The 144,179-nt window shown below is 38.8% G+C and overlaps 6 protein-coding genes across 21 annotated transcripts; 4 read left to right on the top strand and 2 right to left on the bottom strand.

Annotated features, from left to right (window-relative positions):
• The first annotated feature begins 24,520 nt into the window (after positions 1-24,520).
• On the top strand, positions 24,521-40,049 carry CSN7 (COP9 signalosome subunit 7). 4 transcript variants are annotated; one of them, XM_045747321.2, is made up of 7 exons: positions 24,521-24,641; positions 28,740-28,801; positions 31,959-32,130; positions 32,709-32,964; positions 34,428-34,537; positions 36,090-36,200; positions 38,164-40,049. In XM_045747321.2, exons 2-7 carry the CDS (start codon positions 28,764-28,766, stop codon positions 38,308-38,310), a joined length of 834 nt encoding a protein of 277 aa, XP_045603277.1. In that variant the 5' UTR covers positions 24,521-24,641; positions 28,740-28,763; the 3' UTR covers positions 38,311-40,049. The 4 variants fall into 4 exon arrangements, with proteins under 4 accessions (XP_045603277.1, XP_069168755.1, XP_045603276.1 ...); XM_045747320.2 differs by having other exon boundaries at positions 24,527-24,646; XM_069312652.1 differs by lacking the exon at positions 24,521-24,641 and adding an exon at positions 26,902-26,985.
• LOC123761351 (cell division cycle-associated protein 3) lies at positions 39,603-49,930 on the bottom strand. 2 transcript variants are annotated; one of them, XM_045747322.2, is made up of 6 exons: positions 49,733-49,930; positions 47,733-47,880; positions 45,982-46,068; positions 44,395-44,590; positions 42,723-42,856; positions 39,603-41,425 (listed from the first exon to the last, which is right to left on the bottom strand). In XM_045747322.2, the coding sequence occupies exons 2-6, from the start codon at positions 47,865-47,867 to the stop codon at positions 41,243-41,245; spliced, it is 735 nt and encodes a 244-aa protein (XP_045603278.2). In that variant the 5' UTR covers positions 47,868-47,880; positions 49,733-49,930; the 3' UTR covers positions 39,603-41,242. The 2 variants fall into 2 exon arrangements, with proteins under 2 accessions (XP_045603278.2, XP_045603280.2); XM_045747324.2 differs by having other exon boundaries at positions 40,976-41,425; positions 49,813-49,916.
• Positions 49,931-57,089: 7,159 nt separating this feature from the next.
• Opa1 (Opa1 mitochondrial dynamin like GTPase) lies at positions 57,090-89,322 on the top strand. Of its 11 annotated transcripts, none has more exons than XM_045747325.2 (22): positions 57,090-57,208; positions 59,979-60,057; positions 61,652-61,855; positions 63,792-63,936; positions 66,016-66,144; positions 66,678-66,731; positions 67,981-68,061; positions 71,444-71,569; positions 74,092-74,396; positions 75,138-75,293; positions 75,590-75,715; positions 76,398-76,628; positions 77,180-77,325; positions 78,734-78,895; positions 79,069-79,256; positions 80,243-80,457; positions 80,570-80,709; positions 82,433-82,550; positions 84,323-84,529; positions 85,765-85,858; positions 87,072-87,182; positions 88,185-89,322. In XM_045747325.2, the coding sequence occupies exons 1-22, from the start codon at positions 57,180-57,182 to the stop codon at positions 88,247-88,249; spliced, it is 3,111 nt and encodes a 1,036-aa protein (XP_045603281.1). In that variant the 5' UTR covers positions 57,090-57,179; the 3' UTR covers positions 88,250-89,322. The 11 variants fall into 11 exon arrangements, with proteins under 11 accessions (XP_045603281.1, XP_045603283.1, XP_045603284.1 ...); XM_069312599.1 differs by having other exon boundaries at positions 57,106-57,208; positions 68,023-68,061; XM_069312589.1 differs by lacking the exon at positions 57,090-57,208 and adding an exon at positions 57,293-57,341 and having other exon boundaries at positions 68,023-68,061.
• A 4,639-nt stretch (positions 89,323-93,961) lies between these two features.
• Positions 93,962-102,174, bottom strand: LOC123761353 (probable N-acetyltransferase 8B). The gene is made up of 6 exons (XM_045747329.2): positions 101,900-102,174; positions 100,045-100,170; positions 99,112-99,249; positions 97,691-97,809; positions 96,223-96,364; positions 93,962-94,836 (listed from the first exon to the last, which is right to left on the bottom strand). Exons 1-6 carry the CDS (start codon positions 102,044-102,046, stop codon positions 94,693-94,695), a joined length of 816 nt encoding a protein of 271 aa, XP_045603285.1. The 5' UTR covers positions 102,047-102,174; the 3' UTR covers positions 93,962-94,692.
• Positions 102,175-107,358: 5,184 nt separating this feature from the next.
• Positions 107,359-118,339, top strand: LOC123761354 (pre-mRNA-splicing factor 38A). Its single transcript, XM_045747330.2, has 7 exons — positions 107,359-107,530; positions 108,830-108,989; positions 109,637-109,849; positions 112,581-112,733; positions 113,107-113,190; positions 114,921-115,249; positions 117,534-118,339. Exons 1-7 carry the CDS (start codon positions 107,401-107,403, stop codon positions 117,800-117,802), a joined length of 1,338 nt encoding a protein of 445 aa, XP_045603286.1. The 5' UTR covers positions 107,359-107,400; the 3' UTR covers positions 117,803-118,339.
• A 2,999-nt stretch (positions 118,340-121,338) lies between these two features.
• Positions 121,339-128,116, top strand: LOC138349802 (uncharacterized). Of its 2 annotated transcripts, XM_069312571.1 has the most exons (4): positions 121,339-121,525; positions 124,565-124,664; positions 125,706-126,777; positions 128,058-128,116. In XM_069312571.1, exons 2-4 carry the CDS (start codon positions 124,608-124,610, stop codon positions 128,090-128,092), a joined length of 1,164 nt encoding a protein of 387 aa, XP_069168672.1. In that variant the 5' UTR covers positions 121,339-121,525; positions 124,565-124,607; the 3' UTR covers positions 128,093-128,116. The 2 variants fall into 2 exon arrangements, with proteins under 2 accessions (XP_069168672.1, XP_069168667.1); XM_069312566.1 differs by having other exon boundaries at positions 125,706-128,116.
• Positions 128,117-144,179: the final 16,063 nt, after the last annotated feature.

Raw genomic sequence — 144,179 nt, 5'->3', positions numbered from 1 at the left:
ATTGATTGATGAATATTAAGCCACCCAAAAGGTGGCACGGTTTGATTGATGATGATTTCGGGGCTTTTTAGTGTCCCCGCGGCCCGGTCCTCGACCAGGCCTCCACCCCCAGGAAGCAGCTGACTAACACCCAGGTACCTATTTTACTGCTAGGTAACAGGGGCATAGTGTGAAAGAAACTCTGTTTCTCGCCGGCGCCTGGGATCAAACCACAGGATCACAAGCCCAGTGTGCTGTCCGCTCGGCCGACCGGCTCCCCTACGGCCGATAGTGATAACGATGATGCAGATGGTGATAGTGGAAATGATGATAGTGGGGATGGTGGTTGTGATGGTAGTGGGGTAAGGTGGTGGTGGTGAAGCGTCGTGTAACAGTTTACGCGCGAAGTCTAATAAGTGCTGGCGAGTGAGGAAGGCCAAGCAGGTAGACAGAGGGGGGATGGCGGGGGAGAGGAAGATGGATACCTGGCAGCACCCTCCACAGGTTGGCTTCACCTTGTCTTCCCCCTCACACGTCTCTCTCTCTCTCTCTCTCTCTCTCTCTCTCTCTCTCTGTCCCATTCCATCTTACATCTCTACTTCAGGACTATCTCTTTTCTTCCACATGTCTCCCTCTCACACACCTGCATCACGTATCACACCTGTCTGACCTCGCACACCTTTCAAACTTAAACACACCTGTCGACTCTCACAACCACCTGCCTAACTTAGCACTTGCCAAATCCATCGCACCACCCTCTCACACACACACTTTATCCTCAGACCAGACCACCTTCTGTGATTGATTGTTCAATAAACCCCTGAACTATATGTTTAACACATCTCTAACCCTGTCCATGGAGGACAGAAGAAAATGTATATATGCTGGTTAGCATTGTAAATGTCTGGCCACGTCTGTGGTAGAAAATAATAATAATAATAATAATAATAATAATAATAATAATAATAATAATAATAATAATAATAAAACTCTATCCTCACTTATACCACGTGTCCGACCCACTCTCACACGCCTCGTTTATCACACTTGTGACACCAGAAGTGTTTATTTGCGTTCGAATGCCTTCCCGTCTCCTTTCCATGTAGTAGCCGTCTATTACTGTTTATGAATGAAACACATTATACACGTGACTAACGGCGTATACACAACTGCCAAATGCCCGTTAATCCTGGCGCCAAATCTGGCATCTATGAATGAAAAACACTTTACATATGACTCACAATCGATTTCGTTTAACCTTTTCTTGAACAGTGCTTCGTTCTCTTCCTGTGTTCTAAGTGCACCTCTTTAATTTGAATACTCAAGTACACCATTAACAAATAATTTAACATAGAACTAAAACACATACTCTAACCTAGCCTAGGCCTAACTAAACACAAAATTATGATATGTAAGAAAACATTATTTTTGGAGAATGGAATGAACCCAAACCATATAAAAATTATTGCATACTTGAGAAATAGAGATTTTTTAATTTAAACCGTATAAAAATTACGTCTGCGCCTCATGTGAACTCCGTGGCATGACTTGAGAATGTTGACCAGACCACACACTAGAAGGTGAAGGGACGACGACGTTTCGGTCCGTCCTGGACCATTCCCAAGTCGATTGTCAACAACCAACACAATCGACTTGAGAATGGTCCAGGACGGACCGAAACGTCGTCGTCCCTTCACCTTCTAGTGTGTGTGGTCTGGTCAACTTACTTTAGCCACGTTATTGGAACTCATCGCCTGCATGAGTTGAGTATGCATCATCCCAGCCATGAACTGCGTCAGGTTTTCAAGATGTATATCTATTTCCCCTGCAATACAGATTATTTTTAGGGTTACACAAATTTCAAAATCAATGTTGGTGTCTGGCTTGATGCCGTCTTTTCAGATTTTATCCATAAAAGCAGTTTACCTGCCAGTGGCTCGACTTTAAACGCGCGGGTCTCTGCTATTTTTAGCGAAATCAAAGCTCGTACTACAAGTCTTGAAAACTTTTACCCCAACATCATCCAGCTGTTCTACAGATTTACGAATGATTTGTTCTTCGTGGTCAATGGGAACGACAAGTTATATTTTGCTGAGTATCCATCATTGTCGTTGGTGTATGATGAAACTTATCAGACAGTTAAGTCTGCATCATCTAAACTCCTTGCAGTACTACACCCTCTCCCTTAAATACGAAATTCCTCTCTGTAATTTAGACTGCAATACTTGAGGTCTATCACTAGCAACACCGTTCGGACATCACTGCTGGACCCATTACTCTGCAAGAAGTCACGAAAGAAGTACCTTTTGAGGCATCATTTTATACAGATGATAAGACTGTCCTTGCCCTCTTCCCCTTCCCTATTCCCTAAAACACACACACACACACACACACACACACACACACACACACACACACACACACACACACACACACACACACTCTTCAGCACGGGTGGGACGCGAACAAGGGGACACAGGTGGAAACTTAGTACCCAGATGAGCCACAGAGACGTTAGAAGGAATTTTTTCAGTGTCAGAGTAGTTAATAAACGGAATGCATTAGGCAGTGATGTGGTGGAGGCTGACCCCCATACACAGTTTCAAATGTAGATATGATAGAGCCCAGTAGGCTCAGGAATCTGTACACCAGTTGATTGACAGTTGAGAGGCGGGACCAAAGAGCCAAAGCTCTTTGGAGCCCCGCAAGCACAATTAGGTAAGTACACACACACACACACACACACACACTCGTCCTTGTGAGAGCAAGATATTGGTCACTCATGACTCAGTTAAACACCACGATACACGATACAGGGCGGGCATTTGGGTCATGAGGGAACTCTTGAGCGGGCACTGCCCTCATACCTCTCCTCCCTTCTCCCCTCCCATGCTGCTAATGATCCTATAATGGCTCTCCCACTGAAGCCCCTCTACCCCCACCTCCCCCCCCCCCACACAGGCCCCATCACGTTCATAAGACATCCGCCGTGTGTATAAATTCCCCGTTGTGCTAGGCTTGCCCCCTCCTGTTCCCAGGCTCCGTCTCTTAGCCATTCATTAACTCAGTACGACGCCCAACCCCCCACCACCCCCATACAGTCTCATTTAAACTTGTGTATGATGATTTCCTGTGCTACTTTATTCTCCAATTATCTCCCAATTAGCGAATAAACAGTGTATTCAAAATTGCCATTTTTCTCAATTTGAAATTAATGTTATTATAATAAGTCCCGTTGTTGATAACAGGAAGCCTGTACTTCGGCTTATCGACGAATCCGTGTTCCGTCCTGCTCCAAAGATTTTCTCATAGATATCACCGAAGCCTGATCGGGGACCGGGCCGCGGGGACGTTGAGCCCCGAAACCATTGCAAATTAAGGTAGATAACACACGTTATTGTGATTTCACTGTATATGTGTACCCCTATTCCATCTACTGACTATTCCCCATGATGCGACCCAAAACAGTTTTATGCTCCCAGGTACACCTATTTATTGCTAGATGAATAGAGGCATGAGGCGAAAGGAAACGAACCCAACTATTTCTGTCTCTACCAAGAGGATTGAACCCCTCGATTATGAGCCGAGGACGTAGTCCACTGTGATATAGAACCCATTGTATATTAGAATTTGGGGTACAGTTAGGCCTAGATTAGATTATGTTAGCAATTATTTATATTTGCAGTACGTGGCGTGGAATAGTTCTATTGGTCCTCAGGCTACGCTTGTCTCTGCGGCGGCCGAACCAGGGTCCAGATTCACGAAGCAGTTAGGCAAGCACTTACGAACCTGTACATCTTTTCTCATTCTTTGGCGGCTTTGTTTACAATTATTAAACAGTTATTGAGCTCCGAAGCACCAGGAGGCTGTTTGTAGCAATGACAACAGTTGATTGGGATGATTTCATGCTTGTAAATTGTTTAATTTATGTAACCAAAGCCGTCAAATGTTGAGGAAAGATGTACAAGTTCGTAAGTACTTGCGTAACTGCTTCGTGAATCTGGCCCCAGGACGTGTTCATCAATATTAACATACCTCGTAGTCAAAATTCAACCCGTACGGTCGGCCGAGAGGACAGCACGCTACACTTGTGATCTTGTGGTCCCGGGTTCGATCCCGGGCGCCGGTGAGAAACAATGGGCAGAGTTTCTTTCACCCTATGCCCCTGTTACCTAGCAGTAAAATAGGTACCTGGGTGTTAGTCAGCTGTCACGGGCTGCTTCCTGGGGGGTGGAGGCCTGGTCGAGGACCGGGCCGCGGGGACACATAAAAAAAAAACCGAAATCATCTCAAGATATCCTCAAGATAACCATCGTACATATATTGATGTAACGGATAATTAGAGATTAGAATTTGATACTATTCACTTTACAGAGTCCGGAAAAATTATAGCTAAACGCCAAATTTAAATATTCCTAACGCCAGAACGATGTATGTATAGCAACTATTTTAGTCCGTGGATGGCTAGGTTAGATTAAGTTTAATTACCAACATAAATACAAAACCAAATTTTATTTGTGTCAAATGTTAATATATGCATGATGGTCCACATCATTACTATAAGTACTGTCTAAACAGGAGGATGATCTGTGAAAAGTTGTATGTTCTGAAATATAGCTTAGGTTAGATCTGTAGGTTCTGTTCGTAATTTACTAATGTATATGTAACTTCAAGTAGACATATATAATTAAATATGACCGAAAAAGTAAGATTAATAATTCTAACACGAATTTTCTCAATCTTTCGTACATTTCTTTTCACTGTTGGAGGTAAATCAAAAATCAATTCTCCAAAATTCATTTTTATTTCTAGTAGACTAGAAATCATCAACGGAGCATCATCTTTTTTTATTTCTAGTAGACTAGAAATAAAAATGAATTTTGGAGAATTGATTTTTGATTTACCTCCAACAGTGAAAAGAAATGTACGAAAGATTGAGAAAATTCGTGTTAGAATTATTAATCTTACTTTTTCGGTCATATTTAATAATATATGTCTACAGGAAAGACTGCTACCAAAATATACTAATAGTAACTTCAAGTGTAAATAATTGCCAACTGTACCTAAACACCTAACCTAACCTATGTCTAACTATACACAGATCTCTAATTGATAATAATATCAATTTATGTACGAGAAAAACCCCTATTTTAATACACAAACGATAAAAATATATGAATGCGCCTTGCGGGTCGGCCGCCGCTTTAACAAGCCTAGCCTGGGGACAGGTTGCTGTCAAGATATTATTCAGAATTTAAGTGGCAATATGTTGTTGATTTGAGGGCCCCGGCAGCCCAAACGGCGAATACACAGCAGAAAATAAAACAAATAAGGATAGCCATTCAATTTATATATCCAGACACCCAGAATATCTAATATTAGCTAAGTGTGTTATACATTAAGCCAGGCATACGTAATTAGTATTGTCTTATGGTTAAAAGAAATGGCTTCGAATCTTACCAGACATGACACGTTGTCTGCAGAGAAGAAGTCTCCTAGAATACAATGTTTCTTCCACCAGCTGGTATACCCATTGTTCCTCTTCAGCTATGATTCGATTAAAATATAAACGAGCAAATCACAGACCGCGTACACTGTAGACCGCGCACACTGTAGACCGTGCACACTGTAGACCACGCACACTGTAACATCAAACGACACAACAAAAACCCAAGTTTGTCCTCCTGGGAAGAAGGCTCGGTCCTCGCCTGTCAGCTGTGCATGTCAACAAACCGCTCACGTTCTATACTGTATACATAACTTTTACCATACTCCCTCTATATTCCCCTTCAATAAAGAATATTTATTACAAAATAATACTTTCATACAAAGATATCGTAACTGGATGGAACCAAACTATCAGAACTATAATTACGGTGGCAAGTGAAGAAGGTTTAGACTGAATCTTCCAACAAGCAGTAGTGTAAAATAGCCATTAAACTGTGGCAATAAGCGGATACTCTTTTCTTCGCTCATAAATTTACGCTGCGATAATCAACGAAGGTGTGAAAAAATCTTTAGTCTTAGATTACGAATAAATGGAAAATATACAGACAACAATGAAGCTACGAAAGTGAACGTCGAATGTGCATTATATCAGTGGTCCTTAAATCTTTACAGCTGTTTGTTGTCCTTTGAGTTAAGACTATGTACTCGCACTCCTTTTAATAATCGTTGAATTAAGCTACGTTAAGTTTAACCAAGGATCTTTAGAATGTAAAAATATATAATTAATTATTATAATTTTTATTGCATGTTACAGTAGCCTAATTAATGTTATTAATTTTTAACTTGTATGTTTTAGAGTTACATGCCTGTGCTTAATTTGTGTTTTCAAATATTGAGGTCTATCTTCTAAACAAATCTAGGGTGGCAACTCTACTGCCCAGCCCAATCACTTGGATTGGACGGTAAAGCGACGGTCTCGCTTCATGCAGATCGGCGTTCAACCCCCGACCGTCTTGGGCACCATTCCTTTCCCCCGTCCCATCCCAAATCTTTATCCTGATCCCTTCAAATTGCTATATAGTCGTTATGGCTTGGGGTTTTCTCCATGGGATACTCACGCCCGTGCCACCTCTTGGGTGGCTTAATCATCATCTCTGGGGAATAATCAATCGTTTTCTCCTGATAGTTCCCTTCCCTTCCCTCTAGCACCCCTAGAAAGGGTCTCTTGTAAGCCCAGAATTAACACCTGGGGTTTACATCTCAGGTTCAAAAGACCATATATTCCTCTATAGCCTGCAACGTGCAAAAACAAATTATTTTTTATTTCGGAAGTTTAGCAAGTAAAACTATAATTTTTCATTTAAGTCGAAGTAGGAAGTTTCAAAGTGTGTCATAGTCGACAGTACCTGGAATGCGTATGTTTGTTTATGACCAAACGACCAAGGTGAAACCATAGTGACGTCTTGAACTTTAGGGTCACGTTTAAGATGGGTCTATCATTTCAACAATTGGTCTAGTATTACAGCCAGAACCTATCATCTCGAGAAAAGTGGACCTATCATCTCCCAAGCTTGAAGAGGAGAAATCTTAAATCTACATGTAAATTGATTTTTTTGGGAATGAGAAAGGCGACAGGTTATCCTTTCCTTCACAGTACAAGTTTCAAAAGAAGGGCTGGATTAATGTAAGCAAAGAAGGTGAATTGTTTATATGAAAAAAATATGATATTCGAGCGTGTGACCGCAGATCTGATAAATTTTGTGGTCGCAATGCTAAGAAACACATTTTAAAGTTAATAATTTCGAAATATATGTGTTGCGTACCCCATCCATATGAGACGGGAGCTGGGGAATATTAAACGCTCTCGCTCCAACAAAAACGGAGCATCATCTTTAAATATTCGATCCCAATCCCACCCTTTCAGCAAGCTCAAACGGCGTCTTCCTCTGAATAAAAAATGAGAAATAGAAAACATATGTTTCCATTTATATTTCTGACTCGAAAGATAATATTTATTGCAATATAATTGTTAAGAATTTAGACATAATACTCACCACTCTGAATTTTGCGGTCGCTCTTCCAGTTGGTATGCGAGTGGAAGGACACAGACTTCGTCTTCCTGCCTCCCTTGGTGTCCAGCTCGTCGAAGACCTCGCCCAAAGGCATGGGCGAGGGCGTGCGCGTGGGCGTTGAGTCCGAGTAGCGCCTGTACCGCGGGCTTGGAGACCTTGGGGGCAGCTCGTCGCACGGGGACACAGCTCGGCCATTCCTGTTCTGGTGGACCAGATCCAGACGGTCCATGGAATCTTGCCGGCCCGCCTCCGGTGTCGGGCTGTGGCCAGAGTCAGCCATGTCGGGCGGACGCCGGGACGCGACTTTTAACTGATAAACAAACCGTGTCTACTGGAGCCTGGCGCGCCGCATCCCACTCCAGACGCCAGTCATAATAGCTTGTTCCCTGATATACCACAGTTCTACATCATTACTCCTAACAAAATTGCACTTTTTTAAAGACGGTGTTATTCATTCATATTCCATGACACCGCTTGATCAAGCAGCTAATAATAAAATAATTTTCAGCACTTAAAGTAGCTTAAGTTTCACTAATACTTTTTCATTCCACTATAATACTCAACACGGCACTAGGTTGCTTCAAATTTTCTAGTCGCATCAACTCATATAAAAAGAAACACCACTGACGTCATTTATTAGCGCTGCACTGCTAATGACGTCATTTATGCGAGAGCACTGAAAATGTACAGAAAAATTCCATTATAGTTTCACTCATCAACATTTAACAAGTGATAATATTACCCTCATTATGAAATAATTATTATTGAAAGCGGTGGCATTTGTTTGTGCGTGAGTCTTGCTTACGTAGATCAGCTGATATGAAAGCATTGTTTACATGAGTCACCTGATAATGATGCCTTCCTTGTTTACGTGACTCAACTGACACTGAAACTTTGTTTACAAGTAGCAATTTATATATAAGTCTACAAGGATCAACTGATATCACTATCATGTCCTTATAAATTACCTGATAGGAAAGAGGTTATATGAACATCAGCTGTGGCTGAGTGCTTGCATCAGCTGATATCTGAACTTTGTGTATATGTCAAATAATATGGAAGCTTTATTGCCATATATTGTCTGATGTGAGTCTTGACCGAGGACGTCAGCTTATATTGGAATATGTTTATGTACATGTGTCAACTGATATGGAACCCCCCTATACATGTATCAACTGATATGGAACCCCCCTATACATGTATCAACTGATATGGAACCCCCCTATACATGTATCAACTGATATGGAACCCCCCTATACATGTATCAACTGATATGGAACCCCCCTATACATGTATCAACTGATATGGAACCCCCTATATATGTATCAACTGATATGGAACCCCCCTATACATGTATCAACTGATATGGAACCCCCCTATACATGTATCAACTGATATGGAACCCCCCTATACATGTATCAACTGATATGGAACCCCCCTATACATGTATCAACTGATATGGAACCCCCCTATACATGTATCAACTGATATGGAACCCCCTATACATGTATCAACTGATATGGAACCCCCCTATACATGTATCAACTGATATGGAACCCCCCTATACATGTATCAACTGATATGGAGCCCCCCTATACATGTATCAACTGATACGAGATTTGCCCAAATGCGTCATCATGTATGAAAGTTTTGCGTGCATGCATCATCTAGTATGGAAGCCTGGTATCCATGTCAGCTGATATTAGAAAAATGTACATGCTTCAGCTAATACAAAAGTTTTATACAAATATCAATTGGTACGGGAGCCTCGTGTACAAGCAACTTCTGCACACAAGATTTGTTTACATGCGTCAGCTGATGCCGGAGTCTTGTTTACGTGGACCAGCTGAACACAGTGCAATATGGCACGTGCGTTGGCGGCATGAAGGAAATGAAAGGGAGAGAGAAGAGTAAGTAATTGGAGTAAATAGTAGTGGAGGATGGAGGGAGATATGTAATAGAGAAAGAGGGGAGATAAAATTTTAGAGAAACAGGAAGGGAGGAACTTAGAATAGGGGAGATACCGGAGGCTGCGTATATTGGCACTGAGGGGTGATAAGAAATAACGAAGGGCTAAGGTAATATGAGGTAATTATATTAATTATTTTCCTCTCTTACACAAGTCTCAGTTCTCCCTAATTCCGTTCCATTCATTATCGCCTTTTAGCTTGTTCAATTCTTGTATTTATTTGTGTATTCTCCTATAGCTGTTTCCATACATTTTAGGCTCCCATATCTACACATGAAACTATGTTTGAAATCTACAAACATCTCTTCATTTTCCAGCTCATCCCATATATTTGTTACTGTTTTATAATATCCCTGAGATACATTCGGGTACTTTGGTTCTCCTTGTTCTTGTCTCACAATCGTGTCTGGCCATGGCTAGTCTGATCAATTCCCCGGAGTGTTTTGAATGTCGTAATCATGTTTCTCCTGTTCCTTCTCTCTTCCAGTGATATGATGTTTAATTCCTTTAAACATTTCCCAATTAGGCAGTCCAACCACTTGGGCTGGACGGTAGAGCGACGGTCTCGCTTCATGCAGGTCGGCGTTTAATCCACAACCGTCCAAGTGGTTGGGGCACCATTCCTTCCCCGCGTCCCATCGCAAATCCTTATCCTGACCCCTTCCAAGTACTATATAATCGTAATGGCTTGGCGTTTTTCCTCCCTCCCAATTAGGCAATTTCGTCTTGTTTTAACAAGATATGCACTCTACATAGTAACAGAATATTCTAAAATTAATCTTTTTATGTGTGGTATACAGGATACTGAACTCCTATACTTGTTCAGTTTCCTGAAGGCAGTATTTATGATGGTCAACCTCGCATATGCAGCTGAGTGTCTGGTTGTGTGCTTCAGAAAATAGTTACAATGTGATGCCCTCCCTATGGTCTTTTTAATTGTCAACTCCAGGAGAATTTTCTCTCCCCATTTGGCACCTGTTTCATCCCTCCTCTCTATCATCAATCGATTAGTGTACGGGGCGAAGATTTATCAAGCAAATCTTCGAGCGTTTACGAAGCCTGTATATCTTTCATCAATCGTGACGGCATTGTTTACATTTAATATACAGTTTATGAGTAATAAAGCACTACTAAGTTGTATACTATTTAATAACCTTGGAATGTGAAGTTTCAGAGCTCGTAAAATGTGTAATAAATGTAAGCAAAGCCGCCATGATTAAAGAAAGTTGTACAGGTTTCGTAAGTGATAGTGTAAATGCTTGATAAATCCAGTCCCAGGTCTCCAGTCCTATTGGTTTCAGTCCTCCCTACGCTTGAAGCTGTGTATTGAATCTGCTCCCACCCCTTTACTTTTAAGTGTATTCCAGTTGTTCACAACTCGACTCTGAACAAATACTTTCACTCTCTCTGGCTTATTCGTGTATCCCGGATGATAGACAGTTTGTTCTTGTCTGTCCTGAATATTTCCACAAATGTTGTACGTTGTAATCATGTCTTCCGCTGCTTCTTCTCTTTTTCCAGTGATGTGAGGGTTTTGCTTCATTATATTTTCCTAAATCATACCTCTCAGTTCTGATACTAGTCTGGTGGCATACCTCCGGACTTTCTCCAACTTTTGGTGTTTGGTGAGATAGGGATTCCACGCTGGTGTGTGTGTGTGTTGGGGGGGGGGGGGCGGGGTTAGTACTTGCTTTTGTGCGTGCGAGCGCATTCTATTGTTTGCTATGCAGTCTCATCTTCTGAGTCGTCCTTAATAGCTGTCGTTTAGTACAAAGATTCCCGGTTTATATTGTAATACTGTACAGTATTTCTTGGCATATCTGTAGGCTAAACTGTGTATAGAGTTAGCCTAAACTGGTTATTCCACTTACTCGCTACCTATACGAGGAAGGGGGGCTTCCTGACAGCTTTATTTAGCTGTGCCTCTAACTTCAAGTCACGTATTCTCGCTTTACTGTTTCTAATTTTAAAAACTTCATCTTTGTCAACTCTTTTACTACCCCTACAAATAATTTATTATCAGGTTTTCTCTCTTCTGACAGCACGTTTAGTGAGGTTCAGTGCTCTTAGTTCAGGAACCAGCCTTTTCTAGTAGCCTAACTCTTAACTTTTCTAAAATCGATTTTCTCGTCTTAGGCTACTTACCCAAGGATGAGTTTCACATAAGGTTATATACAAGGTTTTTGAAGGCTTTCGGGATGTTCATCAGCATCACATATCCTGTTCACTGAGTTAGGAAAACACTTTTTGTCGAATGTAATGATACTGTCCTGAAAAGGTTCCCTCACTCTGCACCTGAAAGATATCTTAAAATTGAGAGTTAAAAGATGTTAATCTCTTGTTTAACAGTCCGTTAACTTGAGATAGTTAAATATGTTCCAGCAGCGTCTGGGTACAAGTGACAGGATAAACAACCTAGCTGGTTTTCTTCCTACTTAGGGGGGTGTTGTACATGGTGGGATTGCGCTATGTTCACTCACAGGATGAGTAACGCTACCGAAAAAAACTCAGGCCTGTCCTCAGGGAGGAGATCCTATCACGGGAATGGATTGGAAACAACTACGTAATTAATGCAGGCGATGAGTCACAATAACGTGGCTAAAGTATGTTGACCAGATCACACACTAGAAGGTGAAGGGACGATGACGAATCGACTTGAGAATGGTCCAGGACGGACCGAAACGTCGTCGTCCCTTCACTTTCTAGTGTGTGGTCTGGTCAACTACGTAATTAATGTTATTTTGACTCCCTATCCATGGTTAGGTTAGATTAAGGTTATTTTAGGTTAGGGTTTGATTATTTTAGGTTAGGTTTCATTACGTTTGGTTACGTTAATACTGTATATTATTGACGATTATGTGAAATATAGAATTCAAAAACTATTTCAATATGCCTGAGAATTCCGAATAAAAAAAAACAAATCTTAATAGAAAACGTTTTCAGCATACACGTTTTATATTTTAAACCAACGATTTATAGTACAATAACGTTATAATTTAAGATTAATCACTGTTTACTCCCTCGATCGTCGTCTCCCCTCAACTAACAACAACAATCACTTTACGACAAAGATTCATTTGCCAGTTTACATGTAAACTATTACTGGAAACGTAATATGCTTTCAGATCACAAACATCTAGATAACTATCCAGGTGGTTTCAAGGGAGGGGGCGGCTCTCGTGGTAATGGATTTGCTGTGAGGACGGGCTCAAAAACTAGCTTCCCAGGGCAAAAATACAAATTTGAATCTGCTAGTGTATCTTCGGAGCTCTTTGGGTTTAAGTAATCTTTGATCTTGTCCCTATTGTGATGCTGTTATTTTTTCCCTCATTATATTATTTATTCTTGACCTTGTTCATCTCCATATTATAATGTGTGTGCAGGAGTGTGTTCATGAAGAAAAAACTACAATTCAGTACAAACTCTCGATCCATCAGAATCATACACTTTGACATTTGAACTTTTTCCTCAGTAGTACCATACAGCGGGTCCAAACAGGATGGGTATGAGGCGTATAATAAACGAACTATAACCATTTTTCCTCCCTTAAACTTATATTAGCGCTCTAAGTCGCTGGACAACTATACTGTAGGAATGGAGTATCCAGCCAGTCGTCACCTCCATTAAACGCGTCACTTGTTCTTCGCGAACATTCCCGCTTAACGCATTATTTGCATTGGTATAAAAATTTATCTTGCGTACACATACTCGTCTTAGATTATATTTTACACATTAAGCCCCCTGTTATCATCTCGTTTTACCTCAGTGATTTCTAACCCCATTTCTCACTTTTATCATGCATGTCTTACATTTTTTTCCCCGCGTTTATGTTGTGGTGCCAGAGTTACGATATATATAATGTGGTATTAGAGTTACACAGCTTGCATTATAGTGCCAGAGTCACGATGTTTATGTGGTGGTGGAAGAGTTATGATGTTTATGTTGTGTCGGCAGTATGATGTTTATAATGTTGTGGTGCCAGAGTTACGATGTTTATGTTTTTGGTGCTAGATTTACAATGTGCTGTGGTTCCAGATTTACGATATTTTAGCAAAATACGCATGCTTATTGTTATTATTTGTTAATTGTACACACATCTCTGACTGTCCTCCTTCCTAATAGCCTTCCAGTATGATCTTGCCTGCTTGCTTGGCTGTCTGCCAACCTTTCCTTGTCGGCCTGCCTGACATTACCTGCCTCCTTGCCTGCCTGCCTGCGTACTTGTCTGCCTGTTTGCCTCTCTACATCCCAGCCTGCTTGCTTGCCTGCTGGCTAGCGCCTGGGGCCGTATCACGTTCCGCATACAAGACTTCTCACAATGCTTCTCTGATCTATAAACAGAACACTTCACTCTAGCCTGTACAACTTATATTGTTTATCGGAGCTAGTACACCCTAACTTGTACACCTCAATTTGTTCATCCCCCTTCTAGTATACCTCTACACCTCAGCTAGTGTAACTTAGCTGGTACACATCAGCTAGTACAACCCAAATGGTATACTCCAGCTTGCACATCCAAGCTATGTGCAGCTATGCACCCCAGTTTGTACGAAAAAGTTAATACACTCTAGCTAGAATACGTCACCTTGTATATCCCAGAGTGTACACCCTAGCTTGTACACCCCAGCTAGTACCCCCAAGCTAGTACACATCAACTAGCATACTAGTCTGTATACCTCAGACCGAACATATCGGATTGACTAAAACAATGACTCCACATTTCAGACAGAAATGTTCGGTATCAAACTGTCCCTAGAAGATGCGTAAGGCAATCATCATAATATTCAAACATTAAGTAATCCTAAACCACCAATGTAAACTTAGTCATCGCACATTAATCACTTAATCCTTCTCCTCCGGAACCTTCAGCTACGAGGAAGAAAAGTTATAATTAACTGGGGTCTCCTAGTCGAGTAGGGATCAATGGAAACGAAATTGCGAACAAACTGTAGCCGGAGATTGCGAACACAAGGAGAGGGAAGAGAGGGAGAGGGAACACAAGGAGAATGTAGATGTCAACATCCCAGCAAAGACTAGGCAACTGCAAAAAACTATCAAATGAGCTTGGAAACAATGGTTCCTGCGGGATCACGCAGTCCTCTGTAACATCACCATCAGCTGCCTGGGTACAGAGATGCAGAGCATCAACCATACTGTGTACATACACCGCCCACCATACACCTCATTCTATACACTCCGCCCAGTACACCTCCACCCTGTACATACCTCCGCGTACATCCCACCCTGTACATACCTCCCTGTACACCTCACCCTGTACTCTCTGGCATGTACACCCTACCCAGTACATCCTTTCAGCACACCCTGCCCTCTACACCCTACCCAGTACATCCTTTCAGCACACCCTGCCCTGTACACCCTACCATATACACCCTACCCAGTACATCCTATCAGCACACCCTGCCCTGTACACCCCACCCAGTCAATCCTCTCAACACACACAACATGCCCTGTACGCAGGGCCGGATTAAGATTTTGTGGGTCACTAGGCTGCAGGTACTGTGAAGCCTCCATAATATTTTTGTAAAAGAATGCAAAGTTAAAGAAAAATTACATATATTTTTGCAAGGCTAACAATAATTATAATTCAAGGGTTTGCTTTGCGCAATTTCTTAGAAACAAATTTCCCCCACACATAGTAAATTGCAAATTATTGATATCATCGTTTTCAATTGCCAGGAGAGCAAGTCTGTTTAGTAATTCTTGTGCCATTGTGAATCTGTTTACCTTCTTTAGATGTTTCATCTTGGAGAAACTCCTCTCTCTAGTCGTATTATTTATCATTAAACACAAGTATTTCAATATTTCAGGTAGTGCTATTTCAACATTAGGGCATGAAAAAGTTTATTTATTGTTTACAAAAGCTTGTAGCTTATCATGCGTGTGCCTGAATTCATCAAATTGTCCAACACAGTTCCGAAAGTGAAGAATTTCTGGCACAAATTCAGGCTCGTTGTCATTCGCGTAAATCTTAGGAAAACCTCGCTGCTGCTGTTGAAATGTCTTCATCATTCATTGTTGGAAATTCGATCAGGAAAACAGATAATGAATGAACATTGTATATACTTCCATGCGATGAGCAAAAGTTGAGCATAACTTGTCTATGATGGGGTAGATATGCTTACAGATTAAACATATTATATGCAAATTACAGATATTCTACTGACTGGTACAGTCAGATATTATACGGACTGTACCCAGTAGGGTACAGCCCCTGGGCTGTACCCTCTGAAGCCCTCAGTCTTAATCCTGCACTGTCGTACGCTGTACAATATACGTGCTATCATATATACCTGCTACCATATATACGTGCTATCATATATACCTGCTACCATATATACGTGCTATCATATATACCTGCTACCATATATACGTGCTATCATATATACCTGCTACAATATATACGTCCTACCATATAGACGTCCTTCCATATATGCTTCCTACCCTATATATGTCCTTCCATATATATATATATATATATATATATATATATATATATATATATATATATATATATATATATATATATATATATATGTCCTACCACATATATACGTCCTACCATATATACTTCCTACCACATATACGATACCCTGTGCATCCTCCTAGCACACCCTGCCCTATACGGCCTGTCATGTACACACCTCCCAGAGTGTCAGTACTTCTCTGCCTGTACACCACACCTTGTGAATCCCTGTGTGTACATGTGAGGCAGTGTGAGGGCCTTGTGGATCCCTGTGTGTACATGTGAGGCAGTGTGAGGGCCTTGTGGATCCCTGTGTGTACATATGAGGCAGTGTGAGGGTAGGAGTGTGAGGCAGTGTGAGTGAAGGAGTGTGAGTGTAGGAGTACAGCACCGCGCGCTGTGAACATCCGGTAGGCTACTGTGTCAACAGTCACCGTCCTCACACACTTCAGCAAAACATGCAAGGAAAACTTATTTATATAATAATAATAATATTAATAATAATAATAATAATAATAATAATTATTATTATTATTATTATTATTATTATTATTATTATTATTATTATTATTATTATTATTACGCAAATAATTTTAATTACAGAAGTAATACAAATAATTTAATTATGATATATATTTCTTAGTTACTGAATCAACAAAGCGTTTAGCTGAGCAAAAAAGCTATTTTTTTACCAATTAATGTTTTAGTGAGGAATTTGGCTTTATGTAGAAGCTGGAAAGCACTTGCTGGTGCGATGCGCCTATGTCCTTCACAGACTATAGGTAGTGTTCGGGCGCTCAGGCACTTTGCAGCTAAAAAAATTGCCTTAATATCCTGAAATTTATAATACAAATCTATCAAGTATTTTGCCACGAAATAGCTACCTAATCGCAAAGCATATCTTGTAAACGTTTCTCCTTTAAAGTTCATACATTTTTCTAGATAATCACAGTTCTTCAAAGCAAAGCAAAGCACGTACAGGACAGAAGTTATATAGTAGCCACCATATTTGTCAAGGTAATCTAATGTTTGGTCCAAAATCGAGTTTCAAAGCGGGAGACCCGAAGCACAGAAGCACTCGCTTGTTTACTAAGATAATCACAACGTTTTGGCGGGAAGTAGTGGCTTACATGAAGTCAACAGTGCCACCAGAAGCACCCATCACGCCAACCTGTATATTTGACATGAGAATCATTGCTCTGAGGGGAAATTAGTTCTTCAAACACGGGGAAATATTGCAAGGGCACTCTGTGGGGTGAGGGGCAGTGTTGTGATGGAGGGAATATGAGCTTACATGGCGTGAACACTGTTGGAGAATCTCCGCGAGTCGGTACACAGGGCCAGTGCCACTATGGAGGAGCAGACAGGGAGTGGCACCCACCCCGGCTCTCTCATCACTGGTGGCACTACCTCCACTTGGGTCCCGCCACACAGCTAGGCACTCTCCTCCCCCACCCCTCTCTCTCTCTCTCTCTCTCTCTCTCTCTCTCTCTCTCTCTCTCTCTCTCTCTCTCTCTCTCTCTCTCTCTCTCTCTCTCTCTCTCTCTCTCTCTCTCTCTCTCTCTCTCTCTCTCTCTCTCTCTCTCTCTCTCTCTCTCTCTCACACAGACATACACACAAACCACGCTCACACATATACAATATCACCTTGCTCAGTCGACACAAATACGCGCGCAAACACCTACTAAGGCAAACACATACGCGCGTACATTCATACATAGGCTGGCACACATACATACGCATGCGCACATACATACTCGTGCACACATACATACGCATGCACACATACATACGCTTGCACACATACACATTTCCTCTAGGACCACCACCATCCTATCATATTTATCTGTAGAGTCATCCTGTCTCTTGACCTACTAAGTAAAAACTTCATTTTCCAAGTAGTACTATATATGCTACAGACAACTACAGCATATAGCTTTTCGGGGTTGCATTTGTTATAACACTCTTAATAGCAGCTTAAAAGACCTGTACAAAATGTACAAAGATGTACAAAATATATGTACCTGCAAAGAATTATTAATCTCTCTAGATCACAGAAGCACTTAAACTGTATGTTTTTATGTGCTAGATAAGCAACCTCTGGTTATGGACCATTCTCTTTAAAACTAATATATCTGTATATGGCAATTATTTAAAAGAAATATTTTCAACAGATTAAACCAAAAATATATATAATGCTATTTAATAACATAATTAGGGAAGGATATATTTAAAGTAAATAATTTATGTAATTGTGCATTTATGTGTGTAAGCTTCGCGGAAACTAGTAAATAAACCGAAGCAATTTAAAATAAACGTTAACTAGCGAATTAAACCCGACCCCTTAGTAATTATCTAGTGAGGACCGCACAATGGCCTGTTACAAGCTTCCTGAACACCAGACTACAACCGCTTTATGCTCTAATGGGATCAAAAACCATCATTTATATAAAGTAAAATATGTTCTCACGGAGCCTCACCAAGGCCACAAAAATAATTATGCATAAAAACATTACATAATGAGGCAATGCTGATTGCGTACGGTCATACGCTAACGCCTTCTTGCCCCTTGTATATCTCCAGGATTCAGCACATAGACACAGCTTGTACGCACAAGCACATACAAATGTTACGTTGACGTTTCTGAAGAGTTAGTTTTTAGACAATATGTCTATGTGGAAGTTTACTCTCGAGGGGTAGATGGCATCTTGTACAGGGCGGCGGAGGTCGACGCAATCACTGGCGGCGCCAAAGAAAACGGAGCTGGAATGGTGCCAACACCTACAACCATTATAGTGATAAGAGTGTGGTGATGATAATGGTGGTACTAATTGTAGTGATTGGTGGTGGTACTAATCGTGGTAAGTGTGGTTTCAATTGTGGTGGGGGTGGTAGGAGGGGTTCCAATTGGTGGTTTGGGGCAGTACTATTAGTGGTAATTTTTATTTTCTATTTATTCTATTTATTTATTTTTAACCTAAAAGATATGTACCACCTCTGGTGCAATTGTAGGGACCCATAGCTTCGGAGAAGAAAATAAAGAGTACTCCGAGAAAACCTTGTGGATCCTCACTGAAAACTTTGATATTTTCTTCTCCTACCATCCCAATTCTTTTTGTATGTGTGTATTCTATTAATTTATATACAAAAAGATACATTGGGTTGTGAGAGTACATAACAGTGGTGTTCTTACATTCTTGCAAAAGCCATTAACATTTATTTATTTATATATATACAAGAAGGTACAATGGGTTTATTGAGTACATAGTATTGATAGTTTTACATTCTCGTAAAACTACGAACATGTCTCGTCCTAAGATGCTTGTAAGTCTCGTCCTAAGATGCATGTAAGTCTCGTCCTAAGATGCTTGTAAGTCTCGTCCTAAGATGCTTGTAAGTCTCGTCCTAAGATGCATGTAAGTCTCGTCCTAAGATGCATGTAAGTCTCGTCCTAAGATGCATGTAAGTCTCGTCCTAAGATGCATGTAAGTCTCGTCCTAAGATGCATGTAAGTCTCGTCCTAAGATGCTTGTAAGTCTCGTCCTAAGATGCTTGTAAGTCTCGTCCTAAGATGCATGTAAGTCTCGTCCTAAGATGCATGTAAGTCTCGTCATAAGATGCATGTAAGTCTCGTCCTAAGATGCATGTAAGTCTCGTCCTAAGATGCTTGTAAGTCTCGTCCTAAGATGCTTGTAAGTCTCGTCTTAAGATGCATGTAAGTCTCGTCCTAAGATGCATGTAAGTCTCGTCCTAAGATGCATGTAAGTCTCGTCCTAAGATGCATGTAAGTCTCGTCCTAAGATGCTTGTAAGTCTCGTCCTAATCACACACTCAGACCTGGACACAGCACTCTGAAGAGGGCGAAAGACTTGGTGTAAACTCCTTATATAAATTTCACAAATTCACAAGTGTGGCTATCCGTCAGACTATCCTCGAGGAAATCATCAAGGAGTGAGAGACATTGCAGAACCCTGCAATTTCCATCCACCGGAAGTTGCACAACAAGTGGGAGCTGCGGTAAACAAAAATTGTACAGTTGAATAATTACATTCTTTTCCTTATAGTCAAAGGTTTTGGCATTTCAATTTCAATTTCCTTTGACTTCAAGGAAAATAATGTAATTAATCTCTGGTGCGCCTTCATGTCGACTCATCTTCGGAAGGGCATATCTGTTTTGACGAAAGTTCAACACCAGATGACAAAAATAATCCCAGAACAAAGTCGACTCTCGTACCAGAAGCGGTTGAGGGACACAGGACTAACAGTTAGTTCAGTTCATTGATTATGCACCCCATACCCATCTTGTGGGCGATAGTGGAAAGGGTTACAGAGGCACATAATGGGCTCAGGGACAGAACCTCACAGTTCGTTTAGCTAGCAAGTTACAATCTTGATGAGCTAGTTACAAAACTCAATGCACATTGTCACATCATCAATGGGTTCGAGATCGACCTCAAGTACAGGTTCTAAATTAAGCAACTGACATATGTGGAGAGCTAGTGTCACAATTGATATGTTTGTCCTGCACACCGCCCCCCATCCAGTGGGCAGCGGTGGATAGGTTACAATCACTCTTAGTTACTACCTACAGTTAGCAAACTTGGGATATTTGGCTAAAATTTCTGGTAGCGGATCATTTTGAATGAAATATCGACACATCTTTGGAACATTTGTCATAGAATTGTCTCTGAATTCACGTATCTTTCCGCACTCCATCACATAGTGACGGAGGGTGTGCGAATAATTTTGTTGACACAGTTTACATTTGGTCCGGTTTTCATCAGCAGATAATGAGAGTTCCCAGAGATACTTACAAGCCAGACACGACAAGACAGATCTCATATCAAAACTTAAATGCTGAAAATTTTGGAAGATATTGACCTAGATGTAACGCATACAAGGAGCAAAGACTTCAAACTCAACAAGCCACAATGTAAAATAGAAAACACGAGATACTTTTTCACCCATAGATCCACCCATGGGACCCTCTACCCCGCCGAAACCGTAACTGCCAAAAATATTGTTGCAATTCAAAATCCAGCCGTACAAAGTCATCAGGACAAATCGGAAGATGAGAGGAAATGTCAGCACTGTGGAGAAATGCCCGACAGACCACTGGAACATTATCTAACACAGTGCACAGTTACAAACCCATTAGGATTTCAACTTAGATTCAATAGAGCAGAAGAAGTTGTTAAACACATATAGCAAAATCTTACTGAAGCGACCATACGAGTCATAAATACTCATACTCCGCCCAAGTAAAACAGAAACAAGCAACACTTAGTGGGCAAGCCAGAGGCTTAGGGCCCGCCCAGTGGGCCAGCCAGAGGCTTAGGGCCCGCGCAGGAATATCCCTGCAAAAAAAAAAAATAAAAAAATCAGGACAAATGAGGGAACCATTGACAATCCGCCAGCTTCCAGTCCTGTTCTATGCCACTGGAGAGATTGTGGCTCTCAGGTAAATTCAAGTAAATGCTTTTTAGTCTTTACAGATGGTGAAGAGAATCTGAGTACGAATGACGGTCAGTTCGGGAGCTGTTCCCCACGAGGCCAGCGATGTTGGGTGTTCACTCAACCTGTCCTCTTAGAAAGAACGTCGCTTTTGGCCGTTTGCCCGTATAGCCGAATATGGACGTAATTTGAAAATGAAAAATAAATGAAAATAAATTTGGGATTTTTTTTCAACAACAGGGTTAAGGGTCCTCTGATAGGTTAGGTGGGCAGGAAATTTTCATAAAGTTTCAAAACGGTATGAAAAACGTTAATGAAAAGTTTCCTCTTCTAACCTTGCCGAGTAAGCCGGACGACTCAAACAGAAAACGGAACAGTACGTCACTTTTGTGAGTCGATTTCATTTAAAATTACGTCCAAATTTGGCCATAGCGCGCATACGAGCCAAAAGTGACGTTATTTTTAAGAAGACGGGTTGAACGTGTGCGAGCGCCTGTGAGGTCGGCTTCGAGCGGAACCTCTTTCCCATGTTCCTGTTCCCGTAGCTGACGGCTCATTACCTGGGGGAATCCGGGGATAGCTCCTATGCGTCGTCTCATCACTTTGGTACAGATGATGTACCAAAAGTCACATCAGGCTGGAGAATGGACTGGTGTATCCCCTATCCTTCTCCCCTGGAGGCGCCAGGTTAGTAGTGCTGTGATATGGACATTATTCACTTTAGGATAGACGAGCTCATAACCTCGTGAACAGCTCCCGTCTTGGAGCTCCAACAGCTTTAGTTTCTTCCTTGATTACTAGTACCCTGCGATATGCAGGACAAGCTATAGATATCACCTTGTGCCGTCCATTGTAGCAATAACAGTGAGAACTGGATTTGATCTCTTCATTATCACGACCTCCATATCAAAGTTGCTGCAGTTTGAGCAGTAGAGTTTGCTTCGGCGTGTAAACTGTCTATGTCCATACTAATAACAGGGGAAGTACCTCAGTATCGGGACGTTGCCTAAACGGACCCAGCGACCTTCACAAGGACCGATGATTGATAATTGGTGAAAATTAAGCCACCCAAAAGGTGGCACGGGCATGAATAGCCCGTAAGTGGTGGCCCTTTGGAGCCATTACCAGTATCAAGAGCTGATACTGGAGATCTGTGGAGGTGCGACTGCACCCTGCGTGACGGGAGATGTCTCCCGTGCACAAGGACCGTCGTTGTTTGTTGTTGTTATAGATTAAGCTACTCGAAACAAGTTCCAAGTAGCACGGGCTATGGTGAGCCCGTAACTTACCTGACACAGGAGCGGTGCGAGGACCGTCGACGTTGGCCCATTTATATCCTGGGTCTTGTTGGAGTCTCGGAAGCGCACAGAGTAGCGCCATAATATCTTTAGTTCACTTTAGATATCATCTGTGTTTGGAAAACCTTTATGTTATTTATCCCAATTTTGCCTTATCGAACACGTGAGTCCTACAGTGTTAAAACCTGGCGACAAAGCAGCCACTCAGGCACGTAAGGTCCATCCACGTGGACCGGTCGGTATAGCGACGGGCTTGCGGCTTGCAGGGTCGACGTTTGATTCCCGATCGTTCAAGAGATGGGCACACCGCATTCCTTCACTCCATTCGATTCCAACGCCTTGTCCTCATATGCCTCCCATGTTTTATATACATATACATACAATATACATGATAAGATCCCCGTTGAGCGAGCGGGAAGTGAGTATAGCTGAAGCAAAAGTTGTGGAAAGGAATATATTATAATAATATATTATTATACATATATATTTTACATATATTATTATCCTCTTGGCCTATGCATAGAGAAGAAACTCAATTTCAGCACCAACATACAACACAAAACCAAAAAAATCTAAAAAACGGTTGGTATACTTTCTAAAATCAGATAATATGTTCCAAACTCTGCTCTCCTCTTATTATACTACGCGCTAATCTATCCCTATCTTACATACGGTATCTGTGCATGGGGTTCAACCACTCCAAACTACCTAAAACCCATCATCACCCAGCAAAACTCTGCAATCAGATCAATAACAAACTCGGTTTTCAGACAACACTCAGCATCTCTGTTTAAATCCCTAAACATACTAAACATAAACTCACTCCACATTACTTGTGTAAAGGAGGAATGTATATGTTTATCTCTCAGAATCTTCGGTAATATGTTTATTATTTGTGATGTGTGTCTATGTATGTATTAACACGATGTACTGAACGGGGTGAGAATAGCTTGAGCTACCTCATCCCTTTGTGTGTATTTTACCTCAATAAACTTATTTCAATTTCAATTTCACTCCACATATTCTCTTGTGCCATTTACATGTACAAAACTTCCTAGATCCAAAATCTGAAACTCTCCCTTGACAGATGTAATAGAACCCATAATCACCACACCATAAATAAATATATCTTTGATATCCCCAGAGTCAAACTAAATCTATGCAAACAATATGCAAATAAAGGAACCTAGTCCGTGGAACTCACTCTTCTAACGAATTAAAAAGCTGTCCAATCTATGCCTTATTCAAAAGTAAACCCAAAAAGTACCAAATTTCATCCTCATAATTTTCTACCGTGTGCTTCAAACTCGCACTGTATCTTGTGCTACCCAATCCCCCAATATATGTGTGCCAAAGCCATTTAACTTCACCATTGTAATCACTGCTATCAACTTACATCATAGCTGTTATTTTGAACGCAATTTTATTACAATGTACCTATTAATCCTCAAATTATGCTACAATGTACCTGTTGATAATCCTAAAATTTTACTACAATGTACGTATGAATTTTATTCAAATTTTCTTACAATGTACCTGTTAATATTCTTCAAACTTTGCTTCAAATTCCCTACTTACGATTATCTGTTAGACAAAGGACCTGCCCAAAAGGCTATGCGTGTTAATGGCTATCCAAGAATGTAAAAACATCAAAAAAGTACTCTCATAAACTCATTGGTCATTATACTCAAATCTTTTACTTTTCCATTAATATGTAATTATAAACAAGAGCTTTTATCTAGTATTACACGTATTCTTGAAAGTATATATATATATATTTTTAAATGATTAATGAATGGTTCATATGTGCTTTGGTCGACAGATGGCGCGCGTGTTTGTTTACCAGACGAGAGTAGCGGCAGGAGGCGACCACTGTTTCCCAATACTGGAATTACCAATCATCGGCAATTTCAACATCTTAGTAGAAAACAGTCGTGGTGAGGTAAAACTCTAGCGCGCATATGTTATCAGAAAGTTTTGATTTAGGTGTGGTGAATGTTGTATGTAAATGTTTCTGGAAATGTTTGTCTAGTCATTCAGGACCTAGAATGCTAATAGGAATGGGTCGCATTTATTAACAAGCTACACTTTTGTTGGCTTGTTAAATTGAATTGTTGAATTTTATGGAGAGATTGATGAAGATTAAGCCACCCAAGAGGTGGCACGGGCATGAATAGCCCGTAAATTATGGAGAGATTAGGTCAGGTTTTTTATTTGGTATGGTAAAGCAGAGGATATATTACCGTAACTTGCGTATTTTATTTAAAACACTTCAAGTAGGTAACAATGTTGGATGGATGCCTGATTGATCTTAGATCAGTTGATGCAATGATCACTGCATGTTGATGCAGTGATCATTGCCCAATATGATCATGGGTGTTTTGCCTTTAGACAAGTAGAATTAAATATTCTTCCCTACATGATTTTTATTTGAATGATCAGGGGGTAGGCATAAGAAGGGCACCTACCATAGATATATTGTGCGTGTGAGTGTCAGAAGATAGTATTGCAGTGTGACCTCCGTGTGAGGTGAGGTCCAGTGCATACCTCATTGGAAGTCGGTAGCAGTTGCTGGGCTTCTGCCACAGAATTGATAGCTGCAGCAAGTCACAGATTTTATCCATTAGCAAGTGACAATTTCATTTACAAAACTGGATGACAGACCTCGCTAGATATATTGACTGTCAAACTATCTTGCACTCATGTCACTCAATCAAATTCAATCATGTTCATATTACAGTAGTACCTCTCATTACTTGCACCATTGCAATTTATGAGAATTTTCTCCCCTTCTTTTAATCTTCTCACCAATTAATATTCTCAAATATTTATCTTTAACATTCCCATTTACCCATCCACCAGTTTCCTTGCTGCACTTCCTTTTTTTTTTCTTTTCTCCCTATTTTCCCTTTGCCTTTTTCTACTTGACTAAAACTTTCACATTCTATTTACTCTCGTATTAATCCAATTTTCTTTGTTTTGTTGATTTTGTATTCACAAAATATACTTATTTTTCTATCCAACTGTTCTTTTGACTTCATCTCATCAAACAGTTCATCTCATTCTTTTACAAATTTATGAAGGGAAGATGGGGGATGTGTGAAGAGGGGTGGCATGGGGTGTAGGGGATGAGAGACAGACTATCCCAGGCATCACTGAGTACCCCCCTCCTAGTATGTATATACGTGTATGTGTGTAAACAGTACTAATCAAAAGTATGTGTTACCCTGCTTGAGATGGCACGTATTTATGGCAAAAAAAAAAGAATAATGGTCTTGTGGGTAAAAGATTGTAGACAAAAGTATGCTCAAGGTACATATCATGGTGTGCGCTACCTCCCTGGAAACACACAGCTTGGATGCTTAGTTGTCCCCGGACATTCATAGTGAGTAGTTGTGTTTGTGTCTTGCCCTTTTATCTTGCCATGTTTTATCGCAGATAACAATGTTGTTGGTGGTATTATATTGTTATTATTGTGCTTACCAAATAAATAAGCAAAGAAACCACTGGTCAGATAATTGATTTAAATGAAGCAGGCCACCAAATAAGGAAATAAGTTAATTGTTGGGTCTAGCCAAGTCAATATATGAGGAAATATTGTGTGTGAGTTTCCGAGGAGAATGCGTTGTGATAGGCCGCCCAAGAAACATTGGTCTGATCATCCCAGGAAGATGTCTTCATGATATGTGAATGTTCTAAAACATTTATTAGAGAGGACCCTTCATGTTACAGCAAGGGTAGACTTTGAAGTCTTCCAGGGACATCCAGAATGATGCTTCTGTGATGGCATATTACCACTGTTCCCCCACAGGGAACTTGCACAATACTTCATGTCAACTTGGCTACACCCAACAATTAACTTACCGTATTTCTTTACATAGTGGCCTACTTCCTTTAAATCAATTATCTGAACAATGGTTTCTTTGCTTATTTACTTGGTAGGTGCCATAATAACAATGTCAGACCACATGAACTGCTATAAAGTGCTAAAAACAACAGACGGTTACGAAGCAAAATGCAGCACATAACTGATCACGATGACAGTCATGAGGCCAGTGGCTCTGGTATTGTTAGCATCCCAAAACTAACGCCTGCCATGACACCATGTAGCTGTTGCATACATGTCTGAAATCTTTCACCCACAAGTCAATATTTTTTTTTCTCTTTCTCTCAATACATATGCGCTGCCTTGAGCAGGGCAGTGCATACTCTTGATGAGTACTGTATAAATATAAAATAATGATCATACCATGTTGAGGACACCACTTCTTGTCAGATCAGGTAAGTTAAGCAACATTAGGTTTGGTTAGTAATTGGGTGGGTGACTGCCTGGAAATGTCAAATGCTATTGGCATTAAACTTTTAAGGGTCCCGTAGTACAGTTGGCTTCATTCTCAACTCACAATCATGAATCGTAAGTTTGATTCCCAGGCAGAACAGAAATGGTTGGGCACATTTCCTTTCACCCAATGGCTCTGTTCACCTAACAGTAAATAGGTACTCAGAAGTTAGGCAACTGTTGTGGGGTTGCATCCTGGGGAGGGTCAGTAGTTTGACCTTTGGGAGACCTTGAAATAAGCCTAAAGTGTGTATACAGGCTCATGGGTATACAGTATAAAGTGTAGGACACAGGCCCCCGTGTCTCAAACATTAATAATAATAATAATAAGATAAAAACCATACTTATGTATTTGTGTATTTTATGTAAAGATTTTAACTACACCAAGTCTTTCACCTTCCCGAGTGCATTATCAGGGTCTGAGTCCGTGGCTTGGACAAGACTTGCATCTCAATAACTAATACAATTGCTACCCAGGATCCGTTCCTCATGTTCTTCTTGACCTTCTGATCATTGGCTGTCGGGAATGGAGGTGATGTGATCAGGTCAGGAAGAACAAGAGGACTGGATCCTGGGTAGCGACTGTATTAATCGTTAAGATGCAAGTCTCATCCTTACCATATACTCAGACCTTAATAATGCATGCACTCAGGAGAATGTGAAAGACTTTGTGTAGCTTAAATCTTTACATAAAATACCAAATACGTAAGTGTGGGTTTTTTATATGTTATGTCTGTGATAAGGCATTATAATTACTTCTTAATAATAAGAATAATATGATAAAATCTCTAATTTTTAATTACAGTACCTTAATGAAGATATCCATATTCTAGCTAACAGTAGTTCAGTGCTTGTAAATGGTATGATCAAACTCATTGAAATTTGATACCAAGAGAACTTTTCTCTCAATCTTTGCCACCAGAACTCTCTCCCTTGATTTTTTGCAGAGACAGTCCAAGTATGAACACTAAACTTGTTTACCAGCATCTTCACTCCTTACCCATGATAAATGTTCTGTGCAAATTTACCTTATGTGTCAATGTTAAAATACTTCTTTTTCATGCTTAGTTTAGCCACACTATATTTGCTGGAAGACATCTTTTCAGCTTGCAAATACTTAAATATCAAAATAAATATCAATATAAAAATACTTTAAATTCCCTGAGTAGTAAGGAGTAACATATTGTGATCAGTACAAATTGAATGATCACATAGTTTGGTTGCATATGTTGGCAGTACTGGGCCCGCAGAAAAATTTTGTTTATATAAACTTTACAGTATAGTTCCTGTATTAAACGGTACAAACACAAAAAAATAATTGTTCTACTAAAAGCACATCGTCAGTATAAATACAGTATGGAAAAATGATTCACTAGAAATTACTACAGTACTGTATATAGTCGATCCAGATTTTCGGTGATTGCTTCTGCGAGTCTGGATTCAATTTGATTCGTAGACCTGATCTGTCAAAATAATTTGGCCATTATTTAAAAGATTTTATTAAGTGGTCTGGATTCTAGAGGATACACATTACAGTAGTTTTTCTTTATATTTGGCCAATGACATTTTGTGATAATTAACCATTTGCTTTGTTCTGCGTGGGCTTTGCTGGAAGTGCAGACGTGGAACTTAAGATTTCTTTATGTATGTGGCTCTGAACCTAATTTTGTTTTGTTATTGATTTATTTCTCATTAGGGCAGTATCACCAACACATCCTCCATGACCATGAGTGCCGCCGACATGACGACACAAGACAAGTATGTGTTGGTTTGGTTAAGTTTAAACACTGTTTTTTGCATAATTTGTTGTGTATGTAGTGTTTTAATTTTATTACTCAGAAGACTGTATTTTGTTATTTATTAAGCAGTCTTTTCTTTTTTCCTTATTGGACATTATTCTTTACTTCATTTCTTATTGGACATTTTTCTTTACTTCATTTTGTATTGGACATTTTTCTTAACTTTATTTCTTATTGAACAATTTCTTTTCTGAATTCCTGAGTATACAGCATTTTTCATTAATTCTTTACTACTACAGTACTTGTATTATATTTATATAAGAACAATTTAAAATTCTTTCACCTATATACATTCAGATACACATACAGTACTACATATCAATGTCTACATGTATGTCCTGCATACATATTCATAATCTTTTCAAATTCTTTTTTACATGGGTTTTTGCTCCCACAAACATGCACTCATACTGAAGAGTTCCCCAGAGCCACAAATCATGATATGTACAATATCCCAAATCACACATTTTGGTCTAGGGTTAAACAAAGTTTAATATTTAGGCCAGTTTAATTTAATGATAGTTCAGAGATCTATCTGTGAATGATGCAGTCACAGATAGATACACTACAGAGACAGTGTATCTGTGGCAGTCACAGATAGATACACTAGAGTTCCATTAGTCATTTCCATTTCCATACACTCATTAGTCTCTTTATACACTACAGAGACAGTTACACATTACTGTAGTAATGTGTAACAGTCTCTGTAATGTATAAAGTTGCATGATTAGGTTTCTGAAATTAAAGAATTTTGCCTTCTTGAAAGGCTTGAACATAATGGCAAAATTACTGGATAGAATCTTCGTATTTGTAGTTGGTGAAAATTCAAGTAATCAAATAATGTGTCAAGTCAATGATACAGTAAATGCACCAATACCATTCTCAGTCTGATTTTGTTTTGCAAAATCTGTGTAGATTTCAACAAATCTACAGATTTGAAAATTTGGAGTAGATTTTAAAAATCTACTACAAAATCAAAAAATACAATACATGAATAATTGGGATTATCTGCACTGTCAACACAGCTTGGTTCTGGTGCAATGTTCCAAAACTATAAATAATTTAAAATACTTTAGATAATTTGAAACCCCAATGATTTCATCAGGTGATGAAACCCACCTGATGAATAACTTCCTCTGCAGTAATAATAAGGGTTAATGTGCACATAAATCAATTGCTTGTCATAGTGATGGAAAATTTACAAACCTTAAAGCAATATATGAACAAAATAATATTTAGACACTCATACTTTTGAGAAATCATTTTACATGTAACTCTTGGCACTAGACTTTCACATTTTCTAAAACTGGTATTTTTACAACCTATCTCTAACACCAATTTCTAAAATATGCAATATTGGAGTTTCCCATTTTTATTTACATGTGAATAGATTTGCTTAATTTAGACATTTTTTAACCCTTTAATTCGGCTAGATTTGCCATATGCTGTACTGTACAATGTTCGGAAACACTAATATTTGGTAAGTAATATTTAGCCAGGCAAGCTAGTGTAAGTCTATTAGTGATCATATACTTGCAAACAAAATCAAGGATCTAACAGTTGCATGTATTGATTTTCTGGCTTTGCAAATTGCTCCAGGTTTAAGGTGGTTGTGCCCCATATTATGGAGCATCTTCATCTGGAACTATAAAGGCATAGGCTTTTCCTGGCAGGAGCCCGAGTGGTTGCAGGTATACCTCACCCTATAACCTGTCTGGTCTACCCACTGGAATGGCTGTGGTTAAGGGTTCTTTATTAAAATGCTCTAAAATTTCTGTACCATGATGCCTTCCTCCTGTGCTGTAGTTTTTTTTTACAGAGAATTCTGATTTTGGCTGGTCAGGGGCATTAATTTCTGCAGGCTGCACTGGTTGCATATGATGGTTTGTGAATGTGTGGAGATCTGGATGAGGCTTTGGTATGTCCTCCCACAGGGTTCAGTGAGCCAGTTGCCTTCCAATAGTCCCTTACCTAAAAAGAGGGAAGGTCCACTCATTCCATTCCCTTTTGGAAATGGATTCTCAGGATTGTCTTGTTTCTGCTTCTTTGGATCCAGTCCTTAGTGTGGTTAAGGGTGTAGTAGTTCAACTGCATTTAGGGATGGCTTAACAACTCGGGAGATATTCAGTGCCTCCTTTCATTGAATATGCGAGATGCTTGAGTGTAGTTGTAGTCCACCTGAACTACAGTACAGTATTGGGAATTTAGTTCAAAATAATGGAGAATTGTATATTAGAATGTTGCTTGGCAGTGTTGGTGTCTTTACTTCAAAAATATTTTCAGGGTAATATATCAAAAAGTAAAAAATGGTATTTAGCTTGGGACCATTAACATAACTTTTTAATCATTGGCAAATAATCCTGTACAGTATATTTTGACTTGGGTTATGTACTGCACAGTATATACGTAAATTACTTTGGTTTTTAATATACAAAATTTAGCATGTTGTAAAATAAGAGAAATCCTGTAGAACCTGAGTTACAATCCTAGGACCAAACTGTAAAGTTTGTTTAATGATAGTTCAGAGATCTATCTGTGAATGATGCAGTCATTTGCTGTTACTGTAGTAATTTGTAACTGTTTCTGTAGTGTATAAAGTTGCATGATTAGGTTACTGAAATTAAGGAATTTTGGCTTTTAAAAGTCTAGATATAGATAGGCTTGATATATCTCCTTTAATTGTACAGGTACTTGCTTTATATTCACTGAAACTCATCACTGATGAGTTTCATTTTCATCTGGTGTTAGACTGCATCAACATTTGAAACGTTTAGCAGTGGCTCCTGCATACTGGTAGTTGCACTACTTAACCTTGTCACAGAAAGTGACAAGGAAATATGTGAGGCACTGAATGCCAGTTTCCATGGAGTGTTCACAACTGAGCTTGATTAAGTGAAGTAATGGACTTGTTATATGTATTATTAGCCGACCTTTATACAGTAGAAGAGCGAGCTGTTCTACAACTATTTGAAGCCACACCTAAGCCCACACCCATTCCCAAATTAAGATGTTTGAAATAGTGGTGTTAATAGTCAATTTTTTAATTATATATATTACTCTAAAATTCACAATTATAGGTTTATGATGAGTTATTTTTGTATTTTGTTTTACCCTAGTAATTCTAAAACCATGGGGGAAAAGCCAAGTCAGACAAATCCAGTTGAGCAATATATCTTATTGGCTAAACAAGCAAAAGGAGCAGCTGCTGTTCAACTAGTGAAACAGGTACTGGAGGCACCAGAAGTCTATGTGTTTGGGGAACTTTTGGATATGCCAAATATTACAAATGTAAGTACAAACTTATCCTACTTCTATAGAATGTAGTACAGTATCTGCTTTTATTCATTTAAATTGTTTAAGGTCATCTAGGCACTTTTTTTTTTTTTTTTTTAAGAGTGTAGGAATTCACTTCAAAAGAGTAAATGTTAGAATTATTTTAAATCTGTAGTCAAAAAGTTTGCAATGTTGAGCCTTGTGCCCCAAAGTTCATTCCTCCTCGCCATTTACCCTCTTCCACCATGCCCTGGTCTTACCTCATCACTCCCTCCTTTTCCACAACCACCCTGCGTCCCCCTTCCTCCACCACCCCACGTCCCCCTTCCTCCACCACCCCGCGTCCCCCTTCCTCTGCCATATGCTCAAGTTCACCCAGCTTATTGTTTTTATTATGATCATTATAGTACCCTGCAATGTTTTTCACTTCCCTGTTCATATCCCAAGATGTGCCAGCCTTGGGATGACATTCTCAAGTCCTCTTCTGTGATTGAAAAATAGCTACAGTAGTGTCATCAAAGATTTGTAATTACTGTTGTTCATGCTCTTATGGTGTTGTGTCTGAAACATTTGTATTTTTTTTTACTTTATAGCTAAAAAATAATTCTCAACATGCACCGTATTATGAACTTCTACAACTTTTTGCCTATGGCATTTATGGTGACTATGCAAGAGAGTCATCCAAGTTTCCATCATTAACTCCAACAATGCTAACCAAGTTGCGACACCTAACAATTGTTTCAATGGCAACAGGACAGAAAAGCATCCCACTAGTAACTCTTGGCAGCCAGCTGGGTCTTGCCTCAACACGAGAGTTGGAAGACTTAATTATTGAGGCTATGTACACAGGTAAAGTAGCTTCCATCTAACATTTTTTTACTTGCCAAAATCAAATGGCACATTTTTTTATTTATACAACTCTAGTCTTCAGAGCTGTATTTATCAGCTGCAATAAAAAGTGCAAATTTGTAATGAATTTTGTTAATGTTTGCCAGAATATAAGTACAGTAATAATAATTGTAAGGCTCTAGGGAGTGATGAGCATCTATGGAGTTGGCAGAGTTCTGGAAACCCTGTGAAAAGATTTTATATTATTAAAAGTAGTGCACATGTAAGAGTCGTGGTAAAATGAGAAGTTTGAAATTAATGTAGGTATACATATGGGTTGTGTGATGTCACTTGGTTGTGGGTGGGCTATTCTGAAAAGAGAAAGTCAGGTTAAAAATATTAGAGGAACACATTAACTTAGTGAATGAGTCCGATGTGAATAATTGGAATTAATCAGATTTGATGGGTATGGATGATACAGTTCATTTAGCAGTGTTTGAAATAAATAGTAATGGAGAAGTGGTTGATTAGTTTTAATACATGAAATATATGATTGATAGAAATATTTGTGTAAGTGATGTTGTGTAGAGTGAGTTGGAAGAAAAGTGGCTGGCACATTGAAAGCCCTGGTTTGATAAAACAAGATAGGAAGGGAATGATAGTTTTTGACTGCTCTTATATACAGGTGTCAGACAGTGTGGTATGAACATGAAAAATCAATAATTAGAGATGTAGAAATGGACATTTTGAAAAGCATGAATAATGTTAGGAGAATATATAGAATACAGATGTCTTGAAGAGGTGTTACAGAAGTTAATAAATTGCAAGATTGAAGAGAGTATATAGAGTATGTCCTTTCCAGCTTTGGGACATTTCTTATAGTTTAGGTGCTTTATCATGTCTATGCATGCCATATATGTATTCTGTATTCCCTCTTGTTTCACAGAGCTCTCCTGCTCTGAAAGGGGGAAGTGAGTACCGAGCAGTACTCAAGATGTGACAGCACCAGTGATTTAAACAGTGTTACCATTGCTGTGTGATCTCTGGATTTGAATGTTTTCAAAATCTATCCTGTGGTTTTCCTGGCTGATGCTATAATATTTGCTTGTTTATGTTCATCAAATTGTCAGGTCATCAGACATCATAATTCCCAGGTCTTTTACATATTGATTTCCTTCTATGAGTAGGTCTGATTGCATCTTGTACATGTTATATATTTTAATATATAACATGGTTTACTACTAATCTTGTTAACAAGATTAGTAGTAAAACACACAGTGCTGACAACTGCAGAGAAACGCCAAGAATCGTCTTAAATAGCAAATGATGCTTTATCTGTAAAGTCATATGGGTAAAATGTCATGTATTATATTTATTAGTCTAGTCTCTACTTGGTGTTTCTCTACATAGCAAGGTTACCATAAAATCAGTTAATTTTGTAAAATGTAGGAAGATAATATAGTCAAATCTAATGTTTGTTTCAGATATCATACATGGAAAGCTGGACCAAAAAAATGGCATATTGGAGCTTGATCATGCTATTGGCCGGGACATAAAGCCAGAGGATTTGCCTAACATTGTAGCAACTTTACAGGTACTGTAAGTTTTGATATTGTGCATCTAATAGAATTATATTATATATTATAAGATTGGTACACATATTCAGCCTCACAGTTGGGAATGGATTATGCTTCATAGAAGTTTAATGCCAATATGATCTTAATTTTTCTTGGCCTTGTGTTACATTATTGACAATATCATGTAGCAGTTTAATTAGGAATTACTTAAATTTCTGTGGATAATGTGTGATAAAACATAGTTTTATGCATTGTGTGGGGATTTCTAATTACCTATTTGTGGTTAAAGGAATAATTGCATTCATGGAATCCTCTCTTTGACTTGTCAAAGGTGTTATTAAATTTTCCCGAGATTGTGGCACCTACAGTTTCCTTTTTTAATGTTAAGTGACATGATTTATCTTGTACACTGATCTGCACCTCGTGTAAAGTGGCCGGATGAGGTGCTCTATATTGTACATCTGTCCGAGTTTACTTTAAGGTTGGACCACTACTGTGTACAGCTAGACTCGGACTGGCGTACAAGTCACTCACAGTAAGTATCAACGTAAAGTGCCTAGAGCAACGGCACAAGATCCTGAGGAGATCTTGCCAGATATAGGTTGTCTGATTCCCACCTGGAGATGCAGGGAAAATGGAGGTTGTTTCATCGAATTTGTAAGATTCAGTGCTAGATAATAGTGGGGGTGACACCTTTATAGGACCAAATCTGAAAAGTATTGTTTACTGAGGGAGAAAGGATTTCTTGAAACACCATGCGCTTAACATCTATTTATTAAACATAAAACAAAAATATATTTACACATTGAAATGGGATAATTGTCTACTCTACGAGGGGTCATGAGCAAATCTACGCAGAGTACTTTCTCTTGCTGACAGTTCGCAGGTGACGTGGCGCAACCTAACCTTAACACTGGTAAAATGGCCACCTTAACAATAATGGCTGCCAATGCAACACGGACAATTTGGAACTCAAATTTTATGCTTGGGACATTAAATTGCATGCACTATATACATAGACTGACGTGTTGGAATAATCATTCACAATCACAGTACTCAGAAGTGGTCCAACCTTAAAGTAAACTCGGACAACATCATAGGGTTACTTCCATCCCACGTTGTGCCCAAGATCACATAGCTGAGAAAAAATGTCTGTCTTTTAAGTAACTTGAACAAGCTTAGGTTTTTTCACTGCCAACAGTATAAAGATACCAGTTTTCCACCACTTCAGTTTCTTCCGTGAAAAGGTAATGAGTGTTACTTTTAAATGAACAAATCCACAAGGGCCGTGACGAGGATTCGAACCTGCATCCGGGAGCATCCCAGACACTGCCTTAATCGACTGAGCTACGACAGGGTAAAAGGGTTGAAACCCTTTTACCCTGTCGTAGCTCAGTCGATTAAGGCAGTGTCTGGGATGCTCCCGGACGCAGGATCGAATCCTCGTCACGGCCCTTGTAGATTTGTTCATTTGATGCATCACGTTAGTGTGATCTCTGTGTGTAGTGTTACTTTTAATTCAAAATGTGATTCTAAAAGGTGGAGTGTAAATGTTTTATTGTTCAACAGTCTTGGTGCGACACATGTGATACCATGCTCACTAATATTGATCAGCTGATCACCCGTGCTAATTCAGACAAGGAAAAACATCTTAAGCATCGCAATTCATTAGAAGCCGAGGTAAGAAGTATTTTCGTTATTATTTATATACAGTACTTGTATTATGTGTATATATATTTTTTGCATATCGGTTGTGTTGAAACTTTTCAGTTGGTAAATGCAACAGAGCTTGAGTACCAAATTTAATTACTGGTAGACCTATATCTTTCAGGGAATTCTTGTTTATTTTTAGAATGTAAAGTAAAAAGTAAGTACTTTTGAAGTTAACAAATCCACAAGGGCTGTGATGAGGGTTCGAACCTATGCACGAGATGTTCCCAGCTGCGCCTTGGTCAACTGTGCCACGATATGGTTAAAATAATTGCAACCTGGAGTGCTACTGCCCTCACTAGGATACAAGATTACAACCTTATTACAACATAAGTGCCCTTGTGGATTTGTTCATTTGATATATCATGCTATTGTGATTTGTGTGTGTATTTTTGATTAATGAAAATAAAGTACAGTAATCTGAAATTACTGTATGTGACATTTTGATTGAGAACTAATAGACTATTTCCATCATGTTAGCTTCTTTGAATGGATTAAAGTTTTATTTATTGTAATTAAATATTAAATAAAAGCTACCATTGCATAAATGAGTTATCTTAACTGCTAGACTTCATTCCACTACTGTATACAAGACCTATATATGCATCATCCTAACACGAAGTTAGAGTATTATCAGAAAAAGGTTTGTATATGGTATTACTGTTTAGTACTTAAAGTATGTTTAATAAAGTGTGTGTGGTAACTTCCTCACACATGTAGTGAAGTTTTAAGTTGGTTATCTTACTTTTTTTTATCCCTGTTCTACATGTCCAGTTTTTATTCTTTTCTGGTCCTTTATTTCTTATCAGTTATATTGAGTAATATGGGAAAAGAATAGATAATGCTCAAGTCATAGCAAGATCAAATGGCATCAGCCCCTTACATGTGCTAGTGAGACAAATGACAAGCAATCTCGAGCAAACGCTGATATTTCCACTATGCCTTGACATTGGAAATCAACGTGGTGGTTAGCAGCCACAATGTAATTAGTAATCGAATAATGCCAATTGATAAATTGTGAACTTTTATATGCCATGCTGTTGTGATTACAATTAGCTCTTATAATTGTATAATGTATATGTTTATTCTTTTGTCAATAACATTAATTTAGTTTTTCTTGGTAATTTGATGGGAGATAGAACATTTAATAATCATGAAAAGTTTATTATGTTGAAAATTTGCAGCTATGTATCACGTGCTTTATTACTACTCTGTAACCAAGTTTTATGTATTCTGTCAGTTTTATGAAATTATTATCCACCTTTATAATTTCATTATAATAGCATCAAATATATTTATTTGTAAAAAAATGGCCTTACATAATGCATACTCTGCAGTGTCCTTTCTTAAATATACAATTTGATTAGGCCAGAAATAGGCTATTAACCACTGCACTGCGTCAAACGACAAATGTCGTTTTGAGAGTTGTGCATTTTTTTTTTTTTATGTTTTTGTCACTGTTTTGAAATAAAAATAGTTGAGTTTGGAAATATCTTGACATTGTCTTTATAAATGGTCAGGTAAAGTTAACAAAAATATGTCCTTAACAATTGCACCATAAAGTTTTTTTTGCCAAAAACAGGTGCGCAGTGCAGGGGTTAAGCTACACCGAGCCTAAATTAATAGTTTAAATTAGCTTTGTCCTGCCAAGTCTGAATTAGTTTATTATACAAGAGGTTGAGAGTACACTATTTGTAAGGTAAGATCTCGATACAATATTGTACCACCTCTGGCTGGTAGAAGGGGACAAGTAGCCTCGGAGCAAAGCACACATTATTGTATTATATCCAGGTGTTGTTAGGTGATGCAATTATTTATAGTATGTATTGTAGTTACTTTTAATACAGTACAAACTAGCTTTTTTTTTAAATATTACCTAAACATTTCGTAAATATCACATGTTACCCTAAGCATACTTTGATGTACTTTACAGGTTTTGAACATCAAAGCTTCCCTTAAGACTCAAGCTCAGGAAGGAGACGAGGCTCTGGTATCGGATTCACGTGACCATGATAAAAAACGGCCTGCAAAGAAAGGAATCCGTGCTTCATCTTCCAAGTTTTGGCCCAAAAGCTCTTAACATTTTTAAACGTATTTAGTGTGAATTGATTTAATATATTTAGAGAGGTTGAAGCGTCTAATCTTGGAAATGTAAAATTTTTCTGTATTTTTAAAGAAAGGTAAAATACAGGAAAACTTTTCATGTACAATAATTATTTTACGAGATTAAAATGATTGTTTCTGGAATGTAATACAGTAGTGTATGTTGGCAGGCATATGCTTGGCTCATTTTGTTATGTACCTAATATTTTTTTCTATTCTTTAGCAGCAGTTGTCAAAAATATTTCTAAGGACCTATGTTTTCACATTATATTTTTGGTTTAGAACTATCAAAATTAGCAAGCAAATAACTTAAGAGTTAAACTGTTGGTATTAAAGTTTTCTTAATCACTGTATGTATTGTAGATAATTTCCTCTGAGTAAATTATGCAAAGTTGAAAATTGTTCATGCTTCCCTATCATTTATAGATCAATATTTGAAAAAGGTGAGTATTTTTTTTTAAAACAGTCAATTTGATGTCTGACTTGAAGGCTCGTCATTGAATTCCACAAAATTAAAAGCAAAGTTGTTTTGCAATACCATAATATGTGTAATGATCAAATACTTGATACTGACAACACACACACAAAAGGGTTACTAATTTTTTACATTTTTGCAACTAAATTGATAATTTTATTGTTTATCATACTTCAATATTACACAAATGAACATTTTGTTTTCCTCAGCCATTATTATTATTATGTGTGATTGATCCTTGAAGCTGCAGTGATTCTTAACCTTTTAACCAGTTTGCACCCCTTCCAAATGCCAAGCCATTGTTGTACCACTTTCCCAAAGTCATAAAATTAATAATAGTTCCATTATGGTTTTATGCCACTTCCTTTAGATAAGCCACAATTGGTCACAGCATCTTATGACTTAACCAGGGGTATTAATTTTTTAAAGAAGCTGAGTACCTACTGATAGGGCTTTATCATTTATCAAATGGGAAAACATAATTAAAAAAAGGGGGAGGGAGGAGGGCCTGACATGCAAGAGATCAAACATTAATTTTTGGACACATTTTGCAACTTTACTACCAGTTGCTAGTGTTTTTGATTCTATCCAATGGTGTAGTTTGATGGTTGTGGTTACAGTACACTTTCATCTGATGTTTTCGTCTTTGATGAGCTTAGCATTCTTAAGTCATAGGGCATTATCTCGGTATTATAGATGGAGCGCATTCATAAATCTTTGCATCAAAGTTTCTAGGTGGTTTTCCACTACAATTAGTCAGAATTACTACTGCAGTCTGGTAAATAGTTGATAGATTTTTAATCTTTTTAGAAAACCTTTATTGAAATTGCTGTTACCCATGATTCACATTAAGCCTATTGGAGATTTACTACACAATTTCTACACATTAAAAATAAAATGTTAGCTTGTCTTGATGTCACCTTACTATTTGCCAAATGTCAAGAAAAAATCCTTGAGATAACTCAGATATGTTGTTCTACAATGTAATGGAATTATCAACCTTAGAAGCTACATACTAAAATTACTACTGCTACAGTTATGAGTTCTGTTGATAATTGGGTCTCTCAGTTTGACACACTTAGCTAATTAATTTAATCACATGAAATTACTGTACAATATCCTCCACTTTCATTCCTAGGACTATAAAAGGTTTTGCTATGTTGATCATGCCATCATGATCTACCTATATAATTTTATGATGCCAATGAAAAACCTGCTACATAGTTTATTATAAATAGTGTGTAGAAAAAAAAAGCTTTTCCTAATAATGAAAGGAAGTGACCAGTTTAAAGTCTACAGAAAACCCATCTATAAAAAATTATTTCTTCTAACTTGCATCACAATGGGATAAAATAATAGAAATCGGATTATTTATCAGGGAATTAAAGATTTATAGCCAACAGTAACCTAAAGATGTTCTAATATATTAATGAATCTTTCCCAAACCTTACAGACTGCATGCTTCATTAGACAATGCAATAAAGATAAATGCTAACAAAAGAGAACCAGTAATGTTTTGTTTTTTCAACATGACAGATGGTAAACACTAATACCTGCAACGAAACCAATAGAGTTGTTCACGAGACGTAAAAAAGAATTGTCATTCACAGCAAGGTTGTGCTTAAAACCATTCATAATTGGGGGACAGTATTTGAAGGAGAAACTTAGTCTAGATATAAAAAAAATTATACAGTAAATACTGTACAAGTGTGTGCCCCTTATCAATAAAATTAATGAATGTTGCATCAGGATGCTTTACTAAATGAACTACATACAGAACTTGAGCCCATCATATACAACAAAACCAGTGGGTGGAAACTAACATTTTGGTGATGTGTAAATACAAGCCAAATCGTTAGGAAAATATGAAATATTTAATTGCTCATACGTCTGAAATATGGAAAAGTTGGGGCATGACCAATCAACTGAAGGTGTGCATCTGGCAGATTTCATAAAGCCACTGGGCAAAATCAGTGAAGTCTGCCTTCTTCGTATTTCTGTACAATGTTGTCAGCAATTTGAGCTCTATTCAACAACCTAGCAATATATCAAGTTCAAAACCTGCTCTTTAACAATCTTGCAAAGAACCCAAGAAATATTTTAGGAGACCATTGAAAGGTACTTAATGTGGTAATGAACTCATGATTAGGGTCGATTCAAAAATAAATGTCGTACATTTTTTATTTTCTTTCACCCGTCACAAATGGAAAATGATTAAGCTCTATAAGCTACCTTTTTCATTTGGAAACAGAAGTGAATGACGGAACAAAGTAGCTAGTTATTGATTTGCATAAGTAATAATGCAAGGAGCTCTTCAATTTAACTCATTTATACTGCTAAAACTCAAGAAATGTTAAATATGATTATTAAAATACTGACTGGTCCAAGTATGGAGTATTTCCTTCATCTCTATATTTAATCTTGTACAAAAAGTCTAAATATTTTCAACAAACTCTGTGCTGGAAGCAACCGTGTTTTCCTGGCCAGATAGCTGCCCTAGAATGATCTTGTGGTTCTTGTTATATTCTTCTTCTACATTTTTGCACTGTTTAGCTTGAAGCAGACCACGAGGCGTGCCGTTCACCACATTTTGCACAGACATCAGTGGGCGGCGCACCTGAAACAATACAGTGTAACTCAAATTGTTATGCTGTCCACTTTAAAAGACTGGTGTCTTTACAGATTATCTTATATGACACTATCTAAATAACATGATTTTCACTTTTATATTTTACATTCTCATTATGGCATGACTGTCCCTTAAAAGTGACAAAATAAAATAACTATAATTTACAATCAAATGTCACTCGGCCCCGCACAAAAACCATCTGATTAAATGGAGACCCAAATAAACATTCATGTAGGTGACAATGTGTAGGGGGGAGAGAGAGAGAGATTACACAGGTGAAAAATATTTAGATAACATTAGTAGAACTTTACATGGATTATGCAACTTCTCATCCTGTTTAGATAGTACCTATTGTGACAATTGTCAATAGTCACGAATTCGTATGTACCTTGCTTTTAGTATACTGACTAGTAAGGAATTCTTAAAAAAAAAAAAAAATGAAGATAAAAAAACTTAAATATTCCTAGGCCTAGTATAACACACACACATATACTATATTAAGCCTCAGATGTCGTGTATTAGGCCTAGGATCGTTAGGTTAGTTTGTCAAAAGCAACACAAGTAAAATAGAAAAAAAGTTTTTTTGGTTTGTCCATCTTAGTGCTGATTTCTAATTTTGTTGTATGTCAGTGTGTACATACTATGGTCCTCATCGTTACTTTAAGTACTACTGTACCAAAATGGGAGGATGGGCTGGATTATTTGAGGATCTTCGCAAGAATAGACTGGATAAAGTACAATAATTTCAAAGCACTAGATATCTCATACCTGCAAGTCTAAAAGTACTAATGACAGGACATTCAATAATGTAGTGCGAGAGATCATGACCTCGCCCCTGCTTGCACAGTTCACACATGGCACTCATAAGTAATCATCAAAAGAAGGCACCAAGTCAGGAAGACTATGTAGCACACAGTGTGATTAGGATTTGGAGCTTTGGCACTTGCAGCAATCAAGTCACAGGTAACTAGCTCAACCTGATCCTGGTAGTCACACTGGACATTTTGTGTGCGTCTTGCCCACAGTCTATACATAGGTGTCAAATCTGAACACTGATAATGAACATTAGGCTGCAAACAGGTCACAATAGTAAATAGATTTAGTGAAAGCAGGAGGTATTGTATTATAACTCACTCACAATTATATAAATATACACTTAACATGTTAACAGGAAAAAAAAAAAAAATCAAATGCTTAATGTTAACCTTCACAATATAGAAATGTGTTACATTTGACCTGGAACCACAATCATTGCACTAAGTATATAGCTTCCTTTGTAACCCACCTTGTCTGAGGACACATCACTTGGGAGAAGCTTCTTCGTAGAGGTGTCTTGTTCTTCCGTACTCTGCTTGTTGTCTTCTTTCTCGGTGGTATTATTGCTATCATTTTTATTTGTTGGTTCTTGCTCATCAAATGCTGAAATATATGAATCTGTTAATTTGGTTGATACTATATAAGCTTTGTCTATGTTATCGCAGAATTATGGAAGGTTGCAAATGTACACACAAAATTTAAAAAAAGGATAATAGATTACAGTATTAGTATTGAACTATAATCAGTTTAACAGCATTTTTATGAAAATTACTAGAAGCCCTCAATTCCAGACTGACATACCCATGTCTAGAAGTTGGTAAGACTGGGGGACGAAGTGAGGGTTTCTACTGGGAAACTACTGTACTTATTCAATAATAATCTAATCCTTTGTGGGTGATTCAGATTCTTCCTTGGACTCGAGATCTATTTATCAATGCTGCCAAGTCTGCTTCCGGGATTTATCTCTGATTAAACTTCCGAGTTAGGTTGGTTTTGTATATTGCCTATCAACGGTTGTTTTAAATGTGATTGTAGGTGGAATGTTCTATTATGGGGTGTCTTGGAGCGAGATTTGACATGTAGTCATTTCCATTGACCTTTGTCGGGACAGGTATGGGCCTCTCATCACTCATGTAAATTAAATTTTGTTCTTATTTAATCTTAGATCAATTATGTAGTTCTTACAACGTAACATTCTTTAATACACTCATTAAAATCACACAAGTATGAGAGCAACACGAGGACAACAACAGGACACGTACTGTATCACTAATGTTGTCAACAACAAGCTGCGAGGTCACCACCACTTCAGTAACAGGACCTGGAATCATGACTTCCTCCAATACACTCAAATTTAGTTGCATGTTCTTAAATTTTTTATCATAATAGCCCTTTTTCCCTCATCCATCTCGACTCCCTCCTTAAGATCTTGTTTACAGTGAATACTGTATTTTTCTCTTCATCTTTTTCTAATTTCTTCACATCTGCTAAAGTTATGTTTGTCTTATCAGCACTTAACTACCAAGGACCTCTGGCTCACACTTATTGTTGACAATAGATGTACAGTATAGACTTCACAGGTGTGGTAGAGAGGTTACAGTGATTTGTTTTCTCGAGGCACATTTTAGGCCCCTCATAATTTTGTTTCCACTTCCTCACAGTGATAGCTTTCCTGCTTCCTAGAGGGAGGGGGAGGGGTTCCCGAGGTCCTTCTTGTGGAGCCTGGTTATGTCCACTGTGGCAGGGAAGAGGGAGGCAGCAGACTCCACAGGTATGGCAAAGGAGATGGAGGTTGTGGACTTTATGTACAGTCAGTAACCTACTGCAGTTTGAGACAGGTGCCACATATCACAACCACCAGAAAAATAAAGGAAATAACAAAAAATTCCAACTGACTAAAGTTATGGGTTTGGTCATGAAATCAGAAACAATTGGGGAAAGGAAAATGGAGAAGGCTACTGTAATAATTTTTCTTCAACAAATAACACCAGTGTCATGATTACTTGAAGAACTTTTATTGATCTTGGCTCAAGGTCACATTAAATTGTTTGATGAATTTAATGGTGTGTGGAGAATAAAGAACAAGTAAAGTTTGGGTTGAAAATCAGGAGACTGGTGTGAGTTAATAAAAATATGCTTACAGTTCAAATGGAATGTCCCTTCTTTTTCTTCTAGAGGTGTTCGAGGCACTTTTGTTGTAGGTGATCTAGGATCGTGCTCATCACTGTCATCGGTGGCGCTAGACTTGCAGTCCAGCTGTTCTAGTCTGGAAGGTTTGAGAGAGAAAGGTCGACGGCGCACATCTCTGGTCTCAACAACAATAGGTGTACGATTTACCTGGCCAAAGAGGAATTTGTTTAACAATTGCATGGCATAATTAACCAGAATAATACCAGTAATAACATTATATGTACTCATACAATGAGTTTATAATTATGTTTACAGACTATAATATGAATAATAAGAACCTTTGTTAACTAAAAACTAAACTGCATATGGCTTGTCTAAGTTTATGTAAAAATCAAGTACAGAATTTGATTTAAAACGGTCCAGAAACTAATGTTCTTGGTTATACTGTACTGCAATAAACAAATGGATAACAAAATGCCAGACGAGTGAGGCACTGCCGAGTTTCAAGTTTCAAAATACAGTACTGTACTGTATTTTCCTTCAATTTATATGGACAAAGAATTGGTATGTAAATATACATAAGTGATAATCTGTATTGCTGTAGAAAGGGTAAAAATTACTCTAATAATATTTATTCAATAAATTTGTAAAATACTGTACTGTAATGCCGTGCTATGAAGTAGAACAGTGGTTCTACTTTGTACACACATGTACAGCAGTATTTTAATCATTCTACATCAACATGGTGTAGAAATTATGGGCCATTTAATAATGTATAAAAATTTAAGACCAGATGATGCAGTAGCATTATTAGAACACAAACCTTAAAGTAGTGGATGACTAAAGAATAATCGAATCATCAAAGTGTTAATAAAATAGCAAATATTCCCCTGAAAACAATTGTGGCACATCTTCACTTTTAATTAGTACAATTAGATTAAAACGAGGTCACTCGAGAAATGTATACCCGAGCTGGCATATCTTACGTTATGAATAGTGTTGAGGGGGACGAGTACAAAGTGGTGCAAGTTTTACACCATTATGGCCCAGTTTACACATTAAATGATTTTAAGATGCACATTGCTAGTTTGAATCAAATATCTGTAAGTCTTCTTGCTATACAATTACACAATGGTAAATAACTAAAATGAAATAAGGTTACTTTATTGGTTAGAATGTAAATATGCACTGGTGTTTCAATATGCATCTGGTTAATAAGACATTACAGTACCTGTCAACATACTGGCATCAGAACACCTCTTACTATAAGGTGTGCAATATAAGAAAGCAGGTGCAATACAACATCAGCAAGATGTCTTAAATCATTTCAAAGTTAGAACTCTAAAGACACATTTATACATCCATTCTTAAGGCACCCTAACAGTTTTTTAAAGAATGTACAGTAACCGGCTATTAATGAAAAAATCAGAGCACACACGTGCTTATGAAAGCTGTCTGCTATGACATTCCAAAAATGTTACCATGGGGTAACTTGGGCCAACTACTCTACTGCTTTAGGTGAATGACGACAAATCTTAAAGTATAGTTTTAAGATCTCAATAACCAACCAACAGTATTAGTAGACAATAACTACTCACTTCAGCATTCGGGGAACGAGGATCAATAGCGAGCGCTTTAACAACTCGAGGAGTGCCATTACCACCTTTGACTGGAGTGTCTGCAACCTGTTGAAAATATCTTGAATTAGAATATGATTGATGACTTCATTCTGTAACAAAACGTATCAGAAATTTATGGAAGTATAATGGTTAAATTTTGTAATGTAAAGTATAACTCATTTGAATGCAAGTTTGTTGTAGAGGTATGCAAGAGATTAATTTGGAATTATCCAAAACTATATTACACTACAATGTACCAGGTACCACGCAAAGAAGTCCCTGTGGCACAGTGGTTAGACACTCGCCCGGCCCTTCTCGAGTGCTTTAGCCTGGGTTCATATCCTGGCCTGGGAGGATTGACTGGGCACCAATTGTTAACTGTAACCACTGTTCACCCAGCAGTGAATAGGAACCTTGTTGTTATACTATTTGGCCGGGTCGTATTCAGGGAAAAATTAGGATTAAAGACCTGCTTGAAACACTATGCGTGCTAGTGACTTTACAAGAATGCAAGAACTCTTGTACAGTACTGTATATATAAATAAATAAATAAATAAATAAATAAAAATAATAATAATAATAATAATAATTAATAATAATTAATAATAATAATAAATAATAATAATAATAATAAAGTGTTGATGCAATGTTTTGGAACATTTGAAAAAGTCAAGATACTTTTTAAAGATTCTTATTGTATATACATCAGGCAACAGTTTTTGAGATTCATGTTTAAGTCCTTATAGCCAAAATAAAAATTAAAAATTGAAACCTTGCATTTTTTTTTAAATCAAGCATTGAATATAATGAAATGCCCTCAGAAGCTTCCCCAGCTAGACACTGGTAACAGCAAACTTTAGCTAACTGTACCAGATCTCCAAGATTCGTCCTTAACTACTGCAACCCAAGACCAGAATCTGGCTCGCTCTTTAAAACTAGGGAAGCTTGCAAATCAGAGATCAACCCAAAACAGGAAAACTAGAAAATTCAAGTCCAACAAAAACTCCAATGTGATGGAAATTATGAACCCCAATGTAAACATTTATTGCCATGAGGTAAGTGCACCTTGGTGCGCTTGACTACTACCAGATGGAGGCTCAGTTCACAGTCCTGGTTAACCCTCCACTTCAATCATGAACTGCCCATACTGAGCCCCCTCAAACCCCCCCTTTTGGTGTGGGAAAAAAAAAGTAGTTAGTAAACAGTTGATTAACAGTTGAGAGGCAGGCCGAAAGAGCAAAGCTCAACCCCCTCAATCACAACTAGGTGAATAGAGAGTTCAAGAAGGAAACGTAGTAGACACATGGAGCTACAGAGGGTCCACCAGAAAAGATTGTTTTATTATATTTAACATTTGAAAGCTGGGAGGAGGGGGGGGGTATCAGTAGCTCACAAAGCTTACTCAGATTAGTACCTCAGTAGAAGAGGCTGACATTTCTAGAAAGGAATAGTAAAATAAAAAAGGCAGACTGGGCTTACCCATGGGAGAAAATGGCAGGTGAAGAGGACCTGTGCAAAAGCATATTTATGTGCCATCCTCATCGAGGCCAATGGACATCCAATAATTAATGAGAGGCCAACACTGTTGGATCCCAAGAAGCATCTAGCCCAGATATTACATATGGTCATATTGGCAAAGAAAACCCGGCATATGAATGCAGTGGCAGGTTGACCAAGATCCTGAGCAACCTGTGTCACCATTTACTATTTTTTAACAAGGAAAAACTTACAGTAATGGGAGTTCTTGGTATATAGTCTGAAGGGGAGCGTGGATCAGTACGCAAAACATGTGTTTGTTTGGGTGTGCCCTTCACATCCGGTACATTCACCACCTCCTCTATGTGTCTACTAGTAAGCCCTCCCATCTTATTTCTTAACCTGGAAAATAAAGAAATTAATATCAGCACTTTAGCAGGTTAACATAGATAAACTTAGTACATTAATAGAATTGAGTGTACAGCCAATTCCTTGCTCTTCCATGTGACTGTACTTTACATAATTTACAAGTTATACAGTACATTGGTTTATAATTAGCACATAACCAATTACAGTACCTGTTCTGAACATAGTATATGCAAATGTAGGAAATTCCTAATCTAATCTAAGGATTGCAGGCAAGTTGATACTGATTGGGTTCTATGATTTGACTAGATACTGTCCAAGAGGTTTAAATGTATACGAGAAAACCCATGATAATAATAATACATCACACCAATAGGTTAATGGTTAAGAGGAGAGTACAGGAGTTAAAGCATTATCTTTACAAGTGGTTGTTGGAAAAATACAATTTTGCAAATTTAGTACAGAATTTTTGTTATAAGGTAGTAAAATCTGCATGCCAGATATTCTGCTGGAAGGCTAAGAATGTAATTTTTATGCCTGTATCATACTGGGTAGCCAAGAGTATATAGTTAACTTTTCAGTTAGATTTTGAGTCGGGAAAAAGTGTCTGCCTCACCTGCAGAAGTAACAGATCTTTGCAGTCAGGCATAATAGATTATCTATACAAATGTGCACTGTTTCCCCAAAAAGATATTGATCATTTCTGAAGAGGTGAAAATAGGCAAGAACCATAACTCATATTGAAAAGGATGTAGTGTACTATTAAATCTATGAAGGATGGACACATTTATGCATTTCACCTTACACCTGATGCCCTTGCTCACCTAGCAGTAAATAGGTACCCAAGTGTCAGAGAACTGTTGTGGTTCAAATTCCCAAGAAGGGGGCCTTGAGAAGTCTTACACACTTCCTGTTCCTAACAACTTGAAACTATTAACTTCCCTTGATAATTGAATACTGGGATTCAGCCACTAAGCTTATGTGATGATTGCCCTTTCACTGCAACCAAGAGTGAATGGTTAACACCAATGGAATTTTTTGTTTTATATATTTATATAAATACAAGAGTGCTTGCATTCTTAAGCCATTAGCACGTATAGTGTTTCGGGCAGGTCCTTAATCCAAATTTTTTCCCTGGAATATGACCCGCCAAATCGTTTAATGACCAGGTACCCATTCACTGCTGGGTGAACAGATACTACAGTAAAGGATTGGCACCCAGTAAATACTCCCCGGCCAGGATACGAACCCAGGCCAAAGTGCTCGCAAAACACCAGGCGAGTGTTTTACCACTGTGCCACTGGGGACTGCAATTTGCTTATCTTTAAGATATTGGGTCTAGATTCTAAACTCGTTATATATTCACCTATATGTGCATGCAGGATTGAGCTTTTCAGCTCTTGGACTTCGACTTTCCAACATCCAGTTGTGTAATACAATAACTCCCAGCCTGAACAAATCCACAAGGGCCGTGACGAGGATTCGAACCTGCGTCCGGGAGATTTGCTCATTTGATGCATCACGTTAGTGTGATCTCTGTGTGTAACTCCCAGCCTATTTTCTTTACCATATCTACTAGACTAAACACCTGACCATCCCTAGGATACAGTCCACAATACCTGTCTAAGTGGGAGGTATCTAGTTGCTGCTAGATGAACACCGATATCGGGTGAAAGGAAACTTTGCCCAATCACTTGTCCTAACGTGGGGATAGAACCAGGAATCCTTGGTTGTAAACCAACGACGTAACCTACTACACTACAGGAACCTGTGAGTCTACAATTCTCCTGCTACCACCCACAAGGTAGGTAGTGGATTCACCATTCAGAAACTGAACTACAGTTTACTAAAAGCTGGAGGAGAATAAGTTCAACGCTGATGTTTCTACCTTGCCAAGAAGAATGTGACAAAGCAACTCTTGATTAGGGGCTATGCAAGAGACTTGTATACGAGCAGTAGAGGAGAAACTTGTGTAGGAGTCGTGGAGAATCTTGTGTGTGCAGAATTAGGTTGAACAGGAGCCGTAGAGGCACTCAGGCTGCGCGGGTCTCAGTGTTTTGAACATGTCAACACGTGACGTCACAACCCTCCACCAATGGGCGCCACAGCTCTTCACCGACATCAAACTGGTTTTCGTATTTTATTTTCAACGACATTTATTTTCTCTTTTGCATTCCAGATAGCTTATAACCTACTAAAACACAGTACTGTGTAAATAGTCATTAATTGTCGCTACGATGAGAACATCAAATAAAGAATTTCATTACCTTGACAATGAAGATTTAAGCGTATTTCCAATTTATTCTGATTTAATCGCAAAAAAAGGAATTCTTGAGCTATTTAAAATGTTTCATCTTTCTTCTTTTCATGGAGGGGCAGAAAAGGTTAGGCACGTTTCCTATCACGTAAGGCTTCTATTCACTAACCTCCTGCTGGGCCCAGTCAATCCCCCTACTGGACTCAGTCGATCCTCCTACAGGACCCAGTCGATCCTCCTACTGGACCCAGTCGTTTCCCCGACTGGACCCAGTCGATCCTCCTACTGGAACCAGTCGATCCCCCAACTGGACCCAGTCGATCCCCCGACTGGACCCAGTCGATCCTCATAACGGGATCCCCAGTAAGGAGATTGACTGGGTCCAGTAGGAGTATCGACTTGGTCCATTCTGGGTATCAACTGGGTCCAGTAGGAGGGTCGACTGGGTCCAGTCGGGGGATCGACTGGGTCCAATCGGGGGATCAACTGGGTCCAAGTCGGGGAATCGACTGAGTCCAGTAGGAGAATCGATCCAGTAGAAGGAGGATCCAGTAGTCCCCATGTCATTAGTTCGATCTGGGAGGGGGACCTTGATATAAGCCTAATGTATACATATATATTCATAAGGGGACCTGTGGCTGAGTGGTCAGCACTCTGGATTCGTAGTCATATGGCTCGGGTATCGATTCCCGGTGATGGCGGAAACAACAAAGGGGCAATTTCTTTCACACTTATGCCCCTGTTACCTAGCAGTAATAAAGTACCTGGGAGTTAGACAGCTGCTATGAGCTGCTTCCTGGGCATATGTGTGTGTGGGGGGGGGAGGGAGGAGTTGATTGACTGACAGTTGATAGGCGGGCCGAAAGAGCCAGAGCTCAACCTCCGCATGCACATCTAGGTGAATACAACTAGGTGAATACAGGCTGCCTGTCCCCGACAAACCGAATTGTTAAATTATTTGCCTGTGAAATTTATCAGTGTTATGAAAGAGAGGAATTTCGTAATTATTATATACATGCCTCGAGATTTCTTACGAACTCATTATAAGTATGTGATCTTATTTTATACTAAAAAAGAACACAAAGTTATTTATAAGTGTATCTTTTTTCTGGTTATCATTAATCAGTTATGCAACCGGGAAATAAGTTGGCACTCGCATAGATCAGCTGGTGCCAGGGTTGCCAGATTGGGCTACAAGTAGCGAATTGGGCTACTTTTGAGAGCCCCGCGCTCCCAAATTTTTAATTTCGCTACTTGCTACTTTTTGGGCTAATTTAAAAGCAAGTTGGGCTAATTTGGGCTATTAATGTTAACCAACTCAATGATGCTTATTTATGGCCAGATGCAACATAAACAAGCACCCCGCGATAGCAGCCATAGACTGACAATTTAAATGCGAGCACAGCACGCAGTATATCCTTTTACGACCAAAGATCACATTCACTCCAAAAAATCTTCCACTTACAGGCTATTCATGCCTGTGCCACCTCTTGGGTAGCTTAATCTTCATCAATCAATCATAAATAAGGAACAACGATTTCATGTTCAGTTCACGGGAGACATCTCCCGTCACGCAGGGTGCAGTTGCACCTCCACAGATCTCCAGTATCAGCTCTTGATACTGGTAATGGCTCAAAAGGGCCACCACTTACGGGCTATTCATGCCCGTGCCACCTTTTGGGTGGCTTAATCTTCATCAATCAATCATGTTCAGTTAGTTTAGTTTAGTTCATTTATTATGCACCCCATACCCATCTTGTGGGCGGTAGTGGAAAGGGTTACAGAGGCACATAATGGGCTCAGGGACTGAACCCCCACAATTCATTTAGCTAAGTAAGTTACAATCTTGATGAGCTAGTTACAAAATTCAATATAAGTCGTCACATCAACATTGGGTTCGAGATCGACCTCAAGTACAGGTTCTAAATTAAGCAACTGACATATGTGGAGAGCTAGTGTCACAATTTATATGTTTGTCCTGCACACCGCCCCCCATCCACTAGGCAGCGGTGGATAAGTTCAACAAGCCACAACTTAGGACAGAAAACAGGAGATTTTTTTCACCCATGTGGGGCTTAACAATGCACAACTACCAAATCATCAACATTATCTTGGAGTCAGAATCCACCAATCACTGATAATTGTACAACAAGTGGAAGCTGCAGTTATGAAAGCAAACCAAATCCTTTGGAATAGTCAAACGAAATTTTGACGAAGGAAAAGGTAGTTATACAACTATATAAATCTCTAGTGTACTTCCACTTGGATTATTATATCCACGCATTGAGACCTCATCTTCAGAAAGACATATCTGCTTTGGAGAAAGTTCAACACCGGGCGACTAAAATCTTTCCCGAACTAAGTCGACTTTCATACCGGGAGCGGTTGAGAGCCACAGGGACCAGACATGACAGGGCTGCTCTCGGCGAAACATTTAAATTACTGAACAATTTGGAAGATATTGACCCAGAACACTTCTTCAAAAGGCTAGATGTAAGACCAACAAGGAGCAACGGTTTCGAGCTCAACAAGCCACACTGAAGGATGGAAAATTTTTGTTTTCACCCATAGAATTATAACGTTGTGGAAACGCATACCCGCCAAAGCCGTAAATGCCAAAACATTGCTCGATAAAATCACCAGGGCAAATAGGGGACATTTGACAAGTCGTCGGCTTCCTATCCTCACTGAGAGATAGTGACTGGTAAATTCAGGTAAATCTTAGCTAATTAAATAATCCTGAAAAGTTTGCTTATTGAAGGCAGTGCTGTGTTAGCAGCATTATACTCTCTGAGCAAAGCAATGCACTGTTGCCCTCCAACCCAGATGATGGGCACTGGGGCCCATGAATGTGGACCTATATTTACAACCACGTTCTCGTCTGTGGACCCTCCCTACTTTGGTACGGCTCTCAGTGTGCTTGGTAGAGTTAGGAGGGTGTTTGGTTAGGTGAGGTATTTGTTGACCAAACCACACACTAGAAAGTGAAGGGACGATGACGTTTCGGTCCGTCCTGGACCGTTCTCAAGTCAATTGTGCATTCTCACAATCTAATATATTTCAGCCACGTTATTGAGACTCCTCGTCTGCAGGTGTTTGTGTGCTAGGTCAGTATAGGTACACAACTGGTTGGGTTCTGGTTACACTCGGACACGAGACGATTCGGCTAAACTCATTATTTTCTGTTTTAAATCCTGATGTATTGTTATGCTAGGCTGTATTAGGTTATGTTATTAAGGTTAGGCTGCATTGGGCTCGGTTGAATTAGATTGGTTTGATTTGGGTTACGTTAGGTTGGGTTGAGCTTGTTAGTCAGGTTTCAAAATTCAAAATTCCACTACACCACGGAGCAGTCTCTGTGACGCAGTGGTACAGCACGCGCCCGGCTCTTCGTTAGCCCTTCGACCTGGGTTCGTATCCTGGCCGGGAAGGATTGACTGGGCGCCAATCCTTAACTGTTCACCCAGCAGTAAATAGGTTGTTAAACAATTTGGCGGGTCGTATTCCGGGGAAAAAAATTAGGATTAAGGACCTGCCCGAAACGCTATGCGTGCTAGTGGCTTTACAAGAATTTAAAAACTGTTTTTTATATATAAATAAAAAAAAATCCGCCGACGAATCTTCTTGTGTGCGATGAGACTTAACGACCGTTCCTGAACCGATTATGTGCTTCGATGAGACTTGTATCTGGCATAATTAAAATCTTAACTTAAATAATTCGTTTGTTAGACAATATATGATATTCAGATCTATAAATTACTTTAGAAAGGCCTATAATGCATAAAAATATTAATTTACACATTCCAATATACGCTAGGAATTTCAATGTGGCGTTCAAATAATTTTAGGCAGGGAGTCTCTGGGCCGGTTGGTCGCTACGGGTCATCGACGACGAGGAAGCAGCGGTGGTGTGAGCAGCGTCGCTCCCGTGTAGGTAAGGCTGATAAGTTTTTTTTTTTTCTATATATATCTGAGCAGTTGGGAGGTACGCATGAATGTATAGTCTACCTCCACCTACAATGCTTAATGCATTATACATTTGCTCGCTATTATAACATTGAGTTTTGTAATGTTTCGAGGGTCATTGTTTCCGTATTTTTTTTTCATCCGGGTTCTGTAGTATTCAAATGTTTGTATTCCACTAATGCTAAATAGTCTGTCCTCTCTCGGATATTGTGGAAGATTTTGAGGATCATGATTTGGCAACATTATATAGGTAGGATATTATGTAGAATACACTTCCCCAGTGTTAAACTACTCCGTCGGCAGGCTAAGCTCGTTAACGCGGCGGTCGTCTCTCCCACATCCCAAGACGCAATTATTGTCGACTTTCATGTACTGTGTATTAAAAATAGTTTTTATCGAGTATGAATTAATTTTATATTCTATAATTAATTAGGGGTATAGTAGGTTCGGTATTTAGGTTCTGTTGGCAATTATTTTCATTTGAAGTATATGGAGGGTGAAGCATTTACAGTTGCCTGTCCTCAGGCCAGGCTCCCCTACACCGCCGCCCAACCCAAAGCCGCATTCGTCAATTTTATCGCTGTGTATTCTGAATTATTCTCGCGTATAAGGTAATATTATTTCATAGTTAATAGCTAACAACAAAGTTTAGTGACAAGCGACAGTCCAATGTACAAATACTGCAATAGTTTAGTTTAGTTTAGTTCATTTATTATGCACCCCATACCCATCTTGTGGGCGGTAGTGGAAATTAAGGGTTACAGAGGCACACATAATGGGCTCAGGGACTGAACCCCACAATTCATTTAGCTAAGCAAGTTACAAAATTTAGTAAAAGTCGTCACATCATAAATGTTTTTTTTTTTTTTTTTTTTTTTAGGGATATTCCAGCGCGGGCCCTAAGCCTCTGGCTGGTCCACTAAGTGTTGCTTGTTTCTGTTTTACTTGGGGAGAGGGTTCGAGATCGACCACAAGTACAGTTTCTAAATCAAGCAACTGACATATGTGGAGAGCTGGTGTCACAATTGATATGTTTGTCCTGCATACCTTTGACGAGCCGGCGGCTCGTCAAAGGTCCCCCCCCCCCATTTGTCCTGATGATCTTTTCCAGCTGTATTTTAAAACCCAGCAGAGGTTTAGTGTTTACAGCTTCGGCGGGTAGGCAGTTCCATGGGTTTACAACCCTATGGGTGAAAACCCATCTCCTGTTTCCTGTTCAACATTCTGGCTTGTTGAGTGTGAACACGTTGCTCCTTGTTCGTGTAACATCTGACCTTTTGAAGACATTTGCCTGATCGACATCCTCCAAAATGTTTGCAGTGTTAGCCCTGTGGCCCTCAACCGTTCCTGACACAACAGATGACTTAGCTCTGGTATGATTTTTGTCGTAAGACATAGCTCCATAGCTCTGGTAAGACATGACTCCAGAGCAACTATGTCTTTCTGAAGATGAGGTCTCCATGCCTGGATGCAATAATTCATGTGGGGGGCGCACCAGCTATAGTCTAAGTAGACCTAGGGGTGCGGTTACACAACTGGTCGGGCTCCAGTTAAACAACTGGTCGGACTCCGGTTAAATAACTGGTCGGGCTCCGGGGGTGTCACTTGGGCTATGGGTTGTGCATGGTCGGGCTTCGGTTCGTTCATGGTTGTGCTTCAGCGGTTGTTTGTGTACTAGTGCTCCAGGTTTGTTTGCTAAGGCTCTGTTTATATGTTTGCTAGAAATCTAAGTTTCTTTTTTGTATATAGTTCAATTGTTTGCTATGGGTCAATAGTTGGTGTCTAGGGCAAGTGGAGGGTTTTAGGTAGGGCTAAGGGGATTTGGTTGGTCGAGCTAGGAATGGAGCATGGTTGTGCTCTGGGACTGTTTATCTTTGTGGGGGTTGGATGAGATGTATACTTGCTAGGCTTAAGGTTACACAACTGGTCGGGGTCCGGTTACACAACTGGTCAAGCTTCGGTTACACAACTGGTCGGGCTCCGGTTAAATAACTGGTCGGGCTCCGGGGGTGTCACTTCGGCTATGGGTTGTGCATGGTCGGACTTCGGTTCGTGCATGGTTGTGATCCAGAGGTTGTTTGTTTGGTTCGTTCAAGCTAGGCTTGTGGTTGGACATCTGGTCGGGCGCCGGTTACTCAACTTGTCGGGTTCCGATTACATAACTCCAGGGGTGTGACTTGTTGGGCTTTGGGTTTTGCATGGTTGTGCTCACGTTCGTACATGGTTGTGCTCCAGTGGTTGTTTGTGTACTAGTGCTCCAGGTTTGTTTGCTAAGGCTATATTTATATGTTTGCTAGAAATTCGGGTTTCGTTTTTTGTATATAGTTCAGTTGTTTGCAATAGCTCCTTAGTTGGTTTATAGGGCAAGTGGAGGGTTTTAGGTATGGCTAAGGGGATTTTTGTTTGCTCAAGCTAGGAATGCAGTTTGGTTGTGCTTTGAGACTGTTTAGCTTGGTGGGGGTTGGATGAGATATATACTTGCTAGGCTTACGGTTGCACAACTGGTCGGGGTCTGGTTACACAACTGGTCGGGGTCTGGTTACACAACTGGTCGGGGTCTGGTTACACAACTGGTCAAGCTTCGGTTACACAACTGGTCGGGCTCCGGTTAAATAACTGGTCGGGCTCCGGTAAAATAACTGGTCGGGCTCCGGTTAAATAACTGGTCGGGCTCCGGGGGTGTCACTTGGGCTATGGGTTGTGCATGGTCGGGCTTCGGTTCGTGCATGGTTGTGCTTCAGCGGTTGTTTGTGTACTAGTGCTCCAGGTTTGTTTGCTAAGGCTCTGTTTATGTTTGCTGGAAATCAGGGTTTCTTTTTTTGTATGTGTGTGTGTGTGTGTGTGTGTGTGTGTGTGTGTGTGTGTGCACGCAGAAATAATATGAATAAAACAATTAACATTGTGTAGCGTACTCTATATATCAAAATATATTACTTTGAAACCCGTATCAGTCACTCGACAAAAAATTGGGCTACTCGTATCACAAATTCGCTACTTTTTGACCGTCAGCTCGCTACTTTCAGCAATTTGTATCTGGCAACCCTGTCTGGTGCGCCTGTGTGAGACTTGAGATCAATTGTCGGCGAATGTTTACTGTCATTTTTAGTGTATTATGTTTAAATTGATGAAAGGGAGGTTTGGGTGAGTACATATAGCATTTTCCTGGGCGTTTGGGCTAAAATATTGTACGAGTGGGAGGCTGAATCAGTATAGGCCGGGTGTGAACTGGGCGTCAACAAATGCATCACAGTGCTAAGCAAAAGTTGCCGGCCAAGTAAACAATTCTTGTTTGATGAACACGGGCTGTTGCTTTGTTGTTTGTATGGTTTGGTGTTTTCTCTTAAGCTACGAATTAGTAGAAGTTGTTGGAAGAATTGACATTGGAATTTGGGCTGTGCTTGAGTCAAGTACTGTGTCTTGGTATCTGATGGTCGAGTCACTGCTTATCAGTGGTGCTGTACATAGCCCTCATAGCTGTCCATAGCTCTTACAGCTGTATGTAGCCCTCATAGCTGTACATAGCCCTCATTGCTGTACATAGCCCTCATAGCTGTACATAGCTCTTACAGCTGTATGTAGCCCTCATAGCTGTACATAGCCCTCATAGCTGTACATAGCCCTCATAGCTGTACATAGCCCTCATAGCTGTACATAGCCCTTATAGCTGTACATAGCTTCTCTGTTTATCATACAGTATTTGCTTCTGGAGCTGAATTGAAATGGCTTCCCATCAATATTTTGTACTTGGGCTAGTGATCATATCCCCTCAAGTCATTGCCTCTACTCGTGCTAGATTGTTTCATGAGCAAAAACCTTCAAGTACCACACCAGAGGAAAAAAAAAGAGAAATTAGGCTTCTCTGTTAGTATCGGCCAATCGGCTTGATGGGGATCTGGTTAAATCATACATAAGTGTTTATCAGTTACCATGGGGAGGGAGGTCTAGCTCTTTATGCCCTATCTAGCCTTGTTGTACCTGTTGTATTATAGCCTAGCTATTCTGATGTCCAAAATATATGTCGTACCTGTCGTAGTTGTGGATGGAGGTGGCTTCCACAACTTCTCAGTGCATTCCACTCATTGACCTGTACAGGTTACGAGTACTTTCCTCATATTTCGTCAACTTGTTTGTGTTTCCAGCTTCTAATTAAGTCCTCTTTGTCCACCCTCTATTCCCATCAGTATTTTGTGGTCATATTCTCTATTTCTTCGGTACCCTAAGATTGCGAGGTCCATTTCCTTCAGGTTGACCTCAGTTTAACCCTCTTAGCTCTGGCATTAATGTCTGACAGCCGAGTGGACAGCGCTTCAGATTCGTAGACCTGAGGTTCCGGGTTCGATTCCCGGTGTAGGTGGAGACAAATGGGCAAAAAGTTTCTTTCACCCTGATGCACCTGTTCATCTAGCAGTAAATAGGTACCTGGGAGTTAGACAGCTGCTACGGGCTACTTCCTGGGGGTGTGTAACAAAAAGGAGGACTGGTTGAGGACCGGGCTGCGGGGACGCTAAGCCCCGAAATCATCTCAAGATAATCTAGTTGAAAACATTTGCAATTTTAACATTTTAGTTTTAAGCTTTATAAAGTATGGGTTCCAGGCTGGTGCTCCATATTCCAGTATTGGTTTAACAAAAACTGTGTAGATTGCCTTGAATGCACCCTGATTTAAGTTTTTAAACAACAATCTATTATTTGCCAGCATCCCATATGCTGTCAATGTCACCTTGCCTTGTGAGTCTCTGGTGTTGGTGTTAGAATTATATCCACTCCCAAATCTCTCTCTCTGATTCCTATAGCTGCCTTCAATTTATGGTGTAGATGCCTTAGTTCACAGAAGACTTTGCACACTTGCATATTGGAGGAACCCTTTCGTGTATGTATGTGTGTATACTCACCTAGTTGTGCTTACAGGGTTGAGCTTCAGATCTTTAGTCCTGTCTCAACTGTCAATTAACTAGTATACAGGTTTCTGAGCCTATTGGGCTTTATTGTATCTACATTTCAAACTATGCATGAAATCTATCTTCACCACATCACTTCCTAGTGCATTCCATTTAACTAATCTCACACTGATAAAAATTCTTTGTTTCTGTGACTCATTTGAGCATTAAGCTTCCTCCTATGTCTCCTTGTATAAGACATAAGCAATCAGAAAATAATTCTTACTACCCTTGAACAAAAGCTGTTACGTTATGTCCTTGCCCGTTGCCTAGCAGTTGAGATTCTGTCCTTCAGATCAGGTAGGATCTTACCTTAGGGACAAAAGCCTTTCTAGCTCAGAAAGTTTTTTTTTTATTAGAAACACTCGAGGCCTATTTTGTACAGGAAAGTTACCCCTGGATAAAGCAGAGAGCTAGTCAGATTACTTGGGCAACTGTTTTATATTATATCCTAATAATTCCTTAAACTTATGGTTTCTTTCATGTAAAAAATTACAACTCATCCTCCTGTTTAGGGTAGTACCTGTTGTGACAATCATCAATCGTGAGAATTCGTACATTCCTAGCTTTTAGATAGTAGTACTGTTTACTGATTAGTAAGGAATTATTTTAAAATAAATGAAGCTAAAACACAAACCTAAATATTCCTAAGCCTAGTATAGCACACATATGTACTATATTAGGCCTCAGATATTGTGTATTTGGCCTAGGAAGGTTAGGTTAGTTTACTTTGTCAAGCAATACAAGTAAAAAATAGTTTTCCAGTTTGTCCAACTCAATAGTTTAGATTTCTATATTCTAATTTCGTTGTACCTGTACGTTAGTACATATGCTATGGTTGTCATTGTTACTATAGGTACTGTACTACCAAAACAGGACGGGCTGAAAGTATGTAAATTATAATTTTTTTTATTTATTTATCTTTTTTTTTTTTTTTTTTTGAGGAAAGGCTATATGATACCTGCTGTTTTCAGATATGCAGTTCGAGTTGTTGGAGTAAGTCAGGCAAGATGGGCCAGACAAAAGCTCTGCCTTCAAAAAGATCGAGAACAAGTAAGAGGCTTAAATTTTGTTTTAATTTTATTAGTATCCAAATTGTTGGGAGGTTAAATATAAAAGTCTGCTTATTCAATAAATGTACTTTGTGGTACAGTATTTATACTTTGTTACCATACATTCTCTCACTTTGCTCTCCCACTATGCCATAATTTGTCTCCTTGTTTCTGAATCGGACCCTTTGGTTGCTCCCTGATGTACAGTATTTGACTACCTCGCTGAGACAAAGAGCCTCGAAACTTCCTTGATGCCAGTGAGAGAAGGGGAAACAATGGAACTTATTTCAATCCAAAGTGAATGCTAGGAAGAACTTCTATTTATAAATCAAAATCCTCCCTCAAGTGATACTTGGACATACAGGGATGGCCAAGTCTGACTCTGCTAACCACTAATTGACCCACCAGTAATTATAATATAATCTTAGTCCACATTGTGATAGCACCCTTCTTTTAACAATAATTTTAACAATGTCTCATGGAGCAGGACAGTATAGTTTATACCTCAAATTTTGCCTGGTGCTTCTACTTCACACATGGCTGCTTCTGTTGAAATTTCTTCTAGTTAAATTTAATGTATCCTTGAAGCTGTGGTCTCTGCATAGTTAGCTTAAGTGTTTGCTTTACATGGCACAGTTATCTAGTCATTTGTGTCTGTATTTATTGTGACTTGTTAGTTTTCCCTCATACGGTAGTTACATATATACAGTATTACGTTATATTTCATTTTCCATTATGGTAATTTCCATAAATAAATGCTAAGGTATTTCATTGAATGTGAGGTATGCCACTTTCATGAATTTTTTTACTAATCTTCCCCAAGTATCCCCAAATGAAACTTATACCAAATATAGAATGCATTTAATTGTACAACATTTTCTCCCCAGAAAATTGAAGACACCCTTTTTTATATATGTATTCAAGCTCAAAGGTTATGTCATGTGATCTTGAACTAAAAATAATTAAATATTTAATGTAAAACTATTTTTAATTAGAAGACTGCTTCCTTAGCTTCAGAACAGGCACAAGGTGAAAATTCTACCTCAATTGAAGCAAAGTTCTGAATTTTTTTTTGGGTGAACGTGTAAGCCAAAATTTTATTTTCATCGCATTGGCAACCCTGCTGTATGAATATCATGCATCATTGAGTGCTAAAATCTTGCAGATGTAACTTACTTTCAAGGCTTCTTTTATTGTAACAAATTTTATGAGAATCTGAGATAGATGGAAAAGTCCACATTTTTTGATAATTTGACATGGAATTAACCTCAAGGGGGAGTATCCTTCAAATGTTGTTATATGTAATGTTGCCTTTAATACAATAATTATGCAATACAAATACAGCACAGAATTCTTTTTCAGCCATGTTTGAATGTGAGCCATTAAAATTTTATGAATGTGTCTTGGTAACAAGTACAGGACTGCACAGCATTAGGAGCATAAGTGCAGTTTTAACCAATTCATTGTTTATGCCATTTGCAATTTTAGTAATTCTTTCTCATTAGCCTTTTCCTTAGATTTCAGACTTAAAAGTATTTCTTACTCTGTCTTCAGTATTTTCAAGTCAAATATCATTTATTTTGTGTATTTTACAGGCAAGAACAGTTATTGTCCCAGTTTTACGGCAGTACTCATCACTTCGCCATTTACAAAGAGATCTGCTAAAGTATCCAGGTCCAAATTATGGCATACCATCCCGAGGGATAGGCATGATTGTTGCCAGGGTGTTACGTGGAGCTCTCAAGATACGCTATCTATTGCTTGGTGGAAGCCTTGCAGGTGGCAGTGCCTTGGCGAAGGTAAATTATTTTATATCTAATGCAACAATTAGTAATATATTATACATTAGTTTATAATTTATTAACCATTGCTAGCATGTTAATGTTATCCCATTTTGTAAATATATTAAATAATTTTGTCCAAAAGAATTGCTGAAGATGACAGCTTAAGTTTTGTAAATCTTAAAAATATTTATTATGAGAATGAAACATCCATCAATGGTTCATTTTTTATGTATAACAAATAATTTCTCTATTACTAGTTAATTTTTATTAAATGTATCTAATGTTTATAATACTGTAATTAAGTGCAGTAGAGTAATGCTGTATATTTAACATTCACGAGTGCAGCATATTCTCGGATTCATAATTTACAGTATCTTGTTATTTTTGGTGGAGCTTGTGTGCCTCTTTCCCTGGAATAATATAGATTATATATAATCCAGCTTCATCTTGATGAACATTAGGAATGGTTGTCCTCGTTTTCTTCTTTTTTTGTGTAAATACAGTAGACCCTCAATACGTACTGTATGTATGGGTAATACATTCTGAACACCAGTTTTCTAGAATACTACTTGTCAATTTACCTTTAAGTGTGTGAAAAAATGGGTAATCAAGAAACACACATACTACAGTATTAGGAGAATAGAGTAAAGAATGAAAATGATTAGTAGTCTGTTCAATCAGGCTGTTAGATGCTGCTACTCACATTCTGACTCAACATCACAGTCTGGTTGATCAGGTATCCATTATAAGAGTTTATAAAGTTTTGTTTGAATACAGCACCTTATGTATAGAGTGAGTGTTGAAAAGTCTTTGGACTTTAATAATGTATTATAATTTTCTCCTAGTGTACCTATTGCACCTCTGCTTTCCAGTAGGGCTATTTTGCACTTCCTGCCATGCCTCCTGACATTATAAGGAGTTTTCATATGCAGATTTGGGCCAGTCTCTCTCATATTTTCTAAGTGTAAATTATTATGTACAGTATCTCTTGTCTGCACTCTAGAAAATATAGATTTAGAGATTTTAAGTGGTCCTAATCATTTAGTTTTTTATTGAATGAGTCAGGCAGTAAAAGATCTCTGCAATGTTATTACTTTTTTTTCTATAGTGTGATTTGACTGTATTTTATCTATGGTTTCAGTTTTGATATTTTTTATTTTATTATAGCGCAGGAGTTGGAAGTTGTCTTCATTAATTATATTTTCTGTGGTCCACTGAAAGACTTGATTTATATCAGTTTGGAGTTATGTTGTCTGCTCATGAATATCCTAGTATCATTTGTAGAGGATATGATATAATACTGTAGTTTCTGTCCTTTTCTGTTTGGTATGAGCATATACATAATTAATAAAAAGGTTTGTAGAACTGAAGCATTTCTGACATCAGAGCAACTTGGAAGCTGTCTAGTCCAAATGACTTGTATTTTTTCAAGTTCATAAGGGTGGAAAGTCCTTGTTCACAAAGGTTGGTTGTTGCAGAAGGCAGCAGCATTTTTGTCACTTCCACATGTGCAATTTTAAAAGCCTTTGCTATTTTTGACATCCAAAAAGATGAGATTTGTCTTCTGAAATTCCATGTGTGCTTCACTGTTGGAGTGAAGTTCAGTAAGTGCATCTGCCAGTCCTTCACCCAGCACATCAGCTAGTTTACAGTTGAAGGGATTTATGACACAACTGACAATGCTGTATATGAATCAAGCTCTGGAAAGTAGACAGAGAATTGCTTTTTGAGTCTGGTCAGATGCCTTGAAACTGGCTCCTTGATGTCACAGAGTTGACACCAAGAACAAAAAAGTTGAGATTAAGTTTGCACATAAAGATTTTATGTAACTAGAATCATTCTGAAAATTAACTTGATAAAAAATATAACATGTATAGTAGCATGTAGTATTTCAATGTAACATGGAAGGTACTTAATATTATTTTTAATTTGTTTTACCAAACTCTGTCAGACTTACGAGAAGTGGAAAGAGGCCTTACCGGATACAAAATTTTTGGAGGGCATCTTGCCGTCACAGGAAGATCTCGATTCTATCAGAAGTTCTCTAATAACATACAGAGACAAGATCAAGGATGCTGTTCCAGCGTTTACCTTAGGTAATTGTTTTGGTAATATTATAGTTTAACTTATAAAATTACCAGAATGTGGGTTTCTATGCAATTAAAATAGTTGTGTAATTTCCCATACTAAATACCGTATATGCAACGATGATTATAAGGTTTAAATTGCATTTATGTGCCTAGGGAAAACATTTGACAAAGTTAATGACACAATGAGTGATTCGATATTAATAATGCCAGGATTGTCTGATGTTTTCCATAGTGGGCATGAAAGGTATACTGTATTGGAATTTTTTTTTAAATTAGCACATGATACAAATAAATGGGGTAGCTAAAATTTGATGGATGAAGTTCATTTAGTTGAGGTTGAAAAGATTAGTTTCTTTCATTCATTTGCAGAACAGAAGACTGTTAAAAGTAAATGTGGTCAAAATCAGATTACTGGATTTGTGTTGGAAAGGGAAACATTTTGTTTGAAATAGAAATATTTGAAGATGCCCTAGAAGAGATTATTCAGTTTAAATTCCTGAAACCTGGAATATGAAAAAAGTAATAATTTGTGAAGTTATTGTAATTACAGTATAAAGAATAACTCCCTGGTTGTTTGGGATGGTAAAATAGGAAGACATGAAGCTGGAGTTCTGCATGGAGGAATTGTAGTCAGTGTGTAACATGGTGGGCATCACAGGAGAGTAGGAGGTGGTGGGTATCACAGGAGTAGATGGTGGGTATCTCATATGTGTAGGTGGTGGTGGGTATCAGCAGTGAGTAGGTGGTGGTGGAGTATTACAGGAGAGTAGGTGGTAGGGGTTATCAAAGGAGAGTAGGAGGTGGCTGGTATTACAGGAGAGTAGGTTGTGGTGGGTATCGGCAGTGAGTAGGTGGTGGTGGAGTATTACAGGAGAGTAGGTGGTAGGGGGTATTAAAGGAGAGTAGGAGGTGACGGGTATTACAGGAGAGTAGGTGGTGGTGGGTATCGGCAGTGAGTAGGTGGTGGTGGAGTATTACAGGAGAGTAGGTGGTAGGGGGTATCAAAGGAGAGTAGGAGGTGGCGGGTATTACAGGAGAGTAGGTGGTGGTGGGTATCGGCAGTGAGTAGGTGGTGGTGGAGTATTACAGGAGAGTAGGTGGTAGGGGGTATCAAAGGAGAGTAGGAGGTGGTGGGTATTACACGAGAGTAGGTGGTGGTAGGGTATTACAGGAGAGTAGGTGGTAGGGGGTATCAAAGGAGAGTAGGAGGTGGTGGGTATTACAGGAGAGTAGGTGGTAGGGGGTATTAAAGGAGAGTAGGAGGTGGTGGGTATTACAGGAGAGTAGGAGGTGGTGGGTATTACAGGAGAGTAGGTGGTAGGGGGTATCAAAGGAGAGTAGGAGGTGGTGGGTATTACAGGAGAGTAGGTGGTAGGGGGTATTAAAGGAGAGTAGGAGGTGGTGGGTATTACAGGAGAGTAGGAGGTGGTGGGTATTACAGGAGAGTAGGAGGTGGTGGGGTATTACAGGAGAGTAGGTGGTAGGGGGTATCAAAGGAGAGTAGGAGGTGGTGGGGTATTACAGGAGAGTAGGTGGTAGGGGGTATCAAAGGAGAGTAGGAGGTGGTGGGGTATTACAGGAGAGTAGGTGGTAGGGGGTATCAAAGGAGAGTAGGAGGTGGTGGATATTACAGGAGAGTAGGTGGTGGTGGGGTATTACAGGAGAGTAGGTGGTAGGGGGTATCAAAGGAGAGTAGGAGGTGGTGGGTATCACAGGAGAGTAGGTGGTGGTGGGTATCATGGGCTTGGCAGAAGTAGACACAGATACAAGTGGAGAATTCTTTACTGAATTTTGTTGAGAAAGATATGTTTGGTTTTGGCCATTGTCTTCGAATAAGTTGTGTAAATACACATGTACATGAAGTGTTGCCAGTGGAAAGGGACATGAAGCTACAATAGGTGGTGGATAGGAAACCTGTTTTTGAATATGAAATACTGTAAAACATTTATTGGTATTGGTAAAAATGTTTAGGAGATATTTGTTTCGTGTAATTTTCAGGTCATCTTTGTAGTAGAAATTAACATTAGTGCAATTGTTAATTTCTGAGTTAAAGTTAATTGTTTAAAGTAATCTGAATACTTGCAGATCCTAAACTGAAAGAGCTTGGAGAATCCCATTATGACCAATTAGTGGTGTGGTTCAAGGAGCGTTTGGATGATGCCGTCAGAGCTGCAGAGGAGGAGAAATCGGAAAACTCTGTGGTTTTCCCAGATGGTAAGGAAGCTTGTGATATATATATGTTCTAATAAGTCTTGTTACTTATTTAGTTATAATCTTTGTAAATCTCAATATTTTATTGTCTGTATAGATATAATTTATTCAGAATATTTAGTGTAAAGTTGCTGGGTTTTGGCCACTTAAAATTAATGGCATTTCAAGTGTAGTAAAATTAATGTTTATATTTTTATCATACTAAATATGATTACTACCTTTATTACAGCCTCTGTTATAACTAATCCATGGGTGTCTTGTATTTCCATAAATTTGTTAATCATTTGAGCATTATCCTAAAAAATATATATACAGTATGTTCTTGAGCCAATCAGTATAATATATTGAAATGTAAATGTTGTAAAAAGAACAGTAAGTGTAATATAGTATAGAGTGATGGTTGTTATGTGGAACAGTTATACCCGTTCTCATTTGCAACTTCTGCTTGCTAACGTGAATTTTAGAGTGCAGTCGACCCCACAGTCACATTCATTTTGCCATTCACCTTTACATTTTGTTTTCGTTTCCCCCCCCAGGCGAGATCCTAACCCTGTCCAGGGTGGCACAATCCCTCACGCCATTGGTGAAAGGTGTGTAGAATACAAGATGGTGGCATTCATTTGGCTACTACATGAAAGTATTGGCTATAGTTTTATAATTGGATGCCACATTAAAGCATTGGCTGGTATTCTAGGAAAGGGATTAACATGATGTAATGTTTCATACACCCTGCAAATTGAGAATGATCCATAGAAGTAGAATACTAATTTAGGGTTTAGATATTTAAAGATCTAACACGAGTCATACAGTAAAATGCAAGTCCCTTCCCTCAGAACACCAAAGCTCTTTACGGTTAACAGTGTCTTGTGTGCTCTCGGTTTTCAAAGGTGCCAAGAAAATGGTTTGTATTTTTTAAATTATTAATTGACTTCCAATGATCCTTTTATTCTTACTATTTGCTGGTTATGGAGTAAGGATAAAGTGATTCTATTTAATGGTTGTACATCTGCTTGTTATATATTTTCTATAGACTCGTCTAAAACCATATTCTTGGTAGCATAAATTAACATTGGAGAAAATATAATCAAAATGTAAATTAGCAAAAATTTGTATTTATTATGGTGCTTCCAAAATCTTGCATTCTGCACACTATCATGCATATTAGTATTTTATTTTAACATTGTTGCTAGCTGTGATATATAGTACTTAATTTTCATTTCAGTACGTAATTCAAGGTTAACATTTACTGTACATATTTGCCAGTTAATTATTTGGTAGTATTTTCCAGATTACCCTATATAATTTCGTAAAATTTTAAGAACCGCTATGCCTCTATACTTTAAACGTCAATGATGTAGTATTACAAAGGATAATATTGAAGAAAAAAAACAGGCTAAAGTTACTGATAGCTCTGTCATGTTTTGCCTTTTTTCTCATGAGTAAGGTTTCCATGCAATATCTTAAAAATGTCATATTTACATGCACGTCCCCTACCCAAACCCTGACCCACACACCAACCCACTAGTACAGCATCCACTCATACACACACCACAGTGATAGGTATGTACAGTTCTACAATTATCAGCCACCATCTCAACCCTTAACTAACATCCCACTCCTGTACCCATGCATCAGCCCCACAGCACTCCTGTGCACACCATGCACTTATGCACACAGTACCCTTTCCCTACTCACATCAGCTACAATACACAACTGCATTTAGTTCAAAATAAAGCAAGCTTTATAAGTACAGTACTAGTATTGTACAATATTTTAATTTTTAAGAGTACTGTACCTTATGACCCATAGGAATTATGGTAAATGTATTTGTACTTCCAGATTTCTCCGCTGACTTGAAGCAACATGCAATTTCATTTTCAGCGATGGGCTCTGCTGCTGAACGGGAACGAGAGAAAGCAGGTGAAGCTTTTGAGTATTTGCCGTTTCTTTATCCTTATCGTTTGTACTGTATATCATGTTTGTTTTTTACAGTACGGTAGAGACGTGGACATTGCTTGCAAAAGCAATTACCGTACACTTCTAGTTCTGTGTTAGGATCTAAAGTTTTGACACATTTTTCAGTTTAATGCTGGCAACTCTTGATCTTATGCAAGACATCGGTAACATGAAATTAACATAAATTGAAAATAAAAAATAAAACTATTTTGTTTTAGATTATGCTTGGTAGCTTTCTCACAGCCCCATAGTATAATTAAAGGTCAGTACTAAAATATTAGATATGATACTAAGCACTAAGTAACTTGTATTTCCAACACTGGCTCTTGAGTATGAATTCCACGCCCTACTTTCCCCCAGATATATATATATGAGAATACCATACATATCCATCTCCCTTCTCCTCACTTTATTTCATTTCACTACCTAATTTGATAAGTATCTATCTGGAGAATGTGACTGTTACATAATGTTCGGTCTAATCTCTGGTTTTTCCCCATTGCCATTTCACTGAACTATTTTGCAGAGGTACAGGTACATGGTTCATCTAAGAGAAACACAATCCCATTAAATACATATTGAAAGCCAACCATATAATTTGGTTTTAATAATGGGTTTTACATGGCTCAAACTCTAACACTTTGATGCTCTGGGCGCATATGCGCCACACTACCCCGGGTGGGTTTGGGCATTCCGCGGGAGCGCACGGTAATTCTGTAAAGTGTATAGTCTTTTCAACTTTGTTACCTCAATTCTCGTCCTAGGTTTTTCAATTTGGTATCATTGTGTTTGCAATAGAATTCTCTACAGGACTAAAGGCATATTAAGTCCAAATACCCAGCGTACTATCCGCAACAAACAGAGAAAGTGAGATCATGTTACCCCGGAGCGCGCAGGATTGATAAAATGTGTACACTCCTTTCACTTTGGTCACCTCAATTCTCGTCCTAGGTCTTTCATTTTGGTATCAATGTGTTCGGAATAGAATTCCCAACAGGAATATATGCATATAATGTCAAAAACAGCGGCACACTCCACCCGCCAACAAGATGAAAGTTACCAGAAAGAGAGCACTGCACCACTCCAAGGTGCCTCTCATTACAATAGAGAGCGCGGTCATACCGAAATGTGCATACTCTCTTCAACTTTGTCATCTCAATTCTTGTCCTAGGTTTTTCAATTTGGTATCAATGAGTTTGCAATAGAATTCTCTACAGGACTAAATGCATATATAGCCCAAAAGCCCGGTGAGAAAGTGAGAGCGTGTTACCTGGGAGCGCGCAAGAGCAATAAAATGTGTACACACTCTTCACTTTAGACATCTCAATTCTCGTCCAAGATCTTTCATTTTGGTATCATTGTGTTTGCAATAGAATTCCCTACAGGAGTATATGCAAATATAAAGTCCAAAACCCCGGCGTCCCACCCACAGCAAACAGAGAACGTGACGGTGCGTTACCGCAGTGAGCACTAATAAATAGCAATAAAATGGGTATACTCTTTTCAACTTTGTTACCTCAATTCTGGTCCTAGGTCTTTCATTTTGGTATCAGTGTATTCACAATGAAATTCCCTACAGATGTATATGCATATAATGTCCAAAACTGCAGCATTTATTATAATGCCGCAGTTTTAGTTTGTTTTGGGAGGGCTTCGGCCCTCCCGAAGCCGCCGCCAATTTGCCGCCGGAAACGACGCAATGCTGCGACTATGACATTATGACTAAGCCATATCCTAATTCATTGCAATGTTATAATTATTTTGTTTAAAGTTCTTTGTTAAATCATACTTAATCAACTTGTGTAATATTTTGATTGTTGCTAAAGCTTTCCTTTGTTTTTTTACGTCAGAACTTTAGAATATGCTAGGTTGAGTTTAGTGCAAAATTACTCAGACTGCTTTTATTTAATAATCAATAAGTGATACTTAAGCTGTCATGTGATGGTTTATGTAAACAGGCACTTTTTTTTTTTTTATTTAGCTCATGTCTTGGCATGGCTACACTCCTATTCATTCGTTGAACTTGCTACTGTTGCTTTATTTTTGTGTACTAGAAAAAAAATTATTTGTCCCCATTGAATTGTATTAAATAATGTTAGTCACTAAAAATATATTTGTAATGCATTTAATTAAGATGTCTAGATCCTTATTAAGGCTGTAATTAGTTAAGTTTACAAATATTATTCTTCACTTGTGGTTTTCCTTCAATGCATCTAGAATTTTTTGGGGGAAAAGGTTGACACTTCTCAGGATACTGGGAGAAACAAAGACTTACGGAGTCCACACATTTGATGTATAAGAAGGAACTAAGACAATGTTTATTCAAAAGAATGTGTGTACAGTACAAAGAACATAGGAATAATGCAGGAATTGTAGGGACAGGAGTTACATAATCTATGAAGCCACTATTATGCAAAGCGTTTCGGGCAAAAAAGTGGTTCTTCTAAGCCGTTTCTGCATGCATCACTTGCCAGTAAACCGTTCCGTGATTCGGTTCACATTTCAGTTAAATATGAATCAAATTCTGGCAAAATTTTGTTTTGGTTCTAATCAAAATTCATTATTTAGTCTGCAAACTAATGGGTGCTCTATCCCAGTGACTAATATTCTGTGCTGAGTAAAGAGAGAAATTTAGTTCCATGACAAGACAGGACTAGAAAGGAATTATTTACCCAGGTTTACAGTGATTGTGTCTCTTATAAGTAATCCATTATAAGATTCTAAGAAATACCAAATAATTGTTATAAATCATACAATATAGACATTATATATTTAGAATTAAATATACATATAATAATGTGTAATTTATATTTATTATTTATGCTGTATCAGTTAGGGCATTAAGCTTACTCCCTTCTTGTTAAAGCATTATACTTCTTTTAGTGACTATTCCATTGAAAGGTTTTGATAGTGTGGAATATATATTGGAGTCAGCTAAGTGTTATCATGTGCATGTGTATGCTGTACTTCTAATTTTTGTCTTCCTGCATGTTTACTACGATGTGTCCAGCTGGGCTGTACAAGATTTAGTACTCTCTCGTTGCTGTAGGAGGAGTCTTGTGTTTATTAATTTGCTTGCATCAATGTCTCCATTTTGTTTTCAATATACTGTATAATACTAAGAAATCAAGAATTTGGAAAAATTTCTGAGATGTTTAAATAGAATTAAAATAACTGCCACAAAACAAATGTTCCTGTAGCTAATCATTTTATTTCTTCTATAGTTGATTATATTATCAGGTTTATTTAAAGCAGATAGGAGTGTGTTAGCTACTACTGACAAGATACATCCTTTACAGTACTTCATTTAGCAATAACTTTTGGCCATTGTGAAACCTTCTTGCAGAGCTCCTTCGCTTGAGACTGTCTCAAATTGAAGTGGAACTGCAAGAAAAGACTGAAAGCTTGACCAATGATCTTGCCAATCTTACTCGTGAGAATGCTGATCTCAGACACAAAATTGAAACCAATGGTTAGTCCTTTGCTACAAGATTCAAGTACTGTACTGAAATGCTGAATAATATTAGCTTAAGCTCTGGTGACTGGTATTTACTTTTCAATTTAGTTTGATGAACTGAATTTTCCCCTAATTTTCACAACCGTTATTGTGAGGAGACAATCACACATACCTAATGAAGTACAACCTCAGTAAACAGAGGAATTCCATAAAATAGTTAATTATTGCATGTTCAGCTGTGGAACAATAGTGAAAACATCAATTATATAAAGTAAAATAATTACACAATGATACCTAGTTATTCCATTCCATAAATGTTAAACATTTATCCTGTGGTTGTCTAGAAAATGAAAGGTTGCATTTACAAAGATTCTTTCCTAAGATGCTTCTCACCAACGTGTGGTGAAATGTACATTGCTGGAATTTGTTAACAGTTCAACATCTGTTAACTGTGGCACTTGTTCCCACGTTTGCCTTAATGATCATAAGTAATTTCACCAGTAGCCATTGGAGTCAGTATTGCCATCAATACTTCACAGGGTTCTTTCAACACCCCCCCACCCCACCCCCATTCATGCTTGTACCATACCTTGACTGCTGCCCTATTGTGGGCACAGTTCTCTCTCCTTTACATTCTTTTGCTGCACCAGTAGCCTGTTGACAAGACTCAGTATACATCCAATATATGTCCCCTTGTATTGTTCCTACTTAGTTCCACTTAATACTTTCGGAATGGAATACTTTATGGCTTGGTGTCTTCTTTTGATAATTACTTAGTAACGGAATAAAGACCTACTGCCATAACTGCATTGTCCTACTTAGTTATGCACCTTCTCATAAAATGTCCTGATTTTCAGGATGATAAAAAATCTTGCTTTCTCAGTGTTGAGCTGTTTGCTACTGGATAAAATCTATAGTGAATCTCATACTTTTAACATTAACATTGCTCTTCTTATGCTGTTTTGCTCTCGTACTAGCATCCTGAATGATATCTAGGAATTGTTTACAGTTTCTGTGCCACAGGCAGTGCTAAATAGTCTTCCAGGCTTGGCACCTTCTTTTGAAAATTACATAAATTTGCCAATATAGGTATAATAAAATACACTAGATTGCAGACTTTAAAAGTTATTAATGATAATATTAATATAATACTGTAAGGTACTAACTGGACTAGGGCATTTAATACTTCCATATGAAAACTGGGGTAATAATGGTATTATTAAAATGATATTGAATAGATGTGAAATATTTCAGTAATATTCTGTTTCAGTAAGATTCTCTCTCCACAAGCACATTACCCCTTCCTCTGATTATGGCTTTCTTTATTTGTAATTGTTTGAATTTTCTTTTGTTTATGTGGTTTTGACTTTTGGACTTTATATTTTCCTTTTACCATTTTTATATTTTTCTTTTACTATTGTTGTGTTGTACTAATTGTTTCCTTCTGGATATTCTTGTTTCTTATTGCAAGTAAGTGGTAACTTTTTTGTGTCAACCAGATCAGCATGTGTAGTTCACTCATTAGCAAACACTTCTAGTGCATCTTGAATTTGTTTTAACATTAAGGATAACTGAATTACTGATGGAATATACAGGCAGCCTACACCCTCAAGGAGAGCAAATTCTCCAGTAGAATTAGACACCAGAGACATAAGGATGGATTCATTTGGTAAATAAGTTTGGGTTCATTGAGTCCTCTTCATTGACTATGGAGTGAGGGAATATTGACTATATGGCAGGAAATGGGTAGACGGGCAGATAAATGAGCAGGTTGAGATCATTAGGTACATGATTAGACAGGCTGGCAGGTAAGTAGATAGGTGTAGGAAAATACTGAGATGGATTACTTTTTTGTACATACACTCTGTAACACTTTACCTTGTATATAAAATAATTACAAATAGTCTCCCTTCATCTAGGTGTTCATGTTTTTGTCAGCAATTTGTACTCCCTTCATCCATGTAGATAGATGCAAAGGTAGGTAAGTAGATTGGAATATGGAAGATGTTTTAATTGGAAACTTGAATCTTAATAGGTACTGTGAGTTAAAGTAGCAGTATGATAATGATGTACCAAACATAGAAACATCTCATTATACTTGAACTTATTAAAGTAGTTTACTTGCATGTGTTTTGTAAAAGGAAATATAAATGCATGTTAAAAGTAGTTCATTGTATTGGCACAATACAAAAAGTGAAGATGGAAGAGTTTAATTTTGGTTTAATGATTTGAATGGAATGATAAGACTTCATAGCCTTGGCTCAGCCCGGCTCAGCTCTGTGATTATAGACAGAACTACAGTATAATATGTGTGTGTGTGTATTATTTATTTATTTATTTGACAAAATACCTTACTTTTGATTAAATATACTCACTCCTGATTGTGTCTTGTAAAATGAATTTATTTTGTGATCTGGTTTAATTTCATGGGTATCTTCTATCAAGTAGTGACTAGTAATATCTTGGTAAAATAGATAAGGTGAATGAATGCAAAAGTTAAATATTTTTGGTTTCAGCATGCTTGCTTTTTTCGACAGAAACAATTCGCGAAAAGTATGAAGGTCTTCAAGAGGAGTTGATGCAAGTGCAGTTAAAATACCAAAAAGAAGTTGAACGCCTAGAAAAAGAGAATAAGGAACTTCGCAAATCTCTCATGCTGAAGGCTGGAGATATAGTTGCCCGTAAAAAGATTAAAAAGTCCCTCATTGACATGTACAGTGAGGTGTTGGATGAGCTGTGTGATTATGACAGCAGCTACGACACACAGGACCACCTGCCAAGGGTGGTGGTTGTGGGGGACCAGAGCTCGGGCAAGACCTCCGTGCTTGAAATGGTTGCACAAGTAAGATTTGTTAAACCTTTTGTTATCGATTACTTCATATATTTTTATATTGCAAATAAGTTCTATATGGTAGACTCCTTGCTATTAATTGGGAATATGTTTGTAAGACACCAATAAATGTTACACTGCAAATGGTGATAATGAGGATTAATAGTAAAAATGGGTTTCAGACACAAAAGTAACTACAATACAGTATATAGAAACTTGAAAAGAATAAATTATGCAAAATGGAGAAAATAATGTCTGACCATTCTTTCATTAGCAATCAAAAATACTATACAATCTTCCTTTGTTATAAGGTGACTGAATATACAGAATTTTGATATACCCTGTACAGTAATAAACTTTTAATATAGGGAACATAATTTTCACTGCTAAGAGTGGCATCGTTTGCCCCAAGAAAATAGAGCATTTCAATAATATGAAGTGCAGTCTCGGCCAATGTGCTACGAAAACATTTTCAAATAAATTTTTGAGGAGTGATCTGAACCCTCTTGGCCCTATGGTGGAATCATCACAATTTAGTGGCTGTACTATATTTTTGATGATTGCTGTTTATGAATAGCCAAAAATTTATATAAATAGGTGATGAGTGGCAAGAATGCATATAAAACATCCATTAATGGCATTGCTCTGTTTTATTTAATATTTATTTACATGTTATTCATTAAAAATATTAACATGTAGTAAAAATAGTCTTTATGGAATAGGTTTCTTACTGTAACATTAATTATCCTTCAGGCAAGAATATTTCCTCGGGGCGCTGGAGAGATGATGACACGTGCTCCGGTCATGGTGACATTAAGTGAGGGACCGTATCACATTGCCTCATTCAAGGACTCGACTCGGGAATTTGATCTCACGAAGGAATCAGAATTGGCTGAATTAAGAAAGGAAGCAAGTACAATTTGATTGTTGTGATTACTGGAGCAATTTTATCTCTTAGTTCTTAGTTTGCAAATCCTCTTTACCCTCTACTTGTTTTTTTAAATTTATAGTAAATTTTTCCTTGTGAGGTGTTCTACATTGTGCCATCAACTGACTTACCTCATACTTATTGCTCATCAAATTATTACAAAAAATTCCTCATTCCAGAGAATTTTTTTATGCATTAGTTAGGTACAAATAAGAATTATTGTGATAAAGTACTGTACTTTATTTTTTGCTTCCACTAAATCTATAATAACTTTCAGGTGGAGTTAAGGATGCGTAACAGTGTACGATCAGGACGGACAGTAAGCCATGAAGTGATCTCCATGACGGTGAAAGGTCCAGGATTGCAACGAATGGTGCTTGTTGATCTTCCAGGTATTATTAGTGTAAGTAATGGTTATGGTGTACAGTAAGCCCACAATTTGTGTTACAGATTTGATCCTGGGAAATGTGCAAATTTAATTTTTCCTCAAAATGTACTTAAGGGTATTTGGGATAAATAGGAATACAGTATAGTACTGTATGCTAGTACCCACAAAATATAGTGCACTGAATGAAATTAAACAATCCTTTTTAAGCCAGTCCCTCAGGATCTCCCTGAAGCCATTAGTCTATAGTGGTGTATAGAGTTATTCTGAATGCCAGGCTCTAGTGATCAAGAGCCATGACCAGTAACATTCCAAACAGTCAAATAGTCTGGTCATGTAACTTTAGGGAAGGAAGACAGTGGCAAATTGAATTCAAGCATAGTAGTAACTTTCTGTCATACAAAAGAAATAACTTTAGACAAAAAATTATCTGAACAATAATTGAAATCATTGTTAATTATCACCGATAATTACCAGATGGTTAACCAGGTGCTACCCCTAAATGCCACCACTAGTCAACACTACCACAACAGGATCAGAGGAGCCAGCAACCTCATGTGTTGCACCAGGCCACCCAAACACACTCAGGGAAGAGGGGGACAAAATGGGAGCAACCAAGGGACTGGCTCACAAAAGAGCATTCATTTTTTTTTCATCTTCGGTTTCAAACATTTTAAAATGTGACTGATGCTTTTTTCAGACGGTAACAACAGACATGGCAACAGACACCAAGGAAGCCATCAGATCAATCTCTCAGCAGTACATGTCCAATCCCAATGCAATCATTTTGTGTATTCAAGATGGATCGGTGGATGCTGAGCGGTCCAATGTCACTGATCTTGTTAGTCAGATGGATCCCCAGGGCAAAAGAACTATTTTTGTACTTACTAAAGTTGATCTTGCTGAGGAGAATCTTACCAATCCAGACAGAGTGAGTGAACATTATTGTGCATTTTAAGAATTGTAAGTTTACCTGTGGTTGATTTAAAGTTTTGTCTGCTCCCATAGAAATGGAAAAACTAATTTAGAAAGATTACCCCCCAAAAACAAAACTCAAATTTTGTTTGATTTCTTTTAATTGTACATTTGAAAATAGCATGCATTTCTAACTACTCTTGTAATAAAAAATTACATTTTCCAAATACTGAAGTCATTTTTGGCTGTTTCTTGACCCTCTAGAGAAAAATGTGAAAAATATATCACAGCTGAAAGGTTAAATGAATCGAATCAAATTGATTTGTGTTTCAATTTGATATCAGCTCACCCTTTGTCCACTAAAATCTTCCTCAAATGTATTTGTTTGGTTCTTGTAACAAGAAGTAATTTCATTAAATAGACAACAACCACTTGCATCCCTTGACAATCGGGAAACAAAATAGCAAAGAAGTGAGATGAATTTTAATTATATAAATAATGTTTTTGTTTTTATGGTTTTAGTATTCTTAAATGTTCAGTATTTGTAAATTATTGATAATTTTCCAGATAAGAAAAATACTCTCAGGGAAACTATTTCCTATGCGAGCTATAGGCTACTTTGCTGTGGTCACAGGTCGAGGGAACAAGGATGACTCCATACAAGCTATAAAAGATTACGAAGAGTCTTTCTTTAGAAGTTCAAGAATATTTAAGTAAGTTATTTGTGAATAATTCTTCTGTAAGAAGAATTCTTCTTCTTCATTTATTAATCATGCCAATGACCAGAGGCTTTGTGTTGGTCAAGAGTTTGTGTTTAATCAGAATCACATTCTTATGGCTGTTTAGATATTTCAACATTTACATGTGTACATTTGGTGTTTTGTACCTGAAAGTATGTGTTAAATAATGCATTCAGTTATCAAGAACACTTGATAATTGAATGCATTTACACAGTAATAAATGTGTTGCTCTTGGGACTTGATGAAATACAGAAAAGTATGTTCAATGTGTGTCATCTGAGGTGAGGGAAGGGGAGGACTTAATCCTTGTCTCTTCGTTGATGGCACTGCACAAGTCATAGTTGGGGGTAGGTCAAACGTCACTGCCACTTGCATCACAATCATACTTGTTGCAACAAACGATGATTCAGCACTTTTACAATACAGCAATTTCAATACTAGTGTGAAGTACTATACTTGAATCAAAATTTCTCGATCTGTTCACTAATGTCCACCCTAAGTTAGTTTCTTACTGGACTATTCATTTACTTTCCTTGTGTAATGCATTATTTACACTGATTCAATGATTTCTTGATATTGAAAATCTAAACTGTTTTATCTCCTGAAATACATAAGCTTTTCACTTTCCAGCAGCATGATGCTGACAATTAAATACCCGCAGTATTAGCACAGCACAGCACAGCAAGCCTTGTCTTGAACTCCTTCACCCAACTTGACATTTGTCTCTTCCAATTCTTCCCAGGTTGTTGTTTACACAAGCACACACACACATTTTCTCTGAGTTTGTTTCTGACATGCTGTAATGTATTTTAACAGCAAAGTTTCATTTGGAAAGTCTTAGATAGAATTGGTGAATTATAATTCGAAGTGTGAGTGAGTGTGGGTGTCTGGAACATGTACAGTACAATAAAGGAGAGGAAACAGCAATATTAGGTTGTTCAACCCTGACTTGCTGCATCTTCCATTTGTATACCATCCTTTAGCAGATTTGTTAACCTGTGTTCTGTTACGTTTGAGGCTGGGTTATATGACACTAAGACTTTTTACTTGATTTTGGTACCATTTATGAGATAGAGAGAGTGCCTGGCTCATCATTTGTTATTTATAAGAAGGTACCACTTGTCTTCTGCTATTTCAGAGGTGATAATACCTCACTTTTCTTGTCACTTAGCAGTTTTAGCATATATGTCCAAATTCAATCATTTTACCACTAATGTACTGTATAGTACAGGTATTTGGAAGTTGGTGTTACAACTAGTGGATAAGTTGTATTTGACTGTACAGTAGTTATTTTGCATATAAATTATTTGAATGCCTGCTGCACCTGTAACCCTTATATTAATATAAATTAATGTAGATAATATTTATTTCTTGCCAACAGAGGTGGTGTGATCAACAGTCATCAGTGCACAACAAGAAACCTAAGTTTTGCCGTTTCAGAGTGTTTTTGGAAAATGGTACGCGACACAGTGGAACAGCAGGCAGATGCCTTTAAGGCAACTCGATTTAACCTTGAAACTGAATGGAAAAATAACTTTCCAAGGTAAGGGGTCTTTTTTATAGAAAGTACTCTATATTAAAATGCTCTGTTGATGAAAATATAAAAGTAATTTCAGTAGTTTTGCAAGAAATTTGTAATTATTGTATTTGCAAGTAGCAAGGCAAGTAATTTTACAATTGTTCGTGTAAAAACTTATTTTTTTATCGTATTTGCAGAACTCGAGAATTGGATCGTGATGAATTATTTGAAAAGGCACGAGGTGATATATTGGATGAAGTAGTAAATTTGTCACAGGTTTCACCCAAGCAATGGGAAGATGCACTTGCCAAGAAGCTATGGGATAAGATGGTCACTTACATATTTGAAAATATTTATTTACCTGCAGCGCAAACTGAAAATTCAGGTGCGTTCCCATATTTTTAGCTTAACTTGGATACCTTCATATACCAGTAGTGGACTTTCTCAAAATATTATTGTGAAATTTGCCTCTCTACATATGTCCTTTCACATTCCATACATTATAAGTGTAACGTTAGAAGTGTAAGTCACTGCTATGGACCTGTTGCCTGATCCTTGTCAGTGCCCATCTAGATTCATTCCCTGTCCCATGTATCTAATGAGCCTATTTTTAATGCCACAATAGTTATACCATTTGCCCTAATGATTGTAGGGAACCTATTCCACTCATCTACCATCCTGTTACCAAATCAATACTTCTCCATATCTTACCTGAATCTGAACTTTTCCAGCTTATAGCCATTGTTGTGGGTAACAATTTAGTCAGTGTACCATCAATTTGATTGCCTTGTGTCCACCTTGCGAGAAGACATGTCTTAATATTTACATCTTCCTTGTCAAGAAGTATATGATATGATAGTACAGTATGATTCAGAAGTATGATATGATAGTACAATGTTTGATTACTATTGCATTACATTCCTTGTGGTGAAGTGGTAACACACTTGCTTTGTGATTCGCAAGCACTTTGGCCTAGGTTCGTATCCTGGCTGGGGAGGATTGACTGGGCACCAATCCTTAATTGTAGCCTCTGTTCACCCAGCAGTGAATGGGTACCTTTTTGTTAAACAATTTGGTGGGCCGTATTCTGGGGAAAATTAGGATTAAGGACCTGCCTGAAACGCTATGCGTGCTAGTGGCTTTACAAAAGTGTAAGAACGCTTGTATATATAAATACAAAAATTTGGCTTCTCATTATGTTTGACATAGGAGGGAATATTTAAGGATATCATGGCCAAAGTTTTGATCATATTTCCTTATGATGGGTTATTGTTTGTGTATATACAGTATTACGTTTTTCACCAAATTTAACATCAGGTTCATTAACCTTATTTTCATTACAGTCAAAAGTACATGGTTTATTTTTTTCAGGTACTTTTAATACCACTGCAGATATTAAACTAAAGCAGTGGGCTGACCAGATGTTGCCAAAGAAATGTGTGGAAGTGGGCTGGGTGACACTTGAAGATGAATTTAGAACGTTCATGGAACGTGCCAAGAATTCAAAGGACCACGACACCATCTTTGACAACCTCAAGGCCTGTGTTGTTGATGAAGCAATGAGGAGGCATGAATGGGAGGATAAAGTAGGAGTGGTTTACTTTTTGTATAATTTTGACATGCCTGTTGTAAGATTTTATAATAGAATCCTTTGTCTGTACAATATGATGCAATGAGTTTTACATCTTCTCTACCCAGGCTGCAGATGTTCTGCGTGTTATACAGCTAAATGCTTTAGAGGATCGTTCAGTCAGTGATAAACAGCAATGGGATGCTGCATGCAAATTTCTTGAGGATTCGGTAAAAGAAAAATTGGAATCCACAGAATCGACTCTCAGGTTTGTGATTTTGTTTTTAAAACAAATGCCATTTTTCTGGATTTTCTGTAAGAAAAAAGTAGGCAAGTACTTAAGGTAAAGGCCTCGTAAGTGTTCAAGGAGACAATAGACTAGAAAAGCATGTCTAGTCTGGGTGATATATGGATCCCTTGAACTGCCATCATGTAACTGGGTTTTTCTGAGCTAGTCATCATTTGTAATTTTACTACTACTGTAGATATTCCATCCTGCTTGGCAAGAAAATTACAGCCTGTCACACACAAGCTATATTACTATACCAATTACAGCATTATTATTATGGATAGAAGTACTAAATATGGACTGTTAAACCTAAAAAAATTACTTGTAATACTATTAATTTTGTAAATGGCTTGGTATAGAAAACAACCACATGTAAATAAACCAAGGCCTAGTATAGCACACATGGAACTTTTTTACTCAAACTATGGTATACAGTAGAACTTTGGAGTTCAAACTTAATTTATTCTAGGCAACCATTTGAGTGCTGATCTATTCAAGTATCAAATAATTTTTTCCCATAAGAAATAATGTAAATTGGATTAAGCCATTCCAGACAACAAAAAATACACACACACACAATAAATAAATTAAATAAGTGCAAATTTATTCTCACTTTGCCTGTGCTGAGAAGAGTTGATGGCATATGTGGATGGTTGTAAGGAAGAGGAGGGGAAATGATGCTATTGTTTGGTATGGGAGTCCCCCTACCATAGAAACATCAGGTAATTGTGATTCTGGGGTTCTTTCTCTTTCCTACAGTTATCTTTTTCTATTTCCTTCTTGAGACTTGATATTTGTTTTTTCCTCCATTTTAAAATGTTTTTGAAGTGAGACGTAGCATTGACATTCAAGAAGTTTAACATGGGTTGCCACAGCTTTGTCAGGGTGATATTTGTCAAGAAAACTTTTCACTTTCCCCCATTTTGCACACACACTTCTTTTATTAACTATTGTAGAGACCATAGATTCGGGTATACTAAACTTGGTAGCAAAAACGGACATGCTAACACAATTTTCATGTTTTGCTACGATTTTTTTTTAGTTATTTTTTTATGTTTATCTGGTTCTAATTTTCTTTTCATTTGGTATTATCACAAACAACCTTAGGTGCATGGTGACTTACACAAGAATATAAAAAGAAAACACAAAGTTTACAGAGAAGTTTAGTGGGGGTTGTGCAGTGAACAACAGCTACAGTACTGGGAGACTGGCTCGTCTGTTACGTGTGTTTGCATTTGAGTGCCGAGCAAACATTCAGTTACGGTGCATTTTTATTCTCAAATGAAGTATTCAAGTGCCGTATTGTTCAAGTTGGGAGCCGTGTGCTAAATTAGGCAAAGATTTCATATACAGTAATGTATTAAACCCAGGATTATTTATTTAGGCCTAGGACAAGATAGGCTTGGTTTATAAATAATGTTCCATTTTTTAGCATTCCCTTTGTAGTAGTCCAATAGTGCAAAATGTGAACATTATGTACAACAGTCCATATTTTGTACATTCCATCCATAATAACTATAGGTATACTATATTTGTTGGAGGATGCATTGGATCCAATACAGACAAGAGACATAGAATACTTGCACCACAAAACATAAATTATCTTTGCATGGGGAATAAAACTTATTTTATCATAGAGATAAGTGATGGGGTCATCACATTTCTACAATTTGGATTTAAATATCTTTTGTTGCCACACCAGAGAAATGGTTGGACCAAGCATTAAAGAGCAGTGGATGTATTGGTGCTACCCAACCGAGGACCAGAAGAACAGAGCTGCTGTTAAGGCTGAGCTTGAAAAACTCCTTTTATCTGATTATGTAAGTTTTCCCTTTTTTTCTACCCCTTCTACTTTTCTTTTCACATTTCTCCTTCTCCTCCTGTCTTCTTTTTTCCCCCTTCTTTCTACTCCTACACCTTACTGTCGGAATGATATCTTGGAACACTTAAATATTCTGTAACACAAGCCATGCTGTACAGTACAGCCATCTGGGATTAGTGCCTTCTTTTGTTAATTACTTCTCTTTCCTTCTCCTTTATTCTCCTCCTCCTACCCTCTCTCTCCAATTCCCACTCACTCCTCTCCTCCCAAATTCCTTGTCCTTCATTCCTTCTCTAAGAATAGGTAGCATTATGCTAAAACTGTCTCTGGAATCTGTGTCTAAAAATCATCATATACATGTTTCAGTAGTAGTAATGGCAGTAGCACTGCCGGCACAATTATTTCTAGCTTCCTCTCTGATAAATGTATCGCCATTATATTGCACTGTTATGTGGGTAACTTTACATTTGAAAAGACCTAACGCATTCTTAAAAGCTCTTTATTTTTGAGTCAGAATTTACATAGTTCTCTTCTAAGTCTAAAGTTATCCTAGTTATATTCTACTTTGTACTGATATATTTAGCACCCCCTTTTAATATCACCCTTGTTACACACTTCCATCCACTTGTATACTGCAGTTGAGTCTACCCCTTACTTATTCTATGCCTCTTAATCTCTCTTCCTATGGGAGGATTCCTATTTCTTTGATTAACTTTGTGATTCTTCTCTGTACAGGCTTATTAAAATTTATGTTCATTCTATAATATGGAGACCAAAACTGAACTGTATAATCTAAAAGGGGTTTAACAATGCAGAATATCATCAGAAATCTTCTTGTTAATACTGTATTTTAAGATATGAGTCACAAGTCTTATTTGGCCTATTTTGTTTATATGTGTCTTAAACAACAGAGGTTCAAGGACAGAGCTCCAGGGTGCTCCTCTTGCAAAAGTTTACTAATTTACTTCATTTATGCTACCCTTATGTTTTCTTTGAAATATCTATCAGCTTCGTTTCCAATAACATCTCTACAGACACGTCTTTCCATGGGACCACTTTCCACGAGAGGTGGCGCGGGTTCATTTCCAGTTGAAATGAACACCTGCCACCTTTTATCTGAGATGGAAATACTGTATACCCACCTGTTAGGAGACTATAATAGGGGCTAATAATGAAAGGGCAAGATGAGATGATGGACACACACCTTAAACTGTCATCCCTATGAAAATGTTGTCCTTCCTGTTGGTTACATTACGCATCCCGGCCCTAAGAATGATTTTCATAATTATTTTCCTGTTTATTTTTGTTTGTTTTTTGTAAGCAGTGATTGGAGGAAGCAGAGAGTTTAAGTGAGCCTTGTGCATTATATGTTTAGTTCTTTTAGTAAATTGCCTCATTGTACATTAAAAGGCCTTCTCGTATGAGTTCTCTTATTCTGAGCTTGAAGTCTTTTTTTTTTTTTCCTGTTTTTGTGTTTATTTTTTTACTTTTGTATGTGTGAAGGGGATATAGTTATATTCATAAGGTCCCAGAATTTATATTTTAAGGCATAAAATGAATGAATTTACAGTATGAAATGAGTAGTACTTTAATTAGTTATTGTGAAATCTGAAGAGAGCTTTGTAAACAGTGAATGAATGATCTCTAAAAATCATTCTCTTAATGATTCAAACAATTCTAAATTTAGGTACTGTAGTTGCCTACTAAATATTTTCCATTGGCTCAACCAAATTATGTTTTTGTAAACAACAATTATACATTTATTCGCAGGCACACAAGAACACACTTAGCTACGACGAAGTAACTATGGTGCGTAAAAATTCTCAAAGCCATGGTGCTGAAGTTGATAATGAATTTATACGGGAAACGTGGCATCCAGTTTATCGAAGACATTTTCTCCGGCGTGCTCTAGCAAAAGCTTATGGCTGCCGTAAAGCTTTCTATGCCTACCATCAAGGACTAGAAGGAGAATTAGGGGTTTGTAAATAATTTTGCATGTCTTGTTCACAATATCACATTGATTACAGATTCATGTAATAATGCATCTGAACCTAAAATACTAACAGTGTAAGTGTAGCAAGTGTGGGGAATCTACCAGTGAATAATTTCTTTATATTTAGTTGGACTGTATTTATTTGAATTATTATTTAATTATTATTATTGCAAAGTGGACTGTATATTTTATGAATCAATTTTGCTGATAAATTTCCACTTCATAAATTTGAGGGGTTTATAATTATATTAATCTCACCATAATTGAACGGTAGATCTAAGTTCTAATTAGTTAATCTAAAGTACTAAGTATTAGTAAAAATTAAAACAGTCACAGCTGTTTACGTAGTGTGCAAGCTGATCATCCAACATCAGACGCGGTCAACCACGTGCAATCCGTCCTGGACCCGTATTAATGGCCATCTAGCAGTCATAGGACGGTGCAGCTCAACTTATTTTCTCACATGATCACAATTTACCTGAATTTGCCTGTGGAGATGCTACATAGTAACATGTACCAACAACAGACATAATTCACTTGTAATGCATGAGTATAAGGTATAATGATTATAGATTCTTATCCTTGCGGGTCGTGTTATCTGGCATCATAACAAGTAATCCTAGACAAAAATAATTGGCCAATAAATGTGTGCCAATAGAAAAACTGAACTCTGCACTTTCCTCAGTTCTGTCAAGTCGTAGCAACAAATAATGACAACTTGTAAGTCACGCTACATTGTAAGACATGTGGGTAGAGTTAGTGATCGATGTGGGAGGCTCAGTTTGTCGGCAACAATACCACACACACTGTTGATTCACTCTCCAGTGTGTAGAGGATTAGTTTGTTGTATTTCCAGCCCTGAGACTAGTGTATTATATATTAAATTAGCTAAAAACTTTTTGGAGAATGAGATGTTGCAGGGAATATTAACCCTGTTTTCTGGAACAGTCAAAATTTTTATTATCGCTTTCATGACTGACTAAAACATTTTATTCGTACTTAAACTAATACAAAACGGCAGCATTTTATTCTCTGCTTGTTGCATCAGAATTTATAATTGATGTGCGAATGTCCCGCAGCAAGTCACAATTCAACATAATAATTGTTGTGTGCATTGTTAAATACATTGACTTGTTCATAGATTTTTTTTTTTTTTGCAATGATGTGTATTAATGACTTTGAGGAAGTAACATATTTTTAATATTCAAATCTTCATAAGGTGGAGTGCAATGATGTTGTATTATTCTGGAGAATTCAGCAAATGATCAAGATAACAGCCAATGCACTGAGGCAACAAGTTATGAACCGTGAAGGTATGTGTAGTGTTTTTCATTGTTGAAATATATTCTAAGCTTTTTCTGCTATTCTTCATTGTTAGAGGAGTGGGAGTGACTGGTACAGAAGTAATGAAAATGATAAAACTGAGAGAATAATGAATAATAAATAATGTGAAGTGTTGTAACATGGAGGAGCGCACCTTTCATAATCAAGTACTGTATGAACATTGAGAAGCAAGTAACTGTAGGAATTAATTAAATTAAGGAATTTTGTTCTAGTTGTAAAAAATTTGAGTTGTACCACTTAGCAACCTTGTCTAGTACCCTTAGACAAGGTTCTGTAATTTCCATGGGCAGAACTATACACAAGGAGGGCAGAAAATTATTCCATTGAAGAATGGAGGCCACATGACCTCAAGTAAGCTCATTCAACTTCACTCAGAAGCCTTTCCAAGTACATATTAGCATCAAAGATATTGCAAGGAATGCTCTGCTAAACCACTAATCGACCCACCCTAAACTAGGCATCGAAATGTTTTCTGCTGGGGTCTTTTCTGAGTTTAATCATCTGGCAGCCTCCACCTCCATCACTCAAGCTTCTCACTGATGTGTTCAGCATGGGATGTGGCTTTGTCTCTAGTCGTCATGTGGGGGCAGGAGTTCTGGTCTGACATTGGTGCAATCTCACTTCAAACTCTTGGAAATGATGGAAGTATATGACATTGGAGCACATTGCTCAAGTGTTGTCTGGTGTATTGCCTCGCTCAGCTTGCTCTTCTTTCCAGTCTCTACACTTTGTGGTATCGGAGTCAAGTTGTAGCATTGTCATAGCATCTCGTCTGGCTTCTGTCCTTTCATTCTAGGAGTCCCTGTTCACATTACACCTTTCTAAATTGCCCATATCTAGTTGCATCATAAAGTTTGAAATTTAATGAAAAATATTTGTTATTCGTTTCCAGTTATCTTAAGGTCTATGACTCAAAATGGTCAAAAATAGTCCTTTGGAGAATGATTGTCTCCTAGTCAGTTCCAACTCAGGCACAACTTCATCAAAAATATAGTACTATATAATTGATGATTAGTTGGGTGTACAAATTTGTGACTAGAAATACATAGCCATTTCGAATTACTGTAATCATAGGGGACAAACATTTCAGGCGAGAAAAATAATTTGTGTATAGTATATGTAACACTAAACTCATCAGCAAGCAACATTCCCTCTTAATCATGTTAATTTTTTCCCTTACAGCAAGAAGATTGGAAAAAGAGATTAAGGAAGTTTTAGAAGAGTATGGGTGTGACCGTGAGAAGAAAGAACAGTTACTAACTGGTCGACGAGTGATGCTAGCTGAGGAGCTAAGTAAGTCTTACAATTTTGTCAAACTTGATAAAGTTCCAGGATGTGTAGATATGGTATTGAAAATTATCAAAAAAAGTAAAAGCTCTGAATTCATTAACAAATACAAGCAGTTTGCAATAGTATCATCATAATACCATAACCTAATTTTAGGGAATTGGAGCAGTGTATTAATCAGTGACTATAACAGTTTTTATGACGGGAAGCTACAATGCATGAAAGATGAGTATCTCTGTATTAAACAGATATTAAGTATCCCCAGACGGGATATCTTATGGTTTTCACCGGCTTTGTTTTCCTAAAAGTTTTGCAGCATTCATATGATATCTGTAGAGCCTTCTCACATATTAGTGTGAAACTTTCAACACTTGCATAATGGTAAATGGAAGCTCCTTAGTGGTATATGGCCACATAGCCTCCCTGGTAGCCAATGGTAAAAGCTTCATTCGAGCTTTTGGTATATACATTGTTGCTCCTATAAATCTTATTCGGTAAAAATTAGCCCAATTTGAATTAAAGAAAAAGTCTAGGTAGAAAAAATCTTTCAGACACCGAGCCTGATCATGTATCACATGGCAGTTACACATGGCTAGTTCTCAAGGTTGAGATGAATGTAGATAAATATTTTAATAGCAAAATACAGGTATATATTTCTTACTTTAATCTTTAGCAGGGGTGAGGTGATTTGGCAGTGTTTCTTAACTCTTCTCTCAGTAGTTGTAGACTTTAATGTAGAACACAATTGTTCTACATTAAAGTCTTGTGTTCTATTGTGTTCTGTGGAAAACTGCACTGAATAACCTAATCAGCTCCATTTCCTGGTCTGGGGCTTAAATCCCAACATCAGAACCTTTTTGGTATTAACAATAAGCTAATTCATATACAGTGGAGTTCAGTGTGCATTGCTGAGTGAGTGGCTATTACTGGAAATATAACCATCATCTAGCACACAGTCATTTTGTGTGTTTTAAAGAATTTTACTTAAAAACTGGTTTTATTTTCCAGAGAGAGTGAGGCAGATCCAGGAGAAGCTTGAAGAATTTATTCATTCATTAAATGCTGAAAAATGAAGAGTTGTTTAGAAAAAGCTTTATAGTAAATTTGCAGTAATTACCAGTATGTCGGCAGTTAGGTAAAGTGCATATAAAAAAAAATTAGGAACTTTTTGGAATACAAAACTTCAAAGTATTGATTTTGAACTACAATAAAAGTGATAGTAACCAATGTTTCAGATAAGTACCACAGCATCTATTAATAACATCTTATTTATTGCTATAAATTAATAAATTGGTTACAAAATATTCCATAATGGAATGACAGTCATATAATAACTTTGTTAAATAGATAGTTATTGAAAGTTTAAAAAATACTGTACAGTAATGCAATTTTTGTAAGTTTTATTAATGATGTAAACAAAAATCTTCATACATGAAGTAGTTAATTTATTTCCAGACTACTTATAAATACTGTACTAATTTAATTATAAATATTCTATTAAAAAATAGCTTTTGTGATTTTTTTTTTTTGTTATTCAGCCATATTTATTGTCAATGATGTTTTTTCTTGTTAACAGGCTGATGTTACATATGGTGAACATTTATAATACAGATTTACAGCTTGGATTGAAAATATAATGATTAAATTAACGTGCATCATTGCACATTATCGGACTGAGTATTTCATGCTCTTGCTTCATTGCCCTCTGCTTTAAAAGCTGAACTTGGGAACCATTATGATTTGGTGTTAAATTATTAGTAAACAAATGTAAAGTAATAATGTACACTGTTTTTTGCTTCAGTGAAATTTGGTACTTTTTTAATATTTTCAGCACATGTTATCTAACATGGCTAGTCATAAATTGATGCTCATGTTGCCTTTTAATTATGTCTATTTAACAAAGTGATAACGCTACAGAAAATTGTTTAAAAGTTTTAATGATTTATGTTGTAATCATGGTTAAAACAAAGACAATGTATGTCTGAAACATTTTGTACATAATTTCAATTTGTGTATAGGATATTGTATTATGTCCGTCATATAGGGAGTTGTAATCTATTTTCAGTAACACTTTTTGACTTCCTACTCATAATTTATTGATTTGTTATATTTAAGGAAACTCGTACCAATAAAATTGTGGTCTCAATTATTTTGCATTATTTGACAATTAACATGTAAAGTACTAAACGTTTATTGGAAAACATTACTGGTTAACATAATTTGCAAAGTGCATTTAAAATAACTAAAATAGAATTTACTGTAATTGTAATATTTGGATAGATGAAAGTTATTGATGTATCCCATTATATTTTCATTAATTACAATTAGTATTGCCATTTAATTACACATTTGATAGCATTAAAAACTGTTTATATGCAAAGAAGTTAATAGAAGTAGGGTGTGGATCCAATCTGTTTTCTCATACACAATGCTCTTCCTTAAGTCTGCATTGTGTGCAGATAACATCTCTGAATGTTGGAACATTCATGGAATTGGGGTACAACATAAATCCAACTAAATTCATATTTCATTGATAAAACATGTCTGAAGTAAATGTAATTGTTAATAAGAGAACATTAAAAAATATGGAACATGCATGCAATGTTCCAGTAGAATTCTTAACAGATATGAAGATAACATGTCAGTTTGAAATTAGGAGCTAATGGTATACTTAAATTTTACAGTGTGAGGACTTGGTTTGTCACCGATTGTTATCTTCAGATGATTTCGGGGCTTAGCGTCCCGGTCCTTAACCAGGCCTCTTTTTTTTTTGTTACACTTCCCCAGGAAGCAGCCGGCTAACTCCCAGGTACCTATTTACTGCTAGGTAACAGGGGCACCAGGGTGAAAAATCTCCCCAATTGTAGCTGGGCATTAAATATCATACCAATGCTGGTTGTTTCAAGTAGTGACTGGGGGTAGTGTTTGAGGGTACTCACAAGATTGTGGTAGAATATTTACTGGTATTTCACAAGTTGTCTCAAGGTCTTCAGACTATTAGATTAAGTATATTGGAGTTGTGTGCACGTAAATACGACCTTGGTAAGTCAAATTTCCTAGTGTAGTAATTTATGTCTTATGTAAGGTTCTCACAGACATCACACCTGAATTTGTGTGCCATTCTTGCAGGATGTGCAAGTTAATCTTATGCAAGTCTAAATTTAGCCAACAACCTTCCACCATCTGCCCTGTTGTGCAGCAGCAGACCATTGGAAGATTGGTGGCTTTGTTATTCTCGACTTACCTCCAGCTGTAGTATGCTGTCTTAGCAATCTTTGAATATCAAACTGAATGCAAAGTACTGTAGACTGTGTGGCTTCTAAAATGTTGCTGTCATTGATTGCTGTGCTGCTTCACTGTCAGCATGTTTTATTGCATTTCCTGGCTCAAGAAAATTGTCTTTAAACTTAAAGTAGGGTACGTTCAATTTACAATGATCGTAAAACAGTGTTGGCAGCCGTTAAGTCAGGGGCTTCATACAAACTAAATGTTTGGTACATCCAGTTTGCCCACAAAAAGAAATTAATAAGCCACACTCAATTGCTTTCTGGATTAACAGAGCATGCCATGACTAAGCAGTATCCATGGGAAGAAAACTAATAAAATGGGAATTAAGGATAATTAAACTTTATGCATCTAGACAAAATAGGCACAAGTAATCCTAGAGCATTCCTTGATTGTGCTTTATCAGTGTCACTGATATTGGTCTATTTGGATCATAACCACTAATTCACATCTTGGTGGAACATTTTCATCCATGCTTTAGCACTAGTATATTAATTAAATTAAAATGTCTTTAGGAATTTACTTTCATTTAAATAATAATAATTTAACAATATACAGTACTAGTAGGCTTACATATTACACAGTAGGCTTTAGTAATAAGCTCTTTCTTAGGAATAACTCCAACTAAATTATTACATTAAAATTAACAAGCTTACACTGTATTCGTTTACTGAAAACACAATTTTACATCCAACGAAATGCCTAAATTACTTCTAGATATAATAGATAAATTTACTATTATTTCAGTTGCTGTGTAAGATTTAGGCTTGTGGTCCAGAACTAAAACCATAGGCTATCCAACACTGTCAAATAAGGAGCCCGTTGTGGCTCCTTGAAGCTATCTCACCGAGATGGCTCCCAACTTCTAGGTCACATCAGCTGGAGAGTCATTTGGTTTATAAAGGACCAGAGTAGGGACCTGGGGCCAGATTCACGAAGCAGTTACGCAAGTATTTACGAACGTGTACATCTTTCCTCAATCTATGACAGCTTTGGTTACAGTTTACAAGCATGAAAACTTCCCAAATCAACTGTTGTTATTGTTATAAACAGCCTCCTGGTGCTTCGAAGCTCCTTCGAAGCTCATTAACTGTTTAATAATTGTAAACAAAGCCGCCAAAGATTGAGAAAAGATGTACAGGTTTGAAAGTGCTTTGTGAACCTGGCTCCTGGTATCATCCCCCTAAGCAGCACAGTAGGTGACTGCTACCCCACCGGGAAAGCATTCAGAAAGTCAACACAGACCACTGCTGGATTTTAAGAGACCAAAGCCTCAAAACTGCCAAGCAGACTTCCGCAACAAGGTAAACAAACAATTGAATCTCTACATACATGTAATCTCTTTAGCACATGAGCACCTTTCCCACCAGACGAGGGGTGGGCCATCTGATGTGGCTTCTTGAAGTTATCTTGGCAAGATAGCTTCAGGAAGCCATTGGGGCTCCCCCAAGAAAGAGGCATTTCACTACATTCAATACTGGCTTTTAACAGTATAACATATACATTATTAATTACAAACATAAATTCATACCAAAGGTAGAAAAACATTTAAATACATTAGCAAAATAATAGGAACTAGTTACTTTACTATTGACACCATCTATACTGGTGTCCATAGTAACCATTATGTAATATAAAACTAGTTGCAAACAATAAACAGTATCAACAAAGCCCTTCACATTGTCTTTATCAATAAAAAACAAAAATTCGTCCAAATATTCAATAAAACCTTAGGTCAAAGATTCATTGCAAAACACATGCATAAAAATGCAGTCCAATTTCCATATCTAGGGTCAAAATATAAAAATCCTTAAAGTAAAGATAATTATCAGGAGAAAACACTCCAGCCATTATGATTATAATACAAACATCAACATGGATGGCAACCAAGGCCAATAGTCTACTAAAAATAGGCTAGGGAGCCGGTCGGCCAAGCGGACAGCACGCTGGACTTGTGATCCTGTGGTCCCAGGTTCAATCCCAGGCGCCAGTGAGAAACAATGGGGAGAGTTTCTTTCACCCTATGCCCCTGTTACCTAGCAGTAAAATAAGTACCTGGGTGTTAGTCAGCTGTTACGGGCTGCTTCCTGGTGGTGGAGGCCTGGTCGAGGACAAGGCCACGGGAACACTAAAGCCCCGAAATCACCTCAAGATAACCTGGTCTCATCACCTGCATAATGAAACCAGAACTTCTGATAATTGGTGGAAGGTATACTGTAACATCTACATATAAAATATGATTAAGAACCTGCACATGGTTAATAACAGCTAGTTAGCTGTCAGTCATGAAAGTTACATTAAGCCTACCACCAATTACCGGTAGTATTCATTTCATTATGCAGGTGATGAGACCGGGTGGCAGAAATAATAGATCATGGGCCTTGCTGTCTTTCATGTTAATATTTTTCTTCAGCAGCTCATTATATAGTGCTAAATAATTATGCAAGCATGCCCTCAAGGGAAACGTCCTAAAAAAAAAAAAAAATAGGGTATTAAACACTTTGGCGTTGTGATGACGCTTTCAGCAGCATCAAACAACCCGTTCTCGCAAATTTAATAAGTCAATATTGACTTATTAAATATGTGCATAGGTGACATACTTAACATAATAGTTTCCCTTGAAAAGCTTCATAGAAAACACCAACCTTACCTAACCTACTTAGTATGTTAAGATAAGCATCTTATTGCTTCGTAATTACAATTATTACCTAACCTATAATAGGTATAGGTTAAGTAATAATTGTAATTACAAAGCAATAAGATGCTTATCTTAAGATACTAACAAGGTTAGGTAAGGTCGGTGTTTTCTATGAATCTTTTTAAGGGTATCTATTATGTTTAGTATATCACCTATGCACGTAGTTAATAAGTCAATATTGACTTTACGAATTTGCGAGAACGGGTTGCATCAAAACAATACCTGTACATACAGTTTGGGGCATGACGATGATGGTGTCGTCCATTAATTTTTGCTTATTCTTATTAATGAATATAAATATTGTGAGTGAAAGGGTTTAACAATGGGTTGTGTGCTCACCGGCAACACTCGGCCTATCTTGCCGTGCGTTGCGGGTGGCCCGCCAGGCCTGCGAAAGTGTTAATGACATGAACAAAATAACTACAAACTGAAAGATCTCAATATATTAAAGCATTTTCTGTTCTTATACAGTAATTTAATTCTCACTAATCAATAATGCACAACTCAAACGTTAAAACAAAATATTACGTGAACTGTACAAGATTTTTATTCCGATAAAAATTAATTATGGGTATTTTATTACACCTCATTAATAAGTCAAGATTCATTAACTCCATATTCTATAAGGAACTCAGGACTGAGTTAAAAAATTTAAAAAAAAAAACTATTTGAAATAAAAAGTAATTATATATACATACATATTAAATATAAATATATATTATAAATATATATTATCTTTCAATTTTCAATGTTTTTTCCATTGACTGAAAAGGAATGATTAGCAAAAATAAATTATTGACAATATAAGTTATTACACTTACAGTGTACAATTTATTACTTTTATAAATTAACAAAGATTTATAACTACTGTACAGTGGTCTTTTGAACAGATCTGTATAAACAAGACACGAAAACTGTCTAGCTATGTCTTCAAAAATGGCACACAGTATACTGTTGAAGGGACGCTTAATTTCACGTATCCCAACACTGAAGAGTACTGCACAACACTCATTCTAGAAATAATTAAATGTATTGAATTTTGTTTAAATTACTTAAAAAATATAATTAAAAGTAGCAAATATTGTATCTTTGAACACCACACATGAACAAACATTATGGCATCGGAGAAAAATAAGATGGCAGGAGCTCAAGTGAGTGGCAAAGATACGTTATTATTCAATATTTATATTAAAAATGTATTTTCCATAAGATTTTGGAAGGTAAATGTGAAAATATGTACTGGATTTTATCATTAGTATAAATATGAACATAACAGTAATTTTTTATTATACAGTACTGCATACCAAGGTACAATAACATGCAAAACCTCTGTACCTGAACAACTCTGTCCAACATCAAGATTTAGCTACCTATATATAAATTAATTCATTAGACAAAGACTTTACTACAGTATACAGTATATATTATCCCTAGAAAAATATTTTTACCTTTAAACAAATGTAAAAATAATATTTTTGTGATTTCACCACATGTCTTATCATAACAAAAACACTTTAAAACATTTAGACTAACTTATGATGAAGAAATTTCAGAAAGTTCTGCTTTGGGTGGTTTTAAAGACAAGCAGAAGAGATACATGGGTTGCTGGACATTGAAGTAATACTTAAAGTAGGTATGTTGAGCCTCAAAACCTCTCTTGTAATATAGTTCCCTAGCCTGAAATGATAAATAAATAAGAGATCATTAGAAAATTAAATGGTAATTATTTCCATAAAATTCCATAAAATAAAATATAATACAAAAAAACACATTCACAGCCATGAGTGGATGAAGAGCCTTCTTGAAACAGTTCAGAAGTCATCCCTGCATCATACCAGCGCTGAAGACTTAATAATTAAAATATTGATGAAAAAAACCAGCATTGAATGTAATGAAACACCATTTTCTGGGTGATCCCTGGAGGCTCCCTGGAGCTATCGGACTGATATACAGTACACTATATTAATCTGGAGCATCAGTCAATAGAGTTCAGCCTATTGAGGACCATGAGCCAGAACCTGGGCATGCAAGACAACACGTCTTGCATGACTCCGCGTCAAAGGTGTCGTTGACCCAACAGGCAGCATATCGGAGGCAAAACAGGTGACTGTCACCCAGAGGTAAGGGCACACAACAATTGGCAATCTCACATAAGGCAAGGTGGCACTCTGAAGACGCATCCATAAGTCAACCGAGCCCCGATGGGGTTTTCCAGGGCCCAAAGGCTGTCTGCTACGGGAAGCCCAGGCAAGGCACTACTAGCCAGTTAACCGAAAGCTACCAAGGAAGGGGGGGGGGGGGTTTGAGCAAATAACTTGACCCCTGATATGTGGACTAATAGCCGAACAAGGCAAACACCCCTCCCCGCCTCCAGGCAAGGAAAATAAAAGAAAAACCCTACAAAGGTAAAACACCATCAGAAGGAACAGGAACACAGCTGCTGCGTAGGTAAGCAAGCAGCGCAGCACCTTGTGCCCCAACTATTTCTATCCTATCTTGAGGTTATCTCGAGATGATTTCGGGGCTTTTAGTGTCCTCGACCAGGCCTCCACCCCCAGGAAGCAGCCCGTGACAGCTGACTAACACCCAGGTACCTATTTTACTCCTAGATAACAGGAGCATAGGGTGAAAGAAACTCTGCCCATTGTTTCTCGCCGGCGCCCAGGATCGAACCCGGGACCACAGGATCACAAGTCCAGTGTGCTGTCCACTCGGCTGACAGGCTCCCATGTTACACTAAGTCCTGCCTGGGATTTGAACCCGGAATTCTTGATTGTGTATCGAGAACGAACCTGATTGTACTACCAGGACCCTCTGCCCCGGTAGTACAAATGTAAGATCCCAAGCCAAGGTAATGATAATGGTTACCAGATATTAGCTGGACAATATAATATTGCAAAATCTTGAATACAAAGAAAAAACAAATATTGGACTTATGATCAGTAAAGATCTTAAGAAAAAATCAATAGAGTAACTGTTCAATATATGGCAAATAGAAATCGAGATTCATTTCTAAAAGAATTAGCAATAAAACATCTAATGTTATCCTTCGGCTTAATTTACCTTATAATGACATTCTGTCGTAACAAGCTCAATTCCTTCAAGGCAACGATCAGTACAAAACTGAATTGCCTCATCTAAGAGTCTCATGGCAATCCCACGGTGCCTGTAAGCTTTCCTCACTGCCATGCGTCTCAGCCAGGCCCTGCAAAAAATTACTGCATAATTATCATATGAACTTTAATTCCAGGTTCAGATTAATAGAAAAACAAGATACACCTTTTTACTGATATTTTCAATATCACAGCCTCTCTAACCAGAGAATAAAAAAAGGGAGATGATAGAAAGGCAAGGTGGCATTCGGCATTAATTACTAAGAGTGATGTAATAGTGGACAAATGTGAGGAGACCTTTAATTGAATAATTCAGTGCCAGGAAACAGGAATCCAGTGTATTCATACACGTTTGGCTTTTATTGAGGCCCCTTCCCCCTAACCCATCCAGGGTGCAACTCCATAGCAAGCTGACTAACTCCTGAGCACCTACACACTGCTAGGTAAACAGCAGCATTAGGTGAAAGGAAATGTGCCAAACCATTTCTGTCCGGCCTGGGATTCAAACCTCGAATTCTCAATTGTGCGTCAAGAACTAACCCGACTGTACTACCGGGACCCTCAAGCCACTGCAGAGCAAATGCAGTCAAGGAAGAAAAATAATGTGAGAAATAGGTAACCATTTATACTACCACCATACATATACTAATTCATATACTGTACAGTACTGTATTACTGCATTTCAAGAAAGGAAATCTACCTGAACATAAAGGAATTATGGAAAAGCTGCAATGTGAAACATAAAACACACATAATATCTGGGCCATACAGACATGAAGAAATTTAACTTTGGTGTTGCCTGTGGTTTTCCATAATTCATACCCAAAACCAGGGTGATCCACATCCATGCCACCAACATGTTACAAATGTAGCAGGCTGCAGATTAGGTTCACCCTATAGTTCATATGCTCAATACAGTACAAAAATATACTCCACATAAGTAAAATATAAACAAGAAACATAACACCTAGTGGGCTAGCCAGAAGTTTAGGGCCCACACAGCAGGAACTGTATCCCTGCAGCAGCAGCCACAGCAGGAAAAAAAAACTAAGGAAATAAAAAAATCCCAGCTTCAAACCACCTACACCAGGCATGTCAAACTAAGGGGTCCCCAAAGGGTCATACGGGGTCACATTTATGTTATGAGGGCCACAAACGACAACTAATTGATGTCATTTAATAAAAATTATTGCAGAATATTTTGTCTATTATACTATATACCAAATTACAATATCCTTTGAGCGGGCCGCAGGCGTGCTTGCAAAAGGCTGCATGCTACGTGCCTGACCTACACCCTATTATACCTTTTAGCATAAATCTGGAAAAACATACATGTCAAAACTACAAGGTTTTGACTTAATGCTTCCTCCCGATACAACAATTACCTTATCTTCTACTTAAGGTATATAATTACTTACTTCAGACCTCCACGTAGTGATTTAGTGATAGCAACTGTACCAACAATATGCTTTTTCCGTCCTTCGAAATTTAAACCTTGTGCATCCAGTTGTTCCTCTGTCAAAAAATCGTACTCCACCTGTAAATTAGATAAATTCTTATTTTTGCTATTAAAAGAGGATGGCTGGTTTATCTTAGCTACCTCTCATTTAAAATACCGTAGTTCAAAAGCCTAGCCAAGATGCACTTCATAAACTAAAGAATTACTGTAATTAAATTCACCCAATGCAAAAGCATCCTAATTTGAAACAGCAGCCACATAAACAGCTTGTGACTGCATATGCCAACTGATCCACCATAGGTATGCTGAAGGTCTCGCGTATCCAACATAAGGAGACCTTGTTGACCTCCCATTCCATTCTAATGTTATGGAAATGAGACATTGAGAACACTCAAAACTCCATGAATATAAAAATTTCCACGAGGACTAAAGTTTGTGGCTCTAGAAGAGGCATTATTGTATTCTATAATACAAAGTCACAACATGAGAGATCGGTGGACTGTCGAAGTGCAAATGGAAAGGGTACCCCTTTGAAGATAAATTTATTTAAATGCAGTCCACATCCTCACCATTTCCCAGGGTGCTCAACCCTAGTTATTTAATGGCCTGATTAATTTCTCAATACTGAACTGTATTGCATAATTTAGATGCTGCTTGTATATTATCAGTTATAACATACTGTACATAAATGCATCATGATAGGCTTGTAATTTACGTAGATACACAGTCAAGATTTTCTTGCCCCTTTTAAGAACATAAGAATGTAAATACAGTATATAAAAAACCGTGGAAGACTCACTGACCCATACTAAGAAACTCCTATTTATAACCTGGTATCTTGAAGGCTTGTTAAAAAACCTTAATCTCACTCCCAATCACCTTCTGCAGTTTTGTGAGTAACAGTGAATTTTGGTATCATGTGATCAGTGATTTAGTAAAATTCAGAATCACAGAAATCATTATACTGTTTAAGATAAACTGCATTATCCTCTCCTCGAGTTCTTGGTCTACTACAGTCCATAACAAGCAGTTGCTTTGGTAATGCCTGACATAAGCTCTTATAACCACTTCTATAAACTCTAGAGTCACTATTCACACATCTTGCTAGATCCCCATACATCTCGGTAACAAAGAAATGGCCTTAAAATTGACTATTACATTGCTAGTTCTATTTTAATTTAACACTAAAGCAACTTTTAGCATTTTAATGATACAACTAAATATTAGTGAATACACAACAGTACTGATGATGGCCAGCTTTATCTTGTAAACCTCTTAAATCTTGAACCACAATGCGATGTGAAAAGCATAATCTCTGTACAATCCAAAAGATGCATCAGTTATGATTTTATCAACAGGGTGCTAACAACCAAGACCCACCTTCTTAGTTTTATTTACCAGTGTGTTCAGCTCATTTGCTTCACTATATTCAAGAACTTCAGCCACCCAAAATCCACAATCAGGATCCGACATGTATGTCTGTGATATATTGTTCAAGTCCTCGTGAAGTTCCATTGCCTTGAGGGAGAGGTTCAAAATAATGATGAAATTTTCTTAGTAAAATTACTTATACATTTTAAGTCCTCAGATATACATATTTATCTTACATATACAGTATTGTACATATAAGAATCAAACATCAAATTCCATTCATACTTTCCCTTGAACAAGGGAACAAGGTATCAGACCATCTGGAAAAGCATTTTTTATTTAGTTTTACTTCAGGCTATAGATAAATTAGACAAAATTAAGCATCCACAAAAGTTCTGAAAAAAGTTCAGCATTCACAAGAAATTTGTTTAAAGATGAAATAAATTAATATGGTTGCAAGAGAAAATATTCTTTGCTTCTCTATTAAAACAATAAATAATCTCCATTTATATATTGTGACAAAGCTTTGCCAATTAAAAATATGAAATATAACAGTTTATGTAATTTTTTCCTAGTAATTATACTTTATTTGCAGTATACTGTAACACAATAATGTTTGGGTTAACAATACTAAGAACATTTTTACATTTTTATTTTTAAACTTTTTGTAATTTGACTCAGTAGTGCGGCTATACAGTACTGGACAGATGGAATGTGGCACACACACACACACTTTTCATTAAAAAAAAAAAAAAGCCGCACTGGCCTTTGCAGTGTGAAAATTGCACAGGAGTGAAGGAATACTCAGACGAAAAATTAAGAAAACTTACTCCAATATCAAAATGAACATAATACATATGAACAATACCCAAAACACCTGATTGAACATATGTACTTGACTAGCACACAAGAGAAATAATAACAACACATGTATAAACTTACTTTAAATAAGTGAGCAGTCCATATCACTGCATAAATGAAAGCAATGGCTACAGGAATACCAAGGAGACAAAAATAAAATGGAATCCCAAGTCCAATAAATGATATAGCAATTGTCAGAAGTGCAACCTGAAAGTATAAATTACATACTGTATTAAAGTGAAGTTAATACACAGCTCATTACAGTATTTTGAACAGAAAAGGAAAACGAGCTAATGTATAAACAATTTTCACTAAGGACCCAACATACACACATGAAATGAAATGAATGTGATGAAGTTTCTGTCAGTCCTAGATACATATCAAATCATGATACAGCAAGAGTGGGGGTGAAAGGAAATCAATGTAAGGAAAGATGGAACGGGAGAAAAGGGGGCGAGTAGCAAGAGGAGAAGCATAAAAACCAAGCTAACATAAGAATGAAGGTTACTACACTTAATAAGGAAGCGAGTACTGTAATTGTAAGTACAGTAGTCACGTTTTGGTATTTGTGAGCGTGTGTGAGGCATGGGTGTGCACGAGCACACACCCATGGTAGACTGGTAGCGCGAGGTGTGGTTTATGGCGCTCTGCTAGGCCACTCTACATATTCCCCATGCTTAGGGGTGTTTGTCCTCTATACCAAGTGGCCTTGTAAGGGTGAGTTTTGGGCATTTTATGAAGACATATGATCTTAAGGCTAGTTGGGCTCTCCCATATAAGGAGGCTGGGAGCAGCCAAGAGATCATTCAGAGTTAAGAGAGTAGAGAATCAGCTGGAGTAGCCAGAGGTTAAGATAGCAAGCTGAGGTGTGCTATCTCAACTTTGCTATCATGCTATATCTTGCCATCACAGCACATGGGTGACATCCATGTGTGGGGGGATATCCTACTGTTTAGGATATCACCTCCTGTGATATATGTGGGTGACATCCTACTATTTTAAAGAGGTTAGGGTTTTAGTGTGCATGTTAGTGCCAAGTGATAAAAATTGCAGTGTAGGAACCTAGGTTGACGTGAATGATTGAGTCTGTGCCCTTGCCCTTGAAAGGGCAAGGGCAATCACACCTTGCCCTTGTGTGATCTGGGCAAGGCACATCACACCTGCTAAGATTAGAGAATTTATGTACAGAAAAAGGCACGAGTCAACAGCAACAAACCCAGACTAAGGTTCATGTTGGACACGGTGTGTATGAAACTCATTTCAATAAGATGGAATCTGTGGAGATTAGAGGTAGTCAAGACTCCAAATATTCTATGGTACCAAAATAATATTTTCTGCCTTTACTCTCTGCAGATGTCATCTTGTTGAGTTGGCCATTATACACAACATGATCTTTAGTCTTGACTTTGTTGCTCTCATATGATCATTTTCATTTCTTAAACTTAAGATGGGAATTGTATTCTACTTATAAATCCATACAAATTATAAAGACCTGACATTCCTTTGGGTGGCTTCAATAGCTAATAGAGAGCTAAATCTTATAATTACCTAATAATTATTAATTTAAAAAATGTAAGCATATAGTATGATTGTGCACATTCAAATTTGTGCAATTAATTAAGTCTGAAACATATTTTTTGTTTTAATATATGTACTGTAAACAAAAAATTTTAATTTTCCTTGAATCCTATAAAAATATTAAATTAAGTGCAAAGTCTTCTATCAAAATCTTAGGACAATCAGACAAAATTAGAATTAAATTACAAGTAATAAGAAATCCTGCATAATTCTGCTTTGGTAATTCCTGACACCACAGAGATGTTGGTACCATACCACTTTGGTACATACTGGACAATATTAAATAAATTCTCTACCGAGAGAGAGAGTTTGTGGCCTCTGTGTATATTACAAAACAACAAAATATACGACTCCAAACCTGAGGGAATATTTCAGACATGACAGCGGCCCAGAAGTACTCGCTCACAGTCTCCATGGTCGCCTCTGTTATGATTTCCCGGATAACTGTTTCATCGCCTTTGCGGTAGCGACGGACAATACACACTGGAGGGAATTCTTCTTTCATTTCTCTTCCTAGAAGGAGAGGAACTCCTTTGTTAAAATACAACAAATGTGAATACTTGAGCAGCAACCAAGCGTCGCGCTGGGCATGTGTACGAGGAGTGTCATTTCGCCTGCGTGAAGATCCGATCGTACATAAGACGGCTCGAAAGCGGATTTAAAATGTTAACTATACTAGCTTAAATTAATATAACATATCCAGCCCACACCCACAGGATGGATATAGGGTGCATAATAAATGAACTAACCTCACTAACTAGTTTAGAAATATCAACCAACTGTATTTGCCGTACCGTTTTAATAACTAGAAAACACGGTATTGTGCATTTTGCCTGTATACATGAGACGTTCGCATAAGTATTATTACTTAAGAACATGAAAATTAGACTATAAAGAGCCTGTGCAGGCGATGAGTCACAATAACGTGGCTGAAGTATGTTGACCAGACCACACACTAAAAGTTGAAGGGACGACGACGTTTCGGTCCGTCCTGGAACATTCTCAAGTCGATTAATCGACTTGAGAATGGTCCAGGACGGACCGAAACGTCGTCGTCCCTTCAACTTTTAGTGTGTGGTCTGGTCAATATAAAGAGCCTGTTGATAAGCCACACGTGTGGGGAGACATCTCAAGTTCAAGTTCAAGTATGTTTATTGAGATAAGCAATAAATACATCTCAAAGGGATAGAGTAGCTTAGGCTATTTCTACCCCCCTCTACTTCAAGTCCCTCAAGGGGCGCACAAATTCAATGAGTACAAATAGACATATAACAGTACAAGAATCCCATTTAACATTGCATACAGCAAGTACAGCATATAATTGTTACATTCTTGGGGCAAAATTCTTGTAGCTCCTAAGTATACTGTCTATTATACCATTATCACACATCCAAACAATTTGATGTGGTACACTATTTATTTCCTTATTTCTATATTTTTCAATAAGGTGACACTCTAATACATAATGTTCTAAGGTATGGGCGTACGGCATGCTACATAATTTACACTCCTTATCTTTTTCACTGACATCGACACCGTATTGCCAGATATATTTATATCCTAATCGTAATCTCATGTAAATTGAATCCTTCCAAGTAGACTTTCCTTTACCATAAGTGAAGGACGAATTTATATTTATTATTGAATAATTCTTAAGTGTGTTACTACTGTCCACCAATGCCATTCTCTTTATCATTTCTTCACCCTCCTGAATCACCTTGAGTCTTGTTTTTATTTGTTTCAAGGTTAACTGACATACAACATCAACAAAAGTTTTTTCAGTGGCTCTCTTCGCTATGTCATCAACTACCTCATTCAACAGTATTCCCACATGTGAAGGGATCCACATGAATACCCAGTTTTTTCTAGTCTCTTAACATTCTCTCTACACTCTATCACAATATTCTGATATACTGGGCGTCTGCTATTTAAAGACTCTAACGCTCCTCTGCTGTCAATAAAGAAGCAAGCATTTTTACCACATTTGACTACTTCCTGTAATCCTGCTAATACTCCTTGGAGTTCAGCCTGCGTTGAAGAGACATTGTCAGTTAAGCGGCGTCCAATAACAGTATCTACAGTGCCGATGTCAGTGTACTCCCTGATCAAGACTCCACATCCTGCCTTCCCATCCCTAGCTACTGACCCATCACAATATACATGTAGAGTGTTTTCCGTAGTCAGTTTTCTAATTATACAATCATATCAGCTCTCCCTCAGCTCTCCTATTTCATACATACTTTTTTCTTATGCAAGGGAGTAATTACTACATCTACATTACAATCCTCCCATGGTGGTGTAAATTTTCTCTTGGGCACAGCAATACACTCTGTAATAACATCATACTTTATAACATTATAACATAATTTATTCATATATACTCTCTTCTTCATCATACACTGTTCACTACTTCCCACCTTTTGAACCGAGAGGATTAATTCATTAGCTCCCCACCTCTCATTAATCTAATGGCAGAGGCTACATTTATCTCTGAAATTCTATCCCCAATACTCTGCAGATTCAACTCCATCCTCATTATCTCAATCATAGCATTTCTTGGGCATCCTAAGATAATTCTCATTGCTTCATTTTGTACCTTCTCCAACTTGCCCATCCTACCTTTACCAAAACAAGAAATGACAGGTGCAGCATAATCAATAAGAGATCTTACAGTACTCAAGTATAACATTCGTAGCACAGGGACTCCCACTCCCTTTCCACAGCATGCCAAAGCCTTCAGAGGTTGTAATCTCTTCCGACATTGACCCAACAGTCTGTTCATCTCAGCTTCCAAACTCTCATGGGTATATCCAACATATATGCCTAAATATTTATATATATTAACTCTCTCTATATTTTTACCGTTTATTTTCAAAACAATGGGGCTCCGACTTCTACATTCAAACTTAGTTTTGTTTTCATTAACCACCAGTCCCATATGGTGACACAGGTTTCCGAAATTGTCCAACACTGTTTGAACCTTTGAAATATCTTTGCCCTGAAACAAAATATCATCGGCATATATGATCGGAGTTACCCCATTTGAGTATCTCTCAGATGCTATCTTATTCATTAGTACATTAAACAGGGTGGGACTCAACACTCCTCCCTGAGGTGTGCCGAGTTCAAAAGACCTCACACCTGACATACAACCTTGATACCACACCTGAGCCTTCCTTTCGTAAAGATTATCCCCTATCCAGCGCAATAATTTCCCTTTAACACCAAGACTAGCTAATTCATATAAAATAACCTCTTTGTTGGCTTTATCAAAAGCTCCTTGTAAATCAATGAAAATTCTATAATAATCATTTTCATTAGCTAGACATTTAATAATACAATCAGAGGTAGACATCTCCCGTCACGCAGGGTGCAGCCGCACCTCCACAGATCTCCAGTATCATCTCTTGATACTGGTAATGGCTCAAAAGGGCTACCACTTACGGGCTATTCATGCCCGTGCCACCTTTTGCGTGGCTTAATCTTCATCAATCAATCAATCGTCACAAGTGTGAGACGGAATAACTTGCTCAGCCTCACACATACAGAATTAGTTGCACTATAACTTGCCACTAACGCACTGAAGAACATTGTATTAGTAATATTGTGATTCAAAGTCAGCTCTTCAAGTACTTAAATGTCTTGTGTTCATTAAACGTAACATGAATATAAGAATCAAAGTAACTGCAGAAGGCCTATTGGCCCATACTGTTGTTGTTATAGATTCAGCTACTCGGAACAAGTTCCAAGTAGCACGGGCTATGGTGAGCCCGTAACTTACCTGGCACAGAAGCGGGGCAAGTTGCACGGGCCATGGCGATCCCGTAGTTGACTTACCTGGCACAAGAGCGGTGCTATGTGTCTGGCCCATAGATTGATTGATGAAGAGTAAGCCACCCAAAAGGTGGCACAGACATGAATAGCCTGTAAGTGGTGGCTCTTTTGAGCCATTGCCAGTATCAATAGATGATACTGGAGATCTGTGGAGGATCTAGCTAATACGAGGCAGCTCTTATTTATATCCACCTAATCTCATTAATATATTTTTTTTTTTTTTTTTTTTTTGAGATATATACAAGAGTTGTTACATTCTTGTACAGCCACTTGTACGCGTAGCGTTTCGGGCAAGTCCTTAATCCTACGGTCCCTGGAATACGATCCCCTGCCGCGAAGAATCGTTTTTTCATCCAAGTACACATTTTACTGTTGCGTTAAACAGAGGCTACAGTTAAGGAATTGCGCCCAGTAAATCCTCCCCGGCCAGGATACGAACCCATGACATAGCGCTCGCGGAACGCCAGGCGAGTGTCTTACCACTACACCACGGAGACTGCCGTATATATGTCTAACGCTTGAAACTATCAAGGGATCCTACTTCTATTATGTTACGCAGTAAATGGTGTGTAATCATGCAAAATAGATGTTGTAACATCCATTATAAACAACATTATTTATACTCAGAGCAAGAGTTTGTCTCCCTGACAAACTCTAATCCCCTGTTTATGAATGAAAAACGGTTTACACACGCGATTCACAACTGATGACGTCCGAACACTTCCGGAACAAGTGCTTTGCTCACGTCCTCTGTTCGAACCACAACTCTGTAAATAATTCACCCACGTTCTTTAAATACAAATAATCGGCAACAAAACCTAAACACCTAAGGTAACCTACCCTACGCCAAACTATACATCGAATTTTTATTTATAATATTAATTTATATATGAAAACAAACCAATGTTTAATACACAGTATGTTAAAATTGATGAATGCGTCTGGGGAGGACGGCCGCTGCTTTAAACACCCTAGTGAGAACGGGTTGACTACAGGACGAACGGCAGCCAGTCCTCCAAACAAAGACCCAAAAGTGATTCCACGCACCCGCCAAACCCCCTGTTATTGAATAAAAAACGGTTTAAACAAGAATGAATGATAAGTACAAGAAGAACTCTTGTATACATAAATAAATAAAAGTTTACACACGACTCACAACTGATGACATTCGAACATTTCCAGAACAAGTGATTCACTTACGAATTTTGGTCCAATCACAACGCTGTAAATGCTTCACCCACGTACTACAAATACCAATAATCGCCAACAGAACCTAAACACCTAGCCTATGCCTATATATGCACGATATGCTAACACATTATAATATTAATTTATATTTGAAAAAAATCGTTTTAAATGAACAGCATGTAAAAAATTATGAATGTATCTGTAGCGAGTAGATTATCCCAATAATATACTCGCTCCAAATATAGTGTTAATGTTCCTGTCAACCTTTGGAGATGAATGAGGTGAGGCGTTGCCCGGGCAACACGGTGAGATGTTGCCCCAGCAATATAAGCAGCAAGAATAGCAAACATTAACTAGTCTACTTTCAAGTGTGGTCTAGAGCAGACACTTGCGAGATACTGTACCGACGCTCAGTGCGCTCAACTCACACCAAAGTATCACCTGTGTACTTCTGTATATTCGACCAAATATATATATAGTATCTTAGTGTCTGTGTTTATTGTCACCATACTTTACGTAACAATAGAACCGTTACATATCTATGGGCCTGTGGGGTTGACCGGTGGATGTAATGGATTTGAGTCGAGGACGGGTTGCGGTATTATTAGATGAACTTATAGATAGTTTTGTCTACACTTTATAATCTTTCATATAAAATATGGTAGTAGCACATTGTTGTGTATACCTAAGCTTGTTAATAACAAAAATTAGTGTTACTAACATAACTATTAAAAACTTTGTTTACAAATAAAGAATCGTAATCTGAATCCGCCTGCACACGGCCTTGTGTACGAACCGACCAAGGTGTGAGAACGTCCAAGGGAGGTGTTGGTAAACATGGCTAACCGCACCGTGAAGGACGCTCAGTCCATCCATGGCACAAACCCACAGTATTTAGTCGAGAAGATTATAAGAACCAGAATATACGACTCTAGATACTGGAAGGAAGAATGTTTTGCCCTCTCAGGTAGGTGAAAAGCTTTCTTACCCAGTTTATTATAGATGGGAATGGAAAGGCAAGCTTGGGACATTGCTCTAAGTTTGATTAAGATTGGCAATTTATATATATGTCAAGTTAGTTTCATTAAATTTGTACATGTCTGTGACGTCGAACATGTAAGCAAATTTCAGCTTTGCTTTTGGAGGATGTGTACCAGTCAATAACTTAAACTGTCCTCAGGCTAGGTCGTCCAGCCAGCAGTCGACCCCAAAGAAACAGTCATAAATTTCAGCGTACTGCATATTCCAAATTGGTATTTTCTTAAATATAAATTAATATTATTACATATTAGAATGTGTCAAATAGTTATGCTTAGCATAGGTTAGGCTACATAATTAGGTTCTGTTGGCAAGTATTGGTATTTGTAGTGTGTTGATGAAGCATTTAGATAGGTGCAATTCAAGCAGTAGACGTGAACGAAGCACATAATCCTTTTAGTTCTGTGTTGTGTTGACATAATATTCTTGGTGTCATCCTTGAAGTGCCAGTACTGTAATTAAACCCATCACTAACATGTGCTTGAACAGCAGTTACAAGTTACAGTACTCTTAACATCCATTTTTTCCACTTCAAACTCTCATACATTATTTCATTATTATCTCAAAACTGTCTGCTTGAAGAGAGGTGTTTAAATTATACTTCTGTACATGAATTAATGAGTATCAAATATAAGGTTATGTGGAAAAAGTGGATACACTCCAGTAGCCTCCCAGAGTTCATATATTTTCCATTCCTGATTGAAACATTTATTTGAATACTTTTTCTAAGAAGGTCTGCCACTTCCCAGCCCAAAATGCTGGTTATATTACATTACATCGATAAATGCCATATTGTTGTTTTTGTGGCATCCCCACAAGACGGCATAACTCAGGCTAGATGATCTGACATCTCAGGACAAAGGCCACTTTAGCATCTCATACGTCCACCAAACAATTGTTAAGCAGATACATGTCACTGTTAAACAGTATGTGTATTATAAGTATGGACAACTCTAAGCAGGGAATGTGAGGCACAGACATTGTTATTGCATGCTTAGAGAATGAGACCAGATTGGCCTTTGCTTTGAATTACTGGGTCATCTCATCTGAGTTGCACTGTGTTGCAAAGTCTGCTGCATCAGAAGACACCACAAATTGAATGTTTACCTCTTAGTGTAAATTTATAGCATAAATTTATTATCTTTTTATTTGCCACAGGAACATGTTTTATTAATAGGAGTTAAATATTAATGTACTTCGCCTTTTTAATTTTTTTTAATTATTTCAGCGGAATTACTAGTCGACAAGGCAATGGCCCTCAGGTGTATTGGTGGTGTGTATGGTGGCAATATCAAACCAACACCATTCCTATGTCTTGTTCTGAAGATGCTACAGATCCAACCTGAGAAGGACATCATTATCGAATTCATCAAACAAGATGAATTTAAGTATGTACTATTATTAAATTTAACTTAATGGTTTAGATAATTAATTTTTTTTCTTTGCAATTTCTTTAAGAACATCAGTTAACATTGACTTGAAATTTACAGCAATTATGTATGTTGATTGGAAGGTTTTCACTGAACTCATATATTGTATCAATTGAGTGTTTGAAGAATCATTTTAAATTTTCATTAGGGGAGTATAACTTTGAGTGTTGTCAAATACTTGCATGGGTAACTGCATCAAGCCTTCTACACTCATATCCTAATACCACAGGATGTTTGGGATTTCTCATTTTGGATTGCATCATTAGGAGCTTTTTGTTTGAGTAAGTTTCTCTGCAATTCTTTGTTTATGGAATAGTTTAAAATAATCATTACACCTTTGACTTTAGAATTTCTTAGGAGTTATTGTATAAATTTATAATGTACAAACTGCAAAGCTTCATAATTGTATCCCAAACAGATTGTTTTATGAATTAATAATACAGTACTGTTCTTTTGTTTGTATCAGAAATAGAGTATCAAAGGAGACTTGGATAGCCTTCTTAGTTGTCCTCTGGTGATTAATACCTAACTCTTGAGGGTGATCATCATTTCAAAATTAAAAAAAAATATGTAAAATCTTCTAGGATACAACTTTTTTGTTTCAGGTATGTTCGTGCTTTGGGGGCATTTTACCTGAGGCTCGTATATGGATCATTGGATTGCTACAAATACTTGGAACCTCTTCTTAATGACTATAGGAAGCTACGCATTATGGATCGTTCTGGCCAGTACCAACTTGCTCACATGGATGAATATATTGATAGTTTATTAAGAGATGAACGTTCAAATGATGTGATTTTACCCAGAGTTCAAAAAAGGTACAGTATGTCTGTGAAAATTTATATATGGAACTATGATGGGCAATTTTTTTGTAATGTTAGTTTGAATGGAGAGTAACATGATGTAAATAAAAATATATTTGTTTTTATCTACATTTTGTTATACTGTACAGTATCAAGTGTCAATAACAAATTGAAAACAAACTTGAGATGTCCCATGGGAATTAGCAACTTAAACTCTTGTTTTGTATTATTACCTAAGTGTAATTACCTAAGTGTAGTTACAGGATGAGAGCTACGCTCGTGGTGTCCCGTTTCCCCAGCACTCTTTGTCATATAACGCTTTGAAATTACTGACAGTTTTGGCCTCCACCACCTCACTTAACTTGTTCCAACTGTCTACCACTCTGTTTATAAAAGTGAATTTTCGTATATTTCTCCGGCAGCTTTGTTTTGTTAGTTTAAATCTATGACCTCTTGTTCTTGAAGTTCTGGGTCTCAGGAATTCTTCCCTATCAATTTTATCGATTCCTGTTACTATTTTGAATGTGGTATGAAATGTGCAGGAAGTTTTAATTTAAGGAGTGCATGTTCTAGCTCTTCATTGTTTAACAATCAGTGACAATCTTTCCATATTTGTTTTTTATTAATACCTTACATGTTATTCATTTAAGTGGGCTGTAAGCACACAGTAGTATTTGTAGTGATGGTAGCAGCCCTATAAAGGAGCTTTAGTGTCATCCAATATAATTGTTAAAACCATGAAGTATATTACAATATATTCATTATCGATTATGTAACTAAAGACCCCCATGTGGCTAAAATAAGAGGAAACAGTGTGTCATTGTAGGGGAGTAGTGGTGATATTGCCTGCTTCTCTCTGCTTCCCATGCAAGTGATCTTACCAGTGCATCATTATAAAATGTTTTTTAATGTGAAAGCAATAAATAACTTTCCAAAGTTATACCATGTGTCTAGTGTGTTGAATATAAGAGAGCTGTACTGTACGTACTTTCCAGTGCTCTATACTCAACAAGGGTACTTGATCGTCATCCTCCAGAATCTTGGATCACATACCCACATCCATACACAGTCCAAACCCCCATCTGTCTATCCTCAATCTGATCTTGATCTTATATGCAGCTGTAAGGGCATATGAGATCTTCGGCATCCTTTGATGTAGAAGTAGTAATCCTTGTGGATTACTACTTCTACATCAAAGTCCTCCTTAGTCTTAGCAAGGCTAAGATAACATAACTGATAACATTGTGACCTCCTGCACCGTTGACCCGAGTTGACTTGGCCCTTGATATAACACATGACTGAGGGGTGAGTTTTCATTGTGTATGGCTGGATGATCGGCACTGTGCCCAGACATTCCATCTGTTGTTGTTCTAGGCGTACTAGAAATGCCCCACCAGACAGGGGCATTTCATAATGGTAAATGCTTGATTTTTGGCAGTGTCAGGTTGGCCAGATATTTCTGCTCTTTTTGTTGTTTTGTTGATAAGTTGTATGTTCTGTGGTGGCAACGAGTCTTTTGTTAACTTGAGTGCTGGTTCCTTTTCCTTCCTTCCGTCCCTGTTATTCAAGAATGTGCCTTCCACATTCTGTTGTGGACTGCTCGTTCTTCTTTTGTCCTTGCCTTGTTTACAAGGTCTGAGTTGCCTTGTTTACAAACTCACTTATTGCTGATAGTTTTCTGGTTTGTGAAACTTTGTCTGCCTGCTTCCTACTCTTGTGTGCCCATGTTATTTGTGAGTATGTTGCCCTTGCTGCATTTTTCTCACATTTTTGTAGTCTACATTGGATCCCATTGGCTGTCCTATCTTCCTTAAACTAGCTTGGATGGTCTAGATTTCAAGCGAACATGCTTCCTACTCTTGTGTGCCCATGTTATTTGTGAGTATGTTGCCCTTGCTGCATTTTTCTCACATTTTTGTAGTCTACATTGGATCCCATTGGCTGTCCTATCTTCCTTAAACTAGCTTGGATGGTCTAGATTTCAAGCGAACATTCTCCGACCTTGATGTGATGACACCTGATGGCGGTCAGTGTAGCTTTGATCTGCTAACAGTAATTTCCAGAGTGAGCATTGCCAGTCTTGGTACAGTGCTTCTAATTTCTGCTTGCAGAGGATGTTTGATTTGAAAGTTTGATTTGTTCTTTTGTATTATAGCAAACTGGTTCACCATGTTATGATGTTATGTCTTGGGTTTAACTTGTCACTGCTTCTTTTTTTCTAGATACTGTATACATATTTATAGTAGATATTTTAAAGACCTGTGTCATGATGGGATAAAAGTCACGGGAGCATTTGAGTATGGCAGCAACAATGGGTTCAGGACAGAAAAGAGCATTTCACTATATTCAAAACAACTTTTTCTTGTTCTTGATTAGTTGCATATTTTTCAATGTAAGTAATATAGTATATTTAATATAGTAGCTAGTATTAGATAATGTGTGTAAAATTTACCATATGAATTATGGCTGGATAACTTTCTTTTAGGATATAAAGTAAGAATCAAATTGAATGAAGAGAATTCCAGGTATTGTTATGTGTCCAGGGTGTGTTGTACGATAAGTGCAATAGCTTAATTAGAAAAGAGGTACAGTATAAGGTTAATGTTAAAAAGATAATAATATAAATATTGAAGAAAGCCATTACAACTTTCATGCAAGGTAAATTATATAGATTAAATGGTTTGAGAAGGATGGAGAATAAGCTATTTAACTAAGAATTAAGCATTGTGAGTTTTTCTTTATGCAGATGGATTCATGAAGCTAACAATGAGCTTGAAGGTCGTGTATCCTTATTAGATGATGATTTGGATGACCTCGAGAGTGAAAGTGACGAAGAGGAAATCCTTCCTCCGCCAAGGCCAAGAAATGATCCAGTAGAGCCAACACGAACGGCACTTAGGTAAGTTATGTAATATGAATTCTCTTGTGGGGGTATCAGTACTAGAGGATTCTCAACCTGTGGTGAATCATTTATTGTTATTTGAGTGCTGTACATATCATATACTGTGCAGTGTCATAAATTGTTTGTCATCAAACAAATTGAAATTTCAATTTGTTCAATGAGAGAATCATTATTGTTTTAGTTGTACAGTATTTAGAGTATTAAATTGTTGTATTAAATTATATGTACTGTTGTACACATATTTATATTATTTTAGTAATGTATTAGGGCATATGACAGTTACAATTTGTGAAAATTATTGCTTGAATTAAATCTAATTAGTGCCGTTTAATTTATTGCTTTTTAAGAAACAATTTTTGTTTTTCATTAGGGATGATCGGCATGGCAGAGGCCACTCTCCCTCTAGACGATCCCCACAGCGAGATTTACGAAATGACAGAGAAAGAGAAAAGAGGTAGGTTACATTTTGGTGTATGGTTTTGTATATCTTCTGAGTTATTCTCTATTGCTTCCTAAAACACGATCCTATTAACTCTTACTTAGGACCTACTGAAGTTAGGGAGGTTAATCATTCTGTACTGGAGCAGTCAGGAACCTTTGAAACTTTCTCTGGGGTTATGCTAGCACGTGAAGTTAATGGAGAATTCTCAGTCAAGCTTATAATGAATACCTTGAGGTTACCTTGAGATGATTTTGAGGGCTTAGTATCAAGTTCTCTCTTGAACACTGTGAGGGGTTTTTACTTTCTTACTGAAGCCAGAAATTATTTTAAGACTCGACCTTTCTATGTGATACTTTACATCAAATGACCATCAAGAAGTGCTTTCTCTAACACCTGACTAACCCATTAGGTCACTACCTTTTATTACTATAAAGAAATGATGCCAACACCACAACAAAGCTCCCCATTCCAACTTTATCACAGCCTTACATAAGCTACGGTTTTTATCTTTGAGACTCCCATTTCCAGTAATAACATGGGGTTAGATTCTGTTCCTTTGACCTGGAAGGTTAGTTTTATTTTGTCATAAATGTCTTCTCTGTATTCTCTTCAGTTTTATCATCAGTATTAATGATGGCAGTGTTAGGTTCACTGACTTAGCCATTGGCTTGGGTATTAAATGCTTTGCAGTGAAAATGAAAAAGCCTTTGATTTTGTTATTGTTGTATGCATCAACTAATATGCCCAAGATTCTTTATATCTTTACTGTGATACATTCCAGGGCAAGACATACACCTGATTACTTTTGCTTATGGAAACAATTCCACAGTTATAGATCCTACATGTCTTGTACTCACTTGCCATAACTGCTATCTTAATGTTTTTATTAACTTGTAAGATTAATACAGTACATTATATGCATACAGGTATATAGTTATATAGCATCTTTATTTTATTATTATAGTTATCAATTAATCCCACGAGTCTTATTTACACCTGCACACAGCTGGGGAGGGTGGGGTCGCGGTCCTTTGGTCACTACTTTGGGGAGGTGAGGTACTACTTCATGAAAACGATTCTTCGCGGCAGGGGATCGTATTCCAGGGACCGTAGGATTAAGGACTTGCCCGAAACGCTACGCTTACTAGTGGCTGTACAAGAATGTAACAACTCTTGTATATACTGTATCTCAAAAAAAAAAAAAAAAAAAAAAAAAAAAAAAAAAAAAAAATATGTATCATTTTATACTTTGTTGATTTTTGCAATAAAAGTACAGTATATTTAATATGAAATTAAGTAAAAATTGAGCTGGTATGTATAATGGGTTGCTAAGCTGTAGGATGCCTCTGTCATTATCTTCTGGTGTAGGGATTTATGGAAGCCTACTGACTCGTGATGCACTATAATGGCTGTTAGTTGAATTCCTCTTTAAACCTTGGGCACTGATTATTAGCTATTTTCCAGCTTTTATCATGCTTATTGGTTAGTTTTATCTATTTCTTTACTCACTAAACTGGTCTATTGAGACCATACTAGATCTTAACCATAGGTCACCAAGATTTTAAGTTAATGAGCTAAAAATAGGGATTTTATTTATACAGTACTCGGTCAGATTTGTAATTATTATGAAACCAGGCTGAGTTTTTCATGATTAGGCAGCTCTCAAATTGCATGAATATTTCTGAGAATGAATAGCATTAAATTTATTAATGCATTGTTGCTCTCCTTTTCTATTGTAACAGGCATCGCAGTAGAAGTCGTTCACGGGAGAGAGATCGAGGAATGGAACGAGAAAGAGGAATGGATAGAATGGAACGTGATAGAGGAATGGACAGAGAGAGGGGAATGGATAGAGATAGAGGAATGGATAGAGAGAGAGGAATGGAAAGAGAAAGAGGTATGGAAAGAATGGAACGAGAAAGAGGAATGGACAGAGAAAGGCTAATGGAAAGGGAAAGAGCTATGGAACGGGATAGAATTGTGGAGCGTGAAAGAGGGATGGAAAGAGAAAGGAAAAGACATCGCAGCAGATCAAGAGAAAAACGTCATCGATCTAGATCTCGATCTCCAGGTCAGTACATACTGTAATTATTTTTTTGTAGTTATATAGAATGTGCTTACTAATCTGGAATGATAATCATCCCTATATGTTTTCCTTTTTCTTTTTTTCTCTGGAGGGAACCCCTTAGTGGCTTTCTGAAGCTATCCTGCTCAGATTGCTCCATACTGAAAGGTCACATCAATCATGGAAGTTCCCTTTGGCCAGGGACCAGAGCCAGAATCTGGCCCCCCTCTCACCCCTCGCAGAGGTGCAGGGAGAGAGTGTGACAGTCCACCACCCCACTGGAAAAAGCCTCCAGAAAGTCAGTGAAGCTTTACAAACAACTGGAATAGTCACAGAAAATAAAGCCTTGAAGCTGCCAAGCGATTCACACATAAGAAATAATTCATTCAAACTAGCTCAAAACTCATTAGTACCGAATACCACCACCAGGTGGTATTCAGTCCTCAGCTAGCTTCCGTGGGTAGTTCTCTTGCAGATAAGGACTCATGATGATCAATCCCTGCCACTTCAAGTAGAGTGTTGTCCATCCTTGGACTTTGTCCTGCAGGGGGGCCATTTGTTTGTTCTATTGTTCCTAATTTTAGTGTTTGCTTCATGTACAGAACCGCATATTTGATGGTGCTACATAGCCTTCCCGGTTTGGTGCCTTCTTTTGATAATTACTTACTTCATGTACAGAATATACAGTGTGTTTATGCATACATATGGAATGCATAGACCCAATAAAGAATATAAATTATTGGGATTGTTTCAATGCTCTCTAAATGTACCCTTTTGAAAGGAGATGAGAGAGGTATGAAATAATATATCATTGGGTGTCCTATCTGACTGATTCTGCTTCGCACTTGGAAGTTTTTCAAGCAGCCGTCACTTTACGAGCTAAGTTTACTCGGATTAGGCATTTGCAACATAGTGATCAGCTGGATGCCCCAGAGTTGGCCCCAATAGTGTTTAGGGACCAGGAATTGGAGGTCTTGGTGACCTCCACCTGGACTAATTCTGTCTCCTTCTTTCCCTGTGGGTGTGGTTCACCCTGTTTTTTTGTCTTTCCTCTGTGGTTCCGGCTCGGAAACATCTGAGTGTTCTGAGTCGGGTGAGGGGTTTTGCTTGGAGTGTATTTAAGCCTTCTCCAAGGGTGGTCCCCTCCATGTTGATGGCAGAGGCAGTTGAGTCTTCTGGTTTCACTAGGGTTACGGGGGCATTGATCTTCACAATCACCCCCCCTTGTTCTGAACCTTCTCCTTGGGAGGATGCCTTCCTGTCACAGATGTTTGTGTGAGGACTTTGGCTCTGCCCTGGAGCCTTCATGGCAGGCTTCTGGGGCTGAGAGGAAGCCCAAGGAGGGTCCATAAGTGTCCTTTCAATCCTCCATGGACTTTGGTTTCCTCTGCAGAGGGTCCTTTTCTTCAGGAAAGAGATAATTTTTACTATCCCCCACCATCAACGATATTGATCTCTCGCTTGCTCTCCCTCTGGTTCCTTTCCAGATCTGGTACAATACCTCGAAGTTGTCATATTTCTGGAGATTTCAGTGTTCCTGTGCTATGCCTTCAGTAGTCCATATGGATTAGCTTTGATACCTCCTGTTGAACTTGGACCCCTTTCCTATGATGGACCCAGTCTCTTTTGAGCATGGGTTTGTCTCTGCTTATTGGCTGCATTGTGAGGTCTTGGGTTCATCCTGGCTGGTTGACAACCCTGTTTTTCTTTGGGGCTTGGTAGGAATTCTGTCAGATTTGCACACTTGATTGGGAGGTGAGTTCTGTTTTTCAAGTGTTCCTGAGTATAACAGGCTCTTATGCTCTGCTCGTTAACTGCCTATTTCCTTTGGTACTCCCCCAAGGATGTGGAGAAGTGGTAGCTCCATGTACAGCCTGTGCTGCTACATGGAGCTGCCCCTTACAGCCTGTGCTGTATTTAAACTCAGGCTGTATTAATACAGCCTCTGCTGTAAAGAGCCCCAGACAGCACATGATGTCTGGGGCCCCCCAAATCATACTCACAAATCTTTGTTAGTATGCTTGTTGGCTGTATTTGTGATAATAGTTTATATACAGTAATGAGAGCACATATGGCCTGGTATTGAATTGTCGTTACGTACTTGCATTTTACTATTATAGAAGAAATCCTTAAAAGCTATTTTCCGTTATCATTTTCCTATCCTTTAAGATTTCTAGCTCAAAACTTACATCTTGTGATTTTGCTATTTCACAAAATATCACTTGATTCATTTTTATATTTAATTAGATATTTGCTACATTCCAGACCTTACATTGTCTACTATTCCTAGGTCATCATCCACACCATCACCGAGAAAGAGGTCGTGGAGGAGAAAAGGAACGTGAACATCGTCATAGTGAGCGTGTAGAGAGAGAGCATGGTAAGGAGCGAAATAGGGACAGAGAAAGGGATCGCGATCGTGGAGAACGCAAAGAGAAACATCATCGCAGTGGTCGTAGCAAACGAGATAACATTTTGGGGATGAGTAGAGAAGAGCTGGAAATTGCAGAAGCAAATGCTCTTAGGGCTCGTTTGGGAATGCCACCTCTACGTCTTTAAAATAAAATGTTAAATATGATTTTTTCTAATCATTTATGTAAATAAAAAGAACTGCTGGTGTGAAATTGTTAGTTTAAACAATTAAAGACTATATGCTAATTTTCAAAAATTAAATACAGTACTGAAGTAACCTGTAATTTGTAGAAATATGACAAGGCTGTATAATAAAAAGTTTGGACTTATTTAGTAAATATTTTTTGTTCTCTTCTTATTGTGAAAATGCTTGTTATACTGTACTGTATGTGAAAGAAATTTTTTATAAAATAGTTTTCATGTATGCTGCTTGACTCGACTGAATTGTTTCTATCGTACAAGGTAAGAATGACATGACAAGGCAAAATAGAGTTTAGCAAAATGAATTCCACTACGATATAAATGTCTGGTTAGTATTTATATTTGTTAGTAAACTTTATCAAACAAACCATATTCTTATCTGTGCCTCTGAAACAACTGTAACATTCATAGATGTAAGAGTGAAGATTTAAATCAATACAAAAAAAATTGTATTTTACGAAATACTTTATACAGTACATCAAATTTGTTTCAGTTTTCCTTCTAATTTTAAGGTGCAATTTTGTTAAATCGGAAACTGAGTAAAACATAAGCCAAGAGTCTGAAATCGAAGGGTTGAACTGCATTTAATATACTGTAATACTTTAACTGAGTTTACCTAAGGGCCATTATCTCTATAATAGCCTCAACAGGGACAGAAAGCCAGCAGCTAGTCATAGGTCCCCCTTTGTTCATGAGAATTTTTTATCTCTGGATTCTAAACTGAAGTAATCTCTTGGCATTTACAGCTTCGGTAGGTGGCAGTTCCATGGGTTTATAACCCTATGGGTGAAAGGTTTTCCCTGCTTGGCACTTTATTTTGATAATTGCTGACTTATCCCAGAAGGATTTCCCATGGTGGTTGGGGTGTGTGCTGGGCTGTAGGGCATCCAAGAAGGATTTCCCACGGTGGTTGGGGTGCATGCTGGGCTGTAGGGCATCCAATACACTGAATGCCTTTTGTACTATTGAAAAAGGACTGTCGGGTACTGCAGAGACTCGATCAGCGAGTCCTTTCATCAGGCCGCAGCCAGATTAATTCTTGGTCTAAGATTGAGTCTATAGCTGTGCAGTGCAGTGAATCTTGAATGGTCACCTACATAGTGGCATTCATTGGAGAGTAAATGTAGTGTCAAGACTAGATCAGAATGCTGTAATGTTTGTATTTAATAGATAAAGTAAATCATTCATATGAGATATGATATGCACAGTCCGTTAACAACCAAAAGATCTCTGGTTCAATTACCATGACAGGACAGACGTCCTTGAGTACATTTCCTTTTACCCAATGCCTTTGTTCATCATGCTGTTAATTGGTATTATGGAGGGGACTAGGGGGATAGAAGTAGCCTAAGCTACTCTATCCCTTTGAGATGTTATCTCTATATATATTGTATATATTGTGTATATATTGCTTATCTTAATAAACATACTTGAACTTGAAATGGAGGGACTTGGGCAACTTTTGTGAGTTGCATCCTAGAAACGGTTAGCGGTTGACCTAGAGGGATCTTGATGAGCTTAACAAATCTCCTGGTGCTACATAGTCTTCCAGACTTTGTGCCTTCTTTTGATAATAAGTTAGTTAATAGGTTTCCTGTCCCTGACTATAGGAACCATAATACTTGGTCAGTTAGGGAATCTACTTGAGCTGGTTCACTCGGCGTGAACTTTCTCCAAAGCAGATAAACATTTCTGAAGTTGAGGTCTCCATGCTTGGATACAACAATCCAGGGATGGGCGCACCTGTGTTTTACAGTTGTTCAATTACCTTATTTTCCTTAAAGTAAACATTTATTTTGACTATTCCCAGGATTTTTTTTTTACTGCAGATCCCACTGGTTGTGCAACTTTCAGTGATTGAATTCTGACTCCAAGGTACTTTTCTTCGTCAGTCTGCTGCAAGCTGATGTTGATTTGGTAGTTGTGTCATGCATTGTTATGTCCCACATGCAAGGTCTTGTAATTTAAATATTAAAGAGCATTTGCCAGCCTTCCTACTATACCATACCTTGGAATGATTTTGGAGCTCAACGTGAACTTGTACATGTTCCAAACATGTACAAAACGTTGTTCCTAAATGCTATACACACAGAAATCACAATAGCGTGATATATCAAATGAACAAATTCACAAGGGCCATGATGAGGGTTCGAACTTATGCACGAGATGTTCCCAGATGCGCCTTAGTCAAATATGTCACGACATGGTTAAAAGAATTGCAACCTGGAGTGCTACTGCTCTCACTAGGATCCCGAAGCTTCTCCGAAGCCCAAGCGGATTTTCACACAATTTCCCCCATGCACCAATCCCCCATAAAAGTTGCAATTCTTTTAACCATGTCGCGGCACAGTTGACTAAGGCGCATCTGGGAACATCCCGTGCGTAGGTTCGAACACTCAAAATGGCCCTTGTGGATTTGTTAATTTGATATATTACGCTATTGTGATTTCTGTGTATTGAAGTAAGGGGCGTAGAGGTAGAACATTTGGTTGACAGAGCCCGGGTGCATGGGAAAACTGCGTGAAAACCCGATTGGGCTTCACAGAAGCTTTGGGATCCTAGTGAGGGCAGTAGCACTCCAGGTTGCAATTCTTTGTGCAATTCAGTGCAAGTTGTGGTCGATCTTTTCTTGTTTCTTTCGATCGTTTCATGCCCGAAACGCTATGCGTACTAGTGGCTTTAGGTACTGTATGTACTAGCTCTTTCTTTAAATCCAGCATTATGTTTGTAACTCATCTGCAATGCATGTACCTTTACCTGAATAAAGAATCTGAATTTGAATCAGATCTGGAGCCCATTGTTGATGTGACGATGTGCATTGAATTTTGTAACTAGCTCATCAAGATTGTAACTTGCTTAGCTAAATGAATTGTGGGGTTCAGTCCCTGAGCTCATTATGTGTGTCTGTAGCCTTAAATTTCCACTACCGCCCACAGGACGAGTATGGGGACATAATAAGTGAAATAATCTAAAAATTCTTAATCTCATATGCAATTTATCTCCTGGAAGCGAAATATAGATACAGTGCAAGGATTTCAGATATTTTATCCTTAGTAATAAGGGTTTGCCATTTCATACAACGTGAGTTTAAATTTATCTCTAAATGGCTCAATTTGCATCCTGGGGAGGGTCAGTAGTTCGACCTTTGGGGGACCTCGATACAAGCCTATGGGAACCCTCGACATAAACCTAACATGCATATATATACACACAACCTGAATGTTCCTCGACACAATGAATTATTAAAACGAATAATAATTGAAAATGAAATAAGTTTATTGAGGTAAAATACACACAGAGGGATGAGGTAGCTCAAGCTATTCTCACCCCGTTCAGTACATCGTGTTAATACATACATAGACACACATCACAAACAATAATCATATTACCAAACATTCTGAGAGATAAACATATACATTTCCTATGAATTATAATTATTTAATATGTGAGAGTAGTGGCGTGCGCTGGGCGCTGCTCTTCTTGTGGCTGAAGTCCGAGGTAAACAAACGTGAAGTATGAACAGTGGCCCGGGCGCCACTCCAGATCTTGTGGGAAGAAGTGTTGGAACTGGAAATATAGTGAAGACATGTGTGCATGATATATATGATAGTGCTATTACCCCGAGACGGTGTGGTTGATTGGTAATCAACTCAACTGGGAGCCTTGCTGGTGAGATTGTCAACTTGACATACCAAGTCAATTTGTACTCTACAGTACAGTAGTAAATCTCGAACCCATTGTTGATGTGACGACTTATCCTGAATTTTGTAACTCGCTCATCAAGATTGTAACTTGCTTAGCTAAATGAATTGTGGGGTTCAGTCCCTGAGTCCATTATGTGCCTCTGTAACCCATTCCACTACCGCCCACAAGATGGGTATGGGGTGCATAATAAATGAACTAAACTAAACTAGTAATAATATACATTTTAACTGAAATGTCAGCGTCATATTTCTAAACTGAAACGGTCATAAGCAAAAATATTGTAGCAAGTATTACACATCCTGTAATTTAGAATTATTTGTAAGTGAGGATTTCAGAGCTTTGGTCTTATAGCAGTGATTTACTGTTTGGCACTATATTCAACAGAACCGACAGTAAATACATGTAGTACTATTTGTACAGTACCTCACTCCAGATTACAAGGTGTCTAGTACTCGAACTTCCCTGATTTAGCCTGAACATTGCACAATTAAGTAATGTCATAATTTTTACTTTTCACAGTGACTTTACATCATGTGCAAACATTGACGTGTATGAGATCACATAGATTAAAAACAGCAGTGGTTCTAGGACTAAGCCTTGCAGAGTCCGGCTTGCCTCATCCCAAGCTTGATATATGGTCTCTTACTGTGGCCTATGGTTTCCTTTCTGAGGTACTTCCTTACCCAGTTCATGCAATGTCTTTCTAGTTATTCTAGCTTGAATCTTGAAACAATACTCACCTAGTTGTGCTTGTGTGGGTTGAGCTTTGGCTCTTTGGTCCTGCCTCTCAACTGTCAATCAACTGGTGTACTACAGATGCCTGAGGCTATTGGACTCTATCATATCTACATTTGAAACTGTTTATGGAGTCTTCCTCTACCACATCACTTCCTAATGCATTCTATCTGTTAATAACTGACACTCAAAAAGTTCTTCCTAATGTCCCTGTGACTCATTTGGGTACTAAGTTTCCACCTGTGTCCCCTTGTTTGCATACCACCCATGCAGTGTGTATCTGTGAATGATGATGCTACCTCTCCCACACTGCCAATTAATATTGATGTTCCACAGGGTGGTACAGGCATACCTCAGTTTAAGAGTTTAATTGGTTCCTGGAGACGCCTCGTATTCCGAAAACTCGCATTCCGAAGCTAATTTCCCCATAAGAAATAAAGGGAAATGAATTAATCCGTTCCTGACTACCCCAAAAACCCCACATCAAACTAAATTTTTATACCTAATTCATCTAAATAAACCTACAAAACTATGTTCAAGTTATTACTTACCTTGCTGTTGAATGCTGTAGGCGTATGGAAGATTTTGAGGAGGTGGGAGGAAGAGAGGAGTTACTGTTTGGAAGGGGAGTCCCCTTCCATTATCACATCAGGCAGTGAGGACTTCACTGGTATGCACACTCTGGCACATTTTGCCTGCATACCACTAGGACTTGCTTGTTTTACTAAGAATTTGTCTAATGACACTTGTTTTTCCCTACATTTTAGCACTTGTCTGTAGTAAAAAATCACATTATCATTTAAAAGGTCAATGCAACGGCCTGCTACAGCTTTATCTGAGTGAGATTTTCAACAAAACTTTGCAGTTCTTCCCATACTTCACACATTTTCTTAATCAAGAAGGGACATCCTTTACTCACAGCTATTTTCTTAGGTTGAACCTTACCAATGGCTTTCTTGAGACCCATGGCAAGATATATAATGACAACTTTTATGCTCAAATGGCCAAAAAAACGATAAAAAACTGTAAATCCTTGTGAAGAATTCAGGTGGGATAGTCACTGGACACGAGACACTGGTAAACTGAGGCGCGATCGCCATGCCACCACGCGCCAGTCGGCCTGTACACGTATCAACAAACTCGCGTCCCGAGGTAACCCTCGCCTTCCGAGACATATTTTTGGAGTAAATCCTGCTCGTCTTCCGAAAAACTCGCATACAGGGACACTCGCATTCCGAGGTACCACTGTATACTTGGTCTACTCCTCTTTCTCAATTACATCAATGACCAGTCAAATGCCACTTAATGCCTGAAGCCAGTTGTTTGCTGATGACAAATTAATTTTCTCCCATGCTAACCCATTTATTCTAAATGACAGTGAATACTGAACTAAAACAAGTACATCTGGGGCTGAATGCTAACACACTCGCCCTTAATATTGAAAAAAATGTATTACATATTGTTTGCAGATAAGTCCATCCATCAAAATAAACTAAGAATTACCAATACCCAAATTGAGAGCAAAGTAGATTAGAATTTTCTTGGTGCTCACATTGGCAACAAGCTGAATTTCAATTGCCATATACAAAATATATAAAGAAAAGTTTATAAAACAGTTGGCATTCTTTCTAAAATCAAATACTGTACTACTATACATAACTAATTCTACCTTGGTATTACTTTATTATTTTCTCATCTATCCATATCTTTTTATTATTTTTATTAAAAGGGGTATATTTATCTGAATTTACATGAGGGCTACACTTGCTCTAGTGGCCTCAATGAGGACAGGAAGCCAGCAGCTTGTCAAAGGTTCTCCTATTGTTCCCAATGATTTTTTCCATCTGGATTTTTAACTGTCTTGTTATTTATGGCTTTGGTAGGTAGGTAGGCAGGTCCACTTTTCTGACCTCCATTTTAGCTTGAGATTCAAGCTGTTGCTCCCGATAGGACTACATGTAGTGTAGTCATATACCAAAAAGATCAGTGACTACATTTAGAACTTTATCCATAAAGAACAAAGTATTTCAGACACTGTTCTGAAAACTTTAGTAGTACTGTACTGTAGTGCCCAAAGCATCCATCAGAGATGTTTACATGAAAGTTTTGAAGGCATAATTCAAGTATGTGGCATTTGCCTGTAATACAAAAAAAGGATGGTCAGAAGATATCAGGTCCTATCTTGCAATAAACATATTTTAATTAATGCATATCAAATCTGTATCTTAACATTAATAACAAATTACTGTCATATTTTTACTTTTTCAGATATTGGTCATTACATTTTAGGAGCCATTCAACTTTTTTCACAATGGCTGAAAGAAAAAGAATTGTATTTAAATCATCTAAGAAAAGCTCAATTTCAAAGGTAAGCTGCCTAATAACTAGTGGTGGTTTTATATCTTTATGTATAAAGGATGATTTTCTAAAAAAAAAATAGATAGTACCCCTAGCCGAGATTTTTTTTGAAGTCTAGCTTGATAATAAGGCTTGACTTGAACCAGCTTAGCTTCTTAATTTAATTTCCACAAAATTCTTTGTATTGACTCTAATGTAGGCCTTAAGGTACAGTACTGTAATTGGTTTCCTATTGTCAGGGGCAGGAAGTTTGTTCGGTTTATTACAGTTCCTCTAGTCAATGAATGACCATCCCAAGAATCCAACCCACAACTGTCAACAAACTTCCAGATAGAATACCTATTTATTGTTAGGTGAACAGAGCCATTGGGTTTTATATATTTTCCCCAAGTGTATTGGCATGTCTGAATTTATACAGAAGTTATAGGATGAGGCTCACTGTGTTCTAAGGTAGTTGGAAAGAGTTGCTAAGTTCTGAGTTCTAAGTTCTGACCTGAGTTCTAACTCATCATTATAATGTTGGATTGGAGGTGTAGGTAACCTTTAGATACTCCATCTTAGATTGACAACCTGATCTTGTATTGAAATCCATAATGAAATTCTGGTATCTTCTAATGGCAAGTTACAGCCCCGCTCCTGTGCCAGGTAAGTCCACTATGGGTTCACCATAGCCCGTGCCACTTGGAACTTTTTGTTCCGAGTAGCTGAATCTAAAACAACAACAATAATAAACAATTTCTTAGTGATATGAAGGAAGCCATTTATTACACCCAATGATTGAAGAAACAGTTTTTTACAAAAATTAAGTGTTAGTAATTTTGTTGAAGTGTAGACAGAAGTCTATTGTACATTACAATTGGCTTGTGTATGAGAAACTTTAAAGTAAGTGATTCTGTATCATGTTAACTTATGATCTGGCCTGTAGTTTTCAAATATTGAAGATATACTGGGAACTATTTCATTATACAGTACAGTATTTAGTTGATGATATGCCTGTATCAGAATTTAAACTGAGTATAAAAATGGTTTCATAGCTTAATTTTTTTTTCAGGTGGAAATCATCACAGTTGCAAGCAATGATGTAGCTTCACTCACTGCACGACATCCAGTTGGGATTGTCGTTGCAGAAAAGAGAAACCCATTGGAAATATTACATTCAGAGCAGAAGTCAAGACCAGTTCTTATATCAGGATGCCCTCTCCCTCAAGTTCTACCTCCAGAATATGAAGCTGCTACTGATACTGCCTCCAAAAAAGAAAAATCTAAAAAGAATTCTAAGGCTAAAATTTTCCGACCAAGGAAGTATGTAAACCAGAAATCATTGAGAAATCCTCCCAAAGCTATAACCTTCAGCACTGACCATAATGTTGAAGCAGACAGACCATATAATCCCCAAAACTATATAACTCCATCTCAAGATTTTGAGTCTTTAAGGCAGTCACACACATTGCACTCAGGTGATGGAAATATTATAAATGCAGATGAAAATAGATCTGATGCTATCCTTAGTGGTGGTCCTCGTTATGTTGTTGTGTCTCAGGGAATGAGAAATAAAGCTGACCCAGGTTTTGCTCATAATGTTTGCAGTTTTTCAGTGGACAAGTTTCCATTACCATGCAATTCAGAAAATTCAAGTATGCCTTCAGGTTCAGAGGAATTAAATTCAAGTGAGGGCAAAGGTGCAACAATTAATTTAGGTAAACAATTTCCTCTGAAGAATGTTTCAGAATGTTACACTAAGGCAAGTTCTATTGCAAGAGCCAGTGAAGTGAGCACATCTGATACCGTATGTGACGAAGACACAATTTCTTCTGAAACATCTCATGACAGTGCGAGTAAGAAAGAGTCGACACCTAACAGCTTGAGCAGTGTTCCACTTTTATCAGAAGTACCTCAAATAATTCCAGTGAAGCGTGGAAGTTTGCATATCCGTCAAATACCTCATGGTATCAGAAAAACCAGTCAGGATTTTGACAGTAAAGTAGTAAAGTCTCGGGGAACTGCAAGAAGCATGCACTATGGTAAAATAAGCAAAATGATAAATATTAAAGAAAGTGACATGGAAAACCAAGAAATAAGATACAGGGGTGATTCAAGATCTGGCATCCACCATGGAGCTTCAGGTAATGCTTTCTCTGCGGCCTCTACTTTTTACATCTAATGTCCTTATTATATACAGTATTTTTATATTTGATATCTTTAACTTTGTAATGTTATTGCCATCATCTCACATCTGCTTATTGCAAAGGGAATGTTCTGTGATGAAAGTTAAATATGATTCAATATTCAGTAATTCATTAACCTGTTTAGATTCCAGTTACTCTTTTTCACTGCCTTTATATATTATTAAAGTTTTCTTCATAAAGATGTCATCGTAATCTTGTCCTTAAAACTTAATCCTCTCACTAATCATGTATATAGTGTTTTGTAAAGTGCCTGAATGTATACACAATACAGTATTTACAAGTAGAAATCTTGCTTTCTATAATGCATAATACTAGCCTCGCTTGTGTATATTTAACATATCTTTTATTTCTCTTAAATTATATTACATGGTCACATAATTTTTAATTTCTCTTAAATTAAATGCCTGATTTGATCATTTATTTTAATATTGCATTGAAAATACTGTACTGTATTAAATTGTGTTTCTGGGAAGGCTCCCCTCAGTAGCTCCCTGAGCTACTCGCACAGCTCCAAGCCTAAAGCACCCCTCCAGGGTCTTGCAAGACATGAGCCCCTACCAGGATTAGGACCAGTATCTGGGCCCCTTAATACAAACAAGGAAGTCTGGGGACACTAGACCAACCCAGGCCGAGAGGGAAAACCACCAGAAAGGAAGAGTGCCCCAAAGCAAGCAATTGTATAGAAAATACTGGTAGCCCTGAAACATACTATGTACATGAACAAATCCACAAGGGCCGTGTCGAGGATTCGAACCTGCGTCCGAGAGCATCCCAGACACACTCTTATACTACATATACTATGTACATACTCGTTGCCTAACCCAGCTTCCAGTTGAGAAATTTGCCACTAGATGACAGTGGCAACTTACTGCAAATTGGACAAAGGTGACAACGAGTGTGTACATAGTTTGTTTCAGGGTTACCAATGTTTTGATGCAGTTTCATATTTTAGGACACTACCTTTCTAGTGGGTTTTTTTCTTCTTGGCATGGATTGGTCTAGTATCCCCAAGACTCCTTTATTTCTATTTAGGGGCCCAGATTCTAGTCCTGGTACCCAGTATGCACTTACAACAAGCAAGGGCCTGGTAGGGTGCTTTAGGCTTGGAGGTAGCCATGCAGGTAGCTCAGGTAGCCACTGAGGTACACACCAGAATGAGGCATTTCTTTATGTTCAATGCTCAATTTATATAAATAAAATTTTCTTGCTCTCTTCAGGGATAGCAAGTTCATCAGCTTCAAATATAAGGTAAATACTAAATTACTTTGTAAAACAATGTTCTTTTATTCATTTCTGGGTTGGGGGTCCCCTCAATAACTCCCAAGGCTTAAGTGCTGGCACTGTCTAGGCTTAACAGATCGCACCAGGCTTCTGAGACCCTCCCTTACCTACCAGGAATCAGGTCCAGAATCTGGCACTTCAAGATGATGGAAGCTGAGGATCAGAGGCCATTGCAAATTAGAGAAAACCCCAACAGTATAGGCACAACAAAAGAAACAGCTAGTTGAAAGGAATAAGAAACCCTGAGGTAAACAATGTAGACGATTATTGGTATGGAGCATGTTCCCTAAGTGCTCCCAAGATGTGCATAAGTTTGATACCTTGATGGCCATCTGTGGAATATATTCATGGCTAATTTCCAGGCTTGGAGTCTTGGCAATCCAACAGGATGATGGTGACTTGCTACTTGGTGGAGGTAACTTTACTTTACCTGTCTGGCACTTGGGTATGTGGTGTGCAGCTCTTACTCCTCTACCCTGGGCTCTCTTCTTTCCTCCATGGAAAGGCCTTTCAGGCTTGCTTCTGTTCTTGTATTCCTTTACAGAGAAGCCGTCTTCCTCAACCAAAGTATGTTTGGAAGTAAGCTGTGAAGTGCTACGAGGAGGCCTTCTAGTGATCGAACGTTGAACAATATGAAATGCCCTTTTCTGGTGGACTCTTAAAAGCTACTCATTTCTGCTCTGGTTCCTTCTTTTCCAGGGGCTGTATTTGGAATTCAGTACTGGCAGCTTGCAAAAATGAAAACAAGTATCGAATACATTACAACAACAGCTACTTGACCTTCGGATTTTTGTGTACTGGTGATGCTTTTAGATCTATTTCAGACTGATGGTGCTTTTAGTATGGTGCACAGAAAAGCCACCAAAGGCAAAGACCCAAAATAACTTTACTGAACAGTGGAGCCCTTACAGTAGAGATGGCCCAGGAACCACAACAACCATCAACTAATCTTGACCGCGTCAGTGTAAGAACTGACAGCTCAGACTCGTGGAGGGGGTGAGCCTCTTCCTCCAAACAAGTGAGGAAGGTAGGGTGAATGAGCTCACGCTAGTTTTGAGAGATTAGGTCATTTGTTTATATAACTGGGGGAACTCATTAGGCTCATTGCGAGGTTTTACTCTTTTGAACCAAGCAGTGGTTTGCTTTGATTTGTTAACTTTCTGGATGCGTTGCCCCATGAGGTGGTGAAATGTCACCACTCCCTGCACCTCTGTGAGGGGGCCAGGTTCTGGCTCTGGTCCCTGGGAAGCCTAAGATTTCCGCAGCTGATGCGACCTGGTAGATGGGAACCATCTTGGTGTATAGCTTCAGGTAGCCACAAGGGGCTCTCCCCAGAAAGTTTAAATTTTCTACAAATATTTTATTGCCATTTTATATTCAGACTTAACAAGGAAATAGGTTGGAATTTTTACATTTAGAAATGCAAAATTTTTTTTTTATCTTTAAAATAATTGAAAACAATTACTGTACAGCTTTAATGCACAGCATACATTACAGTGTGTACATTATGGAAAGTACTGGATTGTACATAACTGACATGGAGCTGGTATTAAACTTTAAATGTTAAATGAATCTGAAATTATATTATATTAGTGGGTTAAATTGTTTTTGGAGGGTTTTAGAGATCAAATGCTTTTGTGAGATGGCAGCTTGGCTGAATTTGGGACACGCTTCAAAATAAAACTACACAATTCCTAGTAAACAGACATGTACTGTAGTTGCATACAAATCTTTGGGAACCACTGTATTAGGAAACTGTAGTAGCACCTATTGATGACAGCTCGTCCCCCCTAGGTGGTGAAGATTCTCAGATATTTATGTTGGCATCTTCTGGCACTGAGAGCAAAAGAGAGTGTGTGTATGGCCACAAGGAAGGGATAGCATTTGTGAAGGGGGTTAAGAGGAGGGCTGGAGGGGAAGGTATAATGAAAAGTAGAAGTGAGAGGAATGAAATCGGTGATGTATGAGACAGTGGTATAGGGTATATAATAATGTAATGAGATGTACTCACCTAGTTGTGCTTGGGGGGTTGAGCTTTGGCTCTTTGGTCCTGCCTCGCAACTGTCAATCAAATGGTGTACAGATTTCTGAACAAATCTGAATTCCTGAAGATGTGTAAATAAGAGTGTTCGTGAAAGTGGTATTTGTGATAAACAGGTTGTGTGTCCAGGTGGGCTTGGAGTGTGTATTGTGTTGAGACTTGTGTAACAATTGTGTGTGGGTTTTTTATTTGAGTGTGGAGGAGGATGTATCCGTTTTGGAACCCATCCCCTACATTATTGACAATAGTGTATACACTATATTCAAAATATAGATTTTCATGAACCAAACAGTTAAGTTTGTCCTGCTGGCAAATAATGTAGGAAGAGAGACGTGAAATAAACTGGGACAATCACCAGATGCACTCTTGTGCTGCACATATATTTTACTCAAGCACTCACATATGCACATGTCAAAACTAGAAAAGATTCAAGGATGTGCAACAAGGCTCATTCCTGAGCTGAAGATTAGACCTTATTATTCTTCTTATATCTTCTTATTATAAGATTAAGACCTTATTATTTCCGGCTAAGTGGAAAGGGTAAGGAAACTGGACATCACCATGGTTGAGGAGATGAATGAGATGAGGGAGGGGATAATTGACAGAGTAATGTGTGGAGGAAGAGGAGAATGGGTGTGAGGAGAATAGGTGTGGTGGTCACCTGGTGTGGCGTGGTGCCAACAGCCCGCACACCATGTCATTGCTTGCCAGTTCTGTGCCAGTTGCCTTCATAGCTGTCACTCTGTGAAAGCAACTGTCATGTAACAAAACTTTGCGAGACACTATATTCACTTTACCTTTTTATATACCATTTGGAAGAGCTATTGCATCTTCTGGAATTTGACATTTTATTAATTGACTTAGTTATTTTCGTTCAATGCAACAATTGAGGTTTAAGCTATACTAAAAATTTTGAGATTTAGCTTGAAATACTTTTTTGCATTATTATTAACCACAAAATATTTAAGATATGATCTTTATTTTGTGTTGAATATAAAAAAATGTGCATAAATGAATAATAACTCCTCTGTATAAATATATGGTACAATAGGAACACTTTGAGATGCAAGGCTTGTAGCAGGCATAAAGAGCCAGACCTCACTTTCCCTGTAGTCACCAACTCCATCATTATCATCACCTGCTTCACCACCTCTCCAACCCCCACCAACTCCTTCTCCATCACCACCACCACCCGGCCACAAATGCATGCTTGCCTGTGGGATGTGTGCCACTCCCTTGGCCAGCTGGCTCGAGGGATGCTATTTTGTTTACCATTTGCTGGTGACTGGCCTGGCTTCTCCTGGGCACGCACACTCCTCCAAGTTGTAATACTTCAAGCCAAATTGTATTTTGGGAAGAGGCAACATTCAGAGTAAAGTCAGCGAGGAAGATTACAAAATTATGATAAGCAAGAAGCCTTTGCATTTAAGTTGCCTCACAGGAATACCATCACCGATTTTATTTTAGCATTACAAGTCTCAAATATACAAAGATTCACAAGCTCTCAAATATACACATGGTCTCTCTCATGACCATTATGAAGAATATTGGTAAATAAAAGCAAGGTTTATTATAATTTGACACTGGACATTACATTATACTAAGGTACTTTGGTAATGAACGGATACCGGGCACTCACACTGACAGATCAGCAAATCAGAGTTGTTTAATTTATGCTTTAAACCCATCTCTGTTTTGGTAAACATTTTTGTGTGACTCCATTGTGTATATCACAAAATTTGGCATACATCTCATTTACTTGTTTAACAACAGGTCTTCACAATCAAAGACTTTGCTCAGTCTCACAAAAGAGACCTCAGTCCTCTCCTAAAATCAAATTCATGAACTGTTTCATTTTCCCTGTTCTTTTCTAGATTATAACATATTGCATATTTTATTTCTAAGAGGACATGGTTGTTCTTTCCCAAGGAGGAAAGTACCGAATGTCAAATATTTCTTCTCCTTTTCTCTCCTCTTTTTCTTGAATATTAAATCCAGCATTGATGAAACATTCCCTTCCCTCATTCTCATGGCCTGCTTAATGTGTTGATACATGAGTATCTTCACAATGGCACAATATTTGTGCCTGCAGAATCGAGCTATGAGCTCTTGGACCCTGCCTTTCTAACCAGTTTATTTTTCCTCTATTATGTCTACTATATATTTATTTCTCTCTACCACGCGCGCGCGCGCGCACACACACACACACACACACACACACACACACACACACACACACACACACACACACACACACACACACACACACACAAAACAGGTGGCCAGACACAGGATACCAAATGGAAGATGAAGTCCTTCATGAAATGGACAAAGAAAGATCTAGGAGTTGATATCACACCAAACCTGTCTCCTGAAGCCCACTTAAAAAAATTACATCTGAGGCATATGCAAGGCTGGCTAACACCAGATCTGCCTTCAGGAACCTGTGTAAGGAATCATTCAGAACCTTGTATACCACATATGTAAGACCAATCCTGGAGTATGCAGCCCCAGCATGGAGTCCGTACCTTGTCAAGCACAAGACGAAGCTGGAAAAAGTTCAGAGGTATGACACGAGGCTATTCACAGAACCAAGAGGCATGAGTTACGAGGAAAGGCTGTGTGAACTGCACCTCGCATCGCTGGAAGACAGGAGGGCTCGGGGCAGAGGAATTCACAGGGAAGGTAATGATAAGTTGTTTAACACGGGTGGTACGCGAACAAGGGGGGACAGGTGGAAACTGAGTACCCACATGAGCCACAGGGACGTTGGAAAGAACTTTTTCAGTGTCAGAGTAGTTAACAGATGGAATGCATTAGACAGTGATGTGGTGGAGGCTGACTCCATACACAATTTCAAGCGTAGATTTGATAGAGCCCAATAGGCTCAGGAACCTGTACATCAGTTGATTGACGGTTGAGAGGCGGGACCAAAGAGCCAGAGCTCAACCCCCGCAAGCATAACTGGGTGAGAACACATCCCCAGGAAGCAGCCGTAGCATAATAGCTGGATTTTTGGCCAGTTTGCTAACAGGGTAGACTGTTACCTGCTTGGCTGGGTTGTTACCTGCCTGGCTGGGTTGTTACCTCCCTGGCTGGGTTGTTACCTGCCCTGACTGGGTTGTTACCTCCCTGGCTGGGTTGTTACCTCCCTGGCTGGGTTGTTACCTGCCCTGGCTGGGTTGTTACCTGCCCTAGCTGGGTTATTACCTCCCTGGCTGGGTTGTTACCTCCCTGGCTGGGTTGTTACCTGCCCTGGCTGGGTTGTTACCTGCCCTGGCTGGGTTGTTACCTGCCCTGGCTGGGTTATTACCTCCCTGGCTGGATTGTTACCTGCCCTGGCTGGGTTGTTACCTCCCTGGCTGGGTTGTTACCTGCCCTGGCTGGGTTATTACCTCCCTGGCTGGATTGTTACCTGCCCTGGCTGGGTTGTTACCTCCCTGGCTGGGTTGTTACCTGCCCTGGCTGGGTTGTTACCTCCCTGGCTGGGTTGTTACCTGCCCTGGCTGGGTTGTTACCTGCCCTGGCTGGGTTGTTACCTCCCTGGCTGGGTTGTTACCTGCCCTGGCTGGGTTGTTACCTGCCCTGGCTGGGTTATTACCTCCCTGGCTGGATTGTTACCTGCCCTGGCTGGGTTGTTACCTCCCTGGCTGGGTTGTTACCTCCCTGGCTGGGTTGTTACCTGCCCTGGCTGGGTTATTACCTCCCTGGCTGGGTTGTTACCTGCCCTGGCTGGGTTATTACCTCCTTGGCTGGGTTGTTACCTGCCTGGCTGGATTGTTACCTCCCTGGCTGGGTTGTTACCTGCCCTGGCTGGGTTGTTACCTCCCTGGCTGGGTTGTTACCTGCCCTGGCTGGGTTGTTACCTCCCTGGCTGGGTTGTTACCTGCCCTAGCTGGGTTATTACCTCCCTGGCTGGGTTGTTACCTGCCCTGGCTGGGTTGTTACCTCCCTGGCTGGGTTGTTACCTGCCCTGGCTGGGTTATTACCTCCTTGGCTGGGTTGTTACCTGCCTGGCTGGATTGTTACCTCCCTGGCTGGGTTGTTACCTCCCTGGCTGGGTTGTTACCTGCCCTGGCTGGGTTGTTACCTCCCTGGCTGGGTTGTTACCTTCCTGGCTGGGTTGTTACCTGCCCTGACTGGGTTGTTACCTGCCCTGGCTGGGTTATTACCTCCCTGGCTGGGTTGTTACCTGCCCTGGCTGGGTTGTTACCTGCCCTGGCTGGGTTATTACCTCCCTGGCTGGGTTATTACCTCCCTGGCTGGGTTGTTACCTGCCCTGGCTGGGTTGTTACCTGCCCTGGCTGGGTTGTTACCTCCCTGGCTGGGTTGTTACCTTCCTGGCTGGGTTGTTACCTGCCCTGGCTGGGTTGTTACCTGCCCTGGCTGGGTTATTACCTCCCTGGCTGGGTTGTTACCTGCCCTGGCTGGGTTGTTACCTGCCCTGGCTGGGTTATTACCTCCCTGGCTGGGTTATTACCTCCCTGGCTGGGTTGTTACCTGCCCTGGCTGGGTTGTTACCTGCCCTGGCTGGATTGTTACCTCCCTGGCTGGGTTGTTACCTCCCTGGCTGGGTTGTTACCTCCCTGGCTGGGTTGTTACCTGCCCTGGCTGGGTTATTACCTCCCTGGCTGGGTTATTACCTCCCTGGCTGGGTTGTTACCTGCCCTGGCTGGGTTATTACCGCCCTGGCTGGGTTATTACCTCCCTGGCTGGGTTGTTACCTGCCCTGGCTGGGTTATTACCTCCCTGGCTGGGTTATTACCTCCCTGGCTGGGTTATTACCTCCCTGGCTGGGTTATTACCTCCCTGGCTGGGTTATTACCTCCCTGGCTGGGTTGTTACCTGCCCTGGCTGGGTTATTACCTCCCTGGCTGGGTTATTACCTCCCTGGCTGGGTTATTACCTCCCTGGCTGGGTTGTTACCTCCCTGGCTGGGTTATTACCTGCCCTGGCTGGGTTATTACCTCCCTGGCTGGGTTATTACCTCCCTGGCTGGGTTATTACCTCCCTGGCTGGGTTATTACCTCCCTGGCTGGGTTGTTACCTCCCTGGCTGGGTTATTACCTGCCCTGGCTGGGTTATTACCTCCCTGGCTGGGTTATTACCTCCCTGGCTGGGTTGTTACCTGCCCTGGCTGGGTTATTACCTCCCTGGCTGGGTTATTACCTCCCTGGCTGGGTTATTACCTCCCTGGCTGGGTTATTACCTCCCTGGCTGGGTTATTACCTCCCTGGCTGGGTTATTACCTCCCTGGCTGGGTTATTACCTGCCCTGGCTGGGTTATTACCTCCCTGGCTGGGTTATTACCTCCCTGGCTGGGTTGTTACCTGCCCTGGCTGGATTGTTACCTCCCTGGCTGGGTTGTTACCTCCCTGGCTGGGTTGTTACCTGCCCTGGCTGGATTGTTACCTCCCTGGCTGGGTTATTACCTCCCTGGCTGGGTTATTACCTGCCCTGGCTGGGTTATTACCTCCCTGGCTGGGTTGTTACCTCCCTGGCTGGGTTGTTACCTCCCTGGCTGGGTTATTACCTCCCTGGCTGGGTTGTTACCTGCCCTGGCTGGGTTATTACCTCCCTGGCTGGGTTATTACCTCCCTGGCTGGGTTGTTACCTGCCCTGGCTGGGTTACCTCCCTGGCTGGGTTGTTACCTGCCCTGGCTGGGTTGTTACCTGCCCTGGCTGGATTGTTACCTCCCTGGCTGGGTTGTTACCTCCCTGGCTGGGTTATTACCTCCCTGGCTGGGTTGTTACCTGCCCTGGCTGGGTTGTTACCTCCCTGGCTGGGTTATTACCTCCCTGGCTGGGTTATTACCTCCCTGGCTGGGTTGTTACCTCCCTGGCTGGGTTGTTACCTGCCCTGGCTGGGTTATTACCTCCCTGGCTGGGTTATTACCTCCCTGGCTGGGTTATTACCTCCCTGGCTGGGTTATTACCTCCCTGGCTGGGTTGTTACCTGCCCTGGCTGGGTTGTTACCTGCCCTGGCTGGATTGTTACCTCCCTGGCTGGGTTATTACCTCCCTGGCTGGGTTGTTACCTGCCTGGCTGGATTGTTACCTGCCTGGCTGGGTTATTACCTCCCTGGCTGGGTTGTTACCTCCCTGGCTGGGTTGTTACCTCCCTGGCTGGGTTGTTACCTGCCTGGCTGGGTTATTACCTCCCTGGCTGGGTTGTTACCTGCCCTGGCTGGGTTATTACCTCCCTGGCTGGGTTGTTACCTGCCCTGGCTGGGTTGTTACCTGCCCTGGCTGGGTTGTTACCTCCCTGGCTGGGTTGTTACCTGCCCTGGCTGGGTTGTTACCTCCCTGGCTGGGTTGTTACGATGTTGGTTGACTTGTTCGTTAACTATATGGGTTGTTGGCTAGCTGACTTGAGTATCGTGGGGCTACATTATAGGTTTCTTGTCTGGGTTGCTGACTGGTTGTGTTTTCGGTTATCTAGTCAGGTTTTATATTGTCGTGGTTAGCTGGTAGAGTGGTTGGCTACTGCGGTTCTTGATTATTTGGATTTACAACTCGTTATCTTGTTGGCTGACTGGATAGTTGATTGTTACACACTTCCTGTTTGGTTCGATACCTGGCTTGGGGTCTGGTCCTTTTAGATAGTTTGATTGGTTGGCTTGTTGACAAATTGTTGCTGCGCTGTCTTGTTTGTTGGTAAAGTTGATCGTATTATTACGATGGTTGGTTTATTAGCAGGCTAACTTGAAGATTGGTTGGGCAGTTAGCTTGTTGATTGGTTCGTTGGTCAGGTAGCGTGTTAATTGGTTCGTTGGTCAGGTAGCGTGTTAATTGGTTCGTTGGTCAGGTAGCGTGTTAATTGGTCCGTTGGTCAGGTAGCGTGTTAATTGGTTCGTTGGTCAGGTAGCGTGTTAATTGGTCCGTTGGTCAGGTAGCGTGTTAATTGGTCCGTTGGTCAGGTAGCGTGTTAATTGGTCCGTTGGTCAGGTAGCGTGTTAATCGGTCCGTTGGTCAGGTAGCGTGTTAATTGGTCCGTTGGTCAGGTAGCGTGTTAATCGGTCCGTTGGTCAGGTAGCGTGTTAATTGGTCCGTTGGTCAGGTAGCGTGTTAATCGGTCCGTTGGAGGGCTAAACTTACAAGTTTGTTGCCTCGGTGTTATGTTTGGCTACCGTGTTGGCTAGGTAAATTGGTTGTTGGCTGTTTGCCTTGATGGCTGACTGTCGGATTGCTTGCTCATTGTGGGCTAACTAACGGTTAGGCCACGCGATTGGTTGCGAGGGGGGTGGGGGGAAGGGGGGGACGGAGATAATGAGACGGATATGTATTATCAAAAACATTAATTAGTTTAGCTCCTGTGTTATTTTACTGCAAATATCTTTATCTCCTCATGTTTTCACTGAATGAAAACTCACTTTCATAATTGCTACTGGACGGACTCTTCCTTTAGCGTGACGTTATGGTTGGCTTTCGTTAATGGAAAATAACACTCCATGAACGATTAGCGTTCATATACGGCGGTTTAACAGAGGATGAATACCAATTTATGGATCAATCAGGTTGTCGGGTGATATCCTCAGGCGGCGCCAATGCTGAAGGCGGGTGTCTAGCGTGAGCGTGGGCGTCGAACGGGAGGAGGTGTAAATATAGATTTGTTTATAAACGTGTGAAGAACTAGCGTTGGAAGGTGACGGAAGACAAGCGCCAGTATTAATTGGTAGGTGTTTATGCCAGGGGTTTGTCGGAGTGGTGCCAGCAGCTGTTATCCCGCGCATCCCTCACTTCTTTTTTTCCCCCCTTCACGTTTGCATCGCCAGGCGTGTGAGAGATACTCGCAGTCATGGGCTCAGGTTGACGCAGAGTTGCGCATTTGGTAATAGATTTCCTACTTGAAAATCAAAATAGTTTCGGCATGACTGATATAGACATAAGCAGCTACAGGTCTTCGAGTGCATCAGTGTACGAAAGAATTCGTCATTGATATTTATCGTCGACGAGGAAGTGTTGACAAGACGAACACTTCTTCTCTTGTCGAAGCCAATACAGCTCCTCTTCCTCCTTGGGGAAAATCTGGGCAAACGGCGTTGACCTAAGCGTTGATTACACGGCTTTTATGTTGATCATACGTTGACCAGACCACACACTAGAAGGTGAAGGGACGACGATGTTTCGGTCCGTCCTGGACCATTCTCAAGTCGATTGTGACAATTGACTTGAGAATGGTCCAGGACGGACCGAAACGTCGTCGTCCCTTCACCTTCTAGTGTGTGGTCTGGTCAACATACTTTAGCCCCGTTATTGTGACTCATCGCCTGCATATTGATCATACGTTGATTGCATTGATGGTACATTGATCCTACCTTGATTACGTTAATCACGTTGATCATAGCTTACGTTGATCCTACTTCGATTAGGATGATCCCGTTGATGCTACGTTAATAGTATGTTGATCCTGCATTGATTACACTGATCCTGTGTTGACCAATCCTGCGTTTATCACGATCCTACTTTGCGTTAATCTTACCTTGAGTACGTTTATCCTTATTTAATCCTTTGTTAATAACCTGGATCCTACGTTGATTAAATTCACATTTTATAGATCACGTTGATCATTGATATCGTTGATCCTACATTGATCACATTGATACTACGTTGATACTGATGTATCAATGAGAAAATCAAAAGGACTGAAAATCCTACAGATTTTGTCATCGATACATCACGTTAATGTATTTTCTCTGTGCACTCAAGAGGAAGCGTTAGAGGTGTATTTCTGGGCAAGAGCCAGAGTGCAGGAGGGGACTGTGTGAAACCCTGGTTCAGCTTCAGTGAAACCCTGGTTCAGCTTCAGTGAAACCCTGGTTCAGCTTCAATGAAACCCTCAGGAACTCCAAGATCATTTACTGTTAGAATCCACTCAATAAAACATCTAAATTATTGGGGTCAATTAAATTGTTTAAATCTGTTTTCTTTAAAAGTCTAAACCGCAGGCGGGAGAAATGCATAATAATTTACACTTGGCAAATATTAGAGGGACAGGTTCCAAACATGCACACGGAAATAATACTACATGAGACCAGGAGGCATGGCAGGATGTGCAGAATAGCCCCATCGACAAGCAGAGGTTCAATAAGTATGTTGAGAGAGAACGCTATCAACATGAAAGGTCCAAGACTTAACACGCTCTGGGCTACAGGTAAGGGGCATAACTGGCCAGCCTCTCACAGTGTTCACAAGGCAACATGATGAACACCTGGATACCTGATGAACCAGGCTGTGGTTCATACGTCAGGCTTCGAGCAGCGGCGTTCAACAGTCTGGTCGACTAGATCATCAAAGAGGAGGCCTGGACGGAGATGAAGAGTCCGTGCCCCGGGACGTTGATCCGCGGAATCGCCGCAAGGTAAGGTAATCCTGCGTTGATAGTATGTTGATCTTTGTTGATTACGTTGATAACGTTGACACCATGCTGTCCTTACTGGCTCGACCCCCCATGCTGTACTGGCTCGACGCACCTGCCTCACCTCTCTCCATGGAAGATAATTATCTCGATAGTCTCTTACGCAGGAACAATTATTGACATTTAAATAGGCTTATTGAGGTATAAATACACACAAAGGGACGAGGTAGCTCAAGCTATTCTCACCCCGTTCAGTACACCGTGTTTATATATATATATATATATATATATATATATATATATATATATATATATATATATATATATATATATATAAAATTATATTTGTGTGTGTGTGTGTGTGTGTGTAATACACCAACTTACAAAAGTTGGAGCAACAGGCATGAGTAACAGGCATGAGTAAAAGGTAAGGTACTCCAGTGGATAAGGGAGTATTTAAGCAATAGAAAACAGCAAGTAACTGTGAGGGGGAGACATGAGAGTGGCGAGATATCACCAGCGGAGTCCCACAGGGCTCTGTACTTGGACCCATCCTGTTTCTAATAAACGATCTTCCAGAGGGTATAGACTCATTCCTCTCAATGTTTGCTGACTATGCAAAAATTATGAGAAGAATCAAGACAGATGAAGATAGACAGAGACTACAGGACGACCTGGACAAACTGGAGAAATGGTCTAGAAAATGGCTACTAAAGTTCAATTCAGGAAAAGTGTAAAGTAATGAAATTAGGCGAAGGGAGCAGAAGGCTGAACACAAGGTTCAGGCTGAACCTGTGTTCAGCCTGTGAAGGCTGAACACAGAGTGCTCACGTTTGGGAGGTGAAATCTTGCAAGAGTCAAATTGAGAGAAAGATCTGGGGGTTGATATCACACCGAACCTGTCCCCAGAGGCTCACGTCAAAAGGATATCATCAGCGGCATATGCTAGACTGGCCAACATAAGAACTGCCTTTAGAAACTTGTGTAAGGAATCGTTTAGGACCTTGTATACCACTTATATCAGACCAATCCTGGAATATGCAGCTCCAGCCTGGAGTCCATACCTAGTTAAACACAAGACAAAGTTAAAGATTCAGAGGTATGCCACCAGACTAGTCCCGGAACTGAGAGGTATGAGCAACGAGGAAAGGCTAAGGGGGCTAAACCTCACTTCCTTGGAAGACAGAAGAGTAAGAGGAGACATGATAACCACCTACAAAATTCTAAGGGGAATTGACACTGTGGACAAAGACAAATTCGTTAGCACCGGCGGAACTCGAACACGGAGGGGGGGGGGGATACAGGTGGAAACTTAATACTCAAATGAGTCACAGAGACGTTAGAAAGAATTTTTTCAGTGTCAGAGTAGTTAACAAATGGAATGCATATGGTGGAGGCTGACTCAATTCACAGTTTCAAATGTAGATATGATAGAGCCCAGTAGGCTCATGAACCTGTACACCAGTTGATTGACAGTTGAGAGGCGGGACCAAAGAGCCAAAGCTCAACCCCCGCAAAAACAACTAGGTGAGTACCCACATTACAATCAACATATTACCGAACATTCTGAGTGATAAACATACACATTTCTTCCTTTACACATGCAGTATGTTACCAGACGAACACACACACACTCTTATAACGAGGTACACAGGCAATTTGCAATAGACATTCAGACAATTCAACAAAGTTACTGGTGCAAAATTCTTATACCTCTCCAGAATATCATCAATCTTTCCGGGAACAAGTATTGTCAAAGGTATTCCCGCCAAACACACACCGAAACTACGACGTTGGTACAACGTTCGAACAAGTTTTTTGACACCTCCTAACCAGTTATAACAACCAATATAGCAAGTTGTAACAACGTTCTAATACGTCATAAATACGTTAAGCCAAGATGTAACAACTTTATTACAAGTTGTAACAAGCGGAAAATAGAAACGGTTTGTGTTTCCAGGGTTATGCCTACTTTATGATGCAGTATTTGGTTTAATTTTCCAAGTAAAGCTGGGTCATTCTCTCGTCTCGGAGAACGTTCCGCTTCGATAAGTTAGGTGGGTTGCTTGGGTTCGTACTTTTCTGGGTAAGCAAAATAGTTACTTTGGTTTTGGAGGTAACAAGACCCGATAATAGTCTACGGAATCTCATATCCACTTTTCAGTATGAGCTTAAATGGACACTCTTATATCAGGCAGTATTACATTATCTAACGTTTTTGTACTGCTATTGATCAAATTTGAAAGAGTTTTATTTTCTGTTTGAAAAACACTTTCGGTTGGTATACAAAATGGGTGGAGGTGGGAATCTTAAAGATGATGAAAGTGAGGTGCCGGGATAATAGTCACGTTTAAAGTAAGAGTTAGTCACCTACGGGCTATTCATGCCCGTGCCACCTCTTGGGTGGCCTAATCTTTATCAATCAATCTTTAGAGTTGGCAGTAGTGAGCAGCGCTGGACATGGTAAACAATTAAACTGGCGTCTAAATTAAGGTTAGAAGAACTTAGCTCCAACTTTTGACGCGTAGCTGTTGAATTTCTCTGGGATGCCAGCTTGGGCGCTCCCAGACGCCCTCACACTCGACTACCGACGCACTCGACTACCACAAACACTTTCTTCAAAAGTTGAATCACTGTTATCAGTAAGAGGGACGGAGTGGAGTATCAGTGGAGGGAGCCGGTCGGCCGAGCGGACAGCACGCTGGACTTGTGATCCTGTGGTTCTGGGTTCGATCCCAGCCGGCGAGAAACAATGGGCAGAGTTTCTTTCACCCTATGCCCCTGTTACCTAGCAGTAAAATAGGTACTTGGGTGTTAGTCAGCTGTCACGGGCTGCTTCCTGGGGGTGGAGGCCTGGTCGAGGACCGGGCCGCGGGGACACTAAAGCCCCGAAATTATCTCAAGATAACCTCAAGAAGAGTCTGTAGTCTTGTCGTCGGAGCTGTTGTTTTGGTCCCTTGTTTACAGCTACCTAGTGGTGGTGGTGGTGGGCTTTAGAGTAGATAAATCACCAGAAAGCGGCGCATGTTTAGAAGCCTTGTTCAAGTAGTGCTAGTTTGGCTTAATTATTGGCTCGAGTCTCTGTGTGTTTAATGATTCAGTAAAATTAGGAGAAGGCAAAACATTAAGTAAGATTGAGAGAGAAGAATTGTACCGGAACTCTAGTTAACTCTAATACTGAAATAATCTTTATACTATAGTATAAAGTCTATATATAGACAAGTCTATATATAGACTTGTCCCCGGTAATAACAAGTGTGAAGATTCGTTGTACCGGACCTCTAGTTTATTATTGTACTAACAGTTAAACCTATTAGCACTTTGACCATATATAAATCTAGAAAAATCAAAGGAAAGGACTAGTGACGGAATTTGTTTTGGCCTTCCTATATATTTTCCGCTAGTAGTGGAGGTCGTACATGCGACCAGACAGAAGTGAAGGCACCCGCCCTAACGCTCACAGTCATATTCATAAAATAATTATTAATCACATCAAACAGTACCAACTCATTTGTGTCCAAAAACAGAGGTGATTGTGGATTATTTAATTAATCATAAGAGCTTTTGACTGACCTCAGACAACTTGGGGGAAATTTGCCAGGATGAGCACTGTTGCCAAGAGAAGACGCTCGGGAATGCGCACTTTAAGCGCTAATATTTAGTGCAAAAGTTGATGTTCAGTCGCCAGAGTGTAACTCTGCTGACCGTCACACGAGAGTGGCAGAGATATTACCGTTGTCATCAACATGTTCTGCTGCTGCTGTTTATCTGTAATGCTGATACACAGCTCAGATGGGACAGTCACTTAGCTGTGTTATTTTTGAGGTGATGAATACACCTTATGCAGCGCTGGTCAGGAGCTGCAGGTGACGGGTAAACCTGTGTTCACCAATGTCGAGCCAGATTACAGACATTTGTGTCCTTGACGTGAGGATGTTGAACACACCTGTTCAACATCCACCTAACACCTAACATACATAGGTTAGAAGCACACACTTGTTCCGGTTGTGGGGATGCGTAGGGTTATGTGACCTTACGAGAGCGAATGGTGTGGTATTTATTCTTGCTCGCATTGCTTGTACCACACGGGAGACATCTCCCGTCACGCAGGGTGCAGTCGCACGTCCACAGATCTCCAGTATCATCTATTGATACTGGTAATGGCTCCAAAGGGCCACCACTTACGGGCTATTCATGCCCGTGCCACTTTTGGGTGCCTTAATCTTCATCAATCAATCAATCAGCTTGTACCACCTCCAGTGAAGTCAATGATAAGCGTACGTGTGGCTGGCGATGGAGACCCATGAGCAGTGTTGAGGAAAGGGCGTCTGCCAATGGCGTAAAAGCGTTTGAAAGGGGCCAGGTGGGCGGTAGGAGATGGCAGGCTGGTGCTGGTTATTTCAGTCGGTTCCACCAGTGGCGGAACTGGTGATGACCATGTGGGCGCCGCCTGCCCGCCCACTTCTCCGCTGCCACCCGCCACAGGTGCCCCGCGGACCCTCCTTCGGCACCCCCTCTTCCCTCCCTCTCCCCGCGGTCTCTATCGCGGCTGCCAGACTTCTGCTACTATTTTTCGCTATTGGTGCCAGGGATTCGATCGTGTGTTCAGCTGCACGTCTCGGGGGCTCTGGTTGTATGGTCAGCCGCACGCCTTAGGGC

This window comes from Procambarus clarkii, chromosome 7, assembly GCF_040958095.1.
Source record: "Procambarus clarkii isolate CNS0578487 chromosome 7, FALCON_Pclarkii_2.0, whole genome shotgun sequence".
Taxonomy (NCBI): domain Eukaryota; kingdom Metazoa; phylum Arthropoda; class Malacostraca; order Decapoda; family Cambaridae; genus Procambarus; species Procambarus clarkii.
The sequence above is the reverse complement of the archived record's forward strand: the minus strand, read 5'-3'. Positions and strand labels throughout refer to the sequence as shown.

Excerpts from the sequence above, each read along its gene's own strand:
- CSN7 (XM_045747320.2), top strand. The coding sequence starts at position 24,527 with ATGGCGCGCGTGTTTGTTTACCAGACGAGAGTAGCGGCAGGAGGCGAC. Across the intron at positions 32,131-32,708 it reads ATATGCCAAATATTACAAAT|CTAAAAAATAATTCTCAACA; the intron begins GTAAGTACAAAC and ends TTTACTTTATAG. Across the intron at positions 34,538-36,089 it reads ACATTGTAGCAACTTTACAG|TCTTGGTGCGACACATGTGA; the intron begins GTACTGTAAGTT and ends ATTGTTCAACAG.
- LOC123761351 (XM_045747322.2), bottom strand. The coding sequence starts at position 47,867 with ATGGGAGGGCTTACTAGTAGACACATAGAGGAGGTGGTGAATGTACCG. Across the intron at positions 42,857-44,394 it reads AGGGACATTCCATTTGAACT|CATTTGATGAGCAAGAACCA; the intron begins GTAAGCATATTT and ends CATATATTTCAG. Across the intron at positions 41,426-42,722 it reads GTGATGTGTCCTCAGACAAG|GTGCGCCGCCCACTGATGTC; the intron begins GTGGGTTACAAA and ends GTATTGTTTCAG.
- Opa1 (XM_069312578.1), top strand. The coding sequence starts at position 57,307 with ATGCATCACAGTGCTAAGCAAAAGTTGCCGGCCAA. Across the intron at positions 60,058-61,651 it reads TTCAAAAAGATCGAGAACAA|GCAAGAACAGTTATTGTCCC; the intron begins GTAAGAGGCTTA and ends TGTATTTTACAG. Across the intron at positions 75,716-76,397 it reads ATCTTCCAGGTATTATTAGT|ACGGTAACAACAGACATGGC; the intron begins GTAAGTAATGGT and ends TGCTTTTTTCAG.
- LOC123761353 (XM_045747329.2), bottom strand. The coding sequence starts at position 102,046 with ATGAAAGAAGAATTCCCTCCAGTGTGTATTGTCCGTCGCTACCGCAAA. Across the intron at positions 100,171-101,899 it reads TGTCTGAAATATTCCCTCAG|GTTGCACTTCTGACAATTGC; the intron begins GTTTGGAGTCGT and ends TTATACTTTCAG. Across the intron at positions 96,365-97,690 it reads TCACTACGTGGAGGTCTGAA|GGCCTGGCTGAGACGCATGG; the intron begins GTAAGTAATTAT and ends AATTTTTTGCAG.
- LOC123761354 (XM_045747330.2), top strand. The coding sequence starts at position 107,401 with ATGGCTAACCGCACCGTGAAGGACGCTCAGTCCATCCATGGCACAAAC. Across the intron at positions 113,191-114,920 it reads GACAGAGAAAGAGAAAAGAG|GCATCGCAGTAGAAGTCGTT; the intron begins GTAGGTTACATT and ends CTATTGTAACAG. Across the intron at positions 115,250-117,533 it reads ATCTAGATCTCGATCTCCAG|GTCATCATCCACACCATCAC; the intron begins GTCAGTACATAC and ends TACTATTCCTAG.
- LOC138349802 (XM_069312566.1), top strand. The coding sequence starts at position 124,608 with ATGGCTGAAAGAAAAAGAATTGTATTTAAATCATCTAAGAAAAGCTCA. Across the intron at positions 124,665-125,705 it reads AGAAAAGCTCAATTTCAAAG|GTGGAAATCATCACAGTTGC; the intron begins GTAAGCTGCCTA and ends TTTTTTTTTCAG.